Genomic DNA, 144,179 nt, shown 5'->3' on the forward strand with positions numbered 1-144,179 from the left:
ACACGATCCTACGTTGTTAGGGCACATTAAGATAGTGCCATTTTTGAGCCAGAAAGTGGGCCTTTGCCAGACACCAAATCTGCCAGCACATTGACCTTGTACTTAACCAACTCACCCAACTATGAGAAATAAATAATACTGCTTATTTTAAGCCACCCTGTTTATGGTATTTTGCTCCAGCACTATGAATAGGCTAAGACACTTTGCATCATAAATTTCTATGTGAAATGTTTCCTTTAGGGACTTCATTCTTTTTAGAGTCTGCTAGTGGCATACTTGTTTATGATTTGTTTTCTGAAAAATTCTATATTTTGCCTTATTCTACAAAGAGTGTTTTCCCCTGTCCTGGTAATTGAACCCTGGGCCTTGCACATACTGATTAAGTGATCTACCACTGAGTTATATACCATTAACCTTGCTAAATATAGAATTGTTTCACTTTTAATATTTTTCAGCACATTAGAAATATTTTTCCACTCTTGTGACTTCCCTTATTGCTGTGGAGCTGTTTCTGTTGCTTTTCCCACACATGTGTTTGTGGTCTCCTATTAGATTGTTCACCTTGGTTAGGTCATGGGCTTTGATTTGTTTCCCCTGTTTATTCCTTTTCACTTCATTGCAGCCAGCCATGTTGTCTCATCAACTTCACAAGTCTAATTATTTTAAACTTTCTACATTAAGCACTGTAGTTTTAATAAAATGCAAAAATTCACTGAACATTTTGAGATATGGAATTAAAGCTCATTAATTTTTTATTGCTTATATGTTTGAGATATCAGTTAATACAATGATTTTATAGGCATTCAGTAAATTTCAGTACTTGCATGAAGGCTCAGACTTTCATCATACCTCATTATTGATAATGTTTCTCCATTTAAAAGAAAGCCTTAACTGAATTTTACATTCTTACAGAGATAATTTGTCCTGCTGTCACAGTAGATCTTAAAGAAGTGTTTCTCAAACTTTACTGTGTAGCATTTACCTTTGCCACATACTAAAAAGGCAGATTTCTGGACCAACCCACAGAAATTCTAACTTAATAAACTTAAGGGAAGCTTAGAACTCTGAATGTTTTCAGAGCATCCCAGGTAGCTCATTGAACTATTACAAGAGTGCTGAAGCAACAGAAAGTTTGTTTTCTCACAGTTCGGCAAGCTAAAATCTTAATTAAGATCAAGATACCAGGTTGATTTCCCCCCTACTCCCCTCCAGGGCCTCTCCTTGACTTACAGGTGGTTGTCTTCTGCTGCCTCACATACCTTTCTTCTGTGTGTGTCTGTGTCCTGTGTCCTAATCTCTTATTTTGGGGAGGAAGGATGTTTTGAGACAGTCTCACTATCCTCTCCTCCTGCCTCAGCCCCTGGAGTACTAGGATTATAGGCATGCACCACCACACCCAGAACCTTGTCTCTTTTTACAATGACACATTTTTATAAGATGTTGAAGCTAGAAAGACTTTAGGAGTCTATTCTAGCCTATTTATTTTTTCAGATGAGGGAACAAACAAAGCCAAATACTGCAAGTAATTTGAACCAAGAGTAGAATATAGGCCATGTGTGTAATTCTTAGTTGATTGTGTAAATGATTCCCAAGTTGTGTGACCATCAAAATCAATTTAGAACTTTGTTTTGGTTTTGGTGGGACTTGAGTTTGAACTCATGGCTTCACACTTGCAAGGCAAGTGTTCTACCCCTATAGCCACACCTCCAGCCCATTTTTTTGTTCTGGTTATTTTGGAGATGGGATCTCAAACTAGTTGCCTGGACTGGCTTCTTAGCGGCAGCCCTCCTGATCTCAGCTTCCCAAGTAGCTACAATTACAGATATGAGCCACCAGCTCTGGCTTAGAAGTTTATTTTTTATAAAAAGAAGAATTATAAAACAGTATCCCTGAGATTCTGATTCATCAGATCTAGTCTGGGGCTGAGGGATCCATATTTTTAAGAAACTCTTGAGTGATTACAATAGCATGTACAGTGTCATATTTGTAAAAGAAGGTGGTGTATGATCTTTTATCATCCTGTGAAAGATTTATGAGTTAATGGTTATTTTTGAACTAGCAAAAGGATAACATCAGAGAAGAATACAGAAATGAATTACTTTCATTTATTTCCAGTAACAAAATACATGATATACAGTATTTCCATTGGAAAGAGCTGCTTCTAGTACATTTCATTATCTGGCCTCTAGCTAGATAATTTAAATGACTTACATTTGATAAGTTGATCGAGTCTGATTTCAACAAAACCTAGCAAGTTTTGGGGGGGGAATTGGTAAGATTTAGGCAAACTAGAGAATCTATAGTAGAAACTATAAAGGCGAAATAATACAACTGAAAACTACAAAACAAAAACTCCATTGAAAAAGTATATTTCAACTTATATCAGTACATAGGGATGTGTGTATCAAGTCACCCCACAACCATAGCCTATGGATTCCCAATAAATTTGTTATATTCTGATAAGATAATAAAGTTATATGCTACATTATTTCGTTCTGGTGTCCAAGTGAATGACTCAGAAATCAGGATCAAGAGAATAGAGGTGACTTTCTTTAGACATAGAAATCTTCCTTTTGAAAATATAAATTACCAAGATACATGAAAGCTATTTTCACATTTTAGTTCATGCAATATGTGGGTTTTTTTTCAACTTCTCACTTCTCCCTTCTGTATTGGATTCTTGGCCTAGAAATTATGAATGAAAAAAAACTGAATTAGTGAACTAATATAGAGGACCAAGTGGTTTTTTTACTTTCAACAGGAGTTTTGATTTTCCTGTTTGTGCCTCAAACATTGGTGGTGTGTTTAATAAATGTTAAGTGATTAGATGGTGAATATTCAGGTTTCTTTTTAATTTTTGTTTTATCCTGGGCCTGTAGGTTAGTTCCTTTTGTTACTCTTTAGCTTAATATCCTCTTTACCTGCCCTGCTATATTTTGAAGTGGATTTTAAACCACTAATAATCTGTGAAGTTGGGAAAAATAAACTGAGAAAATAACTTGGACCATTCTAGTTCCATCACTGCTCTTGTCTTCTGGTGTCAGAGAAAGCTGAATGCTGACATAGGTCAACAAGGATCAAAGAAAATTCCAGTTTATTTAATATTTTATGTAACGTGACATTTTTCCACATCTACAGAAAGTCCTATTTTCATTGTCATTCTTCTAGTTCACTTTTCCACCCCTTTTGTGTTTTTGAAAGTAAGTTAGCTGGGCGCTGATGGGTCACACCTATAATCTTAGCTATTCAGGAAGCAGAGATTAGGTGGATCACCACTCAAAAGCAGCCCCTGCAAATAGTTCACAAGACCCTATTTTGAAATATCCAACACAAAACAGGGCTGGAAGAATGACTCAAGTGATAGAGTGCCTGCCTAGCAAGTGTAAGACCGGAGTTCAAAATCCAATGCCACAAAAAAAAAAAAGGTAAAGATATTTTGATTATTTGATGTCATTCTCTGTGTGCCTCCCTAATTTCATCTGTTCTTATATCATTACATAATCCTTATAACAAAAAATCTGAACTGCAAGAAGGAAGTTGCTTAGTATGTTCCTATTCACAAAGCAAGCTGAACCAGTTCAGTCACATGTCAATAGCAGTCTAGATATCTAATTTTAAAATCATTGACATTTTGTATCAACTGTCCACTTTAAGTTATTTCTTTCTGCTGTCTTATTTTTTTTTCCTGGCCTTCCTCTGATGGTGGCCCCTAGTCAGGATGCTGCACTGTGGCAATGAAAGTATAGGTACGTAAAACACCAAGAGAAAATCATTTCTGGCAAAAAAAGAAAACAAGAAGAGTGAAGTTAGAGAAGCAAGGAGAGAGTGGGGATTACTTTTTCCTTTCTTTTCTCTAACTTCTTTAGAGAGACCAGGTAAACTACACAGAATTGCATGACAGCACATGTGGTTACAGCTCTTTTCATTATTATTGTATGGGGGGAACATTGTGGCATTTATAAAAGTTCTTACAGTATATCATAGTTGAATTCATCCTCTCCATTATTCTCCTTTATGACCTCTTCCCCCGTTCCTGGAATAGTTTAACAGGTCTCATTTTTCCATTTACATACACGAGTATATAATGTTTACACCATATTCATTCTACTACATCCTTTCCTTAATCCTCTCCCCTCCCACTAGTACCAAACCCCTAGACAGGATCTGTTTGCCTTCCTGTTTTCTGTTTTTGAAAAGATAAAAAATGTGCAGTATTGGGGTTTGAACTCAGGGCCTAAACCTTGGGCTATTCCACCAGCCCTTTTTTGTGATGGGGTTTTTTGAGATAGGGTCTCTCGAACTATTTGCCAGGCTGGCTTCAAACTGTGATCCTCCTGATCTCTGCCTCCTGAATAGCTAGGATTACAGGCATAAGCCTCTTTTTAAAAAAAAAAAAAAAACATTTTTTTTGTTTAAGATAGCTATACAGGGTATTTCACTGTGACATGTCCATGTATGTATGTATTATAACCCGAATTGATTCATTCCCTCTATTAGTCTCCTTTTGATCTTAGTCCCCTTATTATGGTGATTTCAACAGGTTTAAAAATTGTATATTCATTCTGTGTAGGAAATACATCAATCATATTCACCTTCTTAGCTTCTTTCTTTACCCTCCCTCTCTTGTATGTGACCCCCTGCTTAGGGTGACTTGTTTTTCATAGTATTGCTTGTATTTGCATAGGGTCTATAGTTCATGAATGAAACAAAATGTGGTCTTTGGCTTTCTGAACCTGGTTAACTGGAAGATGATATTCTTCCAGTTCCATCCATTTACCTGCAAATGACACAATTTCATTCTTCTTTATGGGTGAATAAAATTCCATTATATATAAATACCACACTTTCTCAATCCATTCATCAGTAATGAAACATCTTAGTTGTTTCCATAGTTTAGCTATTGTAAATAATGCTGCAATAAACATGGATGTATGAGTGCCTTTAATGTAACCTGACTTAAATTCATTCAAACATGTCCCTAGGAGTGGTATTGCTGAATTATATGGCAGTTCTATTTTTTTGTTTTTTGAGAAGCCTCTATATTGTTTTCCATCATGGTTTACTAATTTACATTGCTACCAACAATGTATAAGGGCTCCTTTTTCCCCACATCTTCACCAATATTTGTTGTTGTTTATGTTCTTGATGATAGTCACTCTTAACAGGAGTGAGGTGAAATCTTAACATGGTTTTGATTTGCATTTCCTTTATGGCCAGGGATGGTGAGAATTTCTTCATGTGTTTTTTGGCCATTTGGACTTCTTCCTTTGCTAAAGCCTGTTTCTTCATTGGGTCATTGATTTTGTGGGGGGAGTTTAGATTTTTTTGAGCTCCCTGTATATTCTGGTTATTAATCTCTTGTCAGATGTTCAGCTGGCAAAGATGTTCTCACATTCTGTGGGCTGCCTCTTCAATCTGGTGACCATTTCTTTTGTTGTGGAGAAGCTTTTTAATTTCATGTAGTCCCATTTGTCAATCCTTTCTCTTAGTTGCTCAGCCTTTTGAGTTCTACTTAGTAAATCATTGCCTCTACTTATGTATCTCAGTATATTATCCCTGCTCTTTCCTGCACTAGCTTTAAAGTTTCAGTCTGCCAGGGAAAATGAGCTAGAGTAAGGGAAATCCAAGGGAGGTAGAGCTGGAAAAGGGCATCCTTTGGATTTGTATGTGAAGTGATACAAGTTCCAGGCTCGTCTCTGAGCTATTCATACACAAAACAGATATACAACAGATAACAAATACTGTCAGAACTAAGATACAGACCATTGTCCAAGTCCAAGGAATCCCTGAAGTACACAGACCCACACTTAACTGATTTGGAACCTCTTGCTACAGAAAGTGAGACACAACTGGTTTACCCTAACCAGGATGATTGCCTGCTTAAAATAAGTAAATAAATAAATGTTCCACAGGATTTTAACAAGACTTCATGACAATAATATTCAAAATGTTCAAAATATAGTCCAAAATTCTTGATAGAAAAAGAGCCAGGAAATTCTTGACAAAAAGAGCCAGAAAAATGTGACCAATTCTCCAGTTCTCAAGGAAAAAGATAAGATGCCAATACTAAAGTGACCAAAATGTTGAAATTGTCAAAGGCTTTAAAGCAGCTATGCTTTATGAGGTGGTCATAAACACTCCTGAATCAAAGACGGGTATTCTCAACACAGGAATAAAAGCTGTTAAAACCAAACTGAAGCTTTAAAAATGAAATATTAGAAATAAAAATTCGCTGAAAAACTATAAGCCAGAATTTCTCCTAAACATAGACAGAGAAATTCTTAACATTAGCAAATTAAATCCAACAATATAAAATCACAATAGCCACATGGGTCTACATAAGATTTGATAAAAATGGAAAATCAGTATGATTCACCATATTAGCAAAAGGAAAAAACATGATCATTTCAATAGATGCAGAAAAAGCTTTTGACAATAATCAACATCCATCCATGATTTATCAAAACAGAAACAAAATGTCCACAAAGTAGTAATTATAAAGGGAACTTCGGGAACTTCCTCACTCTGAGAAAGGACATCTTAGAGGAAAACCTACACTCAATATTTACATATAATGAAAGAGTGTAATGTTTTTCCTCTACAATTGGGAGCAAGGAAGGGATGTCCAGTCTCACTACCTCTATTCATAATTGCTCTACTCACTGCACCCAATGCAGTAAGGCAAGGAAAATGAATATGTTTAGATAGGAAAGCATGAACTACAACTAGTTACAGATACCATGAATTCTACATAGAAAATTCCAAGGATTCTACGAATAAAAAATGAAAAGCCATTAAAAAGTAATAAGTGAATTTTGCAGTCTTAGAATACAGACTCAATTTATGAAAATTAGTTCTATTTCTATACATTAAGAATGAGTAGCCAGGCACAGGGCTCATGCCTGTAATCCTAGTTACTTCAGAGGCTGAGATCAGGAAGATTGTGGCTCAAGGCCAGCTCAGACAAAACAGTTTATACAACCCCATTTCCAAAAATAACCAGAGCAAAACTGAACTGGAGGTGTGGCTCAAGTGGTAGAGCACCTTTTTTGCAAGTGTAAAGCCCTGAGTTCAAACCGTAGTCCCACAAAAAAGAAAAAGGAAAAAAAAATTGGAATTCAAGTTTCTTGAAGCAGTATAACAGCACCAAAAATTTAACCATGTATAAATCTAACAAAATATGTGCAAGATTAATATGATGAAAACCATAAACAAAAAAAAAACTGTGAAAGAAAACACAAATGGACCAATATACTGCATTCCTCAACTAGAAGACTTGAGATATCAGTTCTCCCTGAACTAATCTATAAATTCAAGATAATCCAAGAAAAAAATCCCAGGAAGATTTTCCTGTGGATAATAGCAAGCTGCTTCTAAAACTTACACTGAAAGAAAAAGAAATTAGGTTAGTCCAAATAATATTGAAAAAGAAGAACAAAGTATTTTTCTTGATTTCCATAATTACTACAACTGAAAAATTACTACAGCTGATGTAGTGGCTCAATTGGTAGAGCACCTGCCTAGCAAGCGCAAGGCCCTGAGTTCAGCCCCCACTACCAAAAAAAAAAGAAGAAAGAAAATATCAGCTAACACCATTGATAATGAACTTATGTTGTCTGTGGAAAAGTGGATGGAACTAAAGATCATGTTAAGTGAAATATCCCAGACTGAGAAAGAAGTATCACATATTCTCCCTCAAATGCAGAATCTAGTTCTTTAAAAGTGAATGACTGGGATATAATATAATTATTATATATATATAATTATTATATAATTTAGGAGCTATAATGGGGCAAGAACCTGCAGGAGTGTGGAAGTGATGGGAGGGGTGAATATGATTGAAGTACTTTATACATATGTATAAAAATTGAATAATTAAACCTGTTAAATTGTTTTTACAAGGGGTCAGAGAAAATAATAGAATTAATTTGATCAAAGTACACTATATACATATATAGAAATACCACGATGAAACCCCTTTATGCAATTAGCATATACTAATAAAAAAGAAAAAATATAAAACTATCAAAACATTTTTAAAAGACTGAAAAGACAAAATGCAAACTAAGAGAAAATGTTTATAAATCACATATCTTATAAAGGACTTGTATCCAGACTAGAAATTTAACTCTTAAGAGAACAAAACAATGCAATAAAAATATGGCAAAAGTTTTAAACAGATACCTTGCTAAATAAAATATATGAATTGCAAATAGCACATAAAAAGATACTCAGCATCTTTATTCATTAAGGAAATGCAAATTAATACCACACATAGATACCACTATATACTTATTAGAATAACTTTGTGTGACAATACCAACTGCTGACAAGAATGTGCTATCTGAAACTGTCAGACTGATTGCAGAGGTGCCAAAAATGAGACCCTTTTGAAAATAGTTTGACAGGTTTGTTTTTGTTTTTATGGTGCTGGAGTTTGAACTCAAGGCCTACACCTTGAGCCACTCCATCAGCCCTTTTTTGTGATTTTTTTCTCTCTTTTTTTTTTTTTTAGATAAGTCTTTTGAACTGTTTGCCCATGCTGGCTTTGTACCATGATCCTCCTGATCGCTGCCTCCTGAGTAGCTAGAATTGCAAGCATGAGCCACTGGCACCTGACTAGTTTGAAAATTTTTTATGAAGTTAACATACAGTTACCATATGACTCAGTAATCTCATCACTAGATATTTTATCCAACTGAAATGAACTCTTAAATTTACACAAAAACATGATTGTTTATATAGATTAATAAATTCCCAAAACTGTAATCAACCTTAATACATTCAAATTGATGAATGGATAAACAAACTGGTACTTCCATATAGTAAAAAACTATTCAACAATTTTTTAAAGGAATGCGAAAATAATGCACACACTTGTATGAATGTCAATGACATTATGATGAATGAAGGAAACCAGTCTCACAAGTTTCCATATTGTGATTGCATCTATGTAGCATTCTGAAAAAGACAAACTATAGTTAGGGAAACCAGATCAGAGATTATTGACTGGGGAGAAAGATTTACTACAAAGGAAGAACAGTGAGGACATTTTTTTTGAGTTGATGGGATCAAGATACACAATGTCTTGATTGTGATGGTTGTTGTCAAAACTTCTAGGACTGTATACCAAAAAGCATGAATTTTATTGTATGTAAATTGTAAAAAATAAGGAAAAAATAGTCCCTGTGTATGAAACATATCACACTTGGAACTATTTGTTCAGTTCATACCCTCTCCTATACCAAAATTTCCAAGAGCACCATGCTTTATCCCCAGCATTATGATTTCTAGCCCAAGGACATGTAGCTAACCTTCTCTCCTTGCTGCTCTGAGACCTCATCTGAGAGAGTCATGACTGACCTCTTCAAATATTATAGAGACCAGGTAAGTGGTTCAGCCACCCCCAGCTGACAATCAACACCGACATGAGAACCGAGTTCACTGGTACAATCCAACTCCAAACAAGCCACTGAATACTTAAACTTATGCAAGAGTGACACCAAATGAGACTGGAGAAACTGCACAACTAAATCTAATCCACATTTCTGACCCATAGAATCAGGTACAAGTAAAATGGTTGTTGATTTAACCACCATGTTGTAGGGGTAGTTCAATAGACATGGCAATCTGATAGAATATGGTACATAGAGGAGGAAAATTATATTGCATTTTCTGCCTGCTCCCTGTCCCAAATTTTATTTTAGACATGTTACAGGAAAACTTTGTTCTCGGAGTGAGGGAGGGGGAAATAAGAATGAGAAGCTTATATTAACAGATCATTCCCAGGCTGTTGGAGTGGCTCTAGTGGTGAGGCCCTGAGACCACCAAAAAAAAATCTTTCCCAGAGAATTACATTAAGTGATAGTTTCCTGTATAAATCCCAATTAATGTGTTATAGTAATGTGTTCATCCCTTGTGATTATATTTTATGAGAAATGTTCAGAAATTAGGCAACATACAGAGAAGTAAGTAAACTGTGCTGCCTCAAAAAACCAGTGAACCCCCTAATATTAAGCCATTTTTAAAACAGGCTGGCAGAATGTCCCAATCAGTAGAACACCTGCCTGGCAAGTGTGAGGCCCTGAGTTCAAACCCCAGTACCACAAAAAAAACCCAAGAAATTTTTAAACAATCCAAATGGTCACATCTTAGAGCTGTTTCCCATACCAAGTGCATGGATGACTCCCCACACAAAAAAGTCACTGTACTCTATAATTTTTGAAGTTCCTTTAATTAGTAAGATTTTTTCAGATATGCCTCTTGTGCAAGTAGCCATGTTTTCCCTTATAATATTTAGAAACATGAACTGTTTTGGTAACTGAAATCCAAACAAGCTGGAAATACTTTATCTCTCCTACTACAGCTTGCCCAATGACGTGTTGTAGGAATTGTTGAAAGGCTAGAAACTATTACACCTGTCTGTCTTGCTCTGCCAAAACTGGAACACAAACAGAACCAATTTCATGGGCAGGTGAGCCATGCATTTGCACAGGGTCCCATGCTTGGTTTAATGGTTTGTATTACTATTTTGAAATTCTTAATTTATGAACAAGAACTGACTAATATTGTGGCTGGTCCTAACTACAACATTATCCGTAGCTCCTCACTACACACTCATTCCTTATTATCTTGTCATCTGACCTCTACCTTCAGAGTGGAATAAAACTCATAAGTCATCTATTACCTAATGAACAGTTCCAGTCTGTCCTTCATCTTCATCCGTGTTGGCCTGTCTTCGGCATCTGACATTGTTGGCAGACCATCCTTTTATACCTTTATATTTTCTATTTGGTTTCCATGATTATGTGATTATGGTTTTCTCTTATCTCTGAACTTGTTTGATAAAGTCAAGCAGAATGATGGAATAAAGTCAATAGTTAAAATATATGGCCTCATATAAAAGGATATATTGGTAGTCCCTTATTTTCACAGATTCAGTGACAAAGTGATTTCCAAATGGATAATGTGTATGTGTGTGTGTGGTACTGGGGCTTTATACCTTGAGCCACTCCACCAGCTGTTTTTTGTGAAGGGTTTTTTCAAGATAGGGTCTCTTGGAACTACTTGCCCAGGATGGCTTCAAACTGCGATCCTCCTGCTCTCTGCCTCCTGAGTAGCTAGAATTGCAGATGTGAGCCACCAGCTCCTGCCTCTAAATGGATAACTACAAGAGCTAGATTAGAGGGCTGGGGACATGGCTCAAGTGGTAGAGTGTTTGCATTGCAGATATGAAGCCCTGAGTTCAAACCCCAGCACCACATTAAAAATAAAATAAAAGCTGAACTACAGTTCTTACATAGCTACTGTTAGAAATTGTATCACATTCTTTTGAGTTTTGTTCTGTTTTGTTGTCCTTAATATAGTGATAAAGTGAAGTACATACCAAGGCTGTCATCAGTTGAACATATAAATGGTCTTAAATTTCCTCGAGTCTCCTTCACAAAATAATCAATGACACTGAACAGGTTTGGAAGTGTTACCTGTACAAACAGAAAGTGAGAGAAGGCTCAGTATCACCTGGGTAAACATTGATGGAGCCAAGCGTGATGGCGTGAACCTGTCATCTCAACTACCTAAAAGGTAAAGATTGGAGGGCTGCGGTTCAAGGCCAGCTCAGGCAAAAGTTAGCAAGCCCATATTCTAAAAACAAGCCAAGCATGGTGATGCACACCTGTAATCCCAACTCCCCAGGAGGCAGAGGTAGGAGGATTGTGGTCCAAAGCCAGCCTGGGCAAAAACATGAGACCCAATCTGGAAAACAGACAAAAGGTAAAAGGATTGGGTGAGTGGCTCATGTGATAGAGTGTTTGACTAACAAGCACAAGGCCCTGAGTTCAGTCCCCACCTCCCACCCCCCACAAAAAAAAAAAAAAAAAGCTAGAGTAAGAGAAGTTTCGATTGCAATTTAATAGAGATTTCTGTGCATTTCCTGACCTCTAGAAAATATGTCAGTGGCTTACTTAACTATGTCTATGCGTCTTACTTATTCTTCCTAGAACTGTAGAAAGTAGAGAACTTATCAGTTCTCTGTTGAGGAATTCCCTTTTTGAATTGGATTTAGTCTGGTAAACAATACTGTTGCAGGAGAGCTCAGACAGAGACAGAAAGGACACAAAAGCTTTCGGGAAGTAAGTTTATTAAGCAGGCCCCAGCAGCGACTCAGGCTGAGCCCCGAGAACAAATGGGGCCTTCCTATATACCATTTAGAGTGGGTTACGGAAATGAGGGGTACAGCTTGTCCCATACATAATCACGTGTTATTTCATTGACCACTTTAACCTCTGGGGCCAGGTTGACCCTTCTCTGGTCTCCAGGTTACATTTCCCAACTCCAGTTTTTCTTTGTTTCACTGTAGCACTCATTATCTCCCTCCCCCTCCCTGCCTTCCTGCCACAATACTTAGGTACCTTACTCTCTCCCAGGTAAGCAGTAAGAATGACTCAAGTTGGCCAGAAAACTCTCCCTTTCTGAAATTTGAACTTGAATGAGAAAGGATAGCAGCTTCCTAATCAAGTAATTATTCATGTAAGTAACCGCTTCCTAGTTCCTGGAAATGTGCTAGCCTTCAGAATATTTATTATAAAAACATTCTATATTCTTATAATAAATTCATTTTCGCTTAAGATAGGCATAGTTGGATTCCTTTGCTTGAAGCCAAAGAAGGCCAGAGAATTTAAGCATTTTAATATCTTATTGTGGCCGAAGGCACAATATCAAGCAGTAGAGCATCTGCCTACCAAGTGTGAAGCCCAGTTCAAACCCCAGTATCTCCAAAAAAAAAGAAAAATAATATATATATATACATATGGGATATCTATATATATAGTAATAGGATATTTACTGGTCTAGGAGTAAATTGAAATGTGTCTTTACCCCCTAAACCCTGAAGAGTAAAAGAATTCATTAAAATGCAACCTGGGGAGAGGTAGAGTTGAGAGCGAAAGGTGAAGGGATAATCCAGTTGTTAATTTTTATCCTTTCATTGTGGACTGTACAGGCTAATAGAAGAAATGAACCTAGTATACCAGGTAGAAAGATGTGTCAGTTACATTATTCTGCTCTGACATTACTCTAGTCACTTGATGATTTGGATGATCTCTTAGCAATCTTGTTCTCTCCCTGCTTCATTAGAACTTTATGTTAAAGCCCAATACGCATGGACTTAAGAAAGCTCTGGATGGCATTTATGGCAAAGTGAGAGTTGTATGAATCAGCATCTCTCTAAGGGTTAAAGTTGCGATATAAGAAATTCAGTCACAATGTCCCTTTTTCAACACAGTGTACCTGGAGAGTTGGAGGAGTTAGGAGTTCAGTTTTAGAGAAATATAAATGTCTTCAAGACCCACCAGTTCTATTTAAATTCTATTCAGAGACATCTTTCCTGGCTAAATCTTCCCATCACTGAAGTCTAAAATCACAGCAATATTCCTTTTTTTTTTTTTTTTTTTTAAGGCATCCTGTATTAGGCCAGATCACCTTTCTATTGGTTGAGGCTAGTCTTCTATATAATAGGCATAACAATATCCACCTCAGAGTAATGAAAAAGACTAAATTAAATTATATATGCAAGTTGCTTAGCTCTGTGCCTCACATGGTATCTTGTGGGTAAGCTAAGATCTTTTATCATTAGTATATTGTAAGTCAGTTAGGGTGGGAAAGGGGTTAAAGACAAAGAAGAAACCTTTTTTCATTGGTACCCACCCACATTTCTGGCTGGATGCTAGTGGCTCACACCTATAATCCTAGCTACTTAGGAGGCAGAGATCAGGAGGATCACAGTTCAAAGCCAGCCTGGGCAAATAATTTGCAAGACCCTGTCTTTAAAATACCCAACACAAAAAAATAGGGCAAGTGGAGTGACTCAAGCGGTAGAACACCTGGCTTAGCAAGTGTAAAGCTCTGAGTTCAAACCCCAGTACCACCACCACCAAAAAAAAGAAAAAAAGGATTTCTGAACTTCTTCATGGTATGTGTCTGAGAAATAGGCATTCACACATTTCATCCCTTTAGGTATAAACAAGTCTAAATACTTACAATTGGGAGGTATAAAACAGATGTTTAATAAAAAATATTTTTCCCTCCCTCAAACAATTATATCAATAAAGGTTTGCAGAAAAAGAAAAGTGGAAAGAATTTTTAGAAGCAAATTACCTTCTACTCTACCTTATATCCCTGTTCTTGCACCCTGTTTATTCTCACCATGGATATCTGCCTCCTGCAGGTCTTGTCTGCTTTTGTTCAGCACTGGGTCCCTATTGAAGAAGTCTGCTTTCCCACTTTTCTTTGCATTGTATAAAGGTAAGGTTGTAAGCCACCAGAAGCAAGTTCATCAACAGGAAAGAAATGGTTACTTACAGGTTTTTCCAGTTCAATGGTATAGTTTTTTCCTATGCTCATCACTTTGTAGTGCTTGATTCTTGGCATGCTAAAATGAAACAAATATGATTGGATCAATGTAAACTAAAGCAAGTGTAAAATATGACCCGTGTGGTAAACCTGTGTGCCATGACTATAGTTTAAAAAAAAAAATCCTCGGTGATTTCACTTGGTCTGGTTTACCATGTCTCTTTTGAGAGATTACATTGCTGGGATCGCAGACGTCCTTGACCCAAAAGGGCTCAAGAAAGGAATGAACAAGACAGGACATACAAAAGGACTCACTCACTCAGAAAGGGAATGACAAAACACATATTGAGAGGGCCAGCAGGCTGATGACCAACTGGCAAAATTTTACTTTTTTCAGCAAGCTTTATACAAAAGAGGAAGAGACTTAAACATCAAAACACTGACCTAGTTACAACCTTTCTGTTTTTGCCATCCTGCATTTTTACTGCCAGTGTCCTTGACTAAGTATAAACTTCTTTTCAGTCAAGGGAAACCATTCAGTGTTCCTTCCCACCGTGACAGAGGCATGGTGTACCTGCAGATTCCGACCTTGTCTGAATGCTGCTAAGCCACAGTGACCTTGTCAGACTGTGGTGTTTAGTTCCCAACATTACATACTAGATTTATAGGAAATCTGGGTCATTAAATAGATTAATGAGAAATAATAAAAGAGAGAAAAAAAAAACAAGAACTAAAGATCTTTCAGAACTAATTTTTCTTAAATGTCAGTAACCTGAAAGTAGACAACCTTATAAAATCTTATGTAGGGATGTAGAAATCAAATATTGATATTAAAAAGAGAAGGAGAGGATTCGTGGAGTAGCTCAAGTGGTTCAGCATCTGCCTAGCTAGCGTGAGGCTCTAGGTTCAACCCCAGCACCATACACACACACACACACACACACACACAAACACACACACACACACATTGAAAAGAAAAGTAGAAAGAATAATTGAAATCAAAGTGTTTTCTACGCTACGGGATCACTATCAACCAGATAGCACTCCATAGCAAGTGTAGTTGGTGCATCTTAATGTCTTTCTCGTCTACAGATATCTGGCCCTGTAAATTATTACCACCATAAACACATATTATCTTATCAATTATGAACCACTTGAGAATAAAAAACATATTCTATCATCTTTATATTCCAGCATTGGGCACACAATAAATATTTATGAAACTGAATCTTAAGTATTAAGAGCCCATCTCATAGAGCTGTAGGCTGGAACTAAACAAATGTATGCTGAAGACAGTGTCCCTGCCAGTTAGCCTTGAACAAACTTTCATTCATATGGCAAGAGTGTTTAGAACCAAAACTTTTTCTAATGTTTAAAAGATAAGAGCATTTATTAAGATGTCATTTGTTTGAATGACAAACTAATCTAACTTTTGTTCTACATTTCAGAAGTTGTCGAAACCAAAATTGTTCAACAGGTGAAGCTGGTTTACAGGACCTCTTTACTTTTTTATTATTATATTTCTAATCACTTCTTTCTCCTTATCCACTTCATATAACTGTGTGGTTGAACTATACAGAAGCCTTCTGTTCAGGAGACTCTATTCTTTTCCAGCATTATATCCAAATCTCCTACAAACTGGACACCGCATTGGAAAACAGCTAAATTAATTCCGATGGCATACATACAAAACATGGGATAAAATCTAACCAACCCTCTTACCCTGTCTTTTCCAAAAAAATTATTCCTAATGCTGCAACTTTAGGAATCAGTTAATAGACTGGCTAAAGAAACATTTTTAAACAGAGGACAGAGGAGGTCTTACATGTACTCTTTCAGGGTGATTGGCTCTGGCTTTATCTCTACCCTGACCATGAAAGGTCTTTGTAATCAGATAATTACTATTGAAAACACTTCACTTTCAATTAGAATTATTGTATCCTAAGAAATAAATGATGTAAGGGATTTATATCCTTTGGAAGTGTGTTTTGGGGAGGAGGGGTTTAGGTTTTTTGTATTTGTTTTTGCAGTCCTAGGTTTTAAACTTAGGGCTTATGCTTGCTAGGCAAGCACTCTACTACTTGAGCCATGCCTCCTGCTCTTTTTGCTTTAGGTTATTTTTCAGAAAAGATCTCACATTTTTTTGCCTGAGCTGGCCTCCAACCTACTTGGGGTTACCAGGCATGCACCACCACGCCTGGTTTGTTGGTTGACATTGGGTCTCCATAACTTTTTACTTGGACTAACCTTGAAGTGTGATCCTCCTGATCTCTGACTCCCAAATGTCTGGGATTGCAGTCTTGGAAGGTTGATAAGAAAAAAAAAAAAAAACTTGGTTCAAATTCTGGGTCTGTCATGTGTACTCTCTAAACTTCTATTTTTTAATCTATAAAATGAAGATAGTTGGGGTGGTGGAGAGGCTCAAGTTGTAGAGCAACTGCAAGCATGAAAGTCTGAGTTCAAACCCCAGTACCACCAAAAAAAAAAAAAAGATAATGAAGATAATTATGGCTTACTTCACAGGGCCATTAATGCTGACAAAGCCCTAGTACACTATCTGAACATTTCACCACTCAGTGAATTATAAATGTTTTTTTACTACATTTTAAGTCTATTGCTTTTATTTGGTAGTTTCTGTGAGTCTGGCCTCTTCATTCATAAATACTATCTGTCTCAATTTTTTTATTGTGCGTGAAGGAAATGTTTGTCAGCACTCAAAAAAGGGCCCATAAATGGTATTATATGAGTGGGATGATGATCGTTGCTAGTGTTGGCCATCATGTCACTGTCATCACCCATGGTGAAGCTGTGGGAGGAAGAGTGATCAAGGACAATAGCATCAGCATCTCTTAGAACTTTTGACTAACAGAACTAAATTCAGAAGCAAAAGAGAGGCTTTGACTCTTACTTTAAATTTTTGTTTTCTTCCATGTTTTGGTTTGGTTTGATTCTCCAAAGGAATAAAGATGGAGGAAAAACAAGATTGATAAAAATTTACTGCTATATGGTTTCTTGATTATGAGTGATTTTGAAGTAACTCGTCTTTAAAAAAAAAAAAAAGTTGTGTGGCCTTAAATGTGTTTGTAAGTTCTTATTCTTAGCTTATGATCTCAATTTTTGCAAAAGAATGAATTTGGGGTAGATATTTTTTACAGCTTCCTTAGCTAATGACTTTCCAAAATGCATGGCACCTAGTCATAACAATTTCACTAAAATAAAAGCAAAACACAGTGTTTGTTGTAAGAATGTTTTTACATCTTATGAATTCATGTGCCACTGAGCTGGGTAAACATGGATGATATTCTACACCAAGAAAGGAGTCTTGGCACTGATGAGTTTTGTTTATTTCTGAGAATAGGCTTCCCTCCCACAGCTGATCTATTAGCACATGGAAAAATTTTACTTTCAAGTATTGTTTTGTAAACCAACTTGTCCTTTACAGCTAATGTTTTACCAGACACACATCTTACTCGCATGGCTGAACATTTATCCTGTAATTTATACCTAAGAGGATAAATTGGTTTCTGTGGGAAGATTTTGGGTGCTTCTTAATAGTCTAAATTTCTACTAAATTCTTTATAAAAGCTCTACACCCTCACAAACTAGAATTCTAATACTTTCTACAACTGTTATCCTTAAAAATCAAATGACATGTTCAATAGAAGATACTAAATTCAGACATCCTAAAAGGCCTGTTTTGATGCATTAGAGAACAGAAATAATAATCGTTAACATTATAGATGTACCTGGCTCATAAGAAAAATTTGTGTAATAACAGTTAAAGCTTTTGTAAGCCACTTCCATATGTAAATTATTCTCCAAAGCATAAATAAGCACATACTGACCCCAGTGTTAGAATATTTTAGTTTGGACATCCCACTTCACGTCTTGCTTTCTAAATGTGAACCGGAAGGGGGTTAGTTTTTCATAAAATACTATGTTTTTATGACCATCATTTGACTTCAAACTGGAAGTGAGCTTACTAAAATTAGAATTATGATGAGGCACTTGTGGCTCATGCCTGTAATCTTGGCTACTTAGGAGACTGAGATCAGGAAGATTTCAATTTGAGGACAGCCTGGGCATAGTTCACAAGACCCCAGCTCCAAATTAACCAGACTGAAATGGACTGGAGGTGTAGCTCAAGTGGTAGAACAACTTCTTTCCCAGAGAGAAGCCCTGAATTCAAACTCCAGTCCCACCAAAAAATAAATAAAATTAGAATTATGTTAACTTTCATATGAGCTCCTTTTCCCAGCATTTTCTTGAGTTTAAAATATAGCTTAAATACATAGCTTGCTTATAGCTTGCTGTGAAATTAAATTCATATCCTAAATATAGATACTTATTTCATTTGGTCATAATCCACATTGTAGCAGAAAACTATTGTTTCTCATAGCTCAATTTTATGCAAAATGTAATCCAAAAGTTAGGCTAATTGAGACTACTTTCATAACAGCAAGCTGCTACCATCCAGGAAATCATATTTAAAGAGCCATTAGGTCTTGGGATTTTGTTCATTTCATGAAGAATACTTACACAAGGTTCATATGCAAATTGATCAAACAGACCAAGAAAGGAATGACATTAGGGGGGAAAAATTAATCGCTCTCTTGCGTATCCTAATTTTGCTTTCACGAACTTAGATTATGTTTCTATAAAAGAAAAACAAAACTTCTAGGCTGAGCATGGTAGTGTGCATGCCTACAATCCCAGCTACTTGAGAGGCAGAGGCTGAGGCCAGCCATGGGCAAAAGTACAAGACCCTGCCTAAAAAACAAACTAAAAATGATGGGATGAAAACTAAAAGGGTGTCTCAAGTGGTAAAGCCCTTGTCTAGCAAGAGCGAGGTCCTGAGTTCAACCCTTAATACTACCACCACCAACAACAAAAATCTATGTAAATTTTAATTTGGTTTTATATCCTCATATTTTTTTCAAAGTGGAAATGAACAGTTTAAGATATTCTGTATTTTTGGCAAGGGACTATAAAGAATTCTAACAATGAACCCGCCTGAATAATGGATATATGCTAATAAAAATGAAAAAAAGAAAAGAAGATATTTTTTACTTTATGTGATACTCAAACCCTGTAGAAGGACAAATTCTTTGAACAAGAGAAACAACATAAAACAAATTCACTTTTCTCCCAGGAGTTTTAAGCTCACTGGTTAATGGAAATTACAGTTTTTAATTTCTTTTGGATTTGTTTCAAGATAGTCAACTAAGTTATAAATCAGGTAAGTTATAACTAAAAAATACTATATTTTAGTGGAGTTAAAAATCTACTGTTAATGTTTAGCTTGTAATAGCCTACATTATTATAGCACATGCTATAAACTAATAATAAACAGAAAACATAAGAAAGCCACAAGAAGAGTAACAGCTATTCATTGTGGAAAATTATAGAGATACACATAGACCATTTAACTTCTTGCTGTCTGGTACAGTGAACATGGCATCACTTTATAAAGACAAGTATCTATATGGGGTGATTAGCAAGTGAATGAAGCCTCTTGGGCCATGGCTAGCCCTAATGCCAAAATTTTTACTTTTTCCTCCAGTTTTTTTTTGATGGGACTAGGGTTTGAACTCAGGGCTTCGTGCTTGCAAAGCAAGTGCTCTAACACTTGAGCCATACCCCCAGTGCACTTTGCTCTGATTATTTTGGAGATGGGGGTCTCATGAACTCAGCCTCCCAAGTAGCTAGGATTATAGGTGTGAGCCATTGGCACCTGGATGATTTTTTTTATTGCTTTTATTAACTGTCAATGTCTTCATATTCAATCTGTTTAGAATGACAGATATTTATGGAATGGATGGATATATTTATCAGAAGATATTTTACAACAGTATTATCCCCACAAAAAAATAGCAAATTTAAGAAAGTTCTATCTATGCTTTTGTATTTACAAGTAGGACAAAAGCCCTTAGATTTCAATTAAATTATCAGTAATGAAAGTGTTAACTAAGCCAGAGTGTCTATTGAAATCCAAGTTTTCATGGTCTTTGAAAACTGGAATGGCCCTTAAAAGATCCAGTCATGGGTAAAGTACCTGCCTAGCAAGTGCAAACGCCAGTATGGAAAGATCCAATTCCCCTAAGTACATACAAAAACTAACTTTTGTGTTTGTTAGTTGATCAAAGATAAACCACTTTTAAAAAACATAAATAGTTATTAACCTTAGGAAGAGGTTCCTGTGTAGCCCTTTTTACAGATAAATGAGATTATGTCAACAGTCCAGAAGCCTTTCATTCAGAGCAAAACTTGTGTCTCCATTTTGAGTGATCTGTCCCTGCCCCACCTTTGGAATCTTTTCTCCTGTCCCTTGTATCCTTACTCACTCCATCGTAGATCAAAGGCCTTTTTCCATTTTTTGAACAATCCAAACATTCTTCTGCCTTTCTTTTTTCAGCACTGGGGTTTGAGCTCAGGGCCTCATGCTTGCTAGACAGGCGCTCTACTACTTGAACCCTCCGGGCACATGCACTTGCCACCTGGAAAGCTATTGCCCCAGATACTGGCTCCATGTGTTTTTTCACTCTTCTTAGATTTCTGCTTAAATGTCAGTTAATCAGCCAGGTGGGGTGGCACACTTCTGTAATCCCAGCATTTTGGAACCTGAGCTAGTCTGGGCTACATAATGTGACTCTCTCTCAAAAACAAAAAAGAAATTAAGTAGACTTTCTGTAACCACTCTATATTAATATAACAGCAACCATAGAAATGTTCTCTTAGGCTGGGGGCATGGCTTATGTGGTGAAATACTTGCCTAGCAAGCATGAGGCTCTGAGTTCAAACCCCAGTACCACACACAAACACACACACACACACACACACACCTCTTTCTGGGTGCCTGTGGCTCATGCCTATAAGTTACTTGGGAGGCAGACATCAGGAGGATCATGGTTTGAAGCCAGCCTAGGCAAATAAATCTGGAGACCTTATCTCGAAAATACCCAACACAAAACAGGGCTGGTGGAGTGGCTCAAGTGGTAGAACCCCTGCTGACTAGGATTTGAACTCAGGGTTTCAAGCTTGCAAGCAGGTGCTCACAAAGCAAGTGCTGTACCACTTGCACCATACTTCCAGTCCATTTTGCTCTGGTTATTTTAGAGATAAGTTTTCCCCAACTATTTTCCCAGCTGGCCTTGAACCTTGATCCTACCAATCTCAGCCTCTGAATTAGCTAGAATTGCAGGGGTGAGTCACCACCACCAGCTGATATTTTTTGTTATATATTTATTTATAGTCTGTCTCCTTACAAGAATGTAAACTCCTTGAAACCTGAGCTGTTTTGTTTTTTTTTAACTTCTGTATCCCTGGTACCTAGAGAAATACTTCATACACATTATCTACTCAATAAGTACTTGTTGAATTGAATGAACAATACAACTATATCCAGGACCAAAGTATTCCCTTATTTGCACCCCTATTGCAAATATTAACTGTGGTAAAGACATTCCTTCCCTATTCTTGTGTTTATATTTTTAGCCCCAACCAAACAAACAGCAGGGACTGATTTGAACTTGTGTGACTTTGATCTCTAAAGCAATGTTATGCTTTTAACAATTCTATACATATTTTCATTAAACATACTCTATTTCCTGACGGATAGTGATGGAGTAGTTTCTACTGTCACTACCAGGCCTCAGGATCATATTTCCCAAAGAAGGATTTTTCTCCAGCATCTCAGTTGCTTCTTTCCGGGAAACTGTATAAAAACATCTATAGAAATGAGATTAAAAGAAAAAAAGATTTTTATTAAACAATGAAGACCATTACTTGAAAATAATGCTAACAAGATACTTTTGAGAAGCCAGGTGTGGTGACCCACATCCCAGCACTGGGGAGGCTGACGTAGCAGGATTGTGAATTGTGGGTTAACTTGGGCTATATAGCAAAACACCATCTCAAAAACAAACAAACAAAACAAAAACAAGGGCTTGCAGAGTGGCTCCAAGAACCTTGGGTTCAATCCCTAGCGCTGCAACAAAACAAAACAAAACAAAAAACATTGGGAGCGCAATTGTTTTTTTAAAACTTAACGGTTTCACTATTACAATTATATAATTATAGGGTTGATGGAGTAGCTTAAGTGGTAGTATACTTGCATAGCAAGCATGAGGCCCTGAGTTCAACCCCCACTACCACAAAAAAAAGAACCATAGACTTATAGAATTGTAGTTATATAATTGTCTATTATTACAAGCCCATACCACTACAAGTATGCTAATACCAAGGCCTCATTCCTTATTCTTCATAAGACTCCTTTTCTTATATTTGTTTGCTTGTTTGTTTGTTTGTTTTTGTCTTTGTTTGTTTTGGGACAAGGTCTCCCTGTGTAGCACAGGCTGGCCTTGAACTAGCAATCCTCTTGCCTCAGCCTGCCAAGTGCCGGGAGAATAGGCCTGCCCCACCATGCCTCCTTAAACAAAGTGGCACTGAACTAAATAGTTTTCTACTGATCAGTATACAATCACCATTACCATTTCTAAGACAACTAACATTGTGTCCCCATGTTGCCAGAAAGTGATGGAGTAGTTTTCTGCTGTCACTACCAAGCCTTAGGCTCATATTTCCAAAGTAGAATAATTCTCTGCATCATGGTTGCTGACAAACAGCATCTTGGACTAATACTTGTTGGAGATTATCTTTCAGGGATACAAACATCTTTAAATGCTTCTCTTTTAGGGCTGTTTTAAACAATTGGTATTAAAGATATGTCTGAACTCACTCCTTTGGTACAATATGTCTTTCTACAGCATTGGTGGTATTTTATGCAAAAAAATTAAAAATGAAGCCCTTCCCATTTTTATAATATATATTGTAATCAGTGAACCATAGGAAAAAATCTGGCAGAATATGCAATACATCAAAAATGTTAATAGTGGCTGGTCATAGGTGGATCATGCCTGTAAATCCTAGCTACTCAGGAGGCAGAGATCAGGAGGATGGTAGTTCGAAGCCAGCCCAGGCAAATAGTTCATGAGACCCTATCTTGATAAAACTCATCACAAGAAAGGGCTAGCAGAGTGACTTGAGATGTAGACCCTGAGTTCAAACCATAGTACTGCAAAAAAAAAAACATTAATGACAAGGGCTGGGGGCATAACTCAAATGGTAGAGCACCTGTCTAGCAAGCTCAAGGCCCTGAGTTCAATTTCTGATATCACCAAAAATAAGTAAAGTTGATGGCAATATCTGTGTGGTGTGACAAGGAATGATTTTAATCTTTTTATCTGTAATAAGCATATCACTTGTTCTATTAAAGGAAAAAGAAGCAGTCTGCATGAATTTTATCTTATTAGCCCATCAGTTGTTTTTGGTTTCAGCTAAAAGTGATGATTGGCAGGTCTTCATGATTGTAGTACAGGTAGACGATGCATTAGAACCTGATGTCAAAGATAGTACTAAGGCAAGTTTCATTGACAAGAACGCCAAGATTCCAGAAGGAAAAGGTTCATAATTTTTTCAACAATATAGGAGTAAATGTAGGATGTTACTGAATTAAGCATGTTCTGTGCCCCTTGGTTTTTACAACAATACGTTACATACTTTACATGGGGCCTTTCTCAAAGTATAAGCTCAATGACTACCCACAGATTGATCAGCTGAATAGGACATTCTGAGTATTTAAAATTGTTCAGTAAAATTTGTAGTAGAAAAATCAGTTAATTATATTGTTGTATGTTGAAAAACTATCTTTTCCTTCCTTCTTCATAGGAACTTTTATTTAGGTTTGAACTCCGGAAAGAATGTCTATTTGGTATGAAGATGTGGGTAGGAGGGGATTTCCTGTGTGGTAAGAGAGTTGGTTCAAATCTGCATTATGTTGAACATGACATAGAAGAAATGTGGCAGGTGCTCAGAGATATACAGTTTATCTCCAAGACTATTTAGTGTCCCTAGTTTAATAAGGTCACATGGTATATACTTGGTAATGAATTAGAACTTGGTCTTAACAACTGAAAGAGCAAACTGATGTTCATTGTACACTTACGCTGGCATAGGATTCAGGACATCCACATAATCTTCAATTGGTTCCTTCTCTTTTTCCACAGATGTAATTGGAAGCTGCACTGTCTCAATCCTCCTTTTCCTTTCTTTCTCTAGGACTTCATGCAGTCTAATTACTTGGCCAGGTAGAAGTGACACATGTTGGGGAACTGACAGCTGAAACCAATTAAAACAGTAAGTAGACTAGAAAGATAGCTAAATTACAAACTGATTTTTAGTAAAGATGAACTTGCAGTGGTCCAAAGAGCTTTAGTTACCTGACACAGATGGATGAGTAGAATCATCATGAATAAATTTCCATCTCGGGTGAGCATCTTTAGAACTACCTGCACACCAACTAAAATCTGAACAGGGTATCCACCCTTCTTCCAAGAAGTCTTCTTTTTTGATCGGATCCCAAAGTAAAGTCACCTACCCTGAACTACAAGCTAATTAGAGTAACAACTCTCTCTTTTTTTAAATTCTCAGCTCACTAGTTCATCAATGCCAGGAAAGTCCGAAATCACCTGTGTTGTACCTCATTCTCTCACAAGCAAACTTGGAATATTCTCCACCATATTATGGTAACATGGGATTGAGATGGAGCTAGGCAGAAGTTTAGTAATTAAAGATATCTATTTTGGTATATATTGGTTGGTTTTGTTGTAATTTTATTGTTTTTACATTTACTTACATGTGTATACATTATTGGGGCCACCTCCTCCACCCCCCCAGTTTTGTTGTTATTGTTGTTACTTTTTAGAAATGTATTTTGAATTGAGTCACCATAATTGTATTCATATCACTGATTTAGTACCTCATTATGACCAGCTATATTCTTTTGAGAAGTACAGTTTAAACAGTAGATAGTTTTCTAGATGTGACACTAGTTAGTGTATATTTGGAGATAACCATGTCTGATTATGGTTTTTATCACCAAGGGGAATGTATACATCCCAGGGCATATACATGAAAGTACACTTGAGTGTGGGAAGAAAACACTAGATGTTCACTCTTCATTTAGTTACTATTTCATTACTTTGCATCGTTGTTTATGTTTTGTTATGTGTATCTTTGGTGTTTTGTTTTTTGTGGTACTGAGATTTGAACACAGGGCCTTACCCTTGCTAGGCAGATGCTCTACTGCTTAAGTCACATCTCCAGGGCTTATTAAGTATGTCTTTACAGGTGACATTTAAATAAAAATTTACTAATAGGGGTACATAACCAAAAAGATTTAGAGACCCTTCTTTTAAATCACTGAGGAAACTAATAACTATTAAAGCAATTTTGGGGCAGTACTGGGACTTGAACTCAGGGCTTCACGCTTACTAGGCAAGCATTCTACCACTTGAACCACTCTTCCAGCCCAAAGCTATTTCTTTATGTTCCAAACCAGAAGAAACAGAAACTATAAAATAATTGCTCTTTATTTTTAAATTTATTTTACTTTTTTCTTTCAGCCAAATCTTATTAATTGCCTATTATATCAAACATTGTACATGTATTATTGAAAATACATACAGCAATGCTGTAAGACAGGTATTATTTCCACACTTCACAAATGAAAAATATATACAAAAACAAACAAGTCATAGAACCAGGACTCATTTTATTTGATTCAAAAGCAATGTCTCTGTAGTCTGTGCTTCTCTTCATTCTCTACTACAGCTCTAACAGTGCAGTGTCAGTGTGCATGGGAGCACAGCACAAAACATTTATAAAACATTAAATTTGAGACTTTTCCTGTCTGGAAAATTTACATGAATTTTATTTTATATTCTATACCATATTTGTGTTTGTTTTAATATAAAAGTAGTGCTTTTTTCCCTTAACTTCAAGGAAAAAACTAAAAACAAAATGTTTACCCAAAACTTCCAGACTATTAGCATATCAGGAAGATGTACCAAATTTTTTTTCCAGTGGACTTAGTAATTCTCCTGAAGCCTAGTCACACACCCTTGAGAGCATAGAAGAGGATACAAGTATCCTAAGTAAGAAGCACATTGGCCAGGCACCCCAGTGGCTTATGCCTGTAATCCTAGCTACTCAGGAGGCAGAGATCAGAAGGATCGAGGTTCCAAGCCAGCTCAGACAAATAATTCTGCGAGATCCTATCTCAAAAAAACCCTTCACAAAAAGGGTCTGGTAGAGTGGCTCAAGGTGTAGACCCTGCATTCAAGCACCAGTACCACACACACACAAAAAAAAACCAAGCACAATGGAACATAACAAAGGGAGAAAGAGCAATTTTCTGAACACTTTCTTCTCCCACCCCTCAACAAGTCAACATGTCTTTCACATTTTTAAGGGGCCTGCTTTTCTAGCCTCTTATGACTTCCTCATATGTAGTTGAACCTCCAACCTTCACCTAATACAGGTCTTCATCCAACATCTTAGTAAAGTGCAGGCTTTATTTCATGGGACTGAAAGGGCTTTACTTGAAAATTAGCTTTGGATAGCATCCATGTTTGACACTAATACCTGGAAAATTTTCATATCCTCTGAAAGTACTGGAGAACATGGTGCTTCAGGGGTGGCTGGTTATCAAAGTATCCCATGTTTCCAAGACAGTTGCTACAGTAGCTTTATTCAAATTAATGATGCTTATCTATTGCAACAGTTAACTCTAAGCAGATCTTACTATTTGCCTCTGATAAGATGCCACCAGTTGAACAGATAAATGTCCCTTTCTTTTTCTTTTAAGTCGCACTAAATGAAAATTTAAAGATGAGTTTTCATTTTAATGGTCTGTCCCTTTTATATTGTATATGTTATTCATAAAACCCATGTCAATAAATGAATAAAAAAGGATTAGAAATTATTTTAGAAGATGCTATGTAAGTTACAAATGTCAGAATATACAAAGAACTGCTGTGCCAGAAAAGATAAGATGGTAAAAGTTGATCTCCCTGATTACCTATTATTCACTAACATATTATTTTCTGCATAACAATTATCACAATGTGAAATGACCTTGTTTGTTTCTTTGTTAACTTTCTCCATCTCTGCCCACATGATAAAAATATACCTTTCAGGGGCAAGTGCAAGGGTTTAAATCTGTCTTTATTTAAATGTTGCATCTTTAGCCACTTTTACTCTACATGGTTTACAGTAAGTGTTCAGCAAATATTTGTTGAATAAATCAATCAATCAAAAGTAATGACCTGATGGAGGGGGTAAATTCAACTGTGATATATTGTAAGAACTTTTGTAAATGTCATGATGTACTCCCAGAACAACAATAATATGATAATAATTTTTTTAAATCTCAAAAGTAACAGCCTGCTGAGTGTGTTAGTGCACACCTGTAATTCAGCACTTGAGAGGATTTTGAGTTCAAACCCATACTGGGCTTCAAAAAAGGATTGACTTTCCTACCTCTGTTACTGTAAGAATAAAACCTCTCCATTCTTCCCCATTTTCTGTGTTCTCTGTCTAAAGATGAAAGCAAAAACAGATTAAGACAAAGGAGAAAACACATCACTGACTGAGCATTAATACTTTAACTTCAAATAACTTTAGAATTGCATACAATAATTTTATGACAAGACATGAAAGTCATTTAAATCCAGCAAAACTGACAAAAATGCATATTCTTCTAATTAGAGCACATTGTTTGAAAAAGGCAGATGTAATTTTTAAAATTACTTAAAATCACTTGAAAGGAAGAAAATTCATTTTCCTGTTTCAAAACTATTAACATATATTAATTATAAAGTATTTTAACACTATTTTATCAGAAAACAGAAATATATACCTTTAAGGTATTTGTTTACTAAACAAGAAAAATGATACCAATTTAAACTTTACTGAAAAAAATGTTACCAATTCTTGCTAGACGCCAGTGACTCACACCTATAATCCTAGCTATGTAGGAGACAGAGATCAGGAGGATTGCCAACCCGGGCTAATAGTTCACCAGACCTTATCTTAAAAACCCCTTCACAAAAGAGGGACTGGTGAAGTGACTCAAGGTGTAGGCTCTGAGTTCAAACTCCAGTACAACAAAAAACAACAAAAAGTTAGCAAATCTATTTCTTCAGTATGTCAATTAATGCTTTCTTTTTTCATTGGTATTTAACATTGACTTATATTTGGGGTAACCAATGTAAAACTTTCACTTCTTAGCTCTAAATACTACTACTATTACTACTAATAATAACATCTTTTGAGTGCTTATAATCTCAGTTGCTGTGCCAAGAATTTTATAGGTATTACTTTATTTGATCTTGTTAGACAAACATTAGAGGAGGCCATTGTTTGGATAAGCTCCTGCTCTTAGCCACAACTGACCAATCTAAAAGTCAGAATGAAGTCACTCATGCTAAAGTTCCACATCACTAAACAAAAGCTATCTGTCTGAGGTTCCCTCTGCCTTAATCCTTACACAAAATGTGTAAGGATTTTAGCCAATTAGTTGATGTTAGCCAATTAGTTATTTTTCTGTTGTTTATCTTCCTATCTCTGCCTTACCAGAAAAATAACTTTGAAATGACCAATTCACTTTTTAAAAAAATTTTTTTAGCCTTTATCTACGAAATCAACCAGACTCTTCTACTGTTCTGTATTATGGATAGAAAATAAAGCCAATTAAGATTTTTAAATGAAATTGTTATAATTTTGTCCTTTGACAATCTTCATGGCAATTCAGCAGAAGGTCCTTTTTATCGTTATATTATAGATTTTTTTTTTATTTGAAAGATTTATTGAGTCTCTTTCTAGATATTGGGAACAAGACCTCTTTCTAGGGATTGGGAAAAATCCTTATTCTGATGGAGTTTAAGGTCTAGCAAGGAAGAACAACTAATAAACATAATAATTAGTACATTTGATAGTGTCAGAAGTCAATAAAAGGGAAAAATTAAAATGTAGAGCAAGGTAAAACATATTGGTAGTGTAACTGAGGGTAGTTTGCAATTTTAATGAAGTGGTCTACATTAGGCCCCAGTGAGAGGATTGCAACTAAGCAAAGATTTTTTTCTGAATGACAAAACAAAGGTACAAAAAGAGGTTAAGTAGCTTGTCTACAATCACACAGCCAACGTATACACCAGCCCATATTTAAACCTGTGCTCTTTGCCACTGTACCCAGGAATCATCTGGAGAGTTTGCTTAAAATGTAGATTTGGGGGTCTTAAGTTTAGATTTGACCTGGGTTTCCTAAATAAGGGGATTGTTATTACTCTAAAATTTAAAGACTGCTGCTTTTAGAAGCGAGCAGTAATCTCTTGGGAACTTCTCCAATACCATCTTTATCAGTTCCAAGTTGTTCTCTTTTTTGTTATTGCTACAGTTGTTGGTTAACTTTAATTAGCCCACTGTGAGTGCTTATTCAAAAACAACTTTTAAAAAACACCAGGTGGATCCCTTGCCTCTGTCAGAGGATGAAGTATAAGGTCTCATTGTGTTTATGTACTAAACAAATGAACGTGCTCTTCTACAATCCAATCCAGAAGACTGGAGTTCTTGGCAAAAGGGGATAAATATTAACAAAGGGTAAGACTCACTCCCTCTTGTAATTTCTTTTTATTTCAACCACTGGTTTTTAAGAGGTGAATGCTAATTATAATAACTATTTACAAACTGCTGTCTCTCCTCACTCACCTTCAGTTGCACTTCCTCTTTTGGCAAAACGAGGGTGAATTTTGCACAATTCTTTTCCGTTAGATTCTGGTCAGTAAGGCATTTGAGGTCCATTATGTCTAATTTGTCAACGTACTGCAAAGATATCGGGGAAATCTCATTAAATTATTTCATAGGTAATTCACATTTGTGCTAGCAGGAAGAAAAAGGATATTTTTTTTCCCCAATGGATTTGAACTTTACCTAATACCCCGGTTTTCCAATTCTAGAGGGTATTTACAAATGCAAATGGACTTGACTCAAACAAGTCTGCAAAAGCCAGTTATTAATTTTCATGAAATTTGCAATTGAGTTGCTGAACACAGCCATTATTAAATATTAAATTATCAAAAAATATAAGTAATTTATATTAAAAACAAAATTATAATTATAAAAAAATAACATTTTATAATTTTCTAATATTACTGTACTTTATTATTCTCTATGCATTTGTGGCTATTTACATCTTCATTATATGTGGTAAAAATATTATATATGGTGCTATGTGCTTTTCATCCTAACTCCATTTTCAATGAGGTCACACGTGCAGGTTGAATCAGCCATGGCAGCAGTATTTACACCATGAAAATTGGTAAACCATTTATAAATCAAGGAGTGATTTATTGTTTTGTTGATTGTCCCAGGGTCAGCCCTTTTTCTTCAACAAAAAGCCATATAATAAATAAGTTAGGCATGTATACAGTCTCCATTACATATTCTTTGCTTTTGCTTTTGATTTGATTATAGCACTTTACAAATGTAAAAACACAATTTTTAGGTCAAAGACTATATAAAATCAAGCCACAGGCCACATTTGGCCCAAAGTCCTAAGTCCAGATTACAAAGTAAAGGAGAATATGTTAGTAATGCAGACAAAGCTTCAAAGTTTGTCTTATCTGAAAACTAATGCATTGTAAAAAAAGAAGAAAACTCTATTGTTCTGCAATTCAAAAACTGTTATCTAATTCATCTAAGAAGTTGATTAAGCAAAAATCAAGGAAAACATACTGTGGAGAATCAATTGGCTATATGGAAGTTACAATACAATAAAGGGTGTTGCGTATTTTTCTAATTATATGCTACATATCTTTTATATTAGTTATAGTTATAATTACTTTATATACAGTACTTTTTTTTCAGAATTTCACTGTTCAACATCTATCATACACCATTGGCAGATGAATTCTTTTTGATGGAACAGGGATTTGAACTCAGGGCTTCATGCTTGCAAAGCATGTGCTCTACCTCTTGAGCTACATCTCCAGTCCTATCATTCACAACTGGTTATGAGGCTTCTTCTTAAGAAATTCTTGGGCTGGATCATTCTCATTCTTTCTCTAGAGATGGCTTATTTTCAGTCTATTTAAAATGTATTCCTATCCTAATAAACTTTACTATCACTTTCACTAAAAAAAAAAAGAAAAGAAAAATTTCTTGGGCTGAAGGCATGGTGCAAGTGGTACAGCACTTGTGTACAAAGTACAAAACCCTGATTTCAAACCCTAGTACTGCCAAAAAATAAATAAGTAAAAACCTGGGGCTGGCAGAGTGGCTCAAGTGGTACAGCATTTTCTTAACAAGCATGAAGCCCTGAGTTCAACATTCTGTACTACCTCACACACGCAAACAAAAAAAAGGAAAAGAAAAGAAATTCCTATATTAGAGACTGAAGGCATGGTTCAAGTGGTAGAGCGCCTACCTAGCAAGCGTGAGGCTAAGATCTAGCCCCAGTACTGCGAAAAAATTCCTATCTTACTCAAATACAATAAAAATATTTCCTAACTGTCTATTTGGACTGATCTGTATGCAACAGGTCATACTTGCTCTCTAGTATTAGAAGGCTTACCTATAGTAGAGTGTTTATGGTTTATTTGCTTGTTTGTCATTTGATAAATTAGTCTCATTCTTGATTTATTTTTATGTTCTTCTAGTTTTCTCTTGGTTATGGTTCATTTTACTGTATTCCTAGAAGTCTTCTTATTTTATTTTTCTGAATAAAGTAGGGCATAAAAATAGGCAAACTTTTTCCAGAGCTGTTTCTATATGGATGAGGTTGAGAGTAAGTTTGGGTTGGTGTATTTGTTTTCAATGAACAATGCAGAATTAAAAATGAAAGGAGAGGTACAAGATACAGAATTTAAAGTTAAATACGCATCTTTTTCTTTTTATTTTTTTATTTATTTTTTTTTTTGGTGGCACTGGGGCGCATCTTTTTCTGATAGACTGTCTTGATCAAGCTCAGTGAGTTTTGCTGCAACAAAGAGGAAGCAACAGAGGAAGAGGTGGCCGAGTTAGATAGAGTGCTGTGGTCTGATCTATTGATTACAGGAAGGGAAGTTGTATCTTTTGTTTTGAATTGTAGTGTTGTAAAGAGCCTTAAAGGTCATCTGTCTAACACTGCTGCTTGAATCTATTCCAGGGTATCCATGTAGTTCTTCAACATAACAACATGGAACTCAGGACTCCTAAGCAACTCTGCCTACTTGTAATTTTTTTTTTATATTGAGCCACAGTTTTTCTCCAGGCAATTCATAACCATTGATTCTAGTCCCTTTTTTGTGGAACAACACTAAACAAATTCAGTTATACTTTCACATTACTTCCTTATAGTCTTTCAGATATGTAAGAATATCTTTGAATTCTTCCCTGCTGTAGGTTAAATAAATACTTACAGTTTTCACCTGGTCTGGCCCCATGTTATCTCCTGAGACTATAATGTCCCCAAAACTTTCCAAAACATCTTCATCTTCTTTTATGAAAATTGGTAGATGCATGATTCTTCACCCTTTCCTTATAAAAATCTCTTCATGGCATGATGGCTAAAGCCAACCCATGAGCAAGACCTAAATTAGCTATTATTATTTGCTATGTGATCTTGTACAATTTCTTAGTCATTAAGCTTAACTATTCTCATGTATAAAGTGCAGATTAAAAATAGTACCTGCTCTGGAGAGTTGGTAAGAATTAAATAGACAATGAATGTAAAATGTTTGAGTGTTTATTGTGTCCAACTATTATTTTTCTTTTCTTTTTTCTTTGTTTGCAGTACTGGGAGTTTGAACTCAGGGCCTCATGCTTGCTGGGCAGGTACGCTCCCACCTATTTCACTTAATTATTTTGATAGCCCCATGAGATAGGCTATGAGTTTTATTCTAAATGTAAAGACCTGAAGACTGAAGAATACTGGACATTTCCCCTACATATCTCTGTGTTGTTTGCTCCGCTAAATTCTTTTTTATCCTTTCATACCCAATATTCTGAATGAGAAGAAGGACCTATATGGACAACATTAAGGGCTTTACTCATTCTTTGACTTCTTGTTGAATTGAACCACTGGAGACTCTGGAGGGAGAGCAGAGGGTAAAGTAAATGAGGTTGGGTATTTATTGCCCTGTGTAGTTGCTCCCTCCATCAAAGGTCATTCTTCTCTCATGTGTGATCTCTCCCACTCTTTTTCTCTCACTCCTAGATGTGTTAATAGGGTAGTACTATTATTAGTCTCCAGGTTCTATATTATCCTTTGTGACTTCCCTGTATTTTGCCCACTGCTTTGAATATTTATTAAGACTTTGACTTTTCAAATGGTTGAATTTAAGATGCCATATTTTTGGTCAGTCCCCTTTCCAGCTGGCAGAGTGGCTCAAGTGACAGAGAACCTGCCTAGTGAGCATGAGGCCCTGAGTTTAAACCCCAGAACAGCCAAAAAAAAGTCATTACCCTCTTTCATACACAGAGACAGAGAGGCTAGGTAATTAGTCCAAAATCCCACTGTTAACAATGGCAGCACCAACATAAAAAAACCAGACAATCAATCTGAATGCACCAGGCTCTCTCCATCACCAAATTGTAAAGCCTCTTGTTATTGTGGTAAGTGAACAGCAACTCTTAGCTCTCTCTCATTTACTGTATTTACTGTACATTATACAAGGTTTGGAACAGTCTCTTGATTTTCTGACAGCGAGGGGAAGTTGGAATGTACAACAGAGAACTTGTTTTTTAAAAAAAATTATGATATTTGAAAACACCCTCATATAAATCTCGTCTACTCAGAACTCTGGTGAAAGATAAAAACATTGTATTTTTTGTTGTTGTTTTATTGGTGGTTTTTTTTTTTTTTTTTTTTGGTGAACTTAAGGCCTCACTTGGTGCTAGGCAGGCACTGTACTATTTGAGCCATGTCTTCAGCCCTTTTGGCTTTAGTTATTTTTTAAATAAGGTCTAGCATTTTTGTCCAGGGCTGTCCTCAGACTGCAATCCTCCTATTTACACTTTCCACATAGCTGGGATTATAAATATGAACCATCATGTCTGGCTTATTTGCTGAGATGGAATCTTGCTAAAGTTTCCTGGGCTGACCTTGAACCATAATCCTCTTTATTCCATCTCCAGAGTAGCTGGGATTACAGATATGAGCCACTCTGCCTGGCTTGTCTTCATTTTTAATGAATAACTGACTATGTTACAAGGGTATATCAGAAAAAAAGTTGAATCAGCTGAATATTTAAGTACTTACTGTTGCACTTTTTTTGTCCGTATAAAAGAAAAGGCTGGTTCCTCTCAATTCTGTCCAATAGTGTTTATACTCCTGTGGGAAAGAAATCATAAGCATTGCTTCATTAGTGTAAAGTCAGCTGTTTTCTTTTAATTTTCCCTTTTAGCTTTCTTTTTAAAATATTTTTAATTTTATTTTTGAATTATCATACATTAATAATATGAGGTGATTTCATTGTGACAACTCCATACATGCATGCAGTGTACTTTGAATAATTTAATTTTTTTTTTGGTGGTACTGGGTTTGAATTCAAGGCCTCACGTTTGTCAAGCAAGCACTGTCCACTTGAGCCACTCCACCAGTCCTTTGACTTTTTAAATTGTTTGTATAAGGTTCTTCTTTATCCTGAATAATTCACCTAGCTTTTAATAGCTTTACTTTAATTCTTGACTAAAACCTTCTAACTTTGTTTTAGTATAATGTTTGATTTGTGGTTAAATAGATCATTTTCCAAATTCTCCTAATTGACTTAAGACTTCTTTTGCAATTTCAGTGGAAGCTAGCACATGCAAGAGGGCCCATTTAAGGGTCTGGGATAGGACAAGAGTATGATATCTACTTCTAGGAGATTGAAAGGAATAAATGAATTAATCCATGTAAAGCACCAAGCACAGTACATGGCTCATAGTTTGGGCTCAGTAAACAGTATGTATTATTAGTGTAGATCAAGGAAATGAGAGAAATTGATAATGATGAGAATAATGTTAACACCGTCAAAACTGAACTTTGAAGACCAAATTTCATTAATGTGGTAAATATTTAATTACTGATATCTTCATAATACAGTTTTTTAAGTTTAAAAATTTTAAATAAGTTTAAATTTAAAAAAAAATTAAATTAAAAAAATTTACATAACTCAGATGAAAATCTACTTGAATAAATATGAAGATTACCTAGTTTTCCATTTTTAAATTTTTTTCTTTTTGCCTATATTACAAAAGAATAGCAAATGAGTTTGAAGAATAAAATCTTGGGCTAGAGGAGTGGCATAAGTGTGTTAGCAAACACAAATTCCTGCTTTCAACTCCTAGTACCACCAAAAAGAAAAAGAATAAAATCTTACCTTCATACCCAGCCCTTTCTAAAAGTATATTTTTTAAAAATCCCAGTTAATTTACTAGACATGTTGATCATTCCTTCTGTTTTTGGTTTGATCAGCTGAATTTATGCAATTCGCCAAAACATCTTGGCTTACATATTAAGGATTAAAAAGTCACAAAATTTTATTTTTTAAAATAAATATTATGGTATTTTGTGTCACTTTACTTTCAATATATTATTTATCCTTTGATCAGAAAAATGTTTTGTCACTTCTTCAAAATTTATTTTCTCAAATAATAGGAACTCTATAAACAGATATTTCTTTTATTTTCCTGGCTCCCAAGTTCAAAATTAAACTAATTCTTATTACAACCACCATCTTTTCTCATATTCTTTATAGAGCAATTTTCTCCTTTTATTTTTATTTATTTATTATTGGCGATACAGGGAATTGAGCTCAGGACCTCGTGCTTCTTAGGCAGGAGTTCTACCACTTGAGTCACTCTATCAGCCCTAATTTCTCCCTTTAATCTGCTGCTATGTTAGCTACTTTTTTTTCTGGAGGTATGGAATTTGAACTCCGGGTCTCATGCTTGCTAAGCTCTATGGCTTGAGCCATTTCACCAACTCTGTTTTGTGTTGGGTATTTTTGAGATAGTTGCTTTTAGAACTTTCTTCCTGAGTTGACTTTGAACCAAGACTCTCCTGATCTCTGCCTCCTGAGTAGCTAGGATTGCAAAGGCGTGAGCCACTAGCACTTGGCCTAGTTAACTTTTTCTGTATAGCTACCCAACCTACAAAACAAACCAACTCCCAAGTCCACTTATGCACTAAAACAGCAAATGTATTCTACTTTTCACCATTCTGTGGCTAGCTGATTGTTTTCCTCATCAGGGTATAGATGGCTTTTGTTGAGTGGTCCAGGGTGATCTCGCTTGTCTAGGTCTTAGCTGGGAACTGTGGAATGACTGGAAAAGATGGGACAACTTTTTCTCCAGTTAGGTAGCCCAGACTTTGCTCACATGTGGGCATAAGGATTCTTGGGGTTAAGAGAAAGCAAAGCCCAATGTACAGCATATTTAAACCTCTTCTTTAGTCACATTTACCTAAGCATGTCACTTAACCCAAGCTTAACTTCTTTGTGAAAGAAACAGAAAAATAACATTTCAATAGTGTGTGCATATGATCAGACTTAAATGAATTCATAGTATTATTGCATAATTCTACCTAAGGGGCAGAGTGGAACTTGGGACAGGATATCTTTTTCCAAGCTTGGTGATCTTTCTACTCCTTTCTACACCTCTAATTGAGACCTGGCTATAACATGTAATATACTGCCAATTCCTCCTAAACCAAGAACAAATCACCATAGAAAAAAATTCAAGAGCATATACTCAGGGTTGGAGAGGTGGGAGGAGTGGGGAGGTGGCCCAAACAACATATACACATATAAGTAAATGTAAAAATGATAAAAGAAAAAAATGAAAAAAGAGCATATGATTGAGAGATTAGCCAATAGATCACGCTCTGATCTATTTGCAAGCCTCTTCAGTGAAAGGAAGAGGTGTTGTGTATTGTTCCTCAACCCACCTCCTAGTATTGTGGAAATAGGATGGGAGTGAGGACAGTGCAGAAGGAAAGGGCATGTAGGTATAATGTTTAGGGAACTTAACTATCAGTTGTGAACTTTTACTAAAGTATGGTTTCCCTAAGACTGAGGCAAACCTCAAGAATGAATAACACTTGGAGAAAAGGAAAGCAAGAGAAAACCCTAGAAGTCAGTCTACTACTCTGCCCATTTTCTTAGCTGGTCTAAGTTTTAGTTTAACCTGGTATAAGAAAGACTAGTATCACAAAGAGCTAGTCAACATTTATTGAGTTCCCTCTGTATGTAGATGCAGACATCTGTTTGTGCTCCTAAGGAAAATCACAGAGGTGTTCAGTTACAAAAGAATGGCATTAATTAACTAGACTTATTCAGGAAAAACTGGAGTTTAACAGGTAAACAAACCTATAGATTCATGGAAAGGATTAAGGAAAATTTATTAAAAGAAGTTAGAAGTAATCATAAAGGCACATGAGTTGAGTGCAAAAGCAGCATTGGAGGAAAAATAAGTTTACAAATAGACTCTTTGAACTGCAACCACTGCCACAAACCTAAAGACAGTACAAACTTATATTCAGTATGTAGAGACCTGAAGGTCATAGTCTTGATTTAGTTTCTGATATGATCTTATGAATACCACATAACCTGAGTCATCTATTAATACCAATCTCAAAAAGTAGTATCTAGGTATACATTTTCATCTACAGAGATACTTAAACATTTAAAAGATAATTTTGAAGGACACATCTTTGGATAAAGTAAATTTAGCACAGTTTCTTACTTTTTAAATAAACAAATATTAACTCATTGAAGTAAGAAAAGGAACTGAACTGAGACTTCTTTGTTTTGTTGTTGTTTTATTATTGTTTTTGATAATACTAGAGTTTGAACTCAGGGCCTCACAGCAGTTGCTCTACCACTTGAGCCACTCTACCAACCCAAGAATTTAACACTAGCTTCATAAACATCACATGACCTTACATTTAGAACTTAAGGCTATGCTCTTATTTTTATTTAATTAAGCAAATGACTTTGAAGTCTACTGGGTTTCACTATTGAATTCAGTATGATAAAATATACAGCAAGTGGACATTTCTGACCTTTGGAAGCCTATAATCAAATGGAATTAGAACTTTAGTTTGAGAGGCACCATTATGTGAAGTGTATCACAATGAAACCCATGCTTGGCTCTCTAATGGATGAAGAGCTTTGGACATAACCTCTGTAAGCCATAATGAGGCAGGATAAATAGATAAGACAGGGAAATTATATTATTTTCAGTAAATATTAAAAGGGCCAGATAGACAAATAGTTGTGTCACTGGATGAGGGGGCTCCCTCAGATTCTCAGTGTCCATGAAAAAAATCACAGGTACTTGAGGTCCACAAACATAAGAAGAATTTCAAGGTGGCTCACAATAAGGAATCTCACAAGGTGGAAGTTTTAGTGAGGTTTTATTTTAGTATAGCAGGAAAAAAGTAGTGAGAAATGGAAAAAAAAAAAAAAAGGAGAACCATTTCCTGTTCCTCACACAGGAAATAGGAGTAATGACTCAAAATGGTGGCTCTTATCTGTAACCTTCATACCTTCTAAACTGGAAGAATATACATGGTCATGCTGTCACTAGACACTAGATAGCCTAATTATTAGACAACAGTCTGGATGACTAAGATGGGTGCTGTTTATTATTTTAAAACATGGAGATGGTATCTATGCCTACTCAAATCAAAACACAGGGGCAATTTAAGTGAGTTTAGGACTTCCTTTTGCAAGACATGTCTTTCATTTTTCTGTCTCTCTACCCCTTCAAGGAGCCTTGTGGTTTCTTAATATCTCAAAGGGGAAAGCAGATACAGATAACCTCTTTATGTCTCCCTATTCCTATAACTTGATATCTAAAAGGAGATGAGTGAAGCATGATATCCACCAAGTGTCACACCTCAAGAGAATACATCTATTATTATATTCTGTATAGTCATCACAGAAATTCACTCAGTTTAAAAGAGAGAATTCATCCATTTTTCCAAGGGGGAAACAGAATGAAAGATTTAAAGGCATTGCCCAAAGTCCAGCATTGGATGGATACTTTATCTGTTGACTTCCCAGTACTTTTTTCTCATTAATGTAACTGGTAGAAATGGGTTCCAGTGCAAACCCACTGTAACTGGGAAAACTGGAGTTTCCCTTTAAATTTATCTCTATTCCTCTCCCCAACAAAATACTCCCTCCCTTTTTTTTTTTGGTAAGCAACTAAAATGTATTTGCCTAAGGAAGGACATTGTAGTGGTTCTCTAAATTGGGTTGCATAAACCCCAAAAATGTATAATCCATCAGGAAACTTGTAAAATATCTACTTATATTTCATCATAATTCTTTTGTGTATATTTAATAATTTATATAGAGTAGTACAGGAATATAAATACAGAGATTCTAAATAACTGTGCCCAAAAATGTTTTCATGAAAGAAGTGTGTTATTTAAAAAATTGTGGAGATGTCTGACATAGAGAATTGTGTTTGAGAGCACAACTGAGAAAGCTCTTTAAAAAATTTCCTAAATGGACTGGAGGCAAGCAAAAGACAAGTCAGAGAAATGTTGCTTTGGCAATAGTTATGATCATCACACTTTTATGTTCAGGGTAATAAGACACATTACATGTAGTTTTAAAAAAATAAGCACATCACACATTGAAGGAATTATGAGTTATTGCCCAAACTCTCTTGTTTTCACATTTCTAGAAGTTAGAACTTTTCCACATTTGCAATGTGATTGGTATTTAATTGTGATATTTAATACTTGCATATTTTTGTTATCAAATACGTCTTTCTGGTCAATTCAGAATGCTACTGCTGTAATTGAATTAAATCTTCCCACATTATCTTTTCCATGAGGATTATGTGCTTTATTTAGACTCCCTTTTTTTTTTTTTTTTTTTTTTGGTAGTACTGGGGTTTGAACTCAGGGCCTCACTCACGCTTGCTAGGCAGGGGATCTGCCACTTGAGCTACTCTGCCATCCCTTTTCATAGATTTTTTTTTTTTTTTAGATTGTTAGAGAAAATCTTTTTTTTTTCCTTTTTCTTTTATTATTCGTATGTGCATACAAGGCTTGGTTCATTTCTCCACCCTGCCCCCACCCCTCCCTTACCACCCACTCCGCCCTCTCCCTCTCACCCCCCCCAATACCCAGCAGAAACTATTTTGCCCTTATTTCTAATTTTGTTGTAGAGAGAGTATAAGCCATAATAGGAAGGAACAAGGGTTTTTGCTGGTTGAGATAAGGATAGCTATACAGGGCATTGACTCACATTGATTTCCTGTACGTGGGTGTTACCTTCTAGGTTAATTCTTTTTGATCTAACCTTTTCTCTAGTACCTGTTCCCCTTTTCCTATTGGCCTCAGTTGCTTTAAGGTATCTGCTTTAGTTTCTCTGCGTTAAGGGCAACAAATGCTAGCTAGTTTTTTAGGTGTCTTACCTATCCTCACCCCTCCCTTGTGTGCTAAAGCTTTTATCATGTGCTCATAGTCTAATCCCATTGTTGTGTTTGCCCTTGATCTAATGTCCACATATGAGGGAGAACATACGATTTTTGGTCTTTTGGGCCAGGCTAACCTCACTCAGAATGATGTTCTCCAATTCCATCCATTTACCAGCGAATGATAACATTTTGTTCTTCTTCATGGCTGCATAAAATTCCACTGTGTATAGATACCACATTTTCTTAATCCATTCGTCAGTGGTGGGGCATCTTGGCTGTTTCCATAACTTGGCTATTGTGAATAGTGCCACAATAAACATGGGTGTGCAGGTGCCTCATAGATTCTTGACCTGAGATTCAGGTCTGGACTTGCATGAAAATTGGTGTATGTTGGTGTATTCCTGGGGCAAAACTCCTTAAATTCTTCAAAAATGCCCCAACAAAACAAAAACTCCTAAAAAGTGCCTCTCACCATGTAATCCCCTTATTAACCAGGTTACTCATCAGTTATATTTTCTTTAGCTTAAGTGTTCTGAACTTGTTTAGCAGAAATTCCACTTGACATTCTGCAGAGCCTCTCAATGTCCTTTATCTCATTAGCTTGCAAGGTGACCAGGCTATAATACTGTTGGCTCACTTTCCTTCCCCGGGTTCCTTAGTACTTTGCTGCCAGTTGCATAGAAATTCCACTTACTTCCCTTTGCTTTTTCTTAGAGCTCCTATTTTCAAGCTTTTTACTACTATATCTCTCTTTTGCTTGTGGATTCCAAGTGGGTTTTAGGATGTTAACAGAAATATGATAAATAATGAAATGGGAAGAGAATGAATCTAACGTTTAAAGTGAAGTAGGTGGCTCTCCTTCTCCCTGACATACAAAGAAAAGGTGTTTTGCTATGAATTCAAATGGAAAAACAAGTCAATTTCACCAGAAATATAAATATTTTGCTGTGCTGGGAATTGAACCCAAGGCTTCACATATGCCAGGTAGGTACTCTATCACTGAACTACATTCCCAGCTCTCATAAGAAATATTTATATTTTTACTTTATGAATTTTATTCCAAAGCATGCTTTCTAGGAAAAAGCAGGGTAGGAACTGGATAAGAAGTTATAATAAATTTTTTAAAAAATTTTTATCATTACCGAGTTTTGAACTCAAGTCCTTATGGCTTGGTAGGCAGGCACTCTACCACTTGAGCCATAGCTTAGCCAAAGTTAAGCCTCTTGAAATTAGGGACTTTGTGTTTTATTCATATTTTTCAGAACTGAATGAGATGTTTGGTGCATCAGAGGCAGGCAATAAATATTGTTTGAATGAATAAATTGATTTAGCACCTACTTATCCCACACATAATAGATAACGCATTGTAAATGATCACATATTGTAATGGAGGCAAGAAGTATACATTCTCTACATTTTACAGTTGAGGAAACTGAGTCTGAAGGAGATTGATTAATTTGGACAAGGTCACAAGAGCTGTAAGTTTCCGGATCATTAGATACTGACATGTTTTAATGACACTCTAAAATTTTTGTTCTTCCTAACCATACAAATGGTATCCCTTCTTTAAACATTAAAAAGAACTTACTATCAGTAACAATCACAAATACTTTGGAAAAGCATTCAATGAATAGTCAAATTTAAATTTCAAATTAGAAATTTCTTTTTCTTCTTTTTTTTTTGTCTGGTAGTAGGATTTGAACTTAGGGTCTGGTACTTGCTAAGCAGGCACTCTACCTTTTGAACCCCAGCCCCAGCCCACAAATTAGAATTTTCTTTTTTGCAATTCTCCATTTCTAGCAATGTATCACAATGTAGCTGTAGTGAAAACATTTAATTTACTACAAAAGCATATAGGAATAACAAAAATTTTAACAGCTAACAAATATTATTAATACACAGTTAATACTCATAACAATAGAAATTACCATGTCTTTACTTTTTAATAGTAAATGCTCTGATTATATATGTAGAAAATATGAATATACTATTATAAAAGTTTTTTTCCAGAAGTATTAACAAGTCCTCAGAAAAGGTGTTTTCTTTTTATCATTAAACACTTCTTATAGCATTTCTGAAAACATCCAAAATTTTTCTAGTTTCACTCAATATTAAAATTTCATAAAATTTAATGTAAATTAATATTTTTCTTCTTTAGTAACATACAAGTTTATTTCTCTAATTTTAAGTTAACCACATTCCAATTTTAAAGGTAATCATTGAAACTAATTACAGGTTTTATTTTTTGCATTTAAAAAATATTGAGTGAATTGTGAATTATCAAAGAACAAATATACTTTTGCAGCTTAATGTGCTTACTATCCAAAATAGCACTCTAAATATTATCTTTTAAAGTCACTATCTTGAACAGTGTTTTTAGACTATATAACTAAAGATAATGTTAAACTATATCAATTTTACCTTTTATAATTTTTAGAAAAGTTTATCATTTTTTAAATTTGAACATTGTCAACTTCAATATATTTAAGAATAGAAGTAGAGAAAGTCTTAATATTAATCATAGTATTTTATCTTAGTGATGTACATTATCATTGAAGCATAGTAGTAAATTGGGGAGAAAATATAAGAAACATTTTACTTCCTATGTGATGTTTAAATAAACTCTTCAGAAATTTAGCTTATTGAATTTTTTATTAGTGGCTTAGCATTAGAAACTTATTATACATTATGCATATATATATCTGAATATATGTTTAAGCCATACATTGTATTTTAAGTAATGCAAAATTAGAATTATTTTTATGGGTTCAAGGAACAGAAAAATATAATCCAATTAGAAACAAGGAGGCTTTATCACATAATACCATGAGATAAATGTTATATTAAGACTGAAGTTTTAAAACAAGAAGAAGAAAAAAAAAAAGACCAAAGTTTCACGTTTAATATTATCGTCTACAGACTTACTTCGTATTCTGACCGTTTGACTAATAAAAATCCTTCAAAGTACAAAGGTAGAGCAGTAATCTTTAATCTTTCCTGGAAGATCCTACGAGGTGCTGGTTTTGGGGGCTTCTTAGCCATCATACCCTCTATTTGGCGTGTGGTTTGGTTTTAACTGTATCCAGCCTCAGACAAAATGAAATCTCCCTGGTGTGAGAGGAAAAGGCAACTGTTCAAAGAGGAAGTCCAAAGTTGCTTTTTTTACCACCATACACAGACACACACACACACACACACACAGACACACACACACACACACACACATGCACACACACTTGTTTTATTTTGTTTTGCTTTTCCTTTACTTTTTGTGAAGACAGAACAGGCATAGACCAATTTTTAGAGGGCAATCTCTGGGTAAACTGCATGTACTTAGATTAACAAAGCAAAATAAATAGAGATTATCATCATTTGAGGATGAAAGCACAGGTGTAGAGATTGTGGATTTTAGAGGAGACATCAAAGACACATGAGGTTTTTTCTACCTTTTCTTGGGTTTGTTTATTGCTGTCCATTTTTATTTCTAAAAGACCTGACTTGAATAAACTCTACTTCATTAAAAATAACTTCAAAATTTATTAGTACTAATTCTGTTGGTTAAATATTTCAGGGGCAAGCTTTGTTTAAATTAAAAATAAAACAAGTTTTTTCTTATCCTATGCCCATATTTAGGGTTCACTAAATGTAAAACACAATTATGCAAATGGAATTTTTCACTTTTTAGTCAACATGTAAGTCGAACATTTGGGTTACCAGTGGATATTTGGCAAAAAATATCCAGTAGAGAAAGCTATAAGTTTTCAAACTTTTATTTATTCTTTTATACTTTCTGAGTTGTGGGTCATTGACAGGTCACTGACACTATGATACATGCATGGGGTCCCACAGTTATTTATTTGGTACATAGGAGCCAAACTTCACTCAATAGTTGCATGTGGAAAATGGTCTTTTGTCCAGTATAGTGCAGGGAATGATAGGACAAGAGAATGTTAGAAGAATTCCTATCTGCCTTACAGGGGTCTTGAGAATTACTGTAACTGCCTATTCAACCCTTAGTATTCTAAATACTCTAAATTTAGGCTAAATTCTGTTCTAACCAGTTAGAACAGCCTAATCTCAAATTAAGGTAGGACAGGAGTCCTCAGTCTGATCCTCCTTTCCTAAAGGAGAGATCACATGGTTCTTTTCACAGAATCTGCAGCTACCAATGTGGGAAGTCAAATTATTTATAATTGAGTTGGAACAATATAGACTGATTATCAGTAAACTAGAGAAGAGTGTTTAGATGCACTATTGAAATGAAAACAGTTTGAAACAGAAATTGGGAGTTGAAAATTCAAAATTACTGTTTTAGGCCAAGCATAGTGGTATACACATTGTAATCCCAGATACCTGGGAGGTAGAGGTAGGAGGATCATGGTCTGAGGCCAGCCTGGGCAAAGCATGAGACACTGTCTGGAAAACAAAAACAAAAGATCTGGGGGTGTGGCTCAAGTGATGGAGCTCCTGCCCTAGCAAGCATGAGGCCCTGAGTTCTATCCCCAGTACTTCCCCACCCCAACTCCCACCATTGCCTTGCTTTTGTAGCTAGACCTGCTTTCTTGCTACCCAAACCTTTAAGTGATAAAATATAAATCCCTACTGGATTTTCAAAAGACAAAAATCACAAATAATTTTTAGTTTTTAGTGTATACAAAAATGAATTGAATGATAGAGGAAAACTTCCCGATTTGATAAATACCTAATCCACCTTTTTTGGAAGCTGGTAGCTGTTGTGATACAGGGAGGAAGTGAAAAAGGCATGAAAACTAAGAAATGAGAAGATGAAGGTGGAGGGATATACGATGGTGAAATCATCAGTAGTTGGAATTTGTGAAAAGTAGTCATTGATTTTATAACCAGTTTTATGGGAAAGAAAAAAATTGTCTACTGAAAAATATAAAGACAGGAATATTTTTGTGAAATAACATCTGATTAATTATGTCTTTTTTTATTTTCAAAATGTGTAATGCTTCACAAAATTGTGTGTCATCCTTATGCAGGGGCCATGCTGATCGTCTCTGTATCATTCTAACTTTAGTATATGTGCTGCCGAAGAGACCACACTATTTTTTTAAGTGAAGCCGGGGAGTGGCTCAAGTGCCTGCCTAGCAAGCATGAGGCCCTGAGTTCAAAACCCCAGTACCACAAGAAAAATAAGCAAAGATTTTTTTTTTCTTTTCATTCCTTTTCACTCAATGTATTTCATGATTGCATGCCTTTCTCCTTGTTTGTATGGTGATTTCCTATTCATCCTTCAAAAGCCAGGTTAAATCTATCTTTGTGAAGAATTCCTGATTTCCTGAAGCCTTCTCCATCCCCAAGGAAAAAGTTTATTACTCTCGCTTCTGCATTCCCATAGCACTTTGCACATATGTCTATTACAATATTTGTCCTTTATGTATTATTTATTGGTATATATTCTGTAACAACAGAAAACAGTTTTTCAGAAGGACAGATTGTATTGAATAGAAGTTGATGACAAATAAATTGCAACATTATTTAATGAACAGTTCCCATTTCAAAATTATGATTCTAATTTGGAGAGTTGTTAACTGACATTGTGACAGGAGTTTACTTTGTCCTGATATGTGTGACCATAGGTTGACATGAGTCTTTTATTGCCATATAGATTAATTGTGTTACTATCAAATATTGGAAAGATATAAGAGCCCATCTATTACAGCCATCAGCACCATCTGTGCCACAGAAATGTGTTATAAATCAGGTGATATAGGAACTATGACTCAGTGATTTTTGAATAGGATATAAGATTGACTCATATAAAACCAAAATCTCAGTGTTCTTTTGAGTCATTTTTGTTTTAATACCATTCAAGTCAGTGAATACACATTTTTGCAATAGCTAAGGATCTGTGAACTACTTTACTATCCACTTATTAGAATTGACTCCATCAACAAGTCTGAATAGTGGCTTCCAATCCTTACCTAGTACTTCCCAATTTCTTACTCTTATCTTATGTAATATTTATTGATGGTTTATTGCTATATGAATCACAACTCATTGCAATAGATTTTAAAGATATTTGAATTAAATACATTTATGTTTAAAACCTATAACTAAAAAAGAAAGCTTTAATTTTAACCACGATGTAGAATACTTGCAACCCACAAATGTCTGCTGTGAATCTAATAAAGTTCTTAGTACAAGTCAATTTTTTTATAGCTGTTAGTACAATAAAACAGTATCTTCAATAAAGAAAATGCAAATTGTGATGTCAGAACCCCAGAGATTCATAAGCACTCAGTATGTTAATTCCTACCCATTTTGCCTGAGAATTACTGACATAGTAAACATTACTCAGAACATGTTTTCCTGACACCTTTTGGCTCAGGAAAAAAAAAAAAGATGTTTAGAATCACTGCTATAGAAGTGATATTAGTAGTTCTATTGAATGTTTTTCACTTGATTTTAGCCAAAAGGCCAAGAAGCAATATGTTGAGTAGTTTAATTTGTTAACCTTAACATTTTCAGTATAGCACAAGTTGCTACTGGGACAATAAGTTTTTCCTGGTCATGTGTGCATACTTTTTATAGTTCAGGATATTTTTTATATTATTTGGAAATATTTTTGGAGGCTGTGAAAGGTAATCTCTTCATCAGCTTGACTGGATTGAGAGCACCGAGGAGATTAGTAAAGCATGTGTTTGGGGTCTCTGCTAGGTTTGGAGTCTCTGCTAGGAGTTTCCAGAGAGGACTAACCACAATGAAGACCTGCCCTGAATGTGAGTGGCATCATCTGCTAGGCCCTAATGAAATAAAAGGGGGAAGACAGAGAAAGCCAAGTAGTGCAGGCATTCTTCCTCTCTCTTCTACCTGACTACCATGATGTGATGATGTGAGCTGTTTGCTCTGCCTCCCTGCCCTGCCCTGATGGCCTGAAACTTTGGAAATTGTAAATAAATTCTTTCTCCCTTAAGTTGTTTTCTCAGGTGTTTGGTCACAATGATGACAAACTCTGACTAACACAGAGGCCAGGTATATATAGGACACTAGTTTCTAAACTAGGTAAGTCACAGAATAATAGAAACTGGGAATTGAAATAGATAGTTTTGGGGTAGAGTTATAACAAATTTTGTTTTAGCCATTTTGTTTTAACTAAATTTGTTCTATCATTTCAAACTCACTATAAAGAGGTTAAATCTACAGTTCTGTTCTTCATTTAAAATCTTTTATTAGGGCTGGAAGTGTGACTCAAGTGATAGAGTACCTGCCTGGCAAGCTTGAGGCCCTGAATTCAAACCCCAGTAACACACACAAAAAATCTTTTTGTGCTTCTTCAGAAAACAAGGTGAATTGGTGCTGAACATCCAATAGAACCCCCCTAGTGTGCCATTCTTTATTGCAAAAGCTGAAAAGCTAAAAACTTCATTTCTCAGAAATTTTTCCAATTGGGACTGGGAAGCATCAATATGCTTGGCAAGGCAGAAGAGAGGTGGAATTCATTCTCATAGGTTTATAAGTATATAAAAATAAAAGTTAAAAAAAGACAACAGCAGTTTGTAGGCATCTGATTTTTCTGTGTCAATATTATCAGAAATCCCAGTGTCTGATCACTAGTTTCATGCGTGTTGACAGTCAAGAAATAGATCTCGATTTTGCTGGTGCATATCATCTTAGATATGGTGTGGTCTAGAGCCAGAAGCAGTAAGGAGGCTTCATGATCTATTGGAAGATACTTATTTGTGGTGGCTTCCATGATGTGGAAGTTTTGTAATTGCCATAGCTTTGCAATTGCTGTGCCAATATGGTCTCAGAGACAGCATTAGCATCAGCTTACCAGTTTTTCAGCCTGGTTCCTCACTAGAACAACAGTGGCTTAATTCTGCAGTGTGTTTTTGGAAATTATTCTTGAAGGTTCAAAAATACTTTTTTTTTTCTTCTCTCCTAGTAATTCTATAAGCTGATGAATGTCTGGTAGTAGATATCTTTTTACCTAAACTAGTGATTACAAATTCTGTTCTGTGTAACCGATCCTTGGTCAATACAGTTCCTCACTGAGTATAGAATCAGTAAAAAATGGTCCTAACATTAAAGGTGTCCCATAATCTGATTCCATTTTGCTAACTTGAACACTTCTTAATATCAAACATCTTTCTTTTCTTTTTTTGATTTTATTTTTATTATTGTGCTGGGTGTGGGTACATTGTAGCATTTACAAAGGTTCTTACAATGTATCAAATATATCATACTTGGAATACTTGAATTCCCCCACCTCCATTTCTTCCCCCCATTCCTGGAACAGTTTCAACAGGTATCATTTTTGCATTTACATACATGTGTCTACATTGTTTGCATCATATTCATCCTTCTATACCTTTCCCTGCTACCTCCCTCCCCCACAGGTGCCAACGCCTCCCCTGCTGCCAAGCAGAACTGTTCCGCCCTCCTGTTCTCCAATTTTGTAGAAGAAAAAACATAAAAGATAAAACAAGAAACATGCCATTTTGCTAGTTTGAGATAAAGATAGCTACACATGGAGTTTATTTGTATTGTTTCCATGCATATATGTATTATAGCTTCAATTGATTCACCTCTTCCAGTTCTATTCACTTCTCCCTAGTCTGCTTCCCATGGTGCTTAGGCCAGTTTAAAATTTCTGTATTCATTCCTGTACAGTGAGCACATCAATCACATTCAAATTTTTGGTTTCCTTCCCTTGCCCTATCCCTCCCTTGCACGGCCTCCCCTTAGTGTGACCCATCCCAAAATATTGCTGTGTTTGCTTTAAATCTAAAATCTGCATATGAGGGAGAACATGCGGCCTTTAGCCTCTGAGCCTTGCTAACTTCACTTAAGATGATGTTCTCCAATTCCATCCATTTACCTGCAAATGACAAAATTTCATTCTTCTTTGTGGCTGAGTAAAATTCCATTGTGTATAAATACCACATTTTCTTAATCTATTTGTCAATAGTGGGCAACTTGGCTGTTTCCATAGCTTAGCTATTGTGAATAGTGCTGCAGTAAACTTGGGTGTGCAGGTGCCTTTTTTGTAACCTGACTCACATTCCTTCAAGTATATCCCTAGGAGTGGTATTGCTGGATCGCATGCAGATCAATTTCTAGTTTTTTAAGGAGCCTCCATACTGTTTTCCAGTTGAACTAGTTTACATTCCTACCAGCAGTGGGTGAGGGTTCCTTTTCCCCACATTCTCACCAACATTTGTTGGTGGTGGTGTTCTTGATGGTAGCTATTCTAACAGGAGTGAGGTAGAATCTTAGTGTGGTTTTGATTTGTGTTTCCTTTATGGCTGGGATGGTGAACATTTTCCCATGTGTTTTTTAACCATTTGGATTTCATCCTTTGAGAAAGTTTTGTTCAGTTCAGTTGCCCATTTCTTTATTGCGTCATTGATTTTGGGGGAATTTAGTTTTTTGAGCTCCCTGTAACATCAGACATTTTTCTGTGTCAACAGCACATCATTTCTGCCCCATGCCTTTGCTGGTAGTTTATCTTCTTGTTTCCCCTGTCTTCAAAAAGCTCTACTTTTAGGTACTGCCTGACAGCCAAAGTTTTGGCATTTTGTCATTTGTTAGTTTCTATACAGTAGTTACTTGAATTTATACAGATATACTTAATTTAAAATGATCCAAGCTCAGCTGGGCATGGGAGTGTATACCTGTAATCTCAGATGCTTGGGAGGAGGAAATCTAGAAGATTGAGGTTCCAGGGTCTGGGCAAAAAGTATGTAAGACCCTATCTCAAAAAACAAGCTGAACATGGTTGTGCATGCCTGTCATCCCAGCTATGTATAGGCATAGGTAGGAAGATCACAGTCCCAGGCCAGCCCAGGCAAAAAAGCAAGACTCTATCTGAAAAATAACCTAGAAAACAAGGAGTAGAGGTATTGCTCAACTGGTAGAACACCTGCCTACCAAGCACAAGGCCATGAGTTCAAACCCCAGTACTACAAAAAAAAAAAAAAAGACTCAGAGTAAGTAGCATGACATTTCACTTAGAAGAAGCTTACTATGTATTATAAGTTATAGTTGGAAAAAAGGCAGGCACTGTTCAAGTAACTCTTGATAACTCTTTTTTTCACAAAGAATTTATTTTTAATTTTCAGTGTTTCCAATGCTTTAAGTTACATTTTTCACTTCTCTATAAACTTGTAACTGACAGTAAGAGTTGTTAATGTTTTGACAAAAATTTTAAAGGTCATAAAACAATCAGAATTCTCCACATTAAGATGGGCTTGCACGGTTTCAGCTTACATGTCATTTTTACAGTCCCACACTACCTTCAAAGCAAAAACTGTGTGAAATGTAAAAGCCATATCTTATATTATTCAACAATTTTCTCCTTTTTTTGTGGTACTGGAGGTTGAGCTCAGGGCCTCAGTCTTGCTATGCAGGCACTGTACCACTTGTGCTATGCCTCTAGCCCCAATAATTTTCACTCAAATTTGAGTCTTTGCAAGGCTAAAATTCTTCTTCTTCTTTTTCTTCTTCTTCTTCTTCTTCTTCTTCTTCTTCTTCTTCTTCTTCTTCTTCTTCTTCTTCTTCTTCTTCTTCCTCCTCCTCCTCCTCCTCCTCCTCCTCCTCCTCCTCCTCTTCCTCCTCCCCCCCTTTCCTCCTTCTCCCCCTTCTCTTTCCCCTTCTCCTTCTTCTTCCTTTTCTTCTTGTTTTGTTGGTACTGGGGTTTGAATTTAGGGCCTCACACTTGCTAGGTAGGCACTCTACCACTTAAGGCATGATCCTTGTCAAATCTAAAATTATAATGCAGAACTATGTTATTAAACTTTTGAAAATCTAAAACTGTTTTTGATGATGAAACTTTTTTTTTTGCAAGGTCTATGTTGACTACAAGTAAACTATAGGATACGGAATGGAGACTTAAGACCTAAGGAAGGTTAAGAGAAATTATGTGCTTAATAGAAGATAACTACACATTACAATTCAAATGGTTGACACCAAGGTAATTTATGAAATGTATTTAATTTATATGGCACTTGTAGTTAAGGAATCATTAACTACAACTCATTGCATAGTACAACTGTGTTTTTGAACATTGCTGCCACCTAGCGGCACATTTCTAGCATATTTTATTAACTGGGCAGTTATGGGCCAGGACAGCATTTCTTTCTGAAGGTAATTTTGTCAGAAAAAGCTACTGAAAGTGAATCTACTTAACACTGGAATGAGTATTTGAGGCTTGGCGTGGTGGCTCAAACATGTAGTTCTAGCTACCTGGGAGGCCGAGATCCAGGGGATTGTGGTTTGAAGCCAGCCCTGGCAAAAAGTCCAGGAGACCCATCTCAGCTAATGGTTAGGTGACTGGGGTACAGGCCTGTCATCCCCTAAAATAGGAGGATCACTGTGGGGGCCAGTCCGGGTATAAAGCAAGACCTTATCTCAAAAATAACGGATGTAAAAAGGGTGGAGTGGCTCAAACGGTAGAGCACCTGCCTAGCAAGTGCAAGTCCCTGGGTTCAAATTCCAGTACTGCCAAAAAAAAAAAAAAAGGTAAACTTTATATTAAAAAATGTCCCCCAAACTATAAAAATGTTTATTTCATCTTAGTAAAATCTTAGTAAAATTTGACTTGTAATTTTTTTTTTTTCTTGCCCTACAAAGGGTCTGAACTCAGGGCCTTGTGCTCATTAGGCAGGTGCTTTATTGCTTGAGCCACGCCTCCTGCCATTGACTAGCTATGTCACCTAGGGCAATATTATGTCGCATCATTCTGGATATTTCCTTAACGACATAAAGTCTAAATTAGATAGTCTGAAACAAACTTTTTCCTTACTAATGTATGACTCTGAAAACATCTCTTCTTTTTGTGAATTAATTGAAAATTACAAGAAAACACTAATCAGGAAAATTTTTTTTGTCACTTGGTTTCTGGTCTCTGATCCTGTCCACCTGTCCACCGAGCTTCTGTACAGGATCGGTTCCTTACTAAATGCTTCTGCGGCGACACCCTTGTTCCTCTGCAATGGCGAACCTGAAGGAAGCACGGTGAAGACAGGCGGCCCCACACGCTCTTGGGGACACAGCCAGCCGTGCAGAACATTTTTCAGACTCCATACTTAGATGACATATATTTATGCGGTCCATTTTGTTGGCAGTGCTTCACAGGAAATAACACCGTTCTATGTGAACCCATTAGCACATTGTTATTTTCAGAGACGACGTATAGATGGGCTGGGTGGGGTTGATGAGTCTTCACAGAGTCGTCTTTCTCTCCAAAATGTCTTCTGCAATTTCTACCTCTCGTCCTTTCAAATAGTACTTATTGTTTCGTAATAGGTCTTTTGAGACGTTTTACGCTGGGCTGGGCTCAGGAAGCAAAGGTGGTGTCCCACAACGTGCCTCACAAACAAGCCCAGCCCTACGCCAATCAACCGCGTGGGGCTGGGCAAGCGAGGGACGCTGCGAAAACAGAGCTGCGGAAGGAAGGAAGGGGAGACGGCCGGAAGGAGGGGCGGTGTCCCAGCCGTGAGGGGGCGGGCCCAATGACAGCTGGCTTTCTATTGGGTGGCGCTGCCCGTTTTGCGCATGTGCCGCGCGTTTCAAACCGCTGGCGCTTGTGTCTGTTGAGGGCGGAGCCAAGCCGCGGGGAGCGTTTGAAGCCGTGCTTTCACAGCTCCCTCTCGTATTGCGGGTCGCTATCCGGGCGTTTTTGGGAAGCTTCTTAACTGGTTGTCTGCTTCTCGGTCAGACCTTGCGGTTCTCCAACCGAAGCGGGATCGGGCTGCTTCCTGCGCGGGCCGCGCCGGGCATGGCTGCGTCGGGTCTGGTGAGTGTGGTCCGGGCCCGGCTCCTGGTGGCGCAGAGAAAAATTGCCACCGTTGGCATTCGAGCCCGGGTCGGCGACTAGGGAACGTTGGGCGGGTGCTCACGAATATTTGAAACCAGCCGGAGTGAATTTCTTAATTATTGTTTTCTCAAGGTTTCGTGTCGTAATTTCGGCTGTAGCTGCTTTTTGTGATTTCTACTTTGTAGCCTAGCTCTAGTTCCAATTAGTTTTTCAGCTCTTAACCTTCAGTTTTGCTCCTCTGGACAGACTCTTGATTGTAACAGATTTGTCTGGGAAAAAACAATCTGACGTTCTCATTTATCTTTTCTCAAAATACTGAACGTCGTGTTCAGTTTCTGAGGCTAATATTTATGGGGCATCTGTCATTGATAAGGTCTTAGGAAAGGCAAATATTAAAAGTTGCAAGCGTTGAACTCGGTTTTTGTTTCCCTGTTTCTTGACACTCACGATATTTACTATTGTCTTTCAAAACTTCGCTGTTACTACGAATTATAAAACCCCTATCATTTCTTTTCATCATCTTCTCTGTCTTTGTTTTTTTTTTTTTTTTTTTTTTTTGGTGGTACAGGTGCTCCCTCGCTTGAGCCACGCCCCCAGCCCTCTTATCATTACTTTTATTTTCTAATTTATCTCTTCTTTTAAGAAAATCTTAAGCATCGATGATCTCCCCTAACGTAAAGTTTGTTTGCATAGAGAAATGTGAAGATGTATTTGTATAGAGAGATGTATGAAAGGATTGTATAGTGTGTTTTTTATACAAAGAACATGTGTATTGTTTACATATAATCAGAAAAAACAATAAAGCCGTAAAAAAACTGACGTTATTTCTCAAACACTAGTAGTCATAATCTAAGAACTGTTTTGAGCCTTTTAATTCTAATATCTGACTTTGTGTTACCCATTTGAAAGCTAAGGGGAGAGAGGAGTTGGGAGATTATCCTCAGTGGTTCTCAGGTTGTGTGGGGTGGGAATTTCCCTGCCTAACACATATATTTGGTGATGGCTGCAGAAATTTTTGTTTTTCCCAAGGTGGGCATGGGGTTGGGGAATGAGGCGGTACTATAGGGCACCTAGTGGGTAGAGACCAAAGACGCTGCTAAGCCTTCTCAATGTGTATTTGTTTGAAAAGTTAAATATTTTTTTATTCCAACTTTTAACTTAGAATTAAGGGACCTCATTTGTCTTGTTCACCACCTGCTTTCTAGTGTCCAAGATTGCACTTGGCATTCCAGCAGGTGTCCAGTTAATATTTGTTGAACAAATGAACTTCCTTCTTAAAGGAGGAACAGATAGTGCTTTATGGGTATTAAGTTTCAAAAAATATTTCAGTGTGTAAATGGTGAGTCCTTTGATATTTTGACTGAAATTCGAAGAGTGATCTAAATTGGGCTTTGGAACTTTGTGTAATTAACATTCTCAGAGTTGTTATATTTTAGTATTGCACAGTGCTAAGTAGTGTACAGAGACCTAAGTGCTTGAGACAAAAGTTTGCATCAAATGAATAATAGGCTATTTTACTATTGCAGGGGGTGTAACATGGTATTATAGAGACCTTGCCCTGCTCTGGGTTTGGTCCCCAGCACTGGGGGTAGTGGAAGAGGGAAGACCTATAATAAAACAGAAACTTGTTAGATATCTCTGGGTCATAAGTTCAAGCATGGAAAAAGGATGACATCCACATAGTAGGGTTCCTTGTGAAATGTTGTAATCCAAATGGGGTGAAGTGAAGAGGCAATCTGGTGTGGGCTAAAGGAGGGTGTCCAGGAAGGGAAGTGGTGGGTCAACATTGAACCTGAGTGGTATCAACCTGAATTATTGGAAGCCTAGATAGTTTGGTTTTTGATGATGGGAATGGTGGGTGTAGGTAGTGGGGAGAAGAGGATTAAAGTGAAGTAAACCTGGAGATGGGTAAGGAAGAAGTACAAGAAAGGTTTGAAAATCGTAGATATGAAGCACATTTCTTTTTCACTTGATCTAGAATTCCTCTTTATGGTATTGTAGTGGGCTATTAACAGATAATTGCTGAATGAATATATAAAAAGTCAAATGTTTTGGCATGTCCATATGAAATTACTTTAAAGGTAAGTTGCGTTTGATTATATTTTAAACAAAGATACTAAATTGACGATTATCCTTGTTTTTTTTAGGATCATCTCAAAAATGACTACAGAAGAAGATTTTGCCGGCCTCCCAGGTGATTTATAGTTGGATTTATATATTTAAACTTTTAAGATGACTTATTTTCATCTTCAGAAAATAGATTTTATTTTTTAAAATTCATTCATTTATTCATATGTGCATAAATTGTTTGGGTCATCTCTCCCCCCTACCCCCTCACTCCCAGGCAGAACCTGTTCTGCTCTCTTCTTCAATTTTGTTGAAGAGGAAACATGAGCGATAATAAGAAAGACATGATGTTTTTGCTAGTTTGAGATAAAGATAGCTATATAGAGAGATTCCTAGCATTGCTTCCATGCACATGTATATTACAACCCACATTGGTTCATCTCTACCACACTTCTTTACTACTTAAAGGTCACCTTCCCATAGTGGCCTCTGTCAGTTTAAGATTACTCTATTCACTCCTCTACAGTGGGCACATCAAACCCTTTCAAGAGAAAATAGTTTTTCTAATAAGGAAAGGAAAAGCTATTACCATTGACAAAAGTAATGATTTCTGAGCCCAGTAAGTATAGTCACCTAAATTATTTTATACTAAGAGAAATATTAACATAAGCAGTGTAATGACTTAGTGACAGTGAGAGAGAAAATTTCAGCTGATAAATCATGGTGAGGAGAAGGCATCCTGGTTCTGACTGAATGACAGCCATGGGAAAAGCACTCTGTAGAATGGATTGAACAGTGATACTAGAGCTTGCTTTAGTAGGGAGAAAATCAGTAATAATATGCTAGAAAACTTTAATAATATGTCTCAGAACTTTCAGCTATAAAATTCTATGACTGGATTTTTTTTGGCGATACTAGTGTTTGAACTCAGGGCCTCAATGCCTGCTAGGCAGGTACTTTACCACTTGAGCCACTTTGCCAGTTCTGTTTTGTATTGGGTTTTTTTGAGATAGGGTCATATGAACCATGATCCTCCTGATCTCTGCTTCCTGGGTAGCTAGGATTATAGACACGAGCCACCGGCACCCGCTCTATGATTGTATCTGTTAATGCACTGTGGCTCATGGTCTTGAGTTACTTCGTATATTGTGCTTTCCTGACGCTCAAGAATAATAGGATTGTTGTAGGTGAGGAGTCATTAAACTACAGTCCATGTGCTGGCTAAATATTTTATGTCAGGTTATGTGTCACTTTGATTGGAACACAGTCATGACCATTTGTTTATTTATTGTCTGTGGTTGCTTTTGAGGTAGAATATGGCAGAGTTGAGTAACTGACAGACTGTATGGTGTGAAAGCCTAAAATACCATCTAGCCCTATAGTTTACCAGCCCTGTTACATGTACATGTCAAAATATTATACTGATTAAAATCCAGGTGTCCTTTATCAGGTAAGTTGTGAAACACTTTAGTACAGACACAGTGTGGAGTACTACTTAGCACTAAATAGGAATGAACATGCAATAACTTGGGTGAATCTCTGGAGAATTATGCTGAGTGAAAAAAGTCTGTACAAATTATTCCACTCATAAAGATTTTCTTTTTTTTCTTTTTTTCAAATGACAGAACTTTAAAAAAAAAAAAATAGGACAGATGAGTGATTGCCAGGGGTTAGGAGTGGTAGGATGACAGGAGACAAGGAGGTTACAGGAAGGTAGATAGATTTATGAAAGGGCAGTGGAGGAATTTGTTTGGTGTTAAAGTGTTCAATATCTTGACCCTGGTTGAGACAGTTGAGCCTACAGCTGTCCTGCATTGTAATAACTAAGTACACACAAACATAAAAGACATAGAAGTGGGTACATGAAGAACTGGATAGGTAGATTGTATCAGTATCAATCTTGTGCTATGTTACGATTTTGCAAAATGTTACCATTGTTGGGACCTGAGTAAATGAACACTGGATCTCTTTTATGACTCCAAATGAATCTATAATCAATGTAATTTCTAACTAAAACAATTATTCTCATAAACTTAATGATATTGGATCAAAAGTATGCTTGAGAATTTACAGAGAAAAGTATGCTATTTGGAGATGTTTGTGCTTGTGGCTATAAAGGCTTCGTTAAATAAGCATTTCAGAGGTGTGAGTGTAGCTCAGTGATTCAGTGCTTGCCTAGCATGCACAAATCTTTGGGTTCAAGTTCAGTACTGTAAAAACAAAACAAAGTGAAACAAAACAAAAACAAAGCATTTCAGAACTAATTCATTCAAAAAGGTTTATTTCTAGCTGAGATACAGCAACTAAAAAAAAACAGTTTTAGATGTGGATGTTCAATTCTGGTATATAAGTGTTTATTTGGATAAACTTACTTCTCTTCACATTATGACAGGATGAATTCACTAAAGGGAACTGTTAGGCCCTCAAGTATTTGATTCATTCGTGTTTAAGTAGTAAAGATACTTTTTCTATTAAGTTAACATTTTCAAATGTCTTTTAAAAATGATATGGTATAATCGTATGTTCTCCCTCATATGTGGACATTAGATCAAGGGCAAACACAACAAGGGGATTGGACTATGAGCACATGATAAAAGCTTTAGCACACAAGGGAGGGGTGAGGATAGGTAAGACACCTAAAAAACTAGCTAGCATTTGTTGCCCTTAACGCAGAGAAACTAAAGCAGATACCTTAAAGCAACTGAGGCCAATAGGAAAAGGGGACCAGGTACTAGAGAAAAGGTTAGATCAAAAAGAATTAACCTAGAAGGTAACACACACTCACAGGAAATCAATGTGAGTCAATGCCCTGTATAGCTATCCTTATCTCAACCAGCAAAACCCCTTGTTCCTTCCTATTATTGCTTATACTCTCTCTACAACAAAATTAGAGATAAGGGCAAAATAGTTTCTGCTGGGTATTGAGGGGGGGGAGCGGGAGGGGGTGGAGTGGGTGGTAAGGGAGGGGGTGGGGGCAGGGGGGAGAAATGAACCAAGCCTTGTATGCACATATGAATAATAAAAGAAAAATGAAAAAAAAAATGATATGGTATATTTTCTCTTTTTTTCCTAGGGCACCCAGCATTCATACAGAGCAAGGCCAGAACATGTTGGAAATCTTACAGAACTGTTTTGAAGAAAAAAGTAAGGCTTTATTTCTAGGTGAACTTTGAGTGTTGGAATGGATGAAACTATAAATTCGTCATTAATATCAAATGCAGCGAATGTGTTCTAGCATTAAGTAATGATTGTAATTTGACAATAATTCATCACCTAGTTCATGCTGGATTCCTTTAATCTGGAAGTTCAGACATAAGAGAAAGTTTACAGGTTGAGCATCCTTAATCTAAAAGTCCAAAATGTAAAGAGCTTCAAACTCCAAGACACTTTGACTGTGAACATGATGTCACAGGTGGGAAATTCCATACCATGAAACTTTATTTAGTGCAGAAAATTATTAAACATTGTATGAACTTACTTTCAAGCTATGTAAGCAGTATGTACTGCTTTGGCTTTTCTTTAGCTTTAGCCTTCCTAAGGTCTACGTGTGAAGTTCTTTCTCAACTTTGCTTTCTGAAGCCTGTGTTAAACTTCTCCGGTGCAGACTTTCTATCAACCCCTCTTTAGCATTTTTTCTTTAGCATTTTCCCTTCAACGGTTCTTTTCCCTTCAGCAATTTTTCCCTTTTCCCTTCGACAATTCTTTTCCCTTCAGCAATTTTCCGTTTAATAATTCTTTTCCCTTCCAAAACTTCCCACACCAAAAAGCCCAAAGTAAAGCCCCAAAAGGCAAAAGCCAAAACGGCCCCTCTTCCTCCTTCACTGGTCTTTTTTAGCAGCAAACAGGGTGGAGCCACTGGGAGGGCCGTGACATTGTAATAGGAGAAATCTGTGTTCTTGCTTCTCTGAACACAAGTTAGGAGATGCAGCTGTTCTGCCTTTCCCTGTTTTGTGGCCCAAGACTGTGCCTATCTCGGCCTACAGGTAAAAGCAATTAACTGGATCTTGCCTTGCTTGTATCCAGTTCTCACAGGTTTTAATCTGTTTCCCACATCTATGTAAATATTCTGAAATCTGAAAGAACATGAAATCCAAACTGTGTGGACCCAAGCATTTCAGATAAAGGAAATTCTGTAATGAAATTAATGTGTAGAATTCTAGGGATCATTAGAATTTGAGGTAATCTTTGGTGATTTACATCCCTTTCTGAGGAAGTGGTGAATTATGACAAAAACTTTTCTAAGTGCTGATCACTATCAGAAGGTATTAGAATAAAAGTTTGGGCCAACCAAAGAAATAAGGAGAGATGGTAGATGCTATTGTTTATGTACCCCCAAAAGCTTATGTTGGAAATTTAATCTCCATTGCAACAGTGTTAAGAAGTAGGACCTTTGAGAAGTCTAGTGCCAATCAGTCATAAAAGGTCTTGAAGCTATGAGTTCTCTTAGTTTATGGTGCTGATGCTCTCTTAACATTCTGTCTTCTGCCTTGAGATGACCTAACAAGAAGGGCTTTGCTAAATGCTAAATCTCTGTTCTTGGATTAGGGACATGGGTCAAGTGGTAGAGCATCTGCTTAGCTATGTGAGGCCCTGAATTCAAACCCCAGTGCTACTTTGGGGTTTGAATAAATCTGTTCTTTGTAACTCACCAAGTCTTAGGTTCCCTCCTTTCTCCCACCATTTCAGTATTATGTATCAAACTCAGGGTCTTGTGGTCACTAGCCAAGCATCCACCATTGAAGTATATCCCCAGCTCATTTTCAGGTATCATGTTATAGAAGCACAAAACAAAGTTAGGCAATGGAAAAATACCTCTTTCATATAAGCTTTGAAAGAAGAGCTGGCATATATATACTTCTCCAGGAATCTTATTTGTGCTTTTGCTTCTGATGCCTTTCAGGGACATTTGAATATTGAATTGGTGTCTGTACTTTAAGCTTTTTATTTAAAGAATCCACATACAGTTCTTTACATATCATAAAAGCCATTTTTAATTGTAACCAATAGATGTTGTACAGTATTTCATTTTTAAAATTTCATTCTTTTCTTTTAGGTCTCATCAATGATTTTATCACACATTCTACAGAATCAGTGCTTTATTCACCAACCAAAGTGAAAGACAGTTATATTCCATCACCAAGCAAAGAGATAAGTCAAAAAGGAGAACCAATGCAGGTTTAGTATTTTAATGAGCGAAACTATATACAAAGTACTTAGGTACATTTTAGTTGTTATAAGTCTTATTCTTACAAAGAGAATCCTTTATTCCTATTGACTTTGTATAAAATTTGTGGGTGTTTTATGAAAGTTTTGATTTCATTTTACCTGTATTTGAAATTGGGTGTTTGGAATTAGAATTAACAAATTATAGCAGTCATTTTTCATTTCATGTTTTTGGCAGTACTGGGGTTTGAACTCAGGGCCTCGTGCTTTCTAGGCTGGCACTTTACCACTTGAGCGACGACCCCGGTCCTCATCTTTTATTTCTTCTAAAATAATACTGAATTAGATTTTAGGGAGATGGACATCACTTTGGCACAGGTTCTACCACTGAGCTGTATCTTTAATCTGAGTTTTTAAAGCTAATGAACAAAAGCAAATTATGAGAAAGTACAGTGCTAATTTGAAAAACTATACGGTGCTGGAAATAATATTCACTAATAACTTGTAAAAACGCTATCAGCATAGGAACATTTTAAGAAATGAAGACAGACAATTCTTTCAGAATTGAGAGGCCTTCTATAATGGGGTAAATAATTTAAGTTGATTTTTGAAAGTTAAAATCAACTTTTAAATTTCCTGTGATAAATAAACTTGACTTGATCATAAAGTATTATTTTTTTCTGATTTGGTTTGCTAATATTTAAAGATGTGTACATCCATATACATTAGTAATGTCTTTTTTTCTTAAAATATCATAAGAATTAAGTATCAATGTTATGATAGAGGTTTCTTTTCTAGGCAGGGTATTATAGTTCATAGTAAGCTAACAACACTCCTGTTGTAATTGCTAGATAGAGGAAGAATAAAATAGAACAAATTATATTTTTAGAGATATGGGGAAACAGGACTAGCAGCATGTAATCTATTTTTCTTCACTTCTGAAGCAGAATTCCTCTGGACTTTCCTCCATGTCCCCTGACTTGTGGAGGTTTTCTAGTCTGACTGGTCAGTAAGGCATTATAGAACCTGTGTGACTGAGAGGATTATTTCCCCTCAGGCTTGTGGTGGTTCTTTCTTTGGTTTTGTTTGGTTTTCTGACATGAATACTCTGATCACTATATATGGAATGCTTGAGGGTCATCTGCACATCTCTGGAGTTTTCACTCCTGTGTGGCTCTGTTGTCTAGTCCTTTACCCTGCAGATTCTAACAATTTTGACCTTCCCATATCCTTAACTGAGAGTTTCCCCTTCCTTTGCCAAAACAGACAGTTTATTTCATTTATTTCCCATCTCTCAGGGGTCACTCTTGTGGTTTGATTTCAGATTTCTTGAGAATCTTGTACATTTTATCTTTAAAAATATTAAGCAGAAGGTCATATCTGGTCCTTGGTAATAGGGTACATTGTGCTCTAAGGCAGAGATCCATTGCGGTGACTTCTAAATGACTTATGGACCAAAGAAGTAAGTATGATGGAAATAAAAATATTTTGAGCCAAATGATAACAAAAGTATGACTTATCAAACCTTGCTTGATACTGGACTGGAGGTGTGTGACTCAAGTGATAGAGTACCTGCCTAGCAAGTACAAGACCCTGAGTCCAAACTCCTGTACCACTAAAAGAAAAAAAAAAAAAAACTTGCATGAAATTTAGCTAAAATAATGTTTAGAGGGAATTCATAACCTTATATGTATACAAGAAATAAGAGGACTTGGGATGTAGCTTAGTGCTAGAACACTTAACCTGGTGTGTGTAAGGTTCAGTGTTTAAATTCTTAGCATCACCAAAAAGAAGAGAAATAATGAAAATCTAGGTTCTGCTTTGTGTTTATGCTCACCTTCTAAAAATTGTCCAGTGTTTTCTCTTTTCTGTTATCCCGAGATATATTATTTTTTCCTTAAATATTGATAGAATTCACAGTGAGTTTTCTCTTTAGAAAAGTTTTAAGCCGGGCACCAGTGGCTCTTGCCTGTGATCCCAGCTGATCAGGAGGATTGCTATTTGAAGCCAGCCTGGGCAAATAGTTCATGAGACCCTATCTTGAAAAAAACCCATCAAGAAAGGGTTGGTGGAGTGGCTCAAGGTGAAAGCCCTGAGTTCAAGCCCCAGCACTGCCAAAAAAATAAAAATAAAAATAGTTTTAAAATGTGAGCTCATTTTTGTTTTCTTTTGAAATATACAATAGTAAATTAAAATACACAAATCTTTTGTATTTTCTTTGGTGGAACTGAGGTTTGACTCAGGCCCTTGCATTTGTCAAGCAGGTGTTCTGCCACTTGAACTAAATCTTTCAGTGTACATTTTGATGAATTTTTGCAACCATTATCTAGATCAAGATATAGAATATGAGTGGTTAAGATTCTGTTTGTAGATAGTTATGGTAGACAGTTCAGATTTTCTCTCTTTCTCTTTCTATCTATCTATCTATCTATATATATATATATATTTTTTTTTTTTGGCAGTACTAGGGTTTGAACTCAGGGCCTTAGGCTAGCTAGGCAGGTGTGCTACTTTCTGGGCATATCAGCTGTTTTTTGTGTTTAGTATTTTAGAGCTAGGGTCTCTCAAACTATTTGCCCTGGGTTGGCTTTGAACCATGATTCTCCTGAGCTGTGCCTTCCAAGTAGTGAGCCATCGGCGCACGGCTTTATTTCTTTATTTAAAAATAGTTATATTTTTGAATTAGCATACCTTAGTAATATAAGGGGGTTGCATTGTGGTGATTAAATATATCCATGTTATAGTCCCATTTCCCCCCTCCTCTACCCCTTTTCAAACAGTGTTTTATGAGTTTCATTATGCTGTCTTCAGACATGCATCATGTAGTGTACTTCAATCCCCTTTGCCTCTTGGTATCCCTTCCTCTCCCGCCTGTCCAGAGCATTCCCCTTTTCACATTCATGTCCCATTACTATCATTTTAGGTCTGTGTTCCATAAATGAGCAAGAACTTGTGATACTTGGTTTTTTGAGCTTATCTCACTCAACATCATGATCTCAGTTCCATCTGTTTTCCTTCAAATGGCATAATTTCACTTTTCATTATGGCTGACTAATATTGCATGGTTGTGTGTGTGTGTGTGTGTCTGTGTGTGTGTGTCTGTGTCTGTGTATGTATGGTATTTTCTTTACCTATTCATTGGTTGTTGGGAACCTTTGCTGATTCCACAGTTTGGCTGTTGTGAAAAGAGCTGCAGTAAACATGAGTATACAGGTATCTCTCTTCTATATTGATTTATATTTCTTCAAATATATGCCCAAGAGTGGAATGGTGGGGTCTCAGTAAGGTACGTCTATTTTTAGTTTTTTAAGGACCTTCCATTTTAATTTCTAATGTGGATGCACTAGTTTACATTCCTACCAAAAGTATATGAGGGTTCCTTTCTCCCCTGTTTACCCACCAGCATTTGTTGTTGTTTGGTTTTTCTTTTTCTTTTTTTTTTAGTTGCAACACTGGGGTTGAACTCAGGGTCTTACGCTTGAACCATTCTACCAGTTTGTGGAGTTTTCTTTTTCTTTTTTTGTTTCTTCTTTTTTTTTTTTCTTTTTTTCAGTACTGAGTCTTGAGTGACTCCACCAGTCCTTTTTGTGGTAAGTATTTTTGAGATAGGGTCTCACGAACTTATATCCCTGAGCTGGCTTTGAACTGCGATCCTCTTGGTCTCTCCCTCCTTAGTAGCTAGGATTACAGGTGTGGGCTACTGGTGTCCAGCTGTTTGTTTTCTTGATGACTGCTGATCTGACTTGGGTGAGGTAGAATGTAAGTGTAGTTTTGATTTGAAGTTGAACTTGTTTTTTTTTTTGGTTCCTTTTTTTCTTAAATTATACTGGGGGTACATTGTGACATTTACAAAAGTTATTACAGTACATCATGGTTGAATTCACCTCCCCCCATCATTTTCCTTTACCTCCCTTAACAGTTCTTCATGCATTTATTAGCCATTTGAATTATTTCTTCTGAGAACTGGCTGTTAAGTTCATTTGCCTACTTATTAATTGGATTATTTGTTTTTTTCCGTTTAGTTTTTTTAGCTCTCTGTATATTCTGGATGTTAATCCTTTATCTATTGAATAGCTAGTGAAGATTTTCTCCCATTCTGTGCAGAAACTTTTTAGTTTGATTCAGTATTGGGGTTTGAACTCAGGGTTCACACTTGTTAGGGAGGCACTCCACCATCTGAGCCATGCTGCCAGTCCTTCCTGGGAAGTCTAGGTTGTTATTTCTAATTTGACTTTCATGATGCAAGTAATAAAATTAAACATAAAAATCAAAGCTGAAAAGCAAGCAGTAAATCTTTCAATGATTTTCAATAATGACATTTCCAAAAAGTGTACCAGGTTATCAAAAAATTAAAAGCTCACTTTGGTCTATAGTATGAATGTAATATTAAATGCTCTTGGGTTTAATATATATTTCCCTGTTTTATTCTTTTTATGTATTTTATTTATATTATTCTACATTATATTTATATTAATTTATATTGTTATACTGGAGGTACATTTTGACATTTACAAAAGTTCTTACAATATATCACAGTTGAATTTACCCCCTCTTCCCTATTTTTTTCCTGAAATCAAGATGTTGTTTCTTTGCTGGTTTTGGATCATGATTTTTTTTTTGTGGTACTGGGATTTGAACTTAGGACCTATACCTTGAGCTACTCCACCAACCCTGTTTTGTGATGGGTTTTTTCCAAGGTAGGGTCTTGTGAATTATTTGTCTGACTGGCTTTGAACTGCAATTCTCCTGATCTCCGACTCCTGAGTAGCTAGGATTATAAATGTGAGCCACTGGTGCCCGGCTGTTTTCATGCTCTTATTTCCATCAGCAATCACAAATCAATTTCAGCATTTTTTGCTGAGCAAAACTATTTCTTAATTCTATAATGTTTATAAGAAGCTAAAATATAATACTGAAAATCTGTTTTGACATAAGACCTTTAATTAGTTTTGGAGCATTAATTGAGAATATCCATAGAACTGAATGCCAAGAGTTGAATAAATAAGGACTGTTGAGTGCCTGAAGTGGTAGAGCACCTGCCTAGCAAGCGTGAGACCCTGAGTTCAAACTCCAGTACCACCAAAAAGAAAAAGAGTTGAATAAGTAAGCTTCATATATACATTGTATATGAATGTATGTTTACATTACATTTACTTACTTTAGTGAATGGAGAAAGATGATATTGTATTTAGTTCAGTTTTGCTCTCAAACCCAATGTTTATTCAGTTTGTCTGCCAGAACTGGTATTTATGACTGACTAATCCTTGAAACAGCATTCTGAAAACTAATCATTAGCTTATACTATTATAGAGTTTATAGGGAGTACTGTGACAAAATGCAATTACTAAAATTCTCTTCAGAACTTCCTTTTTTTCTTGGTCTCTATTGTTGGGAGTTATCCTTCAGTAGCTTTCTGAGAATTTAAGGTTTCAAATGTTTGAAATACAATTTTGCTCTTACAGTGGGTAATTTATAAGAGTAAATTCTACATTGGAAATCATTTTCTCTTAGACTTTTTAAGACATTGCTTTGTTTTCTTATTTATTGTTGAGGATACTGTTTTGATCCTTGATTCTTTGTGAGTGACTGTGTTTTCCTCTTTGCAAACTTTTCGGATCTTGTTATCTGTCTTTAGTTGCCTAGTATTTCATTATATCCATTGTGAGATGTACCTTTAATCCTTTTCATTAAGATTTCTTACAGTTTCTGTTTCCTATGAGTACCTTCTTTGCTTACTTTGCTCATTGCCTTTTACTTTAGTCTTGTCAAATATCCAGTACTCTTTACCTGTCTCCTCCTAATTAAAAGTGGGCAATTAAAATAGATTAGAAGTATGTTTAGTAAAATTCGTTAGATTGTTAGGTTTTACTATAGTGTTAATTGTTTGGGTCATTTCATTGTGAAAGTCTAGGTGTTGTAGATCCTTTTTCTCTTGGCTTAATAAGTTTTTCTGAAAAAGAAATGTGTAACAATTGGTTATCTGATTCTAATTGCAAGTGTAGTTGCAAAAGTGTAGTTTGCTCCCTCCTAATATGTCTGTCTTTACCATATTATCCTTACCTTCAGCTATCTCATAGCACTAAGTCCATAGTGTCTCTGATGCTAAAACTCAAGAGAGAAAACATGTGGGCTGATTAGTTGCTTTTCAACTTAAAAACATTTGTTGTTGACTTCTTTCATCAACTCCCTTCTCTTTTTCTTCCTCCTTTTGGGTTTATGCATTTTAAAATATTACTGGTCTGGGGTTGTAGCTCAGTGGTAGAACATTTGCCTAGCATGTGCAAGACCCTGGATTTGATCCCCACTACTGCCAAAAAACCAAAAAACAAAGCCCCTTAAGTTTCAAGAAGGAACAGAGGTTAAATGAAAGCTTGCCTTTGTTTCTTTATGGAATTGAGCTTTGTAATGTATCTACTGAATGACAATGTAATGATTCTGTTATTTATTTTTCTGCTGATAGATTATTAGGTGGTTTCTACTGATTAATTGAATATCTTTGTTTATGCCTCCTTGTGTACATAAATTTATGTGTTGAAATAGTTTAAATTTATAAAAATACATAATGGATATAAGGTGTTGAATAAAATTAAACCTTTAAATACTCATTTGCCCTTCACTCTGAGAAAGATGAGTATCTTTGAAGCATTTATGTACTCCTTTCTGATGCCATTCTTCCTCTCCTTTCTGCACGGAGGCAGCCACTATCTTGAATTTCGTGTTCATCCTTCTCATTCTTTGTAGTTTTAATACATATGGACATATGCTAATCTTTGTGTCAGCACTTTTGTCACCATTTGTGATGGAGGTCTCACTACCATCCACATTTGGTAGTCTTTAAGTAAAAGGACTCTTGAATTATACTCACAACTGAAGGTTTATTATAGCTGTATAATCAGGATATTCAGCCAGATCAGTGAAGGCAAGAGACACTTCAGGCAGAGACTAGAGAAATCCATGTGCAGACTTCCTATTCTCCTTAACATGTATGCATGTATGGTGTTAAAAAAATTATATACATGAACAGTCATGTACCCATCACTCAGTGTACCAGCAGTGAAATGAAGTGATGCATATCATATTTCTCCCTAGCCTTTTGAAACTCAGTCTGTTTTTAATGGGATCTGGTCCCATGAATACCCTCTGCTAACCAATTTTTTGCACTTAGAAGGAAAGAGGTAGGTGTTGATCATAACTCACAGAGTTTATACAAACAGTTTAGGCAGGCTACCACAGCAGGTACAATCTTACCTGTTGATAAAGGATGGAGCATTCAAAAAGTTAAGTCTCCAGATGCCTGCCAGCCAAGGGTAAGAGGATCCTTTAAATGAACAGGCCTGCTATGTTAACTTTTTACCACATAGAGTGAATTCCTAAATACTGTACTGTTTTATATTTTCATATATCTATTTCAAATTTTATATAAGTGGAATTGTTATGTACTTTAGCAACTTAGTTTTTCTTTTTGGTTAACATAATTATTTATTCATGTTACTCTAGTTTGTTTCAATATTGTGTATATAATATCTAACTGTATCATAGTTTATTTATACAATATCTCCTACCAGTAGGTTGTTTTAAAATCTTTTTTTCCCATTTTAAAAACAAATGTGTTTATTTGGATTGACAATAAAGTAGAACTAATTTATTTCTTCTATGCCCAGTGCCAGACATCGCATCCAAAGTCAGTTCCATTGTCCTCAAGGAAGAAAGAAGCCCCTCTGCAAAGCATTGTAGCATCAAGTGAAGCTGACAATAGATCAGGTTGGTAGCATCTTCATGGGTATTGTTTGCCTAGATGTAATTAAAAAGTTAAGAATGCCAGAGGTGGTACATGTGTTGGTTCTGGTGATGTGGTCAGGGTCAGCATAGATAGAATTGTGAAATGGATAAATATGCTTTTGATTTTCAAGTCCTCAGTTAGTGTTTTATTTTTTCTCTTTTCTCCTTCTGCACCATTTCTGTTAGTCAGTAACATGCTGCTACTTTTAAAAAGTTTGCTTTGTATTTCTCAAATTAGAGGAATATTATTGCATTTGAGTAACAAAGTCAAAGATTTAAGAAAAACCTAATCATTGCTCCCATAAACCTGTTAAGGTAACTTTTGAATCCTCCCATACCTTGGTGCTCATAAGTGAAAAAAATATACAAAACTTCTGGAATGACCTGTGTGACAGATATTTTTCTCTAAGACTGTTATATAGTAGTATTAATATTATTAAAGTTTTTGTTTGTATTCGGGAGGCGGAGATCAGGAGAATTGTGGTTCAGAGCCAGCCAGGGTAAAAAGTTATCGAGACCCCCTTCTCAACCAATAGCTGGGTGCAGTGATAGGCGCCTGTCATCCCAAGTCATGGAGCAGGCTAAGATTGGGAGGATCAAGGTTCCAGGCCATTGTGGGCAAAAAGGCTAGCTGAGACCCCATCTCAGTGGTGGATGTGGTGGTGCACGCCTATCATCACAGCAACACAGGGAACCTAAAATAGGAGGATTGAGGTTAAGGCTCTGGGTTTGATCCCCAGCACTGCCTCCCCACCTCGCCCTCCCCCCAAAAATGTATCTGTTTCCCTATTCTTCCTACCTCTGAGAATTAGGCCACTGAATTTCTTGTTAAGGTTAATCCTAACTATATTAGGTTTGCAATATTTCATATAGAATTTTTTTTTCCAATCATAAAGGACTAATTATTTAGAGAAAATTTTAATCTAGTACTTAACTAAGGTTTTCTAAAAAAAAAAATTCTAGACACTTAAAAAATTAGAAATGCTAGTGTCCTTTAAACCATATACCATGTCATCAGCTAAAGAGGACTTATGCTTATGTTTAATATGATTATTTCAGTGTATATTTGTTTAGATCTCCAAGCCAGTGTTGACTAATAACGGTCATAGTAGGCATCCACGTCTGTCTTATGAGGGCTTTTTGGTAATACTGAGGACTGAAACCAGGGCTTCTTGCTTGCTGCTAGGCAAGCACTCTACCACTTGATCTAATTCCACAGCCCATTGTTTTGTTTGTTTAGTTTTGCTTGCCTTTGAACTTCTACCTCCCAAGGTAGCAGGGATTATAGCATATCCTGCCATCCCAGCTGTCTTTATGATTCTAACTGAAATTATATTAATGCTTTGCTACTTAAAAATTATTTTTTAATTTCTTTTTGTCTTACTTTATTAGCTAACACTTTTCGTAGTATGTTAAACAAGAGTGATGAGAGTGGAAATTCCTGACTTCTTCCTGCTCTTAGAAAGTGTTCAGTCTTTCATTATTAACTATGATGTTAGCTGTAGATTGTTTTCTAGATGCACTTTCTAAAGTTAGGGAAGTTTTCTGCTCCTGAGAGTGCAGTACTGAGAGTTTTTGTTCATGATAAATGTGGATTTTTTTTCAAATTCATTTTAAGTGTAAATCATAGGTTCATATGACTGTTTGTTAATCTGCTGATGTGGTAGCTTACAGTGATATGAGTTTTGAATATTTTACCAATTATTCATATCTGGAAAATTTTTCAGTTCATGGTGTATTATTGAATTAATCTTGCCTTATTTATTTATTTAACTTATTTATTTAGATCGTAAAGGTTATTTTGCTGTACTGGGGTTTGAACTCAGGGCCTTCACCTTGAGACACTCTGCCAGCCCTTTTTTGTGAAGGGTTTTTTCAAGATAGGGTCTTGTGAACTATTTGCCCGGGCTGGCTTCAAACTGCAATCCTCCTGATCTCTGCCTCCTGAGTAGCTAGGATTACAGGTGTGAGCTACCAGCACCTGACCTGTAAAGGGGTTTGAACTCAGGATCTCATGCTCTCCCACTTGAGCCATGCACCCAGCTCCAGTTGTATGCACTTAGTAGTATAAAGTTTATTCTTAGGACTGCGGTAGCTGTATCCTAAAGATTGTAATGTGTTGTGTTTCTGTTCATGTTACTTACTTCTGTGCATTCTAAATATCCTTCAGGACTTCTGCTTTTACCTATTGATTATTCAAATGTGTTAGTTTTCAAGTATTTGAAGTCTGCAGTAACAATACAAGTTCATTATCATTCTGTCAACCTGATTCTCCTCTTTCTCTTGATTCCTTTGACTATTTTAACTGTACCTAACTAAAGCATCTAGTTTTGTCCCTTAAGAGGTTATGGTATCTTTTCCTAGAGATTGTCATATCAAAGGTGGGACTGCTCCAGGGTATGTTGTTAGCTTCATTGCTGCTTTCACTTTAGAACTTCCCTTCTTTGTGTCCTGGGAGCCACTGCTGGCCTCAAGGAGTTTTGCAGTCTGTTGGCTATGCTGGTTCCCTCGTGGTTCATAGGCTCCACTGTCAGTTTGTGCCCCTAGAGGCAGCAAACCTTAAGCCTAGGGGTATCCCCCAATGTATTGGAGAGTGGAGGAAGTAAATGACACACTGAGATCTGCACAGAAGGGGTCAAATAGGAAACCTGCTCTGCAGTTTTCCTGCTGTTCTCAGTATTTTCAGACCCTGTGGAAGGGTGGAGGCTGGGGAAATTGAGTAATCTTCAGAACCTGGCCTTAGATCTCTCTTCATCAAATCTCATGGCCTTAGATCTCTCAGTCCCTCCCTGCGTTGAATCTCATGCAGTCTGGAAGCAGCTCTTAGAAGCAGGGTAATCTACTTGCCATGGTTTTCAAGCTGTTTCCTTCCTTCCTTTCTCCCTTTCTTCCTTCCTCCCTCCTTTACTCCCTCCCTCCCTCTGGCAGTACTGGGGTTTGAATTCAGGGCTTCACGCTTGCTAGGCAGATGCTCTAACACTTGAGTCGCTCCTCCAGCCTCTGTGTGTGTGTGTGTGTGTGTGCGTGCGTGCGTGCGTGCGTGCGTGCGTGCGCGTTGGATATTTTCACGATTTGTGTATTGTGTTGGGTATTTTTGCCAGAATCTCTCAAACTATTTGTGCAGGCTGGCTTTGAACAATGATCCCCCCATCTCTGCCTCCTGAGTAGCTAAGATTATTGGCGTGCCTCAAGCTCTGTTTCTGAAGTGCTCTATGCAGTGAAGTTCTGTCTTTGCCAGAAAGGGGGGAGCCCTGATTACTGTGTCTGTCACTGCCTGAGCTCTCTGTTGCTTGCACTTCTCCGTGAGTCCACATCAGACCCTTCTCCTCTCTAGGATCCCTCTCATTGTAGACTCCCAGGCAGTGTGGTAGGGTGTCTTCAGGCTCTCTTAAGTCATGGTGGTTCTTTGTTTTCACATCCATAGAGTAACTCAGTCTCAAACAATAGGCCTCCTCTCAAGGTAGCATCTGTCTTTTTTTCCCTGCTTTGTGTTTCTGGGTTATTTATCCTGCTACTAGGCATGTCAGTCTGTCCTTGCTTACCTTACTGTTGTAGCTTGTTACCCTGCCCCACCAAGGTTGTAGCTATAGTTTGTTTTCTACCTTTTCCTCTGTTGCCTTTCTGTTTCTCCTTGCTTTTCAACTGTCCTGTCATGATTCCCAATGCTCTTCTTTTCTCTCTTCAGAATATAGTCTCTCCTTTGTTAACCTGACTCTTCTCATTCATGGAGTCTAACAGATGAAGCTTCTAATTGGCTATCTTTCCCTGCCTCCCTTGTGATTTTCATATTTTTAAATTTGTGAAGATTTGTTTGTTTTATTGGGTTCTCTGGGACTCAGTACTGACTTGTCTTTCAGAATAATTCATGAACACTTGAAAAATATAAAGTTGATGTTGGGTGTAGTTGTCAGCAATGTTTAAATTTTGTTGGATGTGATTTACTGAAATTTTGTTGAGGATTTTTGCACTTAAGTTTGTGAGAGATATTGACTTACAGTTTTTCTTTTTTAAAATGCTGGGCTTAATATTTTTTTTTTTGTATAAAGGTTCTATTTGCCTCATAAAATAAGTTGGGAATTATTTCCTTTTCTGACATACCGAATACTGAATATATAATACTTTGTGATTTCCAAAAAGGCTATGTGACTCTCCTTTGCTTACTTGACATTAATTTTGCTCTCTATTCCCCTGCTTCTGTCTCTATGCCTATCCTTATCCCTATTCTCTCCTCTCATCCCTCCCTTCCTCTTTCCCTGCTTCCTCTTCCCATAACCCCATTTGTCCTTAAATTACATACATCATGCTATTAAGAGGCCCAAGGCAGTCCATATGGAGAGAAATAGGCCTCTGGGCCAGAGACGATCCATACCTGCTATCCCCTGCCAAATTCATGGCACATTGATTCCATAAATATAGCAAGTGGTTATTTTGTGCAGCCAAGTTATGGAGTTATTTATTAAGCAGATAGGGTAACCAGAAAAACTCTTTAGTTCTCAACTTGCATACTATTGTCAAGTAAATTTTTAACTTTTTAAGGGTCCATCATATAGTTTTCCTTGGAACATTTTATATTCAAAGGTTCTAATCTCTTTACAACATAGTTGTTATTTTCTGGGTTTGTTGTTGCTCTTGTTTTTGGAACAATAGCTTTCCTAATGGGTGTGAAGTATTATCTCATTATAGTTTGGATTTGTTCAGCATCATGTCATTAGAGAATTATAAATCAAAAAATGTTTAGCTATCACCAAACATCTATAAAAATGGATAAAATTTTAAAAAACTCGTTCTTAAAATTCCTGTTTCTTTGAAAATTTCTGTCATTTCATTGTTCTATAAGAATTTGTAGCATTTTTATCATCTCTGCTTTAAAATCTTGTTAAATAATTCCAACATCTGATTCATCTTGTCTATTTGTGTACATTGGCTATATTTTGTTGTTCAGATTATATGTTTTTACTGTTTTTTGGGTACAATGGACCTTTTTTGGTTTCTTTTTGAGGCATGTTCTTGCTAGGTACCCCAGACTGGCCTTGAACTTGTGATTCTTCTACCTCCATCTTCAGAGTGCTGGAATTATAGTCTTGCTGAATCATTTTGTCTGTATCTCAGTCAATTTGGTTACTAGGTTAGGAAATTCTTGGTTCAATTTAGATTGTTAGGGCTAACACATAGTTGACTTGTCCTAATGTTTAGGGTCTTATTCCTAACGGTGATACTCCGGTCTTCATTTTCAGATGCTGCTAGGATTCTAACTCAGTTTCTGTCATTGCTCCCTGGGGTAGGGAGAGGGTGCTTTCTTGGGCTTCCTCATATCCTTGTTAATTCGTGTAGGATTGCAGTCAGAAGCTGGGGCTGGGTGTTCTTATATTATGTGGTGGAGCACAGGGGCATACCGGGCTCTTATGCTCTCCTTATCTCAGCTTATACTATCTGTTGGTACCCTGGTTGTGAAGTAGGGATGGGATACAGCTTAAGGCGACAATATTGCCAGTAGATTGGGATATGAAGCAGGGATTGGGAAGCACAGAAGTTTTACTGCTCTGCAGCTTCCTGTGGGTCATACTTCTTGCCATCCATGATTGTTGGAGTGAGGACCCATTTGGTCTTGGGCTTTCCTTCTCTGCTGTTTTCCCTACGATGGTCCCAGGCTTTGCTGCTCTGCCACTGCAGGCAGAACAGAGTGCCCTGTGGCTCATGTTTTAGGGTGAGGAGTGGAGTTTTATACTAAGTTTCTGTTCTGTCACATTATTCAGAGAATTTGAACCCCTTTTCCTTTTTGCCTATTGTTGGTTTTGGGTCGCAGCCTCTCAGGTGCCCAGACCAGGAATGTATAGGAGAGGAAGAGATAGCACAATTGTTGTTAAGGAACGACAGTTCTTCTACTTCTTCCTCCCATCTTTTAGAGCCTTCTTATTGTTTACTAAGGAATAATTTCTAAGGAATTTAGTTTAACTTAGTAGAAGAAGCAAGGAAATACCATCTTATTTCAAAACTCAAAGTCCATTTTGGTCTTTGCTTTTTAAGTATATGAAGCAGTATGAATATTTTCTATTCATTCTTTTTCTTTCATATTTGAAAATTGATGGTTAAGAGAATGTATATCTACATAAGTATATGTTCTATTATACATGCACATATATACTTACATCTGTGTATACTCACGTATCTCTGTTATATATAGCTATGTGCATGAACATGTGTGTATTATACTCATCTAGCCACCTTAGCTTACCAGCTCTTAGCCTAAATATAGAAAAATCTCATGATTTCTCTAGTTTCTTCATTATTTTAGCTGTGTATAGTTTTATTCACATATGTACATATTCACTTTGTCAGTAAACTTGTGGAGTTTCTGTATTTGAGGATTTCTATCTCTTCAAAACTTTAGAGAGCATAGACTGTGTGTTTCAGTTAGTTCATTGATTTGATAAATTAGAACTTTTAAATTTCTTTGATTTTGATTCTAACTTACTGCCTGTAAGTCTTCTGGAAATTATGTCTAATTAATGCTAATTTAAGAAAAAAAACCCTTTGACTTAACATTATTTTTAATTGACAAGTGTCTGCATATAATTTTCTTCTAGTTCAGGTTCATGAAGTTCAGAAAATTTTGGCAACTGATGCTGGTTCTAAAAGTACCCCTGACCCGAAAAACATGTCAAGTAAAAAACTACATGGTCAAGATAAAACTAAAGATGAATTTTACTTATCTGTTGGCTCGCCTGCTGTTAATTTGGATGCAAAAACATCTGCTTCCCAAAGTGCCATCCCTTCTGCTGAACAAAAGAGAGAAACGTACATGATTGGAAACTCATTAAATATGCTGTCTTCAAGTACAGAGATATCTCTTAAAACCAAAAAAAGGTAACTTTTTATTTAAACAGTAATCCTGCTTTAAATTTTTCACCTTTTATGTTAGAAGTGGTAATTTAGTTTCTTAATGTAATTTTGTAACAAGTATTAAGGAATTATTAGCATGTTATGAGAAAAGCAATATGTTTTTTAATATTACCAGTTTTTAATTAGCATGGGAGGCTTTAAAGTGTACTTCAGAGAAGTTTGGAGGTTAACTTTTCTACAGTCTAGAAAAACGTGTTTTCTTTGTTATAGTAAGTTTTCTGTAACTTCTTTTTTTTTTTAATTTTTATTGTTTTATTATTGATAATGAACATACAATGCTTCGGTCATTTCTCCCCCCTGCCCTCACCCCCTCCCTTACCACCCACTCCGCTCCCCCCAGCCCCCCTACCCCCTTGATACCCGGCAGAAACTATTTTGCCCTTATCTCTAATTTTGTTGAAGAGAGAGTATAAGCAATAATAGGAAGGAACAAGTGTTTTTGCTGGTTGAGATAAGGATAGCTATACAGGGAGTTGACTCACATTAATTTCCTGTGCGTGTGTGTTACCTTCTAGGTTAATTCTTTTTGATCTAAACTTTTCTATAGTTCCTGGTCCCCTTTTCTTGTTGGCCTCAGTTGCTTTTAAGATATCTGCTTTAGTTTCTCTGCGTTGAGGGCAACAAATGCTAGCTAATTTTTTAGGTGACTTACCTGTCCTCAAACCTCCCTTGTATGCTCTCTCTTTTATCATGTGCTCAAAGTCCAATCCCCTTGTTGTGTTTGCCCTTGATCTAATGTCTGCATATGAGGGAGAACATATGATTTTTGGTCTTTGGGCCAGGCTAACCTCACTCAGAATGATTGATGTTCTACAATTCCATCCATTTACTGGCGAATGATAACATTTTCTGCTTCTTCATGGCTGCATAAAATTCCATTGTGTATAGATACCACATTTTCTTGATCCATTCGTCAGTAGTGGGACATCTTAGCTGTTTCCATAACTTGGCTATTGTGAATAGTGCTGCAATAAACATGGGTGTGCAGGTGCCTCTGGAGTAACCTGTGTCACATTCTTTTGGGTATATCCCCAAGAGTGGTATTGCTGGATCAAATGGTAGATCAATGTTTAGCTTTTTAAGTAGCCTCCAAATTTTTTTCCAGAGTTGTTGTACTAGTTTACATTCCCACCAAAAGTGTAAGAGGGTTCCTTTTTCCCCCCGCATCCTCGCCAACACCTGTTGTTCCTGGTGTTGCTAATGCTGGCTATTCTAACAGGGGTGAGGTGGAATCTTAGTGTGGTTTTAATTTGCATTTGCTTTATTGCTAGAGATGGTGAGCATTTTTTCATGTGTTTTTTGGCCATTTGAATTTCTTCTTTTGAGAAAGTTCTGTTTAGTTCACTTGCCCATTTCTTTATTGGTTTTAGTTTTGGGAGAATTTAGTTTTTTAAGTTCCCTATATATTCTGGTTATCAGTCCTTTGTCTGATGTGTAGCTGGCAAATATTTTCTCCCACTCTGTGGGTGTTCTCTTCAGTTTAGAGACCATTTCTTTTGATGAACAGAAGCTTTTTAGCTTTATGAGGTCCCATTTATCTATGCTATTTCTTAGTTGTTGTGCTGCTGGCGTTCCGTTGAGAAAGTTCTTACCTATACCTACTACTCCAGAGTATTTTCTACTCTTTCCTGTATCAACATTAGAGTTTGTTGCCTGATATTAAGATCCTTGATCCATTTTGATATAATATTGGTATAGGGTGACATACATGGGTCTAGTTTCAGTTTTTTGCAGACTGCTAACCAGTTTTCCCAGCAATGCTTGTTGAAGAGGCTGCTTTTTCTTCATCATATATTTTTTGTGACTTTGTCAAAGAAAAGTTGGTTATAGTTGTGTGGTTTCATATCCGGGTCCTCTATTCTGTTCCACTGGTCTTCATGTCTGTTTTTGTGCCAGTACCATGCTATTTTTATTGTTATTGCTTTGTAATATAGTTTGAAGTCAGGTATCGTGATAGGTCCAGCATTGTTGTTTTGACTGAGTATTGCCTTGGCTATTCGTGGCCTCTTGTGTTTCCATATAAATTTCACGGTAGATTTTTCAATCTCTTTAATGAATGTCATTGGAATTTTGATGAGAATTGCATTAAACATGTAGATTACTTGTGGGAGTATAGACATTTTTACTATGTTGATTCTACTAATCGATGAGCATGGGTGATCTCTCCACTTTCTATAGTCTTCCTCAATCTCTTTCTTCAGAAGTTTATAGTTTTCCTTGTGGAGGTTGTTCACATCTTTCGTTAGGTTTACACCTAGGTATTTGATTTTTTTTGAGGCTATTGAAAATGGAATTGTTTTCATATATTGTTTTTTGGTTTCTTCATTATTAGTGTATAGAAATGCTAATGATTTTTCTATGTTCATTTTATATCCTGCTACCTTGTAGCTATTGATGATGTCTAGAAGCTTCTGAGTAGTGTTTTTTGGGTCTTTAAGGTATAGGATCATGTTGTCTGCAAATAGGGATATTTTGACAGTTTCTTTACCTATTTGTATTCCTTTTATTCCTTCTTCTTGCCTAATTGCTCTGGCTAGGAATTCCAGTACTATGTTGAGTAGGAGTGGAGATAGTGGGCAACCTTGTCTGGTTCCTGACTTTAGAGGGAATGGTTTCAGTTTTTCTCCGTTAAGTATAATGCTGGCTGTAGGTTTGTCATATATAGCTTTTATAACGTTGAGGTACTTTCCTTCTATTTTAGTTTTCTTAGAGCTCTTATCATGAAATGGTGTTGGATCTAATCAAAGGCTTTTTCTGCATCTATTGAGATGATCAAGTGGTTTTTGTCTTTGCTTCTGTTAATGTGGTTTATTATGTTTATTGATTTTCGTATGTTGAACCACTTCTGCATTCCTGGGATGAAGCCTACTTGGTCGTGTGAATAATCTTTTTGATGTGTTGCTGAATTCAGTTTGCCATTATTTTGTTGAGGATTTTTGCATCAATGTTCATTAAGGAGATTGGCCTATAGTTCTCCTTTTTGGAGGTGTCTTTGCCTGGTTTTGGGATAAGTGTAATACTGGCTCCCTAAAATGTGTTAGGCAGTTTTCCTTCCCTTTCTATTTCGTGCAACAGTTTAAGGAGGGTTGGTATCAGTTCTTCTTTAAAGGTCTGATAGAATTCAGCAGAGAATCCATCAGGTCCTGGACTTTTCTTTTTGGGGAGACTCTTGATCACTGCTTCAATTTCATTTTGTGTTGTAGATCTGTTAGGTGATTAATTTCCTCTTGGTTCAGTTTTGGATGATCATATGTATCTAGAAATCTGTCCGTTTCTTTAAGATTTTCGAATTTATTTGAATATAGGTTCTCAAAGTAGTCTCTGATGATTTCCTGGACTTCCATGGTGTTTGTTATCTCTCCTTTTGCATTCCTAATTCTACTAATTTGGGTTTTTTCTCTCCTCATTTTAGTCAGGTTTGCCAGGGGTCCATCAATCTTGTTTATTTTTTCAAAGAACCAATTTTTTGTTTCATTAACTCTGTATGGTTTTTTTGGTTTCTATTTCGTTGATTTCAGCTCTTATTATTTCTCTCCTTCTATTTTGGGATTTGCTTGTTCTTGTTTTTCTAGGAGTTTGAGATGTATCATTAGGTCATTGATTTGGGACCTTTCAGTCTTTTTAATATATGCACTCATGGCTATAAACTTTCCTCTCAGGACTGCCTTTGCTGTATCTCATAGGTTCCGGTAGTTGTGTTTTCATTTTCATTGACTTCTAGGAACTTTTTAATTTCCTGTTTTATTTCATCAATGACCCATTGTTCATTAAGTAATGAGTTATTTAGTTTTCAGCTGTTTGCAAGTTTTTTCTCTTTACTTTTGTTGTTGAGTTCTAGTTTTATTGCATTGTGATCAGGTAGTATGCACAATATAATTTCTATTTTCTTATATTTGCTGAGGCTTGCTTTGTGCCCTAAGATATGATGTATTTTGGAGAAGGTTCCATGGGCTGCTGAGAAGAATGTATATTGTGTAGAAGTTGGATGAAATGTTCTGTAGACATCAAGTAGGTTCATTTGATCTATTGTATATTTTAGATCTTGGATTTCTTTATTGATTTTTTGTTTGGATGACCTATATTAATGATAATGGGGTGCTCAAGTCTCCCACAACCACTGTGTTGGAGTTAACATATGCTTTTAGGTCTTTCAGGGTATGTTTGATATAATTGGGTGTGTTGACATTGGGTGCATATAGGTTGATAATTATTATTTCCTTTTGGTCGATTTCCCCTTTTATTAGGATGGAATGTCCTTCTTTATCTCATTTGATCAATGTAGGTTTGAAGTCTACTTTGTCAGAGATAAGTATTGCTACTCCTGTCTGTTTTCTGGGGCCATTGGCTTGGTAAATCTTCTTCCAGCCTTTCATCCTAAGCCTATGCTTATTTCTGTCAGTGAGATGGGTCTCCTATAAGCAACAAATTGTTCGAACTTTGTTTTTAATGCATTTCATCATGTGGTGCCTTTTGATGGGTGAATTAAGTCCGTTAACATTAAGCGTTAGTACCGATAGGTATGTGGTGATTCCTGCCATTTAGTTGTCTTAGTTGTTTGAAGGTTTGATTGTGTGTACCTAACTTGATGTTACTCTCTACTGTCTTGCTTTTTCTTATCCTGTGGTTTGGTGCTGCCTGCCTTTTCATGGTTATGTTGGGTTTCACTTTCTGTGTGCAGAATCCCTTGAAGAATCTTTTGTAGTGGTGGGTTTGTGGTCACATATTGTTTTAGTTTCTACTTATCATGGAAGACTTTTATTGCTCTATCTATTTTGAATGATATTTTTGCTGGGTAGAAAAACCCCAGTTTTGCTGGGGTTGAAGTTATTTTCATTCCGTGTCCGGAAGATCTCACCCCACGCTCTTCTTGCTTTTAATGTTTCTGTTGAGAAGTCTGCTGTGATTTTGATGGGTTTACCTTTATATGTTATTTGTTTTTTCTGTCTTACAGCTTTCAATATTCTTTCCCTAGTTTCTGTACTTGCTGTTTTAATGATGATATGTCGTGGTGTAGTTCTTTTTTGATCTGGTGTGTTTGGTGTCCTGGAGGCCTCTTGCATCTGTTTGGGAATATCTTTCTCTAGATTTGGGAAATTTCATGTTACTGTTTTGTTGAATGTATTACACATTCCCTTTGCTTGCCCCTCTTCTCCTACTTCGATGCCCATGATTCTCAAGTTTGGTCTTTTGATGGAGTCAGTGAGTTCTTGCATTTTCTTTTCACAGGTATTGAGTTGTTTAATTAATAGTTCTTCGGTTTTTCCTTTAATTACTATTTCACCTCTGCGTTCTGATATTCTGTCTTCTGTTTGTTCTATTCTGCTGGATTGGCCTTCCGTTTTGTTTTACAATTCTGTTTGGTTCTTTTTTCTGAGGTTTTCCATATCCTGGGCTGTTTCCTCTTTAATGTTGTCTATTTTTGTCCTGAGTTTATTTATCTGTTTATTAATTGTGTTCTCTGTTTCACTTTGGTTTTATACAGTGCTGATATGGTTTCCCATTCCACCAGGCCCACTTGTGTATTTTAAATCATTTTCTTTTTTAATTTCATTTTATCATTTTTACATTTACTTACATGTGTATACATTATTTGGGGCACCTCCCCCTTTTTCTATTTTCTGATTGTGGCAATGAAAGGATACTCCTAAAGTAAGTTTTAATATGTTCTTTCCTATTTAAAAGCCTTCATTTATTCTATCATGTGCATATAGTGACTTTCAGTTTTGTCTGTGTATTTAGAGTTACCTAGAATTAATGTCAGCCAAGGATGAGAACCCCGGGTGGGGGTCGGTCTGTCCAGGGGGTGGGGGTCTGATCTGGCCCAGGGTTGTCTGTGGAAGTACCGCGTACCACTTAGCTCACCTTGTCCACATCTTCCCAAGCCGTCTGGGCGCGGGTGACTGGCGGCCCGGGGGCCCTCCTGGTTTCTCCATTCAACATAAAGTGGAGATTTTCTGTGCAGGCTGGAGGTGTGGAGGGGTCAAAGTTTTGCCTCTTCTCAGTGGCCTTGCCTGCAAGGTGTGTCTCCAGCGTTTCTCCAAGATTTCACTGTAGGAGGCACGCTTTCTGCTTCCTCCCTGTAGCCGCCATCTTGGAATCCCCTCTGTAACTTCTTAAACATTTTTCACTTCCTGCATATTATTCATTTCTAGGGTAGCAAAGTACAAATGACATATAAACCTCATTCCATTTTTTTGAGCTTTCCTTTTTGCCTTCAAGAAGCAAAGATTATTTAAGATCTTTGTTATTGGAGACTGCTGTAATGAGTGTAACTTCTGTCTAGTAAATTCCTGTAGTGAAGGAATTAAGTATATTCTAAGAGTTTGCTATTTAAAGTATAGTCTGCCACAGTGCTCTGAGAATGCTCCAAAAACCTGTACTCTAATCTACAAATTTCCTTGTGTACCGTTTAACCATTGTAGGGCCCAGCACAATTTTTTAAAATTTTATTTTATTTATAGTAGCATGCATTAATAATACAAGGGTATTTCATTGTGATAGTTCCGTACAAGTATACATTGTGCTTTGAACAAGTTCACCTCTCCATTATATTTCATTTCCTGCCCTTTCCTTCTCCCCCACTGCAGAATTTTGTAAGTAATCTGTACTGTCACTCTCAGGGAAGTAGCAAGACTCATCACTCAACAAACCTTATGGAATCATTTAGCTTGCCTTCCTCTTAAACTTTCAGGTTAACCTTTGAAGGTAAAGATATTTTGAAAAACGTCGAAATAGAGGATAAAATATTAGAAGGACAACAAGAGAGGAAACCATCAGAAACATCTCAGAAAACAATACCATATTTGGAATATGAAATTCAACCACAAGCTAAAAAGAGTTTCTCAACATTGTTTTTAGAAACTGTAAGGAGAAAAAGTGAATCTAGGTGAGTTATTAAAAAAATGTCCTTTGAGACTTTTTTTTCTTTTCCATTCTGTAAACCATATCTGACAATTGCTAATCGTATGAAACTTAATAAATCTTTTAATTATAACAAATCTTAATTGAAGTTTTGCTTGACTTATAAGGAGAGGTAGTTTTTGACGAGTAAAGGACCCTGCAAAGCCATCCTTTAATGAATGGATGCTAAATTAGAAAAACAAAATGGGTTTATTCAGTTTTTATTGCTCATCAGTGCTTTGTAGTCTATGGTATCTTAAAATGAAGACAATATTGAGAAATAGAGTTTTGTCACAGTGCTTGTATTTCACTCTTGTGGGTTTTATTTATTTTATTCTTTTGGTAGTAGTTGAATTTGAACTTGGGGCCTTATGCTTGCTAGGCAGGCGCTCTACCACTTGAGCCATTCCACCAGGCCCACTTGTGTATTTTAAATCATTTTTCTTTTTTAATTTCATTTTATCATTTTTACATTTACTTACATGTGTATACATTATTTGGGGCACCTCCCCCTTTTTCTATTTTCTGATTGTGGCAATGAAAGGATACTCCTAAAGTAAGTTTTAATATGTTCTTTCCTATTTAAAAGCCTTCATTTATTCTATCATGTGCATACAGTGACTTTCAGTTTTGTCTGTGCATTTAGAGTTACCTAGAATTAATGTCAGCCAAGGATGAGACCATTGGTCAGTAGAAAAAACCTTCAGCTTTGTCAGCTGGTATTTAAGTCCCTACTCTCTCCCTAACCATCTGTTTCTGCCTACTTGGTTATACACATTTGCAGTTGTGTATGCTTTCCCACATCTTTTTCCCTGTTATCTGCCAATTATCAGTTTCTTTTAAGGTCTGCACTAGGCTTCTAGGCTTCTGCTTCAGTGTTTTGTTTTTTTGTTTGTTTGTTTTTATGGTACTGGGGTTTGAACTCAGGGCCTACATATTGAGCCACTCCCACCAGCCTTTTTTTTGTGTGTGTGATGTGTATTTTTGAGATAGGGTCTCTCCTGAGCTATTTTGCCCAGGCTGACTTCAAATTGCAGTCCTCCTGTTCTTCACCTCCTCGGTAGGTAGGATTACAGACATGAGCCACCAGCACCCGGTTTCAGTGTTTTTAAAATGCTTTCTTGTCTTGCATTTTTGCTATCTTTTGTCTTTCTTATTTAAGACTTAAGTCCTTCTTTCCAGGAGTTTAGTTTTCTTTTTATTTTTCTGTGATACCCATCAGAGTGCTAATGAACATTTAGGAACGTTTTATAAAAACATGTTGAGCCAGGTGCTGGTGGCTCATGCCTGTAAATTGTAGCTACTTAGGAAGCAGAGATCAGTAGGATCTCAGTTTAGGCCTGCCCAGGCAACAGAAGTGAGACCATATCTCAAAACTACCCAAACAAAAAGGGCAGGTAGAGTGGTTCAGGTGGTAGAGGTGTGAGCCACAGTACCAACACACATACACACACATACACAAAACCAAGAAACAAAACATGTTGAATGAATAAGTGAAATCCTCTTTTGTTCGTTCTCTTCTTGTAATTTCTCACTAATACACACACACACACACACACTCACACTCTCTCTCTCTCTCGCTCTCTCTCTCTCTCTCTGTAGGTCTGTCAATCACCACCATCAGAAAACAAGTATGTTACATTTAAGGGCTAAGTATATGATGTATGAAAAAGTAATTAGATATTTTTAATGTTCTTTTTGATAAACTAGTAAGGTTGATTTTATATTTAGTTGTTGTAGCCAAATGTAGCAACTCAGATTTTCTGTGCTTTCTAGCATCACTACTTTTCCTTATATTCTTCCTTCTGTTGTCTTCCTTGAATTTCTTCATGACCAATTCTTCACCTAGCTCAAATGTCAGAAAGTCTTTCTTGATTTAAATAACTGGCTACATGGAAGTCCCTTGAAGTGGAAAAGGAACAGATTTGGAGTGTTCTTGTTCACTGACTTGAGGAGGTGTCATTTAAAAATTCTTAGCATTGCTTCTTTATATGTAGAGAACTAATATGTATAACAAAAATTAAAATAAAGCAAAGTAAATTTATTTGTACCTGTTTTGCTATTTCTTTAAATGTTGAAAACAGTGTACCGTTACGCATTAAATTTTTGTGTTCTGTTTATGTTGACTTTGTTCTATATTAGCTTTTAGCTTTTTAATTATATAAATGTATAAAATTCTACACAATCTATTCCTTAGCATACTTACTCTTTTGTCTTATATGGTTTGTCAGAAGTTTAGATTAGAGGAATGGAGAAGGCATTTTCAGCTCAAAATCCTTTTGTATATCCTAATACAAGGAGAAAAACAGTCTAATTCTAGTTTTGCTTCTATTATGACTAAAAACAACTAGGCATCCTTCCTTACTTAAGTGAAAGATGTGGGAATAGAAGCTCAATATACCAGCTTTCGAATTTAGATGTTCACCTTAGTTTTTGATTTGTATATCTCATTGCAAAACATGGTTTGTCCAAGGCTATTATAAAAAACAGAAAATGAATAGTGGATCCACCAGATTACCATCTTGGAATAATTCTGTCTTTATAAAACTTTCCCAACTAATTGAAGAAGTGCTGGTTAATCTCAATGCACTAGTCTTATTTTATTCCTATATCACTAAACATATGAATTCCTTTGTATGTATTTAACTTGTACATGCTTTTATTACTATTTGAGAATTAATGTTAGATTATAAACTATAGGATTATAATTAAAATTGTCTATCTTTTTGCAACACTAGGTATGGAAAATTATGATAAATCTTTTAGTAAAATAAATTTTGGGTTAGCAGATTTGAGAAAGCAAGCTATAGTGGGGAAACTTTGACCTCATTACAGCAGGTTATGGGGAATTATCTGCTTTGTAATAAGAGTTGTCTTTCTCTTTCTGTGGCATTAGATTTCTTCTTTGCCTGCTCTACCATTCTAGACCATGATTATATTGAAATATATATGGAAATATAAATGAAATTCTCAAACTTGGAATGAAATTTTACATTATTTAGTTTAGTTATTTTTACATTTCTTTCATTCAACAGCTATGTATTTGCTGCTGCTATGTATGAAGTTCTTTGGGTTATTTAAAAAAAAAAGTGATAAGAAGAAAAAAATTATTCCTGCCAGGTGATAGTGGCTCATGCATGCAATCCTGGCTACTTAGAAGGCAGAGGTCAGGAGGATCACATTTTAAAACCAGTGTGGGCAAATAGTTTGAGAGACTCTATCTCCAAAAAAAAGAAAACCAACATAAATAGTGGCTGATAGAGTGGCTCAAGTGGTAGAGCGCCTGCCTAGCAAGCATGAGGCTGTGAATTCAAACCTCAGTACCACTCAAAAAAAGAGAAATCATCCCTGATCTTTTTTTTTCTTTCTTTGTTTTTTTCAGTACTCTTTCACTTAAGCCATACCTCTAGCCCCATCCCTGATCGCCTATGATTTACTAGTGTTCTCTTAAAATACTAGATTTGGAGGTTTCTTGGGAAATAAACTTGTCTCCCTATCAGTATGGATGTGAAGAAATTTAGACCCCCTCAGAAGTCATTTATACAAACAGATAATTTAATATAGTTTAAATATATGTGCATGTATACATGTGCCCACACACATATATGGCATTTTGGATTATAAGTTAATGTGTCTTGGGTTATAATTGTACATCTATGGGTTTGAAGTTCTTAGTACATGTATTGGAGAAGGGTCATCAAATTAGTCGCCGAGCCCTAAATTTTGTGATTCTTTTAGTGTTATGAATGGAAGTGATCAGACAAAATGGAGGGGAAGATTTTTTAATATTAAAGGGAAATTAAGTAGTTATGTGACTTGCTCTTTTAACAGAGAAGATAGATTTTATTTCCTATATAATTTTATTTTCTTCACTAAACAGGACTGAAGCTTCATTTTTTGGTTTTCTTTTGAGCTATTACAGTAATATATTGTTTTAGTCCCATTGTTAGGCACATAGCAACTACTCCATCCCATTCATCTCCCAGTGACAAGAAGTTGTTAGAGGATGAATTTGTTATTGATGAGTCAGATAGAAGTTTTGTCAGTCGACCTTGGATTACAATACCAAGAAAGGGTGAACTGCCGAAACACTACACAGTATCCCCTCCTGAAAATACTACATACCTTCAGGGTAAGAAGTCAAGAGAAAAGCATCATAATATATTACCTAAGACTTTGGCAAGTGACAAACATTCTCATAAAGCAAACCCAGTAGAGAAATCTAAGCCCTCTGGTAAAACAATACTGGGAACAAGTTGTACAGATGAGTTGGAAAATAATTGTAGATCTACAGATTATGAAATGGATTCTGAGAATGCTGAAAAACAATCTGGAAGCAAAAGAAGTACAAAGCAGAAACAGAGAAGAACACTTAAGGCCAACATAGTCAAAGAACATCTTAATATGGAACAGTGTAAAGATGAAAATAAAAGTATGTCACATATTGCTCAAGACAAGTTACAAAGAAATTCACACACAAATAAGAAAAACCATGATGAAATGAGAAATGATCATATCTTCCAAAAACAGATGCTCTCTGGGGGTAAGTGTTTATATTAAATATAACATGAACATTATTCCACTATTTTATGTTTTAAATATCCCTGTTTAGCTTTGTGAAGTAGGTAAAGTAAACCTAAGTTTACAAAGAGCCTTAAAAGCCTATCGGTTCTTTCTTGAATCTCTGTTTCACATATAATTCAATTCCAACTCAATTGTTTTTGTTTAGTTTCTAAGGTGTCAGCATACATGAAAAAAATGAAAGAAGAGCCAGTCATCGGTTGTTCACATCTGTAATCCTAGCTACTCAGGAGGCTCTAGAGATAGGAGGAGTGAGGTTCAAAGCCAGCCTGGGGAAATACTTCATGAGACCCTATCTTGAAAATACCCAATATACACACAAAAGAAAGGACTGGCAGAATGGCTCAAGTGGTAGAGCACCTGCCTAGCAAGTCTGAGGCCAAGTTCAAACCCTAGTACCACCAGGGTGAGGAGAGGAGTAAAAGACAAAGACAAGTATATAAGTTAATAAGAGAAGTGGAAGCACAGAGAATAATTAACCAATATCTCAACAGATCTTTAAATGTTGGGTGGCTATATAATTTTATCACCACAATCAGGACAGTTGAGAATGTATCAGGACAATAAACAAACTGGGATTGCTCCAAACCAACCTGGAGTGTGACTGTATCATTGGATGATGGTTGGGATTTATAATGTTGATACTTAGTCATAAAGAAAACATTGATTTATATTCTTTGTATCACTTTTTAATTAATAGAAAATACAGTTATTCTTACAGAAAAAGTTCTTTTTAAAATAGTTAATGGAATAGAAAACACTTAATATATTAGGCAACATATATATAATTTATCCTTTACATTCCTATAAGAAAGACTAAAAAAGGAGACTAAAAGAGCAAAAAAAAAAAAAAAAATCAAAAAACCTGGTCCATGACCCGTGCAGTGTAGAGCTCATGTTCTTTCAATTCTACAAAGAAGTTTTGACATAGGTGAAAATACTTTTAATGTTTGAATGGTAAAACTATTAGCTTACTTGAAGATGTTCTTGACCCAATTAAATATGAGCCTGAAGGTTTTAAATGACTGCACTATATTGCTAATATAAAGGGGAGTAAAAATATTACAGGACAGTATTAAGCAACTTTATATAAAAAAATTCTACTTTAATGTAGTTATCATTGAACTATTTATTTTAGCTCTCATTTGGTATTGCCTGAAATAGTAGCTGACAGGCTTAAGTTTTATCTGTGTGCCTTTGTGCATTCCATTTAAAATAGAGGAGAAAGCCACTTTTGCTATTTTGGAAGACCTCTTTTGTAAATGTTTGCTATATCCCATATTTTTATTGGATTTTTTTCCCTCCTATAGTTTCTAATTGTTTTAATTAGTTGTTGGCCATTTTAAGAAATTATAACAAAGAATTTGATTCATCTGAGTACGATAGTGGCAAGAAAGTTTTTTGGTGGTACTGAAAAGTTTTTATCTTACTATTTATTTCCTTAAGCAGAATATTATTTCATAAAATTTAAAGGTAAAATTTTGATATATTCATAAAGTCTTAGGAAAAGGTACTCTGTGAAAGCTTTATACTTTAAGGGTGCTTATACTTAAAAGATGTTTAATAAACGTTAAACATTTTTTGAGTACCGCCTGTATTCTGTACACTAATTTGTAAGAACAGTCTAGGTAAGTATTTTTTATCTAGGTTTTATCTAGGTTGTTTAATGAATATAAAGTTCTGATTAGCTGGACACTGGTGGCTCACGCCTGTAATCCTAGTTACTGAGGAGACAGAGATCAGGAGGATCATGGTTCAAACCAGCCTGGTTAATAGTTTGCAAGACCCTATCTCAAAAAATCCCATCACGAAAAAGGACTGGTGGAATGGCTCAAGGTGTAGGCCCTGAGTTCAAATCCCAGTACTGTGAAATAAATAAAAATGAAGTTCTAATTAATTGCTATCTATATTATAATTTTTTTTTCTTTTTTGGGGGGAGTGTTGGTACTGGGGTTTGAACTCAAGGCCTCATACTTGCTAGGCAGGTGCTCTACCACTTGCCACACCTCCAGCCCTTTTCAAAAAGGGTCTTAACACTTTTCTCCCCAGGACTGGTCTCAGACCAGGATCTTCCTACCTATCTTCCTGTTCTGTGAGTCACAAGTTTTGTCACACTAACACCAAGGGCACATGGATTGGGCCACTCTGAGTAATCCAAAATGATCTCATAACAAGGTTTATAATTAAACACACTTTTAATAGCCTCTTCTAAATATTAGATTGAAAAAAATCATTATTTCAGAACAAAAAGCACTAATGACCTATTTCAAGTTATGCATTGTAAATAGTTTACAATATAATTTTTTTTCAGAAGATGCTATTGTTTTAGGAGTATATGAGAGTTATCAAACAATATGAAAAGTTAGCATTTAATTGGCAGAAATTTAGAGGTCTTACAATGAAAATGTGACTTAAAAAAGTAGAGGTAAAAAAACCCACAGAATAAATTTAAGAAGTTCCTATAACTGAAAGTTTTATTTATTTTTAAAAAAATCTTTCATGATCTTCTGAAAACTCAGGCTTAGATTTGAATTGTTTTTATGGTTTTATTTTAGGGAAGAAAGAAAAGAAAAGTGGCACCAAAAAAAATGGAGAAGAATCTAGAAAGAAACATTTTTCCAATGGGTACAAGAACAAACTTGTTCCTGAAGAAGTGTCTTTGACTGTTACAAAAAGTCGCAGAGTTTCCAGGCGTCCATCTGAGTGGTGGTTGGTAAAATCAGAGGAGAGTAAGTATTTTTATTAAATTACATTCTTTGAGAGGGCCCAAAAATTATTCTCTAAGTAATTTTTTATGTGACTGAAATTCCTATACTACAGAAGAATCTTACAAGGACAAAGTTAAATTGATTCATCAATTGAAACACTAAGTCAGTTATGAATTCCTTGATGTTCCAACAGATGTAGGGTTCTAGGTGTAGGGATATACTGTGGACAGTCTCCCAAAACCAAAATCCCTTCTTGTGAAGCTTACATTATATGGGGAAGACAATATAGATAAAAATTCATGCAGTGGTAGATGTTAAGAAAGAAAAATCAGATAAAGGAGAGAGATGAGATGACAGGAATACTGTTTTCTAATAGGTTGTATGAGAGGCTATTATGATCTTTCAGGTCCCATATATGAGTAAAAAGAGAGAGCAATACAAATGACTGGGAGTGGAACATTCTAAACCAAGGGAACAGTATTTGTGAAAGTCCTGATAGAACATATTTAGCATGTTTGTGGAATATGAAGGAGGCATTGTACCTGGGGCAGAGTGAGAATTCAGACAGGCAGTCCATGACAGGCACATACCACCATGCCTGGCTTTGTTTTGTTGAGATGGTATGAGAGTTACTTTTTACCCAGGTTGTCTTCCAACTGCAGTCCTCCAAATTTCTGTCTCCTGAGTTAACTGGGGTTACAGGCATGAGCCACCATGCCCAGCATCCTTAGATTTTAGAGTTGAATTTCAGTGTAAATTATGACTCCTACAGTTGCCTAGATTACTTTGTTAAGTCTCAGTGTTTAGCATGTGATTACCAACACTTCTAAGCTCTTGAGCTTTTATAAGGATTAAATGCAATTGATACAGTAGATTGAAATATTAACCACCACTGTTACTGCTTTGGGATACTTGTTTTTCTGCTCTAGGTTGCCTAAATAACTGTATTGTGTAGATGGGTGTATAAAAATTTGGTGTAAAAAAATTTTACAGAACTTGGATAAATGTTCTAGATCTCTGAAATTTGTTAAAAAAAGACTATGTAAAAGTTTTCAAATAGAAGATATTGGGTTTCTGACCAAGCTAGAGTGTCACAACAGTGCAGGAATCCTTGTAGTTCATGTAGTCCAGACTCCATCATCTACTGGAAAAAAAAACTAAAGTCTGAACACACACTCACACACATGCACACACAACCAACATGACTTGCACCTAAGCTGCATGTAGTACACATGTGACACTGCAGACCTTTCATATATATAAAGATAAAATTATAAGTGCTTGTTCTGATGCAGTGATGGTATAACCCAGGGCCAGGACTAGGGTAATACAGGCACTTAGGTTTGTTTGAGTTCAGGCTATAACTTGCATGACCCTGAAAGCAAGTACCTTCTTAAATTTTCTACTTGAGTCTACACTTGCTTTACTGTAGTCCTGCCCCTGTTAGACATACAACTATAGAGGTAGTTGAAAACACCAATCAATTCCTTGGTCTTAAAGAATTGTCAGTTTCTGGAGGAGGAAGTCAGAGAGATGAGTAAATAGATATGTGATAAGCATTAAGAGGATTGTGAGAGAAAGAGCTATCCTAAGACTGAAGAATTAGGGAAACACTCCTGGAGGATTAATTAGGAATTAGCTAATTGAATATTGTGAAGAGGAAGGATAGCATGACTCATGCACAAGTAGCGCATGTAGTGATAGGGAGTTAAAATCTCTCTCTCTGTCTCTTTTTTTTTTTTTTTTTTTTTTGAGAAAGGGTCTTGCTTTGTAGCCCAGGCTGTCCTCAAACTTGAATCACCCTTCCTCAGCCTTCCAAGTGCTATGATTAAAGGTGTGAACTCCACAGCTATATCTGGCTGATTTGTCTTTAGTGTACCTCAGAACTGACTGAAGGCTTATTCAGAGTACTGGAACAAGTAATCTGAACTGTAGTGGGCCTTACTTAGTGTCCAGTTTCTGTAAGTCTGAAGTGGGGCCTGAAAATATGCATTTCTAACAGATTGCCTGGTGATGCGATCTTGGTGGCGTGAAGGCTACATTTGGAGGACCCGTACTTTAGAGAACATGTAATAGTTCAGTACTTCTGGCTCTTATTTGTTTGGAAGTGGTTGTTGAGACTTTTGGCTGGTGAAATAAGCAAACTCTAATTGTAGAAATAAATTGATATTAAAGTGTTTGGAGGGCTGGCAGAGTGGCTCAAGTGGTAGAGTACCTGCCTAGCAAGCGTGAGGCCCTGGGTTCAAACCCCAGTACTGCCAAAAAAAAAAAAAAGTGTTTGAACTTAATCTCAAAATGGTAGATACTCACTAAAAATATTATTTTTGTTTTTTGAAATGGGGTATTGTCATGTTGCTCATGCTGGTCTCAAAATTTGTGAGGTCCTGTGATCTACCTGCTCAGCCTCTTCTATAGCTACAGGCATGTACCACCATATACTCACTAAAAGATTTTAAGATGATCCAAGGTTTATTTTCCAAAGATGATTCATGAAGCAGTGTGAAGAATGGGTTAAGAACAGCAAGGCTACAGAATGTTTAAGAAACTTTTAATAATCTAAAAATGATGTGGGTCTTTTCTAATAGTAAGCAGGAGAGCTTAAAAAGTAAGCAGATTTGAGACCATTTAAGAAAGTAAGGCTGACAAGATTGAGTCTTGAATGACTCATATTTCTGATTCAGGAAACTGGGTAGATACTTGTGCTTTTCATTAAGATAGGAAATGAAGCAAGAGAAGCAGATTTAGGGAAGAGGGTTGGTAGATATTATTGGTATCAACATATAGATATTCATTAAAACTATGAGTAGATGAGTCTCATAGAGTGAAAAACTGAAGCTGAAACCTTGGGGAATACAGGACGTTAAGGATGATCAAGTGTAGTGGGCAGAGCCAGAAGATGGTGTTTAGCAACCATGTGATGGATTTAAAGGGTAGAATGTATGTCTCTCTAAATTGAATTTAAAGAATTTAGTGTGGAAACAAATTCAGCCCATCAGATTGGCCTATGTGTATGTGTTTATATGGGAAGATGATGTTGGATTTCAGTGAGCCAGGTCATCTGGACAAACATTACAGTAACTTTATCATTTAATCCTTCAGGTCCTGTTGATAAAAATTCTTCAATAAGAAATGAATTCTCAGTATATCACAACAGTAGGCAAAAGCCTAAGAAAGCAAATCAGTTGTCTAAGAATATTGGGGGAAAAACCATTCCATCAAAAAGGCAGAAGACAGCTACTCAAGGCACCTCAAGAGTACAGAAGCCTTTAAATGTTGGAGGTTCTGAAGGTATTACTGGCTGTGATAAAATTTCTGGTTGTTCCCAGAATGAGCCATTGGAAAGTGACAAGGCAGATGTGACTAAGAAGAAAAGTCTTGATTGTGCTGGGTAATTTCTGTTATAGTTATTTTTGTTGTATAGCATTTAATAGTTTGTCTATGTTATTTAATCATGGACAGAGTATTATAAAGAGTTCTGTATGCTGACATAGCTGATATTACATGTGAGCTCTGCTATTAGCTGGGTGACACTTAGGCAAAGTAGTATTCTGAACTTGTTTCCTCATTTTAAAATGGAGAACAATAGATGGCACATAGAATTGAGAGTGTTAAAGTTGATAATGTTGCCTCAGAGTTGCTTCTTTTTTAAAAAAATTACGGTAAAAGATGTATACTAATCATTTTCAGGTACACAGTTCAAGTTTCTTCCTTTTAAAGTTTAATGTGATTTCAGTAATTAGAACATATCTCAGTACTTTCTCTCTTAAGAAAGCTCATTTTTTATTACTAGGGTTTGTTACTCAGGGCCTCACTATTGCTAAGCCGGTGCTCTATCACTTGAATCACTCCCCCAGTTATTTCTTTGCCTTAGTTATTTTTCAGAGGGTCTCTTGTTGTGCCTAGGGCCAGCCTCAGACCATGATTCTCTTACCGACTGCCTCCCTCATAGTTGGGATCACAGGCATGCCCAGGTTATTGATTAAAAAGGAGTTTGCTATCTTTTTGCCCAGACTGACCTCAAACCAGGGTCCCCTTCCCCCTGTTCTCTGCCTTCCAAGTAGCTGGGATTACAGGAATTGAGCCACTGTGTCAGGCCAGTTTTTTAAGTGCTTACTTGTGCCAAGTATTTGCTAGATGCTTTTCATTCTTTCTCATCAGCCTTGAAACATATTGAGCTAAGTATTATTTTTATGCTTTCTTGATTTTTACTATAGCATGCATTCAACAAATATTTAATACAAAGTATGCTGGGGATGAACTGAAAGAAATGATTAAAAATCTCTGTATGTATGTATGTCATCATGGTACAAAAAAAAAATCCCATAAGCACCCTAAATTTAGATTTTTCATACCATCTTCATATATAAGGCTCAGTAGAATTCAGTGGTGAAGCTATCAACCTCACCTTTTCCTTGTAGGTAAATTCATAGATCTTTTAAGATTGTTTATTGCTGAATTAGTTTGTTGTGGTTTTTTTAATTTATTTTGGTGGCACTGGGGTTTGAACTCAGAGCTTCGCACTTGCCAAGTAGGCTGTCTACCTCTTGAGCCACACCTCTAGTCCATTTTGCTCTGGTTATTTTGGAGATGAAATCTCTCAGATTATTTGCCGTGCCTGGCCTCCAACCATGATCCTCCTGATCTCAGCCTCCCAAGTAGCTAGGATTATAGGGTGAGTTACCAGTGCCTAACTTCAGTTTTGTGTGTTTTTAGAAATTTTTCCATTTCTTCTAGATTATCTTACTTGTTGGAATACAGTTTTTCATAGTATTCTCTTACAAGTCTCTTTTGTTTTCTTTGACTTTGATGGCAGGATGGAGGAGGAAACTACACCTCCAGAAATAAACTCACAAAAGGAATGGTGTATCTTGTTTGCATATATTTGGGGTAAACTGACCAGTTACCAAAAAGATGAGCTTTATCCCACTGAGGTCCCTACGGGTCCTCTTGAATAGTCCAACTATTTGGATTTCCCAGTGAACTGTGATAGAGTAACAGTGTATCATAGCTACCTACAGGCAGTGTCTCCTAGTGTCCTTTCCTTATCACTCTCATCTTAGACCAGGTTTAAACCCTTTCTCTCAACAGAACGTTTCAAATTAGAAATCTTGCTAGGTAGGTCCTAGAATCAATCTTCTTTCTGAGCTAGTTGTAAGTCTTAGGTTAGGACCTGAGCATGGTGAGCTGACATTTATTATAGGCAACATTATATTGTTCATATACCTACCTGTATATTGTTTTTGGAAGAAATAGGTTTTGAAGACGAATAAACAGTTTTACCCTTTTATTTCCATAGAACTACAGGATACTCTAAAGATCAAGATAGAATTATGACTGCACAAAATGTTCATCTAAAATCTCGTACCAGTGACTATACATGCAAGACACCAACAGTGTCTAATTTGGATTCTGGAAGTCCTAAAGTCTCAGTTTTGGAAGAAAGGTATGCATATATTCTATGGATAATAGGATTTACTCACTGTATTAGCTACCCATTATTGTTTGCTTGGAAACATTTACTGTTTATAGTTTCTGTGGGTCAGAATAGCTTTAGCCTAGGGATTCTTAGAGGTAGTCAAGATGTCCTTTTGTTTTCTACTCTTTGAAGACTTAACTGGAACCAAAGGATCCATTTAAGTCTCACTAACGTGGCTGTTGGCAGGAGGCTACAGTTCTTTGCTGGCTATTGCCATTAGACCTTAATTCCTTGCTGTGGTGCTTCCATACTGCTGCTCAACATGGCAACTGGCTTCACTCAAAGCAAGTGACCTGAGATAAGAAGGTGACTATGATGGTAATCACATTGGCTTTTAATGACCTAATCTCTGAAGTTTTATGCTCACTTCCTCTGTGTTCTGTTCATTAGAAACAAGTCACCACAACTCCAGACACCTTCAAGAAGCAGGGAATTAGTCTCTACCTTTTGAAAGGAAGAGTATTAAAGAATTTGTGGATATATCGTTAAAACATTCACTGACGCATTGAGCAAGTAAAGTTAACCTACTTGTATTATATGTGGAGTCGTAAAACCTTTTACAAAAGAAATGAATGTAAAATTATAGAAATTCTCAGACTTTTGGGGGGGTTAGTATTACACAATCTTAGATTCATAATAGGAGGAAAGGGATCTTACACTGGAATAAGTTGAATCATCTCTGCCAATTTATGGACTATGTTTTAAATTCTATTTTTTTGTAGACTGTAGTTTGTTTTAATGAAAATATGCTGATTTTTCATTTTTTCTTATACTTTTTTTTTAATCAAAGAATGTTGTCACTGGGGTTGACTAAGTTTATTATTAACCCATGAGTTAGTTTAAAATAAAGTTATAAAATTTAGCATTTATCATGTTTGACCATCAGTTGTGGGATTAAATTGTAGTCTCTGTTTTATTCAGCATGTACATATATTCTTTGATCTATCACATTACTATTATTTTTATAAGAAAGAAACCTATGGCAGTTTCAGGAGAAAAATGATCATTAAATTAGATAAATAGATATGTGTGTTATAAGAATACAAATTTTATGGTTTATTTATTTTTTTCTTAAGTGGTCCTTCTAGGCTCAAGAGTTATTTAATGTCTGGAAAGAATAATTCTGATGTGGATGATGAAGTTAAGGAAAGTTTGGGTAAGTTATTGTTTATTTTCTACTCTTGCTTTTTGTGGCATTGTGGATATGCAGTAAGGTGTGCTATAGGTTTTTTTGTTTGTTTTTAATTTTCACTAATGGCAAATGTATATTGTGAGTACCTATACTTTGAGAGCCTGGCTGTATAGTGAGAGAGGAAAAGAGAACGAAAATTAGTAACAGTTCTTCCTTTTACGTAGAACACAATAAAACATTGGCACGTAATGTTCATAATTCAGTATTTAAAAATTAAAAACTGATAGGATGATACAAAAACTAAGATTGACCAGTCTGTTGGTGGTTACTGAAGGTGGGTGATATATGTCATGGGTTCATTGTACAAATTTTCTCTATTTTGAATAATTTTGAAACAGTCTATATTAAAAAATTTTAAATGCCTTAACAGTTTTATAATTTTTCCATGCTCCTAAAGCATGTAATCTGTTACACTGTTTTTTTTCTATCCTAATTCACTATTTTTTCTCTTTTCAGTTCTTTTTTCCCTTGTCTGTAATTTGTTTTTGTTTTTTTCTGTTAACTCTTAAACACTTTATATATATTTTTTTTACTTTTCATTTGGCAAAGAAGCAATAAGTTTTCCTGAGTACATTTTTGGCTTCATTTTATAGGGATTGTATATAGTATTATTATAATATACGTTTTTTATTGTCAAAATAATGACTCATGTTGAATCGTGCGTGATCTTAAAAAACAAAATGACATGGTTGTAAAATGGGGACTGTTTGTGGATAAATAAAAACAGCAGGAAGGGAGAAAGGAGAGAGCAATGGGGATTTGTGACTGTGATCAAAGTACATTGCACATAATAAAAATAAGAGATGAAATAAACAAACAAAAAAACCATGCAAAGAATCAATGAAACAAAAAGTTGATTCTTTGAAAAAATAAACAAGATTGACAGACCCCTAGCAAATGTGACTAAAATGAGGAGAGAAAAAACCCAAATCAGTAAAATCAGAAATGCAAAAGGGGAGATAACAACAAACACCACACAAATCCAGGAAATAATCAGAGACTACTTTGAAGACCTATATTCTAATAAATTTGAAAATCTTGAAGAAATGGACAGATTTCTAGATACTTAAGACCATCTAAAATTGAACCAAGAAGACATTGATCACCTGAATAGATCTATAACACAAAATGAAATTGTAGCAGCAATAAAGAGTCTCCCAAAAAAGAAAAGTCTAGGACCTGATGGATTCTCCACTGAATTCTATCAGACCTTTAAAGAAGAATTAATAGAAAGGGAAGGAAAACTGCCTAACTCATTCTATGAAGCCAGTATCACACTCATCCCAAAACCAGACAAAGACACTTCCAAAAAGGAGAACTATAGGCCTATTTCCTTAATGAACATTGATGCAAAAATCCTCAATAAAATAATGGCAAACTGAATTCAACAACACTTCAGAAAGATCATTCACCACGACCAAGTTGGCTTCATCCCAGGAATGCAGGGGTGGTTCAACATATGTAAAGTTGGTACAGGATAGAGCAGGAAACACTCTGGAAGTAATAGGTATAGGCAAGGACTTCCTCAGTAGAACCCCAGCAGCTCAGCAACTAAGAGAAAGAATGGACAAATGGGACTTCATAAAATTAAAAAGCTTCTGCACAACAAAAGAAATGGTCTCTAAACTGAAGAGACCACCCACAGAGTGGGAGAAAATATTTAGCAGCTATACATTAGACAAAGGACTGATAACCAGAATATACAGGGAACTCAAAAAACTAAACTCTCCCAAAATCAATGAACTAATAAAGAAATGGTCAACTGAACAAAACAGAACTTTCTCAAAAGAAATTCAAATGGCCAAAAAACACATGAAAAAATGCTCACCATCTCTAGCCATAAAGGAAATGCAAATCAAAACCACACTAAGATTCCACCTCTTTAGAATAGCCATTATTAAAAATACCACTAACAACAGGTGTTGGTGAGGATGTGTGGAAAAGGAACCCTCATACACTGCTGTTAGGAATGTAAACTAGTGCAACCACTCGAAAAAAATTTGGAGGCTCCTTAAAAATCTAAATGTAGATCTGCTATATGATCCAGCAATCCCACTCCTGGGGATATACCCAAAGGAATGTGACACAGGTTACTCCAGAGGCACCTGCACATCCATGTTTATTGCAGCGCTATTCACAATAGCCAAATTATGGAACAAGCCAAGATGCCCCACTACTGACAAATGGATTAAAAAAATGTGGTATTTATACACAATGGAATTTTACTCAGCCATAAAGAAGAATGAATTGTTATCATTTGCAAGTAAATGGATGGAACTGGAGAACATCATTCTGAGCAAGGTTAGCCAGGCTCAGAAGACCAAAAATCGTATGTTCTCCCTCATACGTGGAGTTTAGATCTATGGCAAATACAGCAATGTTGGGCTTAGGTCACATGATAAGGGGAGAGCACACACGGGAGGTATGAGGATAGGTAAGAAACACAAAATATAATATTTAATGTCCCCACTGCAGAGGAACTAATATAGAAACCTTAAAGTGACAGAGGTCAATATGGGAAGGGAATCAGGAGCTAGTGAAAAGGTCGGAGATGAATCAACTTGGGATGTAACACATTTGTACATGGAAGCAATGCTAGAAACTCTTTGTATAGTTATCCTTATCTCAATTAGCACAAACACTTTGTTTTATTATTGCTTATACTTTCTCTTCAACAAAATTAGAGATAAGGGCAGAACATTTCTGCCTGGAAGCGAGGAGGGTTGGGGAGAAGAGGGAGGGGACAGGGGCAGGGGGAGAGGGGAGAAGTGGCAAGTTCATTGCACGTATGTATGAAAATAGAATAATGAAATCCACTAAATACTGTTAAAAAGGAGGGAAGGTGGAGGGAGATTAGGAAAAAGTAATAGGAGGTGAATTTGAACTACATTATTGATATGTATGTAAATATCACAATGAAACCACTTTGTGCAATTAGTTTATGTTAATAAATTTTTTTGCCATTTTTGTCAAGGAAACTTTTATAGTTTCCTTTTTTGTTGCATTCAATCTAGTTTTGGTGTCATGTCATAATACTGGCTTTATAGAATGAGTTTGGAAGTGTTGCTTCCCTTTGTTTTATGGAATAGTTTGAGGAGCCTTGATGTTAGTTCTTCTTTAAAGGTTTGGGAGAATTCAGCAATGAATTCAGTTGGTCTTGGGCTTCTTTTTTGTTTAGAGACTCTTGCTTCTTAAATCTCATTGTTTGCTAAAAGTTGTGATTAAGTTGGTTATATCCTCTTGGTTCGATTTTGGTAGATCATATGTGTCTATAAATTTTATTTCCTTTAGATTTTTTTAATTTATTGGAGTATGTTTAAAAATATTCCCTAATAGTTTTCTGTATTTCGTTGGTATCTATTGTGTGATCCAGTTTTCACTTCTTCATTTCATTAATTTTGACCCAGTAGTTCTTCACAAGTATATTATTTAATCTCCATATGCTTATATAGTTTCTCTTGGTATTGATGTCTAAGTTTCTTCAGTACAATCTGATTAGATATAAGAAATAATTTGAAAATTTGTTGTGTTTTTTTATATTTTCTTTTTGGCCTAAAATGTGATCTAGTTTAGAAAAAGTTTCATGGGCTGCTAAGAAAATAACATGCTTTTATGCAGCTATTGGATGGACTGTTCTATAAATACCTGTGAATTCTTTGATCTACGGTGCAGTTTAACTTTGAAGTTTCTTTTTCATTTTTTGGTTTACATGACTATCTATTGATGAGAGTGATACTGAAATGATACACAATTTTTTAGTCTGTATAATTTAATTAATAAATTCGTATTTCACAAAGGTACACTATTTTGTTGACAGCTTGAGAACATTATCGTAAATTTACTTAAGATATAAAATAAAATTTCAGTTAGATCTGGCATTTAATACTATAAAACTTTACACTGGATTAGCTGACATTTATATTAATAAGATGCACTTGAAATAATTGATTCTGACTACCAATGAAATATTATTTTATTGTGCAACCAAGATCTATTGGTTTTACAATGTCTAGTAATCAGTTATTTCACCAATAATTTAAATGACAGAGATGGAATTGAAAAACACTTATTGACATATATGCTTAACAGAATAATTAAAATAAAAAGCACTAGCAACTTTGATTTCTGTTTTCACAAATAGTACAAAAGAAAGTCTGTATTTTTCAGTTAAAATTTGTAAGGCCTGCAGTTTTCTTTTTCCCCCAAGAGAAATAAAACTTACGTGTGTGGGGATTGGGAGTGTGTGTAAAAGTATTTATGCTTAAAAATGATGAGCCCCTACTCAACATTTATTATATTATAAATGAGATTTAACCTTCTACAGCTAACATCTTGCCATTTAAGAGCCAAATTACTAAGACTTACAGAATATTAAAGCTGGAATATCATTAACCAGTAGGGATATTTGAAAAAAAGAACTTTGGTGAATTCACTAAGAAGTACATTGTATCATATAATATGACATAAGTTAATAAAGTATGTATAATATGCTTAGTGTTGATGTGAACAAAATACAGTGAAGTATTCTGAAGCCAGTGATCTGCATTTAACCAAGACTTTACTTTTTTATGTATTTTACCATGGAGTCATTTGAATCTTCATTGTTTTAATAGCACACAGTTTATAAAGATATCCACACTAGTTCTACCATAAAAAATAACTCTGTAGGCCACAGGGACTTACGGTTTTCATCAGTCTAGGATTCTACATACATGCAAACTGTAGCACTTGTTCACATGATGTAAGGAAATCAAGCAAGGGAGCAAAGCAGCTTACTTTTTACTTGTCCTAAGTAGCCTCACAAAATTAATATATTCTACCTGTTGGAGGTATTTTTAATAAAATGTAGGCAGTGTTCCTAGAAACCCTATCAAGGAAACTTTAATTTTTTGTATAAAAAATGTGCAGGTTTGTCCTATGTGTGAAAGTTTCTTAATTTGGATGCCTTTTTAATCTTTAAAAAAAAAAAAAAAAACTACTTGCCTACATTAAATGAGTGTAAAAGCTCATCAACAAAATACATATACTAAGATCAAAAGGAATGATTTCCAGTGAGATTAGGAATGAAAACAAGAACAGGTCGAAGGAGAGACTCTGGAGACGAATTTTAAAACATCAGTTGTGCTCACACAGAACTAGCCTGTTAACTATGAAGTGGGATGACCTACAGGGTAGACAGCAACATGCACAAGTGTCACAGCATCACAACTCTGGAACAGAGGGAACCCTAGTGCTGTGAAACATGGGAAGCAACTCCTAAACACCACCAACTGGTATGATTTTTTAGAAGTTGGAGAAAAATGCATTTGAGAAAATAAATTGTTAAATTAACAGAGAAACAACATTTTAAAAAATCAGCATTACAACATTAGGACCATAACAGCTGTGGTCTCCAATGTACCAAGAGAATCTTCACATCAGAATTTAAAAAATATAGTTAAAGGACAGATTAACTGGGCTCTGCATAAAGGTTAAATAGGCACCCACTCCCAACAGAAATGATCTGGTCCTCAGCCACAGTTCTGAGAATATGTTCCAATATTCAATTCTCTGCAGAAAAAAAGTAGCAAAAACGCATAATTTCATTAGCAAAATCCATTTTGTCTTAGACTTAAATTCACTTCTGAGCCACCAAAGTATATATTGTCAACCTGTTTTAGTAGCATTTTAATCTTGCAGTTTTGTTTTTCTCATGCTTATTCTTACTGATTCAAAGGTACATATGTTTTAATTACTAGCTAAATTTACAATACCCATGATATCCTACTCAGAAAACAAACAGTGGTTTCAAAATGTTATGATTGTTCCATCACTTAATTAGAAGGAATAAAACCACTCTGAGTTCAAACCCCCAAGTACCACAAAAACAAACAACAACAAACAAAAGGGAGGATGGAAGGAAGGAAGACTGAGATTAAGGATAATTTCTTATCTTTTTTTATATCCCAAAAGACTTCATGCATAGCAGTAGCAAATACGTAGATGTTAAATGGAAGGATGTGCTTGTAAAGACAAACCCTGTGATACGTTTCTGGGAGAATGTCCATGTCTGTGATAGCAGGCATGGGTCTGAAGTCCTTGGGCATACTAGTGACTATGGCTTTTATGGTCATCAAAGTGTAACACTGATTAAGGCATTTTACTTCTTTATTAGCATATCTGTACCCAAGTTTGTTTTTTCCTACTTTTATATAAAAATCCTAAGCAGCAGATTAGCTGTTGAAATTGCTTTGTGATAATTATCATTGTTATTTATAGGCAGTAAGTCTCCATAGATGTCTGCATAGCCCATTAAACCTTCAGTGTTGTGTTTCTTGTGAACATGCTCTGGTAATCTGAAAACTCCTCATATTTTCCAGGCTTTGGTTTTTCCAGAAAAAAACTGACAGAACTGAGTTCCACACTTGTTCTTTAGCTCCATGATGCCCAGTCAACTGCTGATTGCCTCATGCCAGTGGCTGTGGTTCGTGCTGAGTGCCACACCTGTGGGGTTGGGCTGCCTCTCAGGAGTGCCAAAATAGTCCATTATTATTGTATATGGGACTATCTCTCCCATTATGTCCATTAGTTTTTGTTTTATGAAATTGAGTTTGTCAGTGTTTTATGTATATAAACTTACAATTATTATATCTTTTTTGAATTATTTAGTTTATTAATATACAGTGACATATATCTTCTGACTAATTTTGGCTTGAAGTCTTTCCATTTGCTTAGTATTTCATTCTTTGTTTTTGCTTTTCAGTCTGTGTGTGTTTTTCACACTGAGGCGTGTCACAGAAAACAAAGTTGGATTTTTAAAAATCTAATCAGTCAGTTTGCGTCTTCAATTGGAGAGTTAAGACCATTTACATTTAGTGTTGTTATTGAGTGGTGTTTGCTGATTTCCTGTAACTTTGTTGGGTTTTGGCCTGGTTGGTTCAAGTATTACTTATTCTTTTCTTTCTCCTTTACTCATCTTAGGACTTTGGTGACTCACTGAGTTGAACATGTTTGATTATTTACTAATTCTCATTTGTTCCTCTTAGGAAATTTATTCTTTTCCTGTACTCTGTGACTGTCTTTCTTACTCATCTGTATGTAGGATTCCTTTAAGTATCTTCTGTGGCTTACTTTCTGGAGGGGATGTGATGATAGGTAATATATATTTTTTACTTTATCTGTCAGTAATTTTTCTTCAATAAATGTGTTTAACATTTACATTTACTGTTGACAAATATGCTTGCTACTGTGTAAGGCTGGTCGACATTCTCACATATGCTAGCTAGCATGGACTCAGGATCTTTTTTGTTTTTAAATCAGTCTTGAGACATGATCTTTTTTGCATTAAACTACCTGAGTATTTCTTTTTGACTTTATGATAGGTAGTACTTTGTATAAGCAGACTTGTTTTTGAGGGGGGTGGAACTGGGGTTTGAACTCAGGGCTTTGTGCTTGTAAAGCAGGCTCTCTACCACGTAAGCCACATCTCCAGTCCTTATAAGTAGAAATTTGCAGGCAGTCTAATTTCTTTTTTCCTTTATTGATAACCTGTTTCATTCCATCTTTGTACATGTTAGGATTCTTTAAACTTAGAAATTCAGCAGTTATCTCTGTGTTCTTCCACATGGCCTTTCTACTTGGCCATCTTGTGTTAATCAGTCTTCACATGCTAATGTCTTCCCCCAAGTGAAATCTCCAGTGGAACCTGAATATCTTATTGGGACCTAGGATGTAGCTTTCAAAGTCCCACAAAGTCATTTTTGTTAAGTCACTAAGGGCAGTAGAAACTTTAGAAAGAAATGAGACGCTGCATCATAATAAAGAACACTTGTATAGCCAGGTACTGGTGGCTCATGCTGGTAATCTAGCTACTCAGGAGGCAGAGATCAGGAGGATTTTGGTTTAAAGTCAGCCCCAGGAAAATAGTTTGGGAGACCCTATCTTGAAAAAGCCCATCATAAAAAAGGACTGGCGGAGTGGCGCAAGTAGTACAGCAACTACCTGGTAAGCATGAGGCCTTGAGTTCAAACTCCAGTACCATCAAAACAAACAAACAAAAAAAAACAAAACAAAAAACCCTTCAAAACTCCCCCAAAACACATTTGTGCATAGCAAGGAAAAGAATTGATGGCAGCTATCTTTAGATGCTATTCATAAGACTTAAAGTTGAGAATCTCTGAGCACTTTAGTTCACTTCTAAAATCAGTACATTTTTACTATGTTAGAACTTTAAGGAGAAAGTTGCACATAGCCCCTAGATTGTGTTATTAACATATTATTCATTTATTATAGTGCCCTGTACTTTTGTCCATTAGTGACTTATTTCCTGTTTATGAGCAGTAGAACTTTGTCTTCTCTTTGTAATTTTTACTGTTATGCTGTTTAAATTATAGTCGTAGCAAAGTCTAGAGAAATGTTACACAGTTTTTCTTTAGTGTTCATTCCTTTACAGTAACAACAAAAGGGTAACACACTGTTAATTCAATGTGTAGTTAACAGCCATTACTCATAATACTATCTTTTTACAGATGGTTCAACAGTAAAAAGATCTAAAATGGCACCAGATAAGAAAATACATCACAAATTAGGTAAGATAATTTTCTTTTGCAATATTCCCTACCCACTCTGCCTCCTCCTCCATTTTTCCTTCTCCTTCCCTTCCACCCGCTTTCACTTTCCCTCATCCCTCCCTCCCTCCCCTCTCCTCTTTTTCTTTTTGAATTTTGTGGGCTGCAGGATGAAATCAGGTCCTTGCGTATCCTAGGCAAGTGCTCTAACACTTGAGCCACATCCATAGACCTTTTGCTTTTGGTTTGTTTTTTGGATAGGCTTTTTTACTCTTGCTGAGATTGGCCTCTAGCAGCAGTTCTACCTTCACCTCCTGAGTAGCTGGGATTACAGGTGTGCATCACCATGTCTGTCCTAGTCATTGCTTTTTTGAGACAGAGTTTCAATATGTACCTCAAACTGGCCTGGAACTCACTGTGTTATCCAGGTTGGCTTTCAAACTTGTGATCCTCCCGTCTCCACCTCTGAAGAGCTGGGATTACAAGTATACACCACCATGCCCAGAATCACTTAACTACTATTAAGTAATTACTATTATTTGTACAAATTTGTAGATAAATTAAAATTTCATATTTAGTTCTCTTGAATTTCCCATAAGTCATCAATAAGCCACTGAATTAGTCTATTATCTATTTATAAGTCCTGTAGCCCTCTCACTGCTTGCCTCATAGTCTGTAGGGATCTTTGATCCCATCTAATTGAAGAAGCTAGGATAGAGAATTATAACAAAGAAATAACTGCTAGTAGATGATGTTCCTAACAATTTATTCTCCCACTTTTATCCAGTTTACTTCTAAATAGAGCAGTAACTAGAATGGTAAGTAAGCAAAGCTGTGGAACCCATGAAAAAGCCCCTTATGAGATTAAAAATCCATGGTTTCTCAAAATATACTTGCTGGGGCCTGGGATGGCGGAATGGCTTAAGTGGTAGAGCTGTCTGGCTAAGAATGAGACCCTGGTTTCAAACCTCAGTACTGCAAAAAAAAAAAAAAAAAAGGTATTATGGGGCCTACCACCTTTGTGTGATGTTGGAGTGACTTTCTATGTTATCTAGAAAACTGTATATAAAATTATTTTGTAATCATAGGAGTGACATCCCCCCCATCATTATTGATAGTCTTTAAGTTTTTAAAACCTTTTTCTTTATTATTAGCATACACTGTACAAAATAAAGGGTTTTATAACATTTTCATATTTGGTCATATTCAGCCTCCTGTTATCCTCTCTTCTCCCTCCTGCTGGTCCTCTTGCTCTTCCCAAATAGTCCTCTTTCCACTTTCATGTCTTTCTTTTTAAATTAAAAAAAAAAAATCTTTTTTTTTTTTTTTTTTTACTGTTGTGGTGGCTGGGGGTATGTTGTGGTATTTACATAAGTTCTTACAATATGTCAAATATATTATACTTGAATTCACCCCCTCCACCATTCTCCTATATTCCCCCTTCTCCATTCCTAGAATAGTTTCAGCAGGTATTATTTTTGCATTTATATACATGTGTACACAGTATTTGCACCATATTCACCCTCTCCCTTTCCCCACCTCCTCCCTCCCACTAGTACCAACCCCCAGACAGGAACTGTTCTGCCCTCCTGTTCTCCGATTTTGTGAAAGAAAAAGAAATGACATTTTTGTTTGTTTAAGATAGCTACCCAGGGAGTTTCCTCATAACATTTCCATGTATATATGTATTATAACCCAAATTGGTTCATCTCTATTTTTCTTCTTTCTACTTTAGTCCTCTTATGGTTTTTTCAACAGGTTTAAAAATTCTATCTTCATTCTTGTATAGAGAGTACATCAGCCATATTCGTCTTCTTAATTCCTATGTTCATAATATTGCTGTATTTGTATTAGGTCTGTGTTCCACATGTAAGAGAAAACATAGGGCTTTTGGCCTTCTGAACATGGTTAACTTCACTTAAGATGATGTTCTCCAGTTCCATCCATTTACCTGCAAATGACAAAATTTCATTCTTCATGGCCAAATAAAATTCCATTGTATATAAACACCACATTTTCTTAATTCATTCGTCAGTAGTGGGGCATCTTAGCTGTTTCTGTAGCTTAGCTATTGTGAATAATGCTGCAGTAAACACGGGTATACAGGTGCCTTTGTTGTTACTTAATATTCCTTTTGGTAAATCCTTAGCAGTAATTCTGCATGAGAGAAACATGCAATATTTGTCTTAGTCTGGCTTACTTCACTTAACTAATTATGGAGAAATAAGCTTGACTTTTGGGTGTCAGGAATGGGAATGTAGCCAGTATTAGAAAGAAAAAGCACAGCAAATCTTTGAAATGACCAAAGGAAGAAGGAAGAAATGAAATGGTCAATTAAACCAAACAAAAGTGAAGAGAAAGAAGAAGGATTGGTGTAAAATAACTAGTAAATATAAAGTGAGATGAATAAAAGGAAACATGTTGTTACATTGAATAAATGTGAATGTACTGAATTCCTCTAATTAGTTAGACACTACTGAATTTGATTAAATAATACAAACTAATCTATATATATAAAAAAGCACTTAAGTTTTCTTTCAAATAAAAGATTGTGGACCTGGAAGTATAGTGTAGTGGTAGAGCATTTTCCTAGCGCAAGAGAGGCCCTGGGTTCTATCCCCAGCACCACAGAAAGATCTCGTGTGTGTGTGTGTGTGTGTGTGTGTGTGTGTGTGTGTATAAAAGATTGTCAAAGAATTAGGTATGCTAATGCACACAAAAAGAAAATATTAGGCAATTTTGAGCAAATTAAAATTTAAGGTTAAACTGGTAAGGACATATAATGATAAAATAAGCAATGTATGAAGAAGATAGAAACATCGTATACTCTTCTGCACTTAACCTAGCAGCTAACATGCATAAAGAAAAAAATGAATAGAAAAAAAGACTTTTTTCATTTAAACAGGATAATTATAATGGAGATCTTAACCACTGTCAGAATTAGATCGCTTTAGCAAATAAAAAAATAGATAAGGACATAGGAATTTGATAACAAAAACTACTTAATGTATGGAACGTAGCATCGTTCAGATGACAGTGCCTTTAACATTGTCAGTCCTGGGTATTATCAGATTCTTATGTCTTAGCCAAACTAGAAGCCTAATTTTTCACTAGCTTTTATTTAATTATTAGCACAGATTTGTCTTTTATTTTTTTTTTCTTTGTACTACTCAGGGCCTCACACCAGGATGGCAATTCTCCTACACATCCCTTCCTATAGCATGGATAACAGGCACATACCACCAAGCCCAGCCACTGGTTGAGGTGGAGTATTGCAAACTTTTTGCCCAGAGTAGCCTTAAATCAGAATCTTCTCAATCTCCACCTCCCTAGTGGCTAGGGTTACAGGCCTGAAGCACTGCTCTTGTATAGCACAAATATTTCATAAAATTTTGGTTTTCTAGACTTTTGTCTAGAAGCATTCGTGATCTAAAAGATAATATGAATCTTTTCACTTGTTTTCATTTGAGTGAAAGTTGATATGTGTACATTTTTGTCTAAAATCTTTTTACAGTATTGCCCTCCAACACACCAAATGTTCGCAGGAGCAAGAGAGTACGTTTGAAACCTTTGGAATACTGGCGAGGGGAGCGAATAGATTATCAAGAAAAGTCATCAGGTAAAACCTAATGTAGACTGCAGTATTTCTTGTCTCAATAAAAATAATAAAGTTTTCCATAACTTATTTTTATCAGATGCCAGGCACTGTCTTACACATGTAATTATCACCCTCAAAAATGTAAGAATAGGACTCAAATCTAGATTTGTGTGATTGACAAACTAGTTTTTGTCCCTTTGGGAGCTATTTGACTGTGTGACTTTGTAGAATTTTGTTATTTTAATGTTATCTGGCAGATTTTAATTTCATAAAACATTAGGTTAGCACATGAGGAAATTATATTTGCTAAAGGTATTTCCTATTATTATCAACCATTTTCTCAAATTTTTCTACAAAATGATAGCAAGTAGACAAGGAACTATAGTTTTATCTTAAAATTATTTCTTTTGATAGATATGTAGCTAAGTCAGAGAATATTCACATGTGACTCACAATTTATGGCTCATTACTAACTTCTGGTTTTTCTTTTTTAACCTTCCACTCGTGCCTATTGATAACAAGCAGGTAGCAGATCAGTCATGTTTCATTATGCTTCTAGAATGAGTGGTAGAGAAACAAGTGAAATTGGTTAGTGGCTGGCTATGTTTTGAGCTACTTAGCTGTAGAGTATAATAACAGTAATATTTTCCTTGATGCTTTGATAGAAAATATGATATATTTAAAGAGTTTTGTTCCCATCTTTTCACTTCTCCAGGTATGATGTTTTTATCTTTATGTTGTTGTTTCTGTTAAATTTCAGGAGGAGTTGTAATTGGTGGAATACTATCACCAGTCACAGTATCATCTAAAAGGAAAGCAAAAGGAAACATGAGGAAAGTCAACAAAATAGCTAATAGGAAAAGGATCTGTCTTGACAATGATGAGAGAAGTAAGAAGTTATTCCTGAAAACAACTTTTAATTTTTATTTTAAATAACATAGTACTTTAGAAAAAATCTCTTTGCAAAATTTGAAATTTTCTCCTAAAAACATCAGACATAATGCTGTATAGTTAAATTCACTATTTAATGTTCACTTTTCCCCCCAAAATTTTGAAAGTAGGATAATTTTATTCTTAGAAAATTATCACTAATAGTATGGTATAAAACATTTCTTCATGAGTAAATTACCCAGTCAGATGAAGCTTTCCACACTATAGTTACAAAAGACATTTTAATGAATTCTTTCTAAAGATTATTGTGCAATTCCAGATATTTTAGGAACTAATGTAAAAATTCATTTACCTTTAGCATTGTATGAGTTTTGGTAGACGTGTTATAATGAGTGTACAGAAAATACGAAGTTTAGGATGTTTGCTTCTACATTAAATCAATGGGGGTTTTTTAATTTGAATATTTGTTTATTAGAGTGGTAATTTATGAACAGGAAGAGACATCTCTGGCAGTTTTCTTTTAAAATTTGTCTATATCTGTATTTTGTACTGGCCTTTGTTTTTTTATAACTGAGAAAATTTTAAATAAGTAGTTTGTATTTCAGTGGTATTTCTTTTGCAGAGAATAGATTAGTGGTAAATATGGATATACCTCTAGGAGATCCTTTGCAACCAACGCAGGTAAAGGACCCAGAAACAAGAGAGATTATCCTCATGGGTAAGATCAGGAATGATACTAAAAATACTTAATTTAATGAGAACAAACTGTTGGGTTGATGATCAGCCTGCCTACTTATTCTTTCTCCATTCTTTTAGCACTAACATCTAATTCCAATTAGCAGCCTGTACAAAGATAACTCTGGGGGTATTGATGCCAGGAAACCTCTAGGGATATACTGTATCATGCATTTGTCTTCTAGAGTACAAATGCTAGCACTGCCATCAAGTATGTTATGTCACCCAACAGAGTGTAGGTCTTCTTTGATACATGAGAGAGGGGACTGTTTATGGAAAATTATAGCAAGTTAGTAACAGACCCCAGGATACACTTTTAGTGTGGCATGGATTATGGGCAGGACCAACCAGTTTGTTTTTTGTTTTTTGTTTTTATTTTAACCTTTGGATGCTAATAAGGGTATTTGGGACAACAAACATTTGTGAGGATGGCTATCAAGGGTATCAATGAGCCATACAAATGCCAGCCTTAATCTTAAGCCTGTACAAAGTCCTAGAAGCCTCCTGCTGTATTATAGGCCTGAACATACAGTTTGTAGGAGGCTGTAGCGGTCCCAAGAGGTGGATTATAGGAGATGGGAGTGTAGAGAATACTGAGGTATTTACTAACCAGGCAATATTTGCAAATAGGAAATATATAAACATCTTAACACCGTTAATACTGATGACTATTTGTCCTAAGTCAGAGGACAAATCAGGAAAGTAGTAGTGATATTCCTGCTTAAAAATTTGGTTATGAAGTAGGCGTCTTGATGTAAGTTAATATTTTAATGAAGTTATTTCTACATTGAGATTACTTACTTAACAGATGTACAGGTAAAGAGAGTTTTGTTTAGTGTAAAAAACATTGCTGGAGCTCTACCAGATTAGAAAAGTTGTCAGTGTTCACTTTCTGTCTGTTTTTTAAATCTGTGAATTTTCTGTATTGTGTAATCTGTGGGATCACTAACACTCCCATGTATTCAAGAAAATAAAACCAAGCTGGGTGCCAGTGGTTCATGCCTGTAGCCCTAATTACTCAGGAAGCAGAGATCAGGAGGATTGAGGTTCAAATAGTTTGTCAGACCCTATCTTGAAAAAGCCCATCACGAAAAAGGGCGGGTAGAGTGGCTCAAGGTGTAGGCCCTGAGTTGAAACGCCAGTATTGCAAAGTAAATGAATGAATGAATCAATGAATGAATAAATAAAACCAGAAGTGATGATTAAAAGGGTATTAATTAAGTCTGGGAAGGTTTGTAAGTAAAAGGGAAACTTCTGAAAGATAGTGAGCAAGAGATAGAACTCTGATTTCATGTAACTTTTACATGGTTAAATAAAAATATTGTTATTTAATTATCAAGTGATGAAAAAAATCTGTTGTCATGGTGATGATACATTTGTATTGAGGGTTTTAAACTTTTTAAAGAAATGGAGCTTGTTTAGCTGATTTTATTTTCCATTTTAGCCACAATAGAAATAATGATAATATTATTATGACTAAGACTAATAATGGTGCTTTCCTTGAGTCAAGCATTGTTTTAAATAGTTTGCACACATTAACTCTTTGATATTCACAGCAGGTCATTATTATAGATTATTATTTTTGCAGAAAAGGAAATTGTGGCACAGCAAGTGGAGTGGGTAGGGAAGCATGCATAAGCTCATGTGCATTCATGGGCCCTTAAGTAGCTTTCCTAAGGTCATGCAACCTGTGGGACAGAGGTAAGATTTGACCTCTGGCATTCCAGCTCCAGAACCAGTAGTCATCAATGGTTTTAATGTCTTTCTTTCTAAGGCAGATTTTATGTCCAGAAATAACTCTTTGGGGGTTGACTTCAGCGCCTTATATTTGCTAGGCAAGGGCTGTACTACTTGATCCACACCCCAGTCCTAGAAATAACTCTTTATTGTATAAATGTGTGCATAATTATATCATTGAGCAGCATCATTGCTAGTGATTTATATTTGTATTACTGTTTTCCTCTAGATCTTGTAAGGCCACGAGATACATACCAATTTTTTGTCGAGCATGGTAAATTGAAAGTATATAAAACATTGGACACACCCTTTTTTTCTACTGGTACATTGATATTAGGACCCTTTGAAGAAAAGGGAAAGCAGCATGTTGGCCAAGATATATTGGTGAGTATATTTCTCCATTTATTTCTGGGTTGCTATAGGTAGAATTCTGATTTATTGGATTTGATGAGTCATTAAAATGCCATTTCCTTTGGAATGAAATCCAATACTATACTGCATGGAATGAAATCCATACTATACTGCATGGAAATTATTTCTTAAATATGGAGTCAACCAGCCAACGGTTATTTATAAATACTTGTTCTGTGCATATTTGCCCAGGTTCTCCTCAAATGCCAATCCTTCTTGGCCTCCTAAGTAGCTAGGATTACAGGCGTGAGCCACCACCTCCTGGGTATTTGTGGCTCTTAACATGAATCCTAATTCAAACAAATCCTTGAAAATATTTGTTTAAAAGACAATTAAGAATTTGAATATTGACTGGGTATTTGATATGAAATACTCATTTATTTTAAGTATTATAACAATGTTGTGATTGTAGGAATTCTAGTTTTGTGTTTCAAATTATTTATATAATATAAATATTTAAATCATTTTTATTGTAATTTATTGTATTTTATTTTTTATCTGTCTGTGCTCTCATCAAATACCAGATCTACCAGCACTTAGATTTTAGCCTTTGCAGCCCCCCAAAACTGTGAGAAATAAATGGATGGGGTTTGGTTTTTTTTTTTTTTTTGGCTGTACTAGCCTAGGCAAGCACACTACCATGTGAGACTTCCCTACCCTCAGCCCTTTTTTCAATTGTTATTTTTTGGATAGGGTCTTGCATTTTTACCCATGGCTGGCCTTGGACTGCAATTCTCCTACCTATGCTTCCCCAGGAGTCTCACTAAGTTTTCTTTTGTTTTTGTTTTTGTTTTTTGTGCCCAAGCTGGCCTCAAACTGTGATCCTCTCAATCTCTGCCTCCTGAATAACTGGGATTTCAGTAGTTATTTGCCACCATGGCCAGGCCAGCCCTAATTATTTGTCCTTTAAGCCACTAGCCAATGGTATAGACATCTGTGAAGAATATTTTTGCCTCAGGTATTAATTCCTCTACCTTCTTTATGTTTTTTTTTTTTTTTAACTACTTTAAAAATAAGTGCTCAGTGGGGTTTGAACTCTGGACCTCATGCTTGCTAGGTAGGAGCTCTATCACTTGAGCCACTCAGCAGCCATTTTTTTGTGTTGGGTATTTTCATGATAGAGTCCCTGAACTGTTTGCCCTGGCTAGTCTCAAACTGAGATGCTCCTGATCTCTGCCTCCTGAGTAGCCACTGGTGCCTGACTTAATAGCTTTTTGAAATGTAACAAGGTACTGGTAGATTTGTTGTTGGTGAGGACACATTTCCTGACTCGCAGAAGGTTGTGTTCTTGTGTCCTTACATGGAGGAGGACTGGTGGGGGCCGGGGTATGGAGAGAGGGAAGAAGAGAGAGAGAATGAAGAAACTTTTGGTGTCACTTATAAAGGAACTGATTCTATCTGTGGTCTTTCCATACTCGTGGCCAAATTACCTCCCAAAACCCTGACTTCTTGATACCATCACATTGGGGTTTAAGATTTCAAAATAAAATTTTGATGGCAGACAAACAATCTGTAACTGGCCAGATCTCAAAGTGCGAAGGCTGAATACTCATTTTGGTTATTCCTAAAATAGATGACTTGTCATTATGCTACCTATGAATAAATTGTGAAATTTGCCACATTTGTACTAGATGCCAATAGTTCTGAAAGTTAGATATGTCTTGTTTTCCTTAACCTTGATGTTTGTTTAAATATATGGCTTTTTTTTCCTGTGGAAGGGATATTTGGCCTTTTCCCTTTGATTCATTAATCAAATTAAGTAGTTTTTTTTTTTGTCTAAAACATATAAACTTTAAAAGAGTCATATATAAAACAGGTATTTTCTAGTAAAATGGTAGCATTAAGTGGTCCTGAATTTTCATAAGTCAGTAATGAAAAAAGAACAAAAGACATTTCTTTATTAGTTTTCTCTTGCTGTCCTAACAAATCACCACAAATTTAGTGGGTTAAAACAATACCCTTTAATTATCTCAGTTTTATAGGTTAGAAGTCATGTAGGCTTGGTCTTGGTACTGTGCTTAGACTCACGGGCTGGAATCAGGATGTTGGCAGGTCTATATTTTGAGAATGAACTGTTTCCATTTTGTCCCAGTTTATTCATATTTGCAGAATTTCGTTTCATGTAATTGTAGGACTAAGGTTCTCATTAAATCACTGCAGCTTCCAGAAATAATCTGTGTTCCTTGGCTCTTTACTACCAACAACTGTAATGTCCTTGTGTGCTTCACATTTTCTTTTTCTGCCTTTAGAAGAAAGTTCTCTTTGTTAGGGGAAAAGGGGCAGTTCTGGGGTTAGAACTCAGGGCTTCATGCTTACTAGGCAGGCGCTCTACCACTTGCATCTCTCCATCATCCCTTTTTCCGTGTTGGGTATTTTTGAGATATGGTCTCTCAAAACTATTTACCTGGGGCTGGCCTCAAATTGTGATCCTCCTGATCTCTGTCTTTCAAATAAAGTTCTTCATTTTTAAGGTTCATGTGATTAGATTAAACTCGTATTATTAAGGATAATCTCTTTATCTGCAGGTCCTGTTTGCCACGTAATATAACATAAAATTTACAGGTTCTGGAGTTAAGAACCTGTAGACTTCCATGGGGAGTCATCATTTTGCCTACTGCATTTTCTTTAAGGGTATTTGGCTTGTAATTGTTGTGATTCAGTTTCAAATGAGATTTTTATTTTTAATTTTATAGGTTTTTTACGTCAACTTTGGTGACCTTTTGTGTACCTTACATGAAACAACTTATATAATAACCACTGGGGATTCATTTTATGTTCCTTCAGGTAAGAATAACTAGATATTTTATTTCATGTAGTTGATGATGTAGACCGTGAAAATTGAAGCCACAGTGGTCTAAATAAAGTACTATATGATGGATGCCAGAATGGTTTGTTACATATTTTCCTTTCATTTTATCATTAGATAAGTACATTATTGTTATAAGAAATATTGTTGAACATAAAAATATTAGATAGAAAATATCTTGCATTGTATGATATGTTCTAAGACATGTGTAGTCAATTTTAATGGATTATTTTAAACATATAGATCATGTACTACTGAAGAACATAAGTCATTGGAAATAGGCATTTTAATTCATTTACTTATTTATTCATTCATTCATTCAATGAATATGAGTAAGAGTTTACTGTGGTCATTCATGTCTCTAAGTGAACAAAACAGGGAGAAATCCTTTATACTTAATCTTACTTTCTAATGAAAGCACTAATAGTAGCTATATTTATATATGTGCTAGTAGTGTTGTGAATACTTTATTAACTCAAATTTTGATATATATCAGTTTCTAATATATAGAAAGTCATAGTGATAGTAATCACTGCTAATAAATACATCATATGTGACCCTATCCATCTGTATTTCACTTTTGCTCTTACTTATTAGCTCATCTATTGTTAAGAGTAGCTTTTGCCTTTTTAAACCTTTGAGATTGTGTTTTACTTAAAGTTGTAAAACTTTTTATACTTAACCTATGTATGTGTATGTCTAGTTTAGGGAATTCCACAGCAGTTCCGAATACCTCATAAAGATTAGTTTCAGGGTTGGGGGTGTGACTCAAATGGTAGAGCACCTGCCTAGTAAGCATTAGGCCCTGAGTTGGAAAAAAAAAAAAAAAAAAAGCTTCAGAAAGATTTTCCCTTCCTGCATGTATGTCCAACTTATATCTGCATTTGTTATGGGATGTGTGAAATTCACATTGTTTTAAAGCCTTATCTGGATCAATTGGTGGTGAACTCTTGGATCTTTCCGTTCCTAGAATTAAATGAAAATTACTTTCAGTTAGGATGATTGTTTTTAATTTGTGTTATATCCTGTAATGCTCAGGTGATAACTAAATACGTAAAAGGAAATGACTGGCATAGAAATAATTTTATTTTCTTATCATTTTACTTTCAGGTAATTATTACAACATCAAAAACCTCCTGAACAAAGAAAGTGTTCTTCTTTTTACTCAAATAAAGAGATGAAGGATGAAAGTTTAAATACGTTTGTGTGTGTGTGTATACATATATATTTATGTATGTATATATATATGCAGACACATGTATATACACGTATATATACGTGTTGCGTATGACAGTTTGTATATTTCTGACATTTTTGTAATTGTGATATTTTAAAAATAAAATTTTATTTAGTTTTGTGTAAATTTGTATTAAATACTGCATACTTGAGTAAACATTTCATACTTCCACATTTCTTTTCTAATTTTTCCATGAATACACACATTGCTATTGTGATGTCCACATTCATGATGTCATTTTAATAACATGAAAAGAGTACCAAAATCACTGTTCCCACAATGAATGTAGGACACATCTTTGGAACAAGACAGCTAGTCTTTCAAAATAATCTGCTCCAAATATTAGTTTTAAATCAGATAGTGGAGGCCCATGATAAATGTGTATCTGTATTGGTTTCCTAGGGCTTCTGCAACAAAATATTGCACAAACTGAGTGACTTAAAGCACGTTTTTGTTTCAGTTTTGGAGGCTAGAATTTTGAAATCATGATGTCTTTAGGTCAGTGATGTCTTGGAAACCTGCAGAAGAGAATCTTTGTTTCCTTACTTTCTTCTGGTTTCTGGTGGTTTGCTGGCACAATCTTTGGTATTCCTTGGCTTGGACTATGCTTCAATCCCTGCCTCCCTTGTCAAGTGATGTGCCCATCTCAACTGTCTGTCTTCACATGACATTCTGCTTATCTATTACATACAAACTTTTTCCATCATGTTTCTCTCCATGTTTTCTGTTAGAGGTTTGTTACCCTTTTCCACCGTTTTCTGCATATGGCTTCTTTCTCCCTTTTAATATTAAAAGGGTAATAAGTCTAGTTTTGATTGTTTTGGTATAAATATAATTATCACCAGCTTTTAAAAAGTTCATGTTTTATGGTAAATTATATTTACATCAGCCTTTTTTTCAGATCTCTTACTTGACAGTTAATATACTCCTTCAAAACAGTTTTGGAAGGTGAAGCTTTAGAGGAACAAGATACTACATTTTTTTTTATTCAGTGCTTTTTTTTATAGTTTGTCTTTTCATAAAAAATGCACAATTATTTCTCTACACAGTGACCAGTTTATTGTCAAGCAATCAGTTCCATAGGAATAAATATAATATAGATGTGATTTCTGTTTATGCATTTCATTGTCTGCTTATATTATCTATCGGTTTTCTTCTACCACATTATTTCAGGTAGACATTTTCTTTTGCATAGTCTAGTAACATTACTGATAGGTCTCCCTGTAGAGTGGTTATTGCTACAGTATAAATAATATTTAGGGTCCATTTTTAAAGGGAAAACCTTAAGTATTACTTGGTTACTTTGACTTCAGTAATTTTCTTCATTATAACAACTCAAATATAAGGCATAAAGTAAGAACTTAATCTATATTGATTATGTTAATACCAAGTTTAACATAATTTCTTTGTCATAAAGGTTTCTCAAAATTACAAATGGTATACTTTATATAATAAGCCTAAATACAAGGGCTTAAAATATTTTTTCAAATCTTTACTGAGTCCTTTGTCAGATGCCTATTTTATAATACTATTAAGTCATCATTAGGGTGGACTTTGAATTAAAGTAAGAATTTAGTTTCTTATTAATTATACAAAATGATAGGTTTCATTCTGACATTTTCATACTTACATAATTCTACACTTCAATCATCTTCACGGCCCCATTACCCTCTCTGGTTTCCCTTCTCCATAATAGTCCCACTTCTACTTTCATGTCTTTCATTTTTAAATCTAGATTCCACATGAGAAAAAACATGCAATATTTGTCTTACTGATTCTAGTTAATTTTGCTTAACATTGTTATCTGAAGTTTCATTTGTTTTCCTGAAAGTGACATAATTTTGTTGTTTTTATGGTTGGGCAATATTCCGCCTTGTATATGTAGCACATTTTCTTTATTCATTTGGTGATGGATACCTAGGCTGGTTTCCATGCCTTAACTATTGTGAATAGTTCCCAAATAAACTTGAGTGAGAGTGTAAGTATCTCTGTTGTACAGTGATTTTGATTCTTTCAGGTATGTATCCAGGAGTGGTATAGCAGGATCATTTTTTAAGGTTTTTGGGGGAATCTCCTCCATGCTGACTTCCAAGTAGGTGGACTAGTATGTATTTGCATCAGTCTCCACCCCACCCCCTCCATGTTAGGTATTAAGCCCAGGGCCTCACACCTGTTAAATAATTCACATTGCCACTTGAGCTTAGCTCCCAGCCCTTTGTTTTCTTGAAGATAACCATTCAGACTGGGGTGAGAGAATCTTTTAAGTTTTATTTTTTTTTTATGAGGTTGGGTGGGGTACATTGTGGCATTTACAATAATCAAATGTAGTTAAATTCATCTCGACCATTCTCCTATACCCCTCCTTACCCCCATTCCTGGAACAGTTTCAACAGGTATTATTTTTCCACTTACATATGTGTGTACACAATATTTGCACCATGTTCACCCCCCTACACTCCTTTCCCCACCTGTGAGATAGACTTAATCTAATTTTCACTTGCATGTCCTTTATGGGTAAGTATGTTGAACATTTTTTTCATGTATTTATTGGCCGTTGGTACTGCATCAGTTGAAAATTAACTTCCATTCCTATTTGTCCATTTATTGATTGGATTATTATTTTTTCTGTGTTTAATTTTGTGAGAGGCACACTGGGATTTGAACTCGGGGCCTTGTGTTTCCTAGGGAACTGCTCTTCCACTTGAGTGATACCTGCAGCCCTCAGTTTTTAAAATTCTGGATATATTCTGGATATTAAAATTTGTATTAGCATAAATTAATTGTATAAAGGGTTTTCCTTGTGATAGTTACATACATGCATATAACATACTTTGATCAAATTTACTTCACATACTAATCTCTTAACCACCTTCTACCTCCCCCTCTTAACAGATTTTCATGGGTTTCATTATGCTATATTCATACATATGTACAATGTACCTTGATCACATTCACCCCATTACCACCCTCTTCCTTCTGCCCCCCACTCCCTCTGATTCTCCCAGACTGCCCTCCATTTACAATTATGTAGTAATATTAATAATATTTAGGTCTAGATTCTGCATATTAGCAAAAACATTGTGATACATGTTTTATTGATCCTGGCTATCTCAGTCAACATGATCTCCAGTTCCATCCATTTTCCTGTAAGCATAATTTCCTTCTCTTGCTGCATAGTACTCCATTGTGTATAGGTACCACACTTTTTTCCCCCATTCATCAGTGGATATCCAGTTTTCCAACCCTATTTGCTGAAGAAGCTTATCTTTTATTGGGACTCAGAGGGTTGAGGTTGCACAGACTTATTTCTGGGTCCTCTGTTTTATACCACTGGTGTACATGTTGGTTTTTGTTCCAATACCTTGCTGTTTTCATTACTGTGGCTCAATAGTATATTTTGAAGTATTGCAATACCTCCAGCATTGCTCATTTTACTCAAAATTGCTTTGGCTACTGGGGCTTTATATGCTTCCATATAAATTTTACAATTTTTTTTTCTATTTCTGTGAAGAATGTCATGGGAATTTTGATGGCATTGCATTGAATCTGTAGATTGCTTTTGATAACATTTTCATAATATTCTGCCAATCCATGAACATAGGAAGTCTTCACCTTCTAGTGTCATCCTGAGGTTGTGTCTTCTGTGTTTTATAGTTTTCGTTGTAAGGTCTTTCACCTTCTTGGTTAAGTGTATTCTAAGGTTTCTTTTCTTTTTTGAGGCTTATTGGCATTGGCATTGTCTTCATAGCATTTTTGTGATTGGTATATTGAAAAACTACTGACTTGTTTGTTGGTTTTGAATCCTACTTACTGAAAATATTAGAGTTTTTTGGTGGAGGATTAAATATAGGATCATAGTTGTCTGCAAATTGGGTAATTTGACTTCTTCCTTTCCTATTATATCCCTTATATTTCTTTCTCTTGCTTTATTGTTATGGCTGAGAATTCAGGTGCTATGTTGAATAAGAGTAAAGAGTGGACCTTCGTGATTTTAGAGTAAATGTTACTGATTTTTCCCTATTATATATTGATCATTGGTTTCTTACATATAGCCTTTATTATGTTAATACATGTTCCTTTTTTCTAGTTTCTTCAGGGCTTTTATTATGAAAGGATGTTGAATTTTGTCAAAAATTTTTCTGCATCTGTTAAGGTGATCATGTAGATATCTTAATGACCACATATATTCCTCCAGCTCGGAAAGTGTAAGACTTAAGAGGTGAGGACTACTATTTTGAGTCTTTACTCCCATTTCGTGCATGGAGAGCAGGAAATATTTCTCCCCTTCCCCCCCCTTTCTCCCACGTTTATCCTGTTAATAAACTTTAATATTTTAATTTGAAAAAATCATAGGAAATGATCATGGTGTATGACCTCTTTAATGTGCTATTGAATTCAGACTACAAAGATTTTAGTGTCTATTTTCATCAAGGAAATTATAGAATTTTTTTTTTCTTTTTACTGTATCTGTGTCCAATTTTGGTTTAGAATAATACTGAATTCATAGAATGTGTTTCACAGTGTTCCCTTTCTATTTTATGGAATAGTTTGAAGAGACTTAGTGTTCTTTAAAGATTTGGAAGAATTTAGCAGTGAATCCATTTGACCTGGGATTTTTTTTGGGGGGGGGGTGGGCTTTACCACTACCTCAGTCTCATTGCTTGTTATAGATCTGTTGTTTATGTCCTCCCACCCCCATTTTTGTTCACAGTACTATCCTAATGAATATGTTTGTATACTTTTTGGTAGGTCATATATATCTAGAAATTTATTCATTTCCTCTAGCATATCCAAATTATAATACAGGTTTTTAAATTCCCTAATGTTCTTCTGGTTTTCATTAGTAACTTGTAACATCCCCCTTTTCATCTTTAAGTTTTATTAATTTGGATCTCCTCTCTTGTGGTTAGTTTAGCTAGCTAAGGGTTTGTCAACTTAGTTTTTCAAAGACCCACCTCTCTGCTTCATTGGTTCCTTTGTACTGCTCTTTTGGTCTCCATTTCATTAATTTCTGCCGTGATCTTTATTGTTTCTTTCCATCTGTGAATCTGGATTTGTCACATTCTTGTTTTTCTTAGAGCTTGAAGTACACCATTTGGTTATTTATTTGAGATTATCTTGCTTTTTTTGTGTGTGGCATTCATAGCTATAAACTTCCCTCTTGGCACTGTCTTTGCTGTGTCTCAAAGGGTCTAGTAAGTTGTGATTTTATCTTCATTTAATTCTAGGAATTTTTGAATTTCTTCAGTGACTCACTGATCATTCAAAAGTGTATTTTTTTTTCATTTTGCGGTATTGGAGTTTGAACTTAGGGCCTACACCTTGAGCCACTCCACCAGCCCTTTTTTGTGATGAGTTGTTTCAATAAAGAGTCTCATGAACTATCTGCCTGGGCTGGTAAATAACAAATAGCAGGAGGAGATGGGGAAAGAAAAAGTGAATAAGCAAGATAGGAAAGCCCAGAAACATGGGATGTAGGTATAAGAAATAATGGTGAGACCACAGTAAAGTAAGTACAGTGGAAGACAACAGTTACACACATGCCCAAAACCCCCTGTACTAAGTCAATGTTTCCTTCTTCCTGAGGAGATAAGGGTGATTCCCTTTCCCCTCTGCAAATGACATTTGTGGACATAGCAGCTATTATTTTTTTCTTTCTGAAGTCCAAACAAATTAGGCCAGAAGAGGCTGTTTTTAGGCTCTTCTCTACAATAGTAGCCAAAGCTTCCCACCAATCTGTAGTGTATAAAGCACTCCAACCAAAGCATTCTGCACTGGCTGAACAAGGAACAATTTCTGATCTTGTGTGTCCTGCCTTCTCAATTCTCTGTTCTAGCATCTCTGCCCATTCACACATAACTGGTCTCTCTCTTATCAGAGTTTGGGCTGCAGTTTCCGAGATGTGTTTGTCCATGGCTTCCCTCCAAGGTAGGGCTTCTGGCTTGAACTTCCTGTTCCAGTAGATCTGTCCCTGAATCCGAGTACAAGTCATCACTTTCCTGGGTCCAAGCTGAGTCTAGGGGTGGGTGGTTGTTTGGCCAGTGAAGGGAGGGAGGCTATGGAATTTGGAAATAGAAAAATGTAGGGTCTCGAGAGGTTTTTCTGTAAGACTTCTCCGAAAATGATTCCTCTGCATGGCACCATGAGTAAGTTAGGAAGAGCAAATTGTCTGCTTGCTATAAGGGATGCAGAGCTTGTCTTAAAATTTATTTTTGCAGAGTGCCAGCTTGTGCACCTGTGGTGCTTCCTGAAGCTTTCCTTTTCTCTTCATTTTCTCCCTATAGAGGGATTCTCCTCCTTCCCTACCATTTTTCCTTAGCACTCTGATTAGGATCTATAGTTTATTCTACAAATGTATAGCTTAACATTTCTAGATTTTACCTAGTCTCTATCTACTATTTACTCTTGCCCTCACTTGCAGTCCCTCGGCCCCCACCTATTTCTGCAGCTACACACTTGATGTTTGTTTCAGGTTTGTGGAGATGCAGGAAAGTGCTGCTTGTCTCTAATCCCTCACTGACATCATTGTTTCTTTAGTCCACTGTCTCATATTTGCTATTCAATCCACCTAATAATGATTCTAATTTTTAATTTCAGTTATTGTGCTATCTAGCTTTAGACTATTTGCCTATTTATTTTTGCAGTGCTGGGGATCTAACCCATGGCCTTGTGCATGCTACACAAGCACTCTACCACTGAGTTTTATCCCCAGCCATAGCTTTAGAGTTAAATTTGGCTTTTTCTTATCATTTATATTTTTCTATTGAAAAATACTGAGATGCCTATTTTTGTTATTAATTTTTAATATATTTACCTTTAATTCTTTGAGCATGTTTATTAGGAAATTTTATTGATATCTTTACTAATCTAATATCTAGGTTTCCTTTGACTACTGCTTCTTTCTCTCAGTGCATTTCACATTAATGATTCTTTGCTATCTAATGATTTCTGGTTAAAACCACATTCTAGTCACTATATTGTAGTGACTTAGATTCTACTTCATATCTAAATTTTTTTAAATTATCATTTTGATTCAAACTGCAGAATTTGTCTCACCTAGGGTTTGGAGCTATTGCTGTCTCTGCTCAGTTTTTTAAATTATTTCAATTTTTATCCTGGCTTCCTGTGGGTAGTCCCTATGCTTTAATTGTCAGCCAATGATCTGAATAGTGATTGATATCAAGCACTTTGGATCTTTAAGCCTTCTAACTTCTGATTTTTCTGTGGGATGGAGGAGGTGCATCCAGCTTTGCAGCCAGTTCTCAGGTCTATTGGCTTTTACTTTTTCAGTCAGTTTTTTTAAAATACATTAATAGTACAAGAAGGTTTCACTGTGATAATTCCATAGACAGAGACAGTGTACTTTGAACAAGCTCATCTCCTCTTTCTTATCCCACCTTTCATTTATTCTCCCCTCACTTTTCAAACAATATTTAGTGGATTTCATTATGCTGTCTTAATATGAACACATGAATATGTCATACTTCAATGCTTTTCATTCCCCCAGTACCATACTCTCTCTTTTCTCCACCCCTCCTGCTGATCTCCCCAAACAGTCCTGCTTTTACACTTAAGTCCCCATTATCATCATCATCATCATCATCATCATCATAATTGTCATTTTAGGTCTAGACTCCACTTATGAGCAAAAACGTGATATTTGGCTTTTGAGCTTGACTTATCTTGCTCAACAAGGTGATGTGCAGTTCCATCCATTTTCCTGCAAATGATAGGATTTCATTCTCTGTTATGGCTGAGTAATACTCCATTTCATATATATATATGTATATCACAGTTTGTCCATTTACCAACATCTAGACTGATTCCTTATCTTGGCTATTGTCAATAGTACCACAGTAAACATGGGTGTTCAGGTATCTTTACTGTGTGCTGACTTTGATTCTTTTGGGTATGTACCAGAAATGGTACTGGGCTTTGGACTTAGTGCATTGCACTTTCTGGGCAGGCACTCTACCTTTGATCCATGCCCCCAGCCTTTGGCTTTTACATTTTGCCATGCCCCCTGGCATCTTTCCTGTGCATGCATCATTTCAGAGGTAGCCAGAGATGTTTGTAAAGCTATTTTTAGCTCTTTGTCTTTCCTTTTACCAGGATTTTGTTAAATTTCTTTCTGCTTCATTGCTCTCTAATAACTGGGACTGTAACCTTTGGCTAATGAATGCAAGTTTTCCTTGTCATTTCTAATTTTTTCACTTTTTACTGACAAAATTGTAAGTTTATACTCCAATCTGAACCAAATCAGCTCCCTCAGCAAAGTTGCTGAGTTTTACAGGTAGACAGTCCTTGGTGCCCAAACTAGAGAAATTCGTTAGTTGATCTTGTTGGTGTTAACTCAAACTGAGAGAACAACTTAAAGAGAGAAATTATTTATTTTGTTCATGGTTCCAGAGGTCTTGGTCCATTATAATGAAGATGGCAAGGTGGAACAGATCTGTTCATATCATGGTGGCCAAGAAGCAAAGATAGAGAGAGGGAGAGAGAGAGAGAAAAGACTGGTTTCTACTATAACTTTCAAAGGCACACCCCCAGTGACTTACTTCCTCCAGGTTGACCCACCTCCCAAAGTTTCCACAACTTCAAAATACTGTCACCAGCTGGGAACCAAGTATTCAGAACATGAGGCTATGGGGCATAATTTCATATATCAGGGGAAGATGAGAACCCTAGTGAATAAGGCCACAGATTCTAATATTCCTTTCTGAAGTTACAGCAATTACTTAAAAATTAATACTTCAATGTATTATTTTTGCTTTGATTCATTAGGAAGTTAATTTATTAGTGATCAACTTGATCCTGTTGACTATTTGTTTCAGCCTGTATTTGGATAGTTTTTATTACCTGTTAATATAGAGCAGTAATTTTTTGTTTGTGTGTGTATGTGAACTCAGAGTCTTGAGTCTTGGACTCACTAGGCAGGCACTCTACCATGTAAGTCACACCTCAAGCCCAGAGCAGGCAGTGATTCTTTCTTTTTTCCTTTCTCCTTTTTTTTTTTGTTTTGTTTTTTGGTGGTGCTGGGGGTGGAACTCCAGGTTTCACACTTGCTAGGCAGACTCTCTACCACTTGAACCATTCCACCAGCCCCTCAGAGCAGTAATTCTTAACCAGGGATGATTCTGTTCTTCAGTGGCATTGGCAATGTCTGGGAACATTTTTGATCATTCTGGCTGTGAGCATATTATGTATGTGAACACTGCTGATACCTGGTGTGAAGAGGCATCTTAAAATGAACAGAACAACTCCTCACAACAGATAATTTTCTGGTCAAAAATGTCAATAATGCCAAAATTGAGAAACTGTTCTAGAGCTAGAGTAGTGTGTGATTCCTTAAGTGTAGCTGTTGTGGGGTAAGTTTGGTGGGGGCTCTTGTGTTCCCTGGGCTTAAGAATAAGCTCATGAGACATGGATAGTGCACACACAGGTAGATTTATTAGAAAAAAAAAAGGCTACAGCTACAGCAGTGCAGCAGAGCCCAGAAACCAGAGGCTCCCTGCTGAGGTGAAGGCTGGGGCTTTTTATGGACACTTTAACTCTGGGCTAGGGTAAGAGTTGGGTGGGTTCTTTCTATTGGCTGTGGATTCATGTACACAGGCTCTCTTTGATAAGCTGGTCTATTTGCCCCTTATTGGGGGGAACAAGCTTGAGAGCATCCTAGCTACCATCCCTGTGGTAGATTTATGAGACCATGTGTCTCCTCCTCAGGGTGCAGGGCCATAGTGTTCTCCATGGGGATGAGATGCTGACTCACTCATCTGTTCTTTAAGCCCTCAGACCCAACAAGTCCCCCCTTGCTCTAGGGGCTAGCCAGATATGCTCCAAGCAATAACCTTGTTATTGAACTGGGGACCAGGAGAGAATGGTAAGACAGAGAAATGGGCTCCACTGTCTAGGAGGAAGATGACCTTTTATTTCTCTACTGTTATGGTTACCCAAGGCTCCTCAACATTGATGTTAAGAAGTAGAGCTTGGACAGGAGCCCCTGGGACCCATCAATCCATAGGAGATGGCACCCCACCTTCTTATCTGGAGGCAGGGCCAATTAGATCTCCATTGGTTACCTTTGCAGAAGGGGCAGAGTCCCAGTGGGGTTCAGTGCTGTCTCCCTGGTTGTCCCCCTTTTGGGCATTCCCTGCAGAAGTGCTTCTCCTGTCCATAATGGCAGCAAGCTCAGGATGTAGGCCCCCATCAGGTAGGGTACTCCCTGAGAGCTGCAATTAGGTCATGATGTTTTTTATCCTTTTCTCTCCTTTTAGTGAGGTCCCAGTTTACAGTATACAGACACAGCTAGTTGCATTACTTGTCCAATGATTTTTCCCCTTCAGCCACTTTTGAAGTTTTTATGGATGTCTGGGGCTGACTGAGTTAGAAATTTATCTTTGTGGAGAACCTCTCCCACCTGTGATTCTGGGTCTGCTGTGGTATGCTTTCAGATAGTGTCCTTAAGACACTGTAGACAGGTAAGAGGGTTTCCATCTGGGCCTTGTGCTATAGTCACCTGGGAATAGTTTAGAAGTTTAACTTTGGCCCTTTTTAGCCCTTCCATTATAAGATGGATGAAATGGCATTGATGCCATTCATCCCCCTCATCATTTTGATCCCAATGTGGATCTGCCAAGGGGACTGCCTGCGCTCCCATGGGCATGGGCATATTTATTCCCTCATTTCCAGATGCCACAGGTATTGGGGCTCATTGTAGATGGAAATCGTCTCCAACCTGAGTGGCCTGGGACAGGATGCATTGCTTTTCTAATGAGGAAAGAGTCTGGTGTAGGAGAAGCATGATATCCCTCCATGCCAATTCAAAGATTTGGATCACAGAAATAAAGGCCTGGAAATACTGGTCTGAGGCACCAGTATAACTACCCAGATCCTTTTTAATCTCCCTTAGATCTGATAACTGGAAGGGGACATAGACTCACCCTCTTCCTACCACTGCCTGTTGAAGGGGGAAATATTCATTAGGAGGTCCAAAATATTGGAATGGCTCAGAAGGTGAGGCAGAGGATGGAGCAAGCATTAGGGATGGGGGCCTTGTCACTGCTAAGGGGCTTTTTTGGTTCTCCTTCCCCACGGTTATTCTGTGGCTTACAAAGAATAGCCAGGGTCTAGTATCTAGATAGCAATTATGGAGCCATTCTGGGTGCTCCTGTGGGTAAAAGAAAAGCTGAACATAGGGGATCTTAGTCCACTTTCCCTGTTTTATAGAAAAGGTCTAATTGGAATATGGTATTATAATTTAAGGAGCCCTCTGAAGGCCACTTATCTTGGTCACCCAAGGGATATTGGGGCCAGGCCTCAGTACAAAGAAAGATGAGGGGTTTTTCTTAAGATTATTGGGGTCAAGGTCCTTCCCACATTTTAGTAGACAGGTCAACAGAGACCACTTGGGTACTGAGGCCAGAAGACTAGAGGGGGGAGGTCCCATCTAGAAGAGCAACAGAAAAGAATGGGTCAGTTCCCTTCTTGTCATGTCCCCACTGGGGATTGACCTGATGAGAGCAGGCATCCCTGTCTTGTGATTTCCTTCTGCCATCCATTGCTAGGACCAAAGGAAATGCAGTGACTGGTTGGACTGCAGCCACCCTACTGACACAGTGAAAATCTCTAGGATTCTGCCTTTTAGTCTTTTATCACCAAAAGCAGGTAGCCAAATGGAAGGCTACTTCTTTAAGAAGGGATGAATCACCTGGAGAAGTTCCTGTAGAGTTAGAGAAGGGAACTCAGAGGGAGCTCCAGGGCAATTACAGTGCCACAAAGGGACGGCTAATGTCAATATTTGAAGGAAACTTTTTTATACTGAGGCCAAAAGTGTAGGAAGTTTTAAATGAGAGGTCCAGAGACCATAGCAATGCCCATTTCTTTTGGCTGCTCCTAGAAGATTATATTAGCACTTTTTGGGGACCTAACTTTGGGATGAGAGTTGGCTCTAAGGATTGGGTCAGTCAGGCTGGGGTGCAGAGCAGGACTGGGCGTGTGCCATGGCGGGGTGAGGTGCCACTGTTCTCCCCACACCAGGGCAAGGCCCCACTACTCCTCCTCCCATGCTAGCTCCCCCCTATCCCTTTTTGGGGTGCACCACTGTTCTCCCCACACTAGGGCAAGGCCCACCCCTGCCACCCACTGCTCCTACTCCTATGCTAGTTTCCCCCTACCCCTTTTTGGGGGGGCATCACTGTTCTCCCCACACCCGGGGCAAGCAGCCCCTCCACCAAGGCCTGCCCCTGCAGCCCACTGCCCCTCCTCCCATGCTGGTTTCCCCCCTACCCCTTTTTGGGGGAGTGGCAGCAGGTCACAGTTCATTGCCATGCACGGCTGGTGGCAGCGACTCTGGCTGCCAGCTGGGATCTTCCCATGGATTGCCTTAGCTGCAGTGGGTGCTGTGCCCGGGGGGTGGGGTTGGGGCGTGTGTTTAGCTCATGAGGCCTGTGTCAGTCCTCACCCCCACTGGGTCCAGCCCCCCCCCACTGCTGTTCCATACAGTACCCTTGCCTTGGCTGATGCCCAGCAGCTGTGGACCAAGGGGCATGACAAACTAGGTATGGGAGTAACTCGACAAAGTCATAAGAAACTATGGTATGAGTTTCCCATGGGAGGCCAGTGTCCCAGTAAATACATGGAGGAAAAGGCAGACAGAGACAAACCAGGTGGAAGGACTGGGGAGGGACCATGTGAGTAAAAGTATGTCTGCCATTTATGATAGGAACAGAAAGGCCAGCCTGTCATAGAGGAAAATATCTGACTTTTAGTTATTTCTCTCAGCCACTCACATAGCATTAGGCAGCCTCATATAATCCCCGAGCAGGCTTGACACGTTGCACTCCAAAGAGGGTGTGTCAGAGTTTGCTGATGAGCCTTAGTGTGCTCGCCTGAGAGAAAACAACAGCTGGACAGGGAAAAATCCTTATGATGTGAAAAGAGGAGGTGAAAATGAAGAGAAAGCACAGAGAGAGTTCTGCCTTTGGTAGTTCAGGCAGGGGGGTCTTCTCCGATGAGAGAATCCATAGGGGTGCCCCCCAGGTAAACTTCTACCAGCCAGGCACTTTTAGTACTGACCTTTGTTTTTGGGGTGTCCCTTCGTGGTCACCACAAATGTTGTGGGGTAGGGGGGCTGCTCCAGGGGCTCCTGTCTTTGCTGGGCTTAGGAATAAGTTCACAAGACATGGGTAGTGCACACACAGGTAGATTTATTAGAAAAAGAAAAGGCTACAGCTAGAGCAGTGCAGCAGAGCCCAGAAACCAGTGGCTTCCTGCTGAGGTGAAGGCTGGTGCTTTTCATGGATGCTTTAACTCTGGGTTAGGGTAAGGGTTGGGTGGGTTCTTTCTATTGAATGTGGATTCATGCACACAAGCTCTCTTTAATGAGGTGGTCTATTTGCTCCTTATTGGGGGAAGCAAGCTTGAGATCATCCTATTTACCATCCCCATGGCAGATTTATGAGACCATGTACCTCCTTCTCAGGATGCAGGGCCATAGTGCTTTCCATGGGGGATGGATGCTGACTCACTCATCTGTCCTTTAGGCCCCCACACCCAATGCAACCTTTTTGTGTGTAACCGAAAGCCTAGAGTTTTTTCAGCAGTGATTCTCCAGTCTGGTTGGTCAGAATCACATCTCCTGAAATTCCCACCTCTATGTTCACTCTTCAGTTCATAAACTCTGTCAAGACTCAGAATTTTGCTGTGGGCATTTGCAACTCAGTAGCCTAGTTCTAGAGCTTTGATGGCTAATCCAATAGCAATAAACCTCATGTTGTACTTATTTAAATCCACACAAAATGAATTTAGTCCTTCATTGCAGGTTTCAAGTGCTCAGTAAATAGCATGTGGTACTGGTAGCTAACATATTAGACAGCATAGATAAAGATAGTTCCATCATTGCAGAAAGCTCTATGGCACAGCATTATCTTGAGTATCTTTTGTAGATTTCTGGAGGTCTTTTTTAATGCAGTTTCCTCTGGTACCCTGACTTCACAATTTTATACCTTTCAACAGTCTCAATTTGTGATCTGTTTTCCTTGCCCAATGAAACTTGGGCATTCCTCGTGTCTAGTTTTGGAAAATGCCCCCAGGCACAAAATCAGTTGACTGAGGTTAATCTCTTATATTCCAATTAAATGTGCACTGTTGTCCTATGTCTGCATATAGTTACTTTTTATATCTTTCCAGTTCATTGTTGTTTGTTGGAGGAAGAAAAATGCAGTACTCATTAACCCACCATGGCCATCATCCACATCACTTTTTTTTCATGATGCTTGTAACCATGTATTTTATCATTGAGCAATATCCCACTGGTGCTTTATACACTCACTTGCTGTATGGAATATGTACTTTTATTTTATTTTTTCATTTGTTCTTTATTCTTTTGTGTGGGTGCATAGTCTTTTAAAAAAATTTTTTTCTTTATTGTGCTGGGTGGTTATACATTGTGGCATTTGCAAAGGTTCTTACTGTGTATCAAATGAAATACGTACTTTTAATTTCTCTCAATGGTTATACAATGCAGAAAATAGGAAAAAGGCATGCCTACAAGGGACATGGATGATACCATTTCATTTTTTCACATGTACATTTTTGTTACCACTGTTGCAATCAAGATACAAAAGTATCCCATCACCACAGAGTTCTCCTTCATGCTACCTTTTAATATGTCCACTTTCCACACGGTCCATCTTTGTGACATTGTCACTTAGACATTATTGTATTGATGGAATTTTATAGTATATGACCTTTGACTTTTTTCATTCATAATCTCTTAAGATCCAGTCAAGTTGTTTCATATATCAATAGTTATTTCTTTTATTGCTGGGTAGTATTCTGGATATGAATTTACTACAAATAAAGATGGCATAAATAGTGTCATCTTTATGTGAAGGTGTATTTTTACTTCTCTGGGACAAATGGAAGGAAATATTTAGTTTTTTTTAAAAAGACACTGCTAAGTTTTCCATAGGGGCTGTACCATTTTACATTCCTACAATCAATTTATGAGGTGTCTGGTTTCTTTGCCTTACCACTTTTTAAAAAGCTATTTTAATAAGTACTGATAGCCCATTTTGATCTTAACTTGCATTCCTGTAATAATAATGCAATAATGGTGAACATCTTTTTATTTGTCTATCTGCTTCCCATACATCCTTTTCAATGACATGTCTCTTTATATCTTTTGGCCATTTTCTATTTGGATTTTTTAATATTGAATTTCATATATTTTAAGAATATGTTTTAGAATGCACCAATACTTTGAAACACTGGTCATACTAAGGGGAGGTCATGCATGGGAGGGATAGAGTAAAAGAAGGAAACTAAGAACTTCCTAAGGACTTAGGAAGAATGTAGATAATTAGAGATAAACCAATTGGTGATATAACACCTATATGCATGGAAATATCACAAGGAAACTCCCTGTGTAGCTATCTTTATCTCAAACCAGCAAAAAAGTCATGTTTTACTTTTTATCTTTTTTCTTTTCTGCAAACTTGAGAACAGGAGGGAGGAACATGTCCTGGGGGGAGGTATGTAGGGGGTTGGTACCAGTGGGGGTGGAGGTGGCATAGAAAGGGGGTAGAAGATTGAATATGGTGCAAAAAATGCCTACACATGCATGTAAATACAAAAATGAAATTGTTCCATGAATTGGGAGAGGGGGAGATAGAGGGGAGCACTGGGAGGGGTGAATTCAAATATGATATAATTGATACATTTTAAGAAACTTTGTAAATGCCACAGTGTACACTTACCCAGCACAACAATAAAGGAAAAAATGTTTTAGAGATGAGTCATTTGTTGGATAATTGGTTTGTCAAGATTTTCTCCCAGTCTTTTTTCCATTGTAACAAAATCTTTTGAAGACTAAAGTTTTTTATTTTGATGAAGAACAAACTTGATCTTTTTCTTTTATGCATCATATTTTAGTGTTTTGCAGATGTTTCATCAATCCTAGGTCCCAAAGATTTTCTACAGTTATGTTTTAAAGTTTTACAGTGTTGCATTTTACATTTAAGTTTGCTTCTTTGGTTTTTTTTTTTTGTTTTTTGTTTTTTTTGTTTTGGTGGTACTGGGGTTTGAACTCTGAGCCTCATGTTTGTTAGGCAGGCAGGCACTCTACCACCTGAGACACTCCACTACTACTTTTTCTGTGTTGGATATTTCTGAGATAGGGTCTCATGAACTGTTTGCCAGGGGTTAGCTTTGAACCTTGATCCTTCTGATCTCTGCCTCCTGAGTAGCTACAGGCATGAACCACCATAACTGTGATTCGTTTTGAGTTAATTTTGTGTAAAGTGAGAAGTTGAGATCAAAACTCACTTTTTGACTCTGAATGTTTGCTCCAGCACCACTTTTTGCAAAGAGTGATCTTTCTTCCATTAAGTTGCTGTTGCACTTTTCTTGTGCATATTTCTGTTGATTATTTCTGGGTTCTGCAGCAGTTGAAACATATATCTATACCTTTGCAACCTGATTAGTCTATCTATAAAATGTCTTGGAATTTGGTACAGTGGTTCCTCCCATTTTTTTCGAGAGTTGTTTTAACTATTATAATTCCTCACTTTTAGCTATTCTGACTCTTTGGCCTTTTCATGTAATTTAGAATAATCACAATATATACAAAGAATCTGTGATTTTGATAGGAATTATTGATAGTAGTTTTTCTGAGCAGCAGGCAGTACCTGCTCTCATAATGGCTCCTGGCAGGTTGCTGCCCACTTTTATTGATCCTTGTCTCCAGAACTTGATGAATGAATTCACAGACAACAAATGTGAGTGTTAAAGTATGGAATTTATTAAAGCAAGTGAGAAGAAACAGAGTTCTCACTGAGCAAGAGGGGTCCCACTAGAGGGTTGCAGGAAAAGTAGCAGGGTCTAGGGGTTTTTGTTGACTTAATTCTGGGTGTTGCTCAATCTCTATGATAATTACGTGTGTGGGAACAGCATTCTGGTTGGCTGTGCCCTTTAAACTGTTAGGATTTGAATTTCATCCAATCCAGAGCATGTTCCAAACAGTCCTCCTCCAGGTCCATCCTGCTTCCTTTTTCCCACCCTTTGGGATCACAGGCAAGTCACTAGGAAAATGGTTTGCTTTTCTCTGTGATTGTCAACTTCCATGTATTGTTGGCAGCTCAGGTTGAAGGACAGACCACAGGAGGTCAAGGAGACACTTCTCCCTTTGCATCTGAAAGACATCTCCACCATCAGGCAATGCAAAAAGGCTATAAAACCCCACTCCCCTCCCTGGCCCATGGGATCACTGGTTTCTAATATGCAGAAAGACTCCAATATGCAGTCTTTCTCTTCTCTACAAATAAAATCTTTCTGACCTCTGCTGTTGGAGTCTGCCTGTGCTTTCATCCTCAGAGCAGGCTCAAAAACCCTGAGCACCTGAAATTCCTGCATGTGTCATCCGTACATCATATTTGGTGATGCACGAAGGGACCAGCCATCACCTGAGGTTGGTATAGGTTGTGCCAAACTGGGAAAGACTGCCTACGAATGTGACTGTGAGCATCCGGCACTCCGGTGGAGTCTATTGTCCAGGAGAGAACCCCCCACCACAGCCTAGCTGCAGTAGAACTCTCAGGTCAACCTTTTCTCCCTCTCTCTCTGTCTTGTTAAGGAGGGTTTCTTCCTTGGGAAACTGAGGAAAGGCTCCAAGCCCACTACAGCTGTATGGCAGGCAATCTGAGGAAACTCGCATGCCAGGTGGGGGATTATGCCACACTGCCAAAGCTACGTGGGCGGAACTTGACTTCAGTGCATGGAGGCTTTTTCTTTTTTCCTCTCCTTAAACACTAACTCTCTCTTTCAAGATCTGACCAGCTTAAGGGGAGGTCCAAAAACAGCCGGTGGAAAGGAAAGTTTGTCTTCAAGCCACAAAAGGTGTTCTGGCTGGGGCACTCCCTGGTGTCACCCAAAGGCTGAAGACGCAACTTCCTGAACTGCCCTGAGGCTCCAAAGGTGGCTAAGTCTCAGACCCCTCCAGCCATGTCCTCAGCAAACAGACAATCCGATCTCTTATGCTTCCTTCATGGTTTCTGTGGCCCAAGAGTGGAGGTCACCGCTTGCTTCCAGTGTTCCAGTACTGCCTTTGGGCAGGATCAACCTGGAAAGCAGTGATGACCAATAATCTCTCATGCATTGAGCCTGGAAACTCTCTTTTCCCCAACTCTCAGCCTCTCCTTCCTCTTTCCCAAGCAGTTCAGGATGAGTGCCCCCTTCTCCCTTTTGCTTGAAATAGCAGTGAGATTCTTTCTTCAGGGAGTTTAGGAAAAATCCCTACAGGCACCAGAAAGTGCTAGTGTCCAATTTAGGCTTAATTGTCTTTGTCAAGCATCAGGTTAACTGGTTAAGCAGGTTCTGCAGCCTGCCCTCAGGGAAAAACAAAACAAAACAAAACAACAACAACAACAACAACAAACAGTTAAAAGGCAAAAACCCCAGGTCTCCATTTTTGCCCCTTACTGGACCAAAAGCCTCCAGATGCTCTTTCTCTCTCTCTTTTCATAGAAAGCATATATGCCTCGCAGGATCTATAGAGGGACAAAAGTCTACTTCATCTGGAGTCCCCATCCATGCCTCTAAAGGGGTCCTCCTTCTGGCCATGCAAGCCCTCTTGGTTACTTTGATAGAGTTATTTTTTAATTACAAGCATTCAACTGGTACAGGAGAACTAGGACTGCCTGCATTGCAGGGCAAACAGGCAAGTCAAAATAGATGAGAGATTGGTCAAAGATCATCTCGGGGGGTGGGTGCAACTGAGATATCTATCTGTAAATCCTCCATGACTCTACCCACAAATGGCAGTGGAAGGAGCAAGGGAGAGCAGGACACCTTCTCCCTCTAGAGTTTCTCCTTATCTGGGGATGCCTAGATAAAAGGAGAAACCTCTGTTAAGGTGACCAATTTTCCCTTGTTTCCCTTTTTAGATGGGAAACCAAGCCTCAAGAATCCAGGAAGGATCCCCCCTTGCCTGCTCATTAAAACATTGGAAAGATCTTGATCCAGAAAGCCTTCAGCAAAAATAACTCAAGTTTTACTGCACCCAGGCTTGTCCACAATATCCTCTGGGAGGTGAGGAAAGATGGCCAGAAGGAGGGAGCATTAATTATAATACCATCCTTCAATTAGATATGTTCTGTAAAAAGGAGGGAAAGTGGACCAAAGTTCCATATGTTCAATTGTTCTTTTTCCTAAGAGACCACCAAGAATGGCTAAACAAATGCAGGCTAGATACCCAGACCATGGTAACCCTTTGCAAAAAGCCCCCAAACTCCCTTGAACCAAAAAACCCATCAGCTCCACCTCTCCCCCCTTACCCAGCTACCTCATCCATTAGACACTGTCCCACAGGACTCTACCCCCTCCAGTTAATTCATGGAGGGGACAGAGCTCATGTTCCTTTTAGAGTGAGTGAACTTAAGAAAATAAGAAAGGATTTAGGAAATTACACAGAAAACTCAGATCAGTACATCCAGGCATTTAGAGAAGTCAGCCAAAACTTTGAACTAAGCTGGAAAGATGTAATGCTATTGCTATCTCAGACCTTCACTTCTCTAGAGAAACAGTGGGTACTAGATCAGGCAGTCACTGCTAGAGACAATTATCAGTTAGATAAAAGTGGCTCTACAGCCCTATCTTGTACTGGGCCCTCACTGGAGGAGGAGGGGGAGGGAGAAGAAAGACAAAGACATTGGATACCTAAAAGGGAACCTCAATTCCCAATTCCAACAGGAGATCAGGCAGTGCCTAGGTATGACCCTAAGTAGGACCCTGAAAATGACAAGGATGAATGGAGTCATAATCATTTCATCCACTGCATTCTTGAGGGTCTAAGGAGAGCCAAGGTAAAACCTCTTAATTACTTCCAAGTCACAGCTGTACAGCAAGGACCCTTAGAAACTCCAGTAGCTTTCCTACAGAGACTTAAGGATGCTTTACAAAAGCATACGAACATTATACCAGAGTCACAGGAAGAGGAAATCATCCTAAAAGATAAATTCCTAACACAGTCAGCATCAGATATCCGTAAAAAGCTTTAGAAATTGGTGGCTGGAGGGAGCAGAGATCTGGACCAATTGGTCCATGTAGCCACATCTGTATACTATAACAGGGACTTAGAAAAAGAAAAGAAGGACCTGGAAAAGGAAAAGAGAAAGGATAAGTGGCAGGAGGCTCTGATCTCAGTGCTCAGAGGGGCTCCCCCGGGGAACAGTCCAAACCTGAGGACATGCTTTCAATGTGGACAGGCAGGCCATTTTAGGAGGGAGTGCCCCCAAAGAAAGCTACCTTGGGCCTGCCCTATTTGTCAGGGAAAACATTGGAAGGCACACTGTCCCTGGTTCCCCTGGGAACCAAGGCCAGAGCCTCCTACCCAATGACAGGTCCCTGGACCTCTCATCCAGGCTCTGTAACCACCATAAAAGCAGGGGAGCCCTGGGTTAAGCACAAGGTCAGCCTTCTTATCCATACTGGAGCCAGCATCTCAGGTCTTCCTTTCTCTCCCCAACCCAGGTCATCCAAGAAAATTGCTGTTCGAGGCATATCAGGCCAGCCTGTAGAACATTATTTCACTCAGACTTTAGCCTGCTCCTGGGGAGATTTCCATTTCTGTCATTTGTTTTTAATTGTCCCAGAAACCCCTACTCATCTGCTAGGGTGAGACCTTCTATCCAAATTGGGGGTACAGCTACTTTTACCCTCAGGAGAGTACTTTTGCTTGCCCCTGATAGAGGAACAAGTAAACCCCATAGTGTGGATTGATGGACACACTTTGGGATGGGCATGAACAGCTGTCCCAGTCCTAATTCATCTCAAGGACCCCTCCTGGTTTCCCCATCAAAAACAATATCCTTTAAAGCCAGAAGTTAAGGAAGGGCTAATTCCCATAATCAAAGACTTAAAGAGATAGGGACTGCTAATAGAATGCTCCAGCCCATATAATACTAGTATTCTCAGTGTCAGGAAGGGACCTAACAAATGGATGCTAGTCCAGGATCTCTGTCTGATCAGTGAAGCAGTAGTGCCTCTCCACCCTGTAGTTCCAAATCCCTATATGCTTTTAACCCAAATACCTCCAGGTACCCCTTACTACTCTGTCCTGAATTTAAAAGATGCCTTCTTTTGCATTCCCTTACACCCTAAAAGTCAATCTATCTTTGCCTTTGAGGACCTCACAAGAAAGTCTGGACAGGTCACTTGGACTATCCTCCCCCAGGGATTCAGAGACAGCCCCCACCTCTTTGGGTTAGCTCTAACCCAAGACTTGGCAGAATGGCAATATCCACAAGCTACTCTGCTACAATATGTAGATGACCTCCTTCTCTTGGACCAAATGAGCCTGTCATTTCGTGAGCTACTGAGTCCTTACTAAACTTAGCAGATAGAGGTTATAAAATCTCTAAAGAAAAAGCCCAATTGTGTCAGTCTAGGGTTGCATATTTAGGTCTTGTCCTGGAGAAAGAAATGAAGTCTCTAGGAGAAGATAGAATCCTTCCAATCCTGATGTTTCCTCTACCTAAATCTCTAAAGCAATTGAGGGCCTTTTTGGGGGTCACAGGATACTGTAGAATTTGGAACCTGGGATATGCAGATCTAGCCAGGCTCTTATATCAAATCCTTAAGGAAGTACAGAAGGATATCCAGCCCTTTATTGAGTGGGATGACAAGTCAGAAAATGCATTCCACAAGTTAAAAAAGGCTCTTATAACAGCTCCCGTCCTGGGTTTCCCAGTACAAGACAAATTTCAATTATATGTCTCTGAAAAGGGAGGACTGGCCTTAGGAGTGGTGACTCAACTCTGGACATCACCCCCCAGCCAGTAGGTTAGTTAAGCAAAAAGTTAGATAAGGTAGCCAAGGGTTGGCCAAGATGCCTTAGAGCAATTGCCACAGTAAGCCTTCTAATGCCTGAAGCTCAGAAACTTATCCTAAACCACCCCCTAATGGTTTATACCCCACATGACCTAGGGGGAATTTTAAACTCAAAAGGAGAACTTTGGCTATCTGACAGCTGTCTACTTAAATACCAAGCCCAGCTTCTGAGAGGGACAGAAATAACTTTAAGGACCTGTCAGATCCTAAATCCTGCATCCCTTCTACCAAGGCAGAGGGAAATCCTGAACACTCATATGAGGAGGTACTTATGGAAAATTATGCTGCCTGACCTGACTTAACTGATTGGTCCTTAAAAAACCCAGATCTAGAATTATACACTGACGGCAGTTCCTTTGTCAAGAATGGTGTCAGACATGCAGGGTTTGCAGTTGTGACAGAATTTGACATCCTCAAATCAGGTCCTCTTCCTCCTAATACAAGTGCTCAGTTGACAGAATTAGTGGCCCTAACAGAAGCCCTAAGACTGTCAAAGAACAGAGAGTCAACATCTATACAGATTCTAAGTATGCCTTCCTGATCCTGCATGCTCATGCAGCCACTTGGAAGAAAAGAGAAATGCTAACTACAATAGAAACAGCTTCCCATAGAAATAAGAGAGGTACTTAATAGTTTTAGGGATGACAGCATTAATTGCAGCCCTTGCTGGAATCAGCTATGGGGTAATTTCCAATCATGTAACTGCAAAAAGCCTAACCAAAGTGGTAGAGGACACCTCAGACCAGGTAGGCCTTGCCATTAAGGGCATGCAAAGGTCTTTGTTGTCCCTTGCCTGTATAGTAATGGACCACTGCCTTGCCCTAGATTTTCTTTTGGCCAAACAAGGGGGGGGTATGTGCCATTGCTAATACCTCCTGTTGTACATATATAAACACTTCAGGCATTGTAGAGGAACAGGCTACAATTCTCCAATAGGCTAAATGGCTCTGGGAACAATCTCTTGAGACTCAGGTTTCTACACAGGTATGGGACCAAATAAAATCCTGGCTTCCCTCCAGGACTTGGTTCCTACCTTTCTGGGGCCTATAGTTGCCATTATTCTTTTGCTTGTGTTTGGGCCTTGCATTTTAAACTTACTTGTCAAGTTTGTTTCTTCTTGCCTAGAATCCATCAAACTGCAAATGCCTCTGGTGGAGATGAAAATGACCTACTACCACGGTCCCCTTGACAACCCCTCTCATGGTCAGCCCTGACTCTGCGGGCCCCTTCATCGCCCCCTGTTAGCAGGAAGCAGTTACTGAACAGACTTTGTTGTCCCTATCCCTAACAGCATTTAGGGTGGTCACTGAGAGGGGAACTTGAAGGACAGACCGCAGGAGGTCAAGGAGACACTTCTCCTCCCTAGGAAATGCCCCTTTGCATCTGAAAGGCATCTTCGCCATCAGGCAATGCAAAAAGGCTATAAACCCCACTCCCCACCAACCCCTTCCCCCCACCGGGATCACTGGTTTCCGGGTCCTCCTGCATTCTCCAATATGCAGTCTTTCTCTTCTCTTCTCTACAAATAAAATCTTTCTGACCTCTGCTGTCAGAGTCCACCTGTGCTTTCATCCTCAGAGCAGGCTCAAGAACCCTGAGCACCTGGGTTGAGATTCCTACAACAGCACTACCTGCCTGACAAAGCCCTGAATTCAAATCCCAGTACCACCACACAAAAAAATCTCACTTCTCCGGTAACAATATATTCTACTAATTCCTACATGTAAATTTTATGATATGCACTAAACTAAATTAAAATAACTTCTGGAAGTTCTGTTATTGTGAATTGAAGCATCCAAGTAGGAATAAAAATGATTAGAAATAAAAGTGGTAGTCTAAAAACAGCTTTATTAAAATAAATTAGAAACTTTTAACAAGGACAAAGTAGATAATCCATTTCTATAACGGGGCACATGGCAAATATGCCAGAGAACACACCCAGTCTCTGTTGCATGTTCTTTTAAAATAAACTTTATTTATTAAAGCAGTTTAGGTTGACACAATTGAGCAGAAAATATAGAGTTCTTATATACCTCTTAACCCCATACATTCACAGTATACCCTACTATGACCATACCAAGCCAATGTAGGATGCCTGTTACAATTGATGAACCTATATTGGCACATCATTATCACTCAAAGTGATAATTTGCACTTTTTATCACGCTAGGTACACTGTGGAAGTGGTAGGTCATAGTTAGACATAAGCAGTGGCCACAAGAGGAATAAAATCATTTGTAATTAAACTTCTCAAATCCACAAGTGACTAATCTCTGTTAAGATCAGAGTAGTCCCTGGATGCCAGGAGATATTGCAGGATGCTTCAGCCACTCACCTGAAGCTTAATCCTTTCTTTATTCAAGAGTAAGCCACATTTTAAACATCAGCTAGGTCTGGGACTGGCAGTTTCACACAGGCAACTATTTAACTTAACAAGATAAAGACCGAGGTCCTGGAGCTGCACCTTAGTCATCTGATTGACTTGGGGCTGGGATTTTCACAAAGGTAACAAGACAAAAATGCAGGCTCAGGAGTCCCTCCTAGGGGCTAAACAGAACTGGGGCTGTGAATGCTTCAATAAGTATTCCACTCTAGAGACTACTTGCTTTCAGTTCTATTGAGAGTATAATCCTTTCCTAACAAACTTTACTATCAATTTCCTATATGTCTGAGTCTTGCCTGAATTCTTCTCTTGCCTGATGCAAGAACCAAGGCATATACCAGTGCTAAAATTTCTGGTAATAGAAGTGTTTTCCTCAATACTACAAGATGCCCAAATCAGGGTGATCTCCATTGACTCCTTAGGTGTCAGAGGGCTGACTTGTTCCTGCTTCCCATTAGGAATTCACTTCTAGGTGGCTGGAGGCATTGGTTGCCTTGTTAGTGTTCCTATGTTGCTTCCACTGACCCTGGGGGTGGTGAAAGTCTTGCCACACCAGTTAGCTGCCACTGAAGGCAACCTGGCATAAAAGGGGAAAGGTGCCTCATTACTGCCCAGTGACCAGTAGAAGTTCAGGCTATCTACCTTATCTCTTCCTGACAGTGAACTTGTTTCAGCAGGGCTGAAAAATCCTTCTCACCCTTCTCTGACATCATCTTGAAGGGGAGAGTAGTGACTTTTCACAGCTGGAAGAAGTTTATGCTCCATATCTGGCATTGTTTTAGATGGGGATAGAGATAGGACTTTTTTTTTCTTGATGTTTGGCTAGAGCTGAGGTGCTGTTCTCTAAACTGTTTTTACTTTGCTGATCATTGACTAGAGAATACAGGCATTTGAGGGCTTTAAAAAAAATCTGTGCTTATTTCTGTGTCCATTTCCTAAAAACCTGAAGTCAGTTTGTCCAGTGCTAAGTTTGGGATTGTTAGGAAAAATGCCACTCACAAAGAAAGCTCATGAGAAAAGTCTCACATCTATAGAACAAAGTTTAATGGCAAGCCCAAACTGCCAGGCTGGCTGGGGAAAAGATGGCACAGCAGCGAATCTGGGCCAGGTGTGGCTTTTATAGAAAAGGAAAGTTAAGGAAGTTAGCACATGTGCAGTAGTCCCTGGTAGGGGTGGGGCTGTCTTAGAGCATGGGAATTTCTGTTAAGGGGCTGGGCTGTCCTTGGAGTTTCTCAAGTGAGGTTTGAGGATAAAATGGCCACTGATTTATAAATGGTGACATTATTGTTCTATAATTCCCCCATTTTTTCTTTAATAATGATGAGGGTAGGGGCTGAGGATCAAGAATTGAGGAGAAGCATTGGTCTTTTTACCTGATTCCTGGTAGCAGGGGGCAGTGTATGGAGCAAGATCCTCAGACTCCTGCATCCTGGTGGGAGACCTCATAGTAGTCCTCTGGATGGTTTTGGAGAAGTTGATATCCCTGGAGGTACAACTGGGTAAACTTCTGATTAGCAGTAGTAGACATGTAGTATGATACAAGGGAGGAAGTTTAAGAATAGGAGAGCAAGAAACATAGGCATTAGGATGGGCATTGGCCAGGAGAACCACTGTGAAATATTGTTCCCTAGACAATTTCAAGAGTCCTCTAATTCCCTTCTCCATTTTTTTTAACTGTTCCTTGAGAGGTGCTGCCATTGGGGAATACATTGAGCCTGACAGCAGTGGGTGTCATGAGAATGACCAGATGAGGGCTGGTCCACCGAAATCCCAATGGAGAGGGTAGAAGATCCTTTAAGGGAACAAGATCCCCTGGTTTAACAGAAATTGTTATAGGGTGGGGCAGGATCTTGTCTGCATGCTTTCTGAGAAGTTCCCTGAGAAGGTTAGAGTAAGGCAAGTAGTCAGCCAGAGGATCAGAGTCTGTTGGAGGCAAGTTTCCTAAGAGAAATGGGTGGCCATACATTATTTAAGACCAAAATAGGAATATTAGGAGGATCGTAAAAAGGTGTCTGCTAAAGGACTGCATACCTAGGGATCTAAATTCTGCAAAATCCTGTAACTCCCAAGAAAGCTGTAAGCTGTCTTATGGTATGGGGGTTGGGAAACAAGATTGGGTTGATGCATTTATGACTCAGGGAGTGAGTCTGTCCCTTTAAGGCCACACCTAGGTAGGTGACCTGTGGGAGGCAGGGGCTGTCAGGATTTAAATGTAACACTCTTGAGGAGATTCCAAGATTGTGGCTAGAAGGAGGAAGCAGAAAGCGAGCCTCCTATGGTGAAATCTTGGAGAGATGCTGGAGACACACTTTGCAGGCATAATCACTGAGAAGAGGCATAACTTTGACCCCGCTACACCTCCAGCCGGCGTAGAGAATCTCCACTTCATGTTAAATGGAGAAACCAGGAGGGCTCCCAGGCCACCAGTCACCCGTGCCCAGGTGGCTTGGGAAGACGCGGACCAGGTGAGCTTTGCAGTACCACGGTACTCCCACAGACAAGCCTGGGCCAGAGCAGCATAGCCCCCTGGACAGACTGAAGTCCCCCTGGGGAAAAAAGAGAAACTGACTAATAGGCAATAGAACAATAAAGAGACGTGGGAAAGAGGGTGGGGTGTACTGAACGCCAAAGATTGGGGGAAGGGAATCCTTCCCGGGACTGTAAATAAACAAGCCAGGTGGGCCAGAGAGGCTCTGGTGGGAGCAGGGGAACGTGCCCAGCAACCAGGAACAGGAAAGCTTGTGAGAGTGGCGGAAGGAGGAAAACTCCACAGGAGAGGAGGGAAGACCCACTTCTCACGTGAACCATGAACAAACATGGCAGCTGTCAGGAGCAGCAGCACTGCCCAGTAATCAGGAGCAGGAAAGCTTGTGAAAGTGGCAGTGGGAGGAAAACTCCACAGGAGAGGGGAGAAGACTTACCTCCCACATGAACTGTAAATAAACACGCAGGCCTGAGAACGCGGGTGCAGTGTCACCTTTCCCAGTGTGCTTGGAAAGGGGAAAGCTTGTAGCAGAGGCTCCCACACAGGAGAACTTTGAGCAAACAAAGCCTGCGGGGCCAGGTGAGTGCTAAGCTCACCCCAGAGATCTGCATAAATAACGCCGCCAGCAACAGCAGGCTGACAGCAGCAGGCAGGCAAGCCACAGCCGCAGATACCATTCTCAGAACTGTCTCCAGACTCTTTTTTTTCTTTTTCTCCCTACCTTTGATGAGAGAACAATCAAATTACACCTGCGTGCTGAAAAACTTACTGAAACTGTATTGCATTTGAACTTGGGACACTTGTTGGGGTTTTTTTGTGTGTGTGAGTGTAGTTTTGTTCTACTTTATGCATCCCCTTTGATGAAACAACTACAGAACAACATCTGAGGCACCATCTTCAAGATTGGAGACTGAGACGGACAAGAAATTATTAAGACTGAAACTTCATTGCATTTGAACTTAGAGGTTTTTTGTTTTTTTTTTAATTTTTTATTTTTCATTTTATTTTAATTCATTTTTACATATAGATATTTCTTTCATTTACTTATTTTTTATTCTTATTCTTATCTTTTCTTTTTATTTTTGATTTTCAATCCTCTCTCTGTCTCTCTAATGTCTGTTCAGCTTACTGTCAATTAGTACACTAACGGTCCCTGTTTATACCTTTGAAACTTTCTTGCCTGATACCTTGTTCTGTTTTCTCCTTCTTGGCTCTGTATTTGTTTTTCCCTTTTCTTTAACTTCTTGCTTTCCATCTCAGCT

The 144,179-nt window shown here is 37.0% G+C and overlaps 2 protein-coding genes, 1 long non-coding RNA gene and 2 other non-coding genes across 7 annotated transcripts; 3 read left to right on the forward strand and 2 right to left on the reverse strand.

Moving 5' to 3' along the window:
• Positions 1–2,091: 2,091 nt before the first annotated feature.
• Stap1 (signal transducing adaptor family member 1) lies at positions 2,092–43,783 on the reverse strand. 2 transcript variants are annotated; one of them, XM_020186823.2, is made up of 9 exons: positions 43,576–43,781; positions 34,487–34,558; positions 29,956–30,069; positions 27,730–27,786; positions 24,353–24,525; positions 21,949–22,077; positions 14,359–14,428; positions 11,387–11,483; positions 2,092–2,685 (listed from the first exon to the last, which is right to left on the reverse strand). In XM_020186823.2, exons 1-9 carry the CDS (start codon positions 43,693–43,695, stop codon positions 2,624–2,626), a joined length of 894 nt encoding a protein of 297 aa, XP_020042412.1. In that variant the 5' UTR covers positions 43,696–43,781; the 3' UTR covers positions 2,092–2,623. The 2 variants fall into 2 exon arrangements, with proteins under 2 accessions (XP_020042412.1, XP_020042413.1); XM_020186824.2 differs by lacking the exon at positions 27,730–27,786 and having other exon boundaries at positions 43,576–43,783.
• On the forward strand, positions 11,201–27,953 carry LOC141410970 (uncharacterized). The gene is made up of 5 exons (XR_012435797.1): positions 11,201–11,583; positions 12,426–12,528; positions 14,225–14,301; positions 24,466–24,543; positions 24,838–27,953. It is a non-coding gene; the product is annotated as an uncharacterized lncRNA (long non-coding RNA).
• Positions 43,784–45,608: 1,825 nt separating the features above from the next.
• On the reverse strand, positions 45,609–45,715 carry LOC141411124 (U6 spliceosomal RNA). Its single transcript, XR_012435965.1, has one exon. It is a non-coding gene; the product is annotated as a U6 spliceosomal RNA (small nuclear RNA).
• Positions 45,716–53,189: 7,474 nt separating this feature from the next.
• On the forward strand, positions 53,190–118,146 carry Cenpc (centromere protein C). Of its 2 annotated transcripts, XM_074042098.1 has the most exons (19): positions 53,190–53,416; positions 55,585–55,631; positions 58,578–58,648; positions 60,558–60,679; positions 68,329–68,428; positions 75,031–75,310; positions 82,038–82,232; positions 86,185–86,789; positions 89,383–89,556; positions 92,635–92,923; positions 94,832–94,978; positions 96,088–96,167; positions 104,711–104,770; positions 108,264–108,368; positions 109,108–109,236; positions 109,861–109,956; positions 111,940–112,094; positions 114,815–114,905; positions 116,038–118,146. In XM_074042098.1, exons 1-19 carry the CDS (start codon positions 53,399–53,401, stop codon positions 116,106–116,108), a joined length of 2,835 nt encoding a protein of 944 aa, XP_073898199.1. In that variant the 5' UTR covers positions 53,190–53,398; the 3' UTR covers positions 116,109–118,146. The 2 variants fall into 2 exon arrangements, with proteins under 2 accessions (XP_073898199.1, XP_073898200.1); XM_074042099.1 differs by lacking the exon at positions 109,861–109,956.
• On the forward strand, positions 91,724–91,796 carry Trnaa-agc (transfer RNA alanine (anticodon AGC)). Its single transcript has one exon. It is a non-coding gene; the product is annotated as a tRNA-Ala (tRNA).
• Positions 118,147–144,179: the final 26,033 nt, after the last annotated feature.

The sequence above is a fragment of the Castor canadensis genome, chromosome 9 (genome assembly GCF_047511655.1).
Source record: "Castor canadensis chromosome 9, mCasCan1.hap1v2, whole genome shotgun sequence".
NCBI classification, from domain to species: domain Eukaryota; kingdom Metazoa; phylum Chordata; class Mammalia; order Rodentia; family Castoridae; genus Castor; species Castor canadensis.

Coding starts and splice junctions, on each gene's coding strand:
- Stap1 (XM_020186823.2), bottom strand. CDS start 43,695: ATGATGGCTAAGAAGCCCCCAAAACCAGCACCTCGTAGGATCTTCCAG. Junction 24,526..27,729: donor TTATTCTTACAGTAACAGAG/GTAGGAAAGTCA, acceptor AATTGGTTTCAG/CTGTCAGTTCCCCAACATGT. Junction 2,686..11,386: donor TTCAACTGATGACAGCCTTG/GTATGTACTTCA, acceptor CATAATTTCTAG/GCCAAGAATCCAATACAGAA.
- Cenpc (XM_074042098.1), top strand. Junction 58,649..60,557: donor GAACTGTTTTGAAGAAAAAA/GTAAGGCTTTAT, acceptor CTTTTCTTTTAG/GTCTCATCAATGATTTTATC. Junction 104,771..108,263: donor GAAAATACATCACAAATTAG/GTAAGATAATTT, acceptor ATCTTTTTACAG/TATTGCCCTCCAACACACCA.